Source organism: Phyllostomus discolor, chromosome X, assembly GCF_004126475.2.
Source record: "Phyllostomus discolor isolate MPI-MPIP mPhyDis1 chromosome X, mPhyDis1.pri.v3, whole genome shotgun sequence".
Classification (NCBI taxonomy): Eukaryota; Metazoa; Chordata; class Mammalia; order Chiroptera; family Phyllostomidae; genus Phyllostomus; species Phyllostomus discolor.
In genome coordinates this window covers 69,687,606-69,823,089 of record NC_050198.1, presented here as the reverse complement: position 1 = coordinate 69,823,089, position 135,484 = coordinate 69,687,606, and the positions used below count along the sequence as shown (strand labels likewise).

General features: G+C 37.8%; 1 protein-coding gene and 1 pseudogene across 1 annotated transcript; one reads left to right on the top strand and one right to left on the bottom strand.

Annotated features, from left to right (window-relative positions):
• The first annotated feature begins 36,454 nt into the window (after positions 1-36,454).
• On the top strand, positions 36,455-37,290 carry LOC114504760 (annotated as a pseudogene).
• A 2,759-nt stretch (positions 37,291-40,049) lies between these two features.
• On the bottom strand, positions 40,050-127,991 carry WDR44 (WD repeat domain 44). Its single transcript, XM_028522746.2, has 20 exons — positions 127,499-127,991; positions 96,078-96,111; positions 89,428-89,502; positions 82,692-83,328; positions 81,977-82,104; positions 80,771-80,866; positions 79,365-79,501; positions 78,476-78,559; positions 73,227-73,333; positions 72,335-72,486; positions 69,879-70,017; positions 67,763-67,827; positions 57,759-57,872; positions 51,669-51,791; positions 48,661-48,852; positions 48,354-48,455; positions 48,023-48,138; positions 45,131-45,258; positions 44,628-44,750; positions 40,050-42,165 (listed from the first exon to the last, which is right to left on the bottom strand). The coding sequence occupies exons 1-20, from the start codon at positions 127,573-127,575 to the stop codon at positions 42,071-42,073; spliced, it is 2,724 nt and encodes a 907-aa protein (XP_028378547.1). The 5' UTR covers positions 127,576-127,991; the 3' UTR covers positions 40,050-42,070.
• Between the last annotated feature and the right edge of the window lie 7,493 nt (positions 127,992-135,484).

The following is a 135,484-nucleotide window of genomic DNA, read 5'->3' as shown; positions in this document are numbered from 1 at the left end:
CATTATGACCTCCGATTCGGCAATTGATTCTTAAATTTGATGCCACAAGACCCCAAAGGAAAAAAAAAGATAAATAAGATTTAACCAAAATTTTAAAAACTTCTGTGCATCAAACTACATTATCAAGAGACAACCCAGAGAATGAGGAAAATATTTGCAAATTATACATCCAATAATAGTTTAGTATCCAGAATATATAAAGAACTCTTTTTTATATATTTTTAAAAGATTTTATTCATTTATTTTCAGAGAGGGAATGGAGGGAGAAAGAGAGAGAGAAACATCAATGTGCGGTTGTTGGGGGTCATGGCCTGCAACCCAGGCATGTGCCCTGACTGGGAATCGAACCTGCGATGCTTTGGTTCGCAGCCCGTGCTCAATCCACTGAGCTACGCCAGCCAGGGCAAGAACTCTTATAACCCAATAAAATACAAACAGCCTAATTTAAAAAATGGGTAAAGGACTTGGATAAACATTTTTCCAAAGACATACAAATAGTCAACTAGCAAATAGATGACAAATAGTCAACATGAAAAGATGCTGAACATTATAGGTCTTTAAAGAAAAGAAATGCAAATCAAAACCACAATGAGATACTACTTCCTACCCACTAGGATAGGTATAATCAAAAGGAGAGAGGAGGGGGGAAATAACAGGTATTGGTCAGAATGTGCAGAAATTGGAATCTTCATACATTGTTGATGGGAATGTAAAATGGTGTATCTGCTAAGAAAAAACCTTTTGGTGTTTCCTCAAAAATGTGAGCATAGCATTATCATATGATCAAGTAATTCTAATCCTAGGTATATATCCAAGAGAAGTAAAAACGTATATCCATACAGAGACTAGTATATGAATGTTTATAGCAGCATTATTCATAACAACCAAAAGGTGAAAACAACCCAAATGTCCATCAGTAGATGAACAGATAAATAAATTGTAGTATACCATATAATTGAAATATTTTCAGCCATAAGAGCAGTGAACTGCTGATACATGTTATGACTTGGATGAATCTTGAAAACATTATGCTAAGTGAAAGAAGCCAGACACAAAAGGTCACATATTGTATGATCCTTTTTTATATTAAGTACCAGGAAAAGGCAAATCCATAAATACAGAAAGCAGATTAGTGGTCGCCAGGGATGGCAGAAGGGGAAATAGGGAGTAATTATTTAATGGGTGTAGGTTGTTCTGGGATGATGAAAAAGTTTTGAACTAGAGAGGTAGTGGTTGCACAGCATTTTTTAAAATGATTTTATTTGTTTATTTTTAGAAAGAGAGGAAGGGAGGGAGGAGGAGGGGGAGACAAACATCGATTTGTTTCTTCTTGCACACCCCTACTGGGAACCTGGCCCAAGACCCAGATGGGTGCCCTGACTAGGAATGGAGCCGGCGACCTTTCACTTTGCAGGATGATGCCCAGTCCACTGAGCCACACCAGTCAGGGCTGCACAACATTTTGAAGGCACAAAAATTGTACATTTAAAAAGCAATTAACTGCAGAATATTATCTAACCTTTTAAAAGAAGGAAATTCTGACACAACTACAACATCAATGAACCTTGAGGACATTATGCTAAGTGAAATAAGCCAGTCACAAAAGGACAAATACTATATGAAATATCTAGATTGTCAAAATTATGGGAAAAACAAGTAGAAAGGTATTTGCCAGGGTCCGGGGGTGGGGAGAAGAAAATGGGGAGTTGATCTATGGGTATAGAATTTCAGTTTTACTAGATAAAAATATTCTAGAAATCTGTTTATACAACAATGTGAATGCAGTCATACTCCAGTACTTGTCAGCTTCAGAACTCATCAAACCCTGTAGTTGTTGCATTTTGACTAGAAAAAAAGTGTTTCAGTAGTTGGCACTTGCTCTGGACTCATTGTGCTAGCTAGAACTTGTATGAGTCACGACACCATCATACAAGAGAAAATGCTTTGTTATTTGGTACTCATCAGTTTGGGCACTCATCACAAGTTCCAGAACTAACTAATGATGAGTACCAAGGTGCCACTGTATAGCCAACACTACTGAACAGTACACATAGAAATGGTTAAAAGGGTCAATTTTATTTTTTTAAGATTTTATTTATTTTATTTTTAGACAGAGGGAAAGGGAGGGAGAAAGAAAGAGAAACATCAATGTGTGGTTGCCTCTCGCACCCCGCCAATGGGGCCCTGGCCTGTAATCCAGGCACATGTCTTGACTAGGAATTGAACCAGTGACTCTTTGTTTCACAGCCTGCGCTCAATACACTGAGCTACACCAGCCAGGGCTTATTTATTTATTTTTTTTTTTTTTTTTTTTTTTATATTTAAGATTTTATTTATTTTATTTTTAGGGAGGGAAGGGAGGAGAGAGAGAGACAGACAGACAGACAGACAGACAGAGAGAAACATCAATGTGCGGTTGCTGGGGGTTATGGCCTGCAACCCAGGAATGTACCCTGGCTGGGAATCGAACCTAGGACACTGGCTTATTTATTTATTCTTAAAGAGAGGTGAAGGGAAGGAGAGAGGGAGAGAAACATCAATGTGTAGTTGCCTCTCACATGCCCCCTTCTGGGGATCTAACCCACAATCCAGGCATGTGCCTGTCTGGGAATCAAACTGGGGACCCTTTGGCCAGCACCCAATCCACTGAGCCCCACCAGCCAAGGCAACAGAATTAATTTTTAATTTAAAAATGGTAACTGGCCCTGGCCGGTGTGACTCAGTTGGAGCATTGTTCCATACACCAGAAGGTTGGGGGTTCAATCCCTTGGTCAGGGGGCATATGGGAGGCAACCAATCAATATTTCTCTCTCATATCAATGTTTTTTCTCTCTCTTCCTTTCTCCCTCTCTAAAATCAATAAACATATTTTTTTAAATTTTAAATAGTTAACTATATGTTATAGAAGTTTAGCTCAATAAAAAAATGTACTCCACAAAAGAAAATAGGGGTGGGGTGGTAAATGAAAGAAGATTAGCAAAAAGCCTGTTAAGTTTTGAAGCTGGATGATGGGTAAGTGAGGATCTCATTATATTATCCTTTCTGCTTTGCATATGATGTACAGTATATACAATTTTCTGCCATGAAAAGTAAAGAGAGAAGTTGTACTGTAAAGCTGTACAAATATACAACATATTGTCTACTTTCAAAAATGTCTTTACTTTGAAAGTCTGAAGTTGTTCATGCCCTAATAAGCTGCTTGTATGTGCTGGTTTGGTGGAAAAAAGACCTCCAAGGAAGCTGGAGAGTGTTGGGAACAATGATGTCTAAGGGGACACATTCATGTAGTTATTATTATGTGATAATCTGCCTTTTCAAATGGTGTGCCATGCCCACCAATTACTGAACATCCATAAAAGTTTGCCAGGGGAACAAAAACATGATAAGGACTGAATGAACAGGTGATATTTACCACTTTTACATCACTGAAATATATTGTCTCCCCAGTGATTGCAGTTCCTGTGACACTCGGAATTATGCATTAAACATATGCACCACCACCAGGGTTGCCACACTGAGCAATTCTAGAGAACACCAATTACATTCTAGATGTTGCAAATGGCAGACCCTGGAGATATGTAGGGACAGGCTGTCCAGCTGTCTGCAAGTGGCCTTTGCTATGTAAACTCATTCTCCTCCCTCCTGGGAATATTTTGGTTGAAAGAAAAGTTATAAACAAACAAACAAAATAAACAAAAACCAGAGTCTTCTGGGGCTCAAACTGAGTCTGAATCTAACAAAGATAGTTAGAATAATTACAAGTGAACATAAACAGTTAGAGCCTTTCATTTCTAAAAACTCAGTAGCTGAGTTCTCTAGAGTGAAATAATGATTTCTGAAACAGCTGAATTAAAGAGTACCTAAATATTATAAAACAGGATATTTGTGTTCCTCCCTTTGCTCCAATAATATCTATTCCAAATGGCTTCTTCATATAAAGTTGCAATTAAAACAAAATATAGTGTGGTAGTTACATAAATATGCATCTATGAGGTCTGTCCAGAAGATATCCAGTCATGTAACATGAAAAATAGAGACATTTACCAAGGAAGATACAAGATACAAGAAATATTGTACATAGGACAATGATACCTCAGTCCCCTTCAAAGTAGGCACCTTGGGACCTCACACAGTTCTCCCAATCAACATCAGCTGCCCCGTTGTATTTTCCTGAATCTCATCAATGGCCTGGGTCTGAAATCTCTTCCCTTTCAAAGGTGATTTTAGTTTTGGGAAAAGCCAGAAATCACAGGGTGCCAAATCTAGGCTGTAGGGGAGCTGAGTCACCTGGGTCATTTGATGTTTCGTGAAAAAACTCTGCATGAGATGTGATGCATGAGCAGGCATACTGTTGTGATGAAGCTGCCAATCACCAGTTGCCCATAGCTGAAGCCTTCTGAATTATCCAGATAATTTCTATGGAGGAATGTTCAAGGTTAACACAAATTTTGAAGCACATTCATTACTGTATTTGCTCAGTCATTTTGAATATGATACACATGCTCACTCAATGGCATCTACCACCCTCACTGACTAGTACAGTGAAGTCATCATTGTTCATGCACATGGATTCCAGTCCACTTTCCTCGGCTGCCAGGTCACATTAAAAAACAGGGGAAATTAATTTTAATATATTTTATTTAAGCCAATATATACAAATATTATTATTTTAACATGTGACCAATATGAAATAATTATTGATGTGATATTCTTTTTTCTATGTTAAGTCTTTGAAATCCGGTGTGTATTTTACCCCTACCTCGCCTCTTAAGACTAGCCCCCTTTCAAGTGTTCCATAGTTACATGTGTTTAGTGGTTACTGTGTTAGTCAGAACAGATCTAGATGCTGACAACTTCCAAATTTTTTTTCCAGCTCAGATCTCTCCCCTGAACTGCAGACTTGTACATTTAAGTGTCTATTCAACTGCCCTACCTGGATTTAGTACCTGCATCTCAAACTTAATACTATGTCCAAAACAAAGCTTCTCATCTTCTCCAAAAATCATTTCAAAAGGTTTATATATTTCAGTTAATGGCAACTCCACTTTTCCAGTTGTTCAGTCCCAAAATCTTTGAGCCATCCTAGGCTCCTCTCTTTCTCTCACACCCTCTATCTAGCCCATTAACAAATCCTGGTGGCTTGACTTTCAAAATATAATACCATCTCTCACCACCTCCACTGCCAATACTCTGGTCCCAAGCACAGTCATCTCTTACTTAGGAAATGCATCAGCCTCCTACACAGTCTCCTTGCATGCAGCTTTGGCCCCTTTCAGTTTGTTCATATCACAGCAACCAAAGTAATCCTGTTAAAATGAAAATCGGCTCAATCCCTGGCTGGTGTGGCTCAGTGGATTGAGTGTCAGCCTGCTTCAAAGGGCTGCCAGTTTGATCCCCTGTCAGGGCATACGCCTGCGTTGTGGGTTCAGTCCCTTGTCCGGGCGTGAACGAAAGGGAATCGATCGATGTATCTCTCACACGTGGATGCTTCTCTCCCTCTCCTTCTCCTCTCTTCCCCCTCTCTAAAAATAAATAAATAGAATCTTTATAGGGCATTTACTTATCCCCCTACTGAGACATATACTTGGCTCCCTCTCTGCCACCTTCTCAGTGAGGTCTTTTCTGAACACCCAATTTACTAAAATTGTAACCCCCATGTTCTGGCCAGTGTGGCTCAGTTTGTTGGAGCGTCGTCCCATACACCAAAAAGTTGGTGGTTCGATTCCTAGTCAGGGCACCTGCTTAGGTGGTGGGTTCAGTCCCTGGTAGGGGCACATATAGGAGGCAACCAAGTGATGTTTCTCTCTTACATCTATGTTTCTCTCTCTCTAAAATCAATAAACATATTTTAAAAAATAAAATAAAAATACAATTGCAATACATACTCACCCCCAGGTTCTCTATTTGTTTTCTCTTCTCTTGTTTTACTTTCTCCCCAAAGCACTTACTACCTAAATATTTTGTTTAGTATTTGTCTTTCCCTAGTAGAATGTAAACTCTGTGTGTTAAGTTTTTTTGTTTGTTTTATTCATAACTATATCCACTGCACATAGAAGAGTGCTTAGCACATGGCAGGTGCTCAATAAATATTAGTTGAATGATTGAATGATATAAAATTCCTATTCAGCACTATTGTACATAATATGAAGAAAGTATGTAATAAAAAGACACAAAAGTACTGTTCTCATTTTCAAACACTGCTTTTTATGTTATATTTTATAATGAAACTTGAAAATATAAGGTATCTAAGCTTAATATATTTTATTCTTTTTTAAAAAGATTTTATTTATCTCTGGCTGGTGTGGCTTAGTGGATTGAGTGCTGCCCTGTGAACCAAAGGGTCACTGGTTCGATTCCCAGTCAGGGCACATGCCTGGGTTGCAGGCCAGGTCCCTGGTGGGGAGCGCATGAGAGGCAGCCACACATTGATGTTTCTCTCCCTCTCTCCCTCCCTTTCCCTCTCTCTAGAAATGGATAAATGGAATTTTTTTTTTAAATTTGATTTATTTACTTTTAGAGAGGGGTTAAGGGAAGGAGAAAGAGAGGTAGAAAAACATCAGTTGTGGCAGAGATACATTGATCATTTGCCTCTCATATGTCCCCAACCAGGGACCAGGCCCACAAGCCAGGCATGTGCCCTGACTGGGAATTGAACCAGTGACCTTTCGGTTTGTAGGTCGGTACTCTATCTACTTAGCCAGACCAGCCAGGGCTATTCTTAATAAAATACAAATAATTTAATCTTCTAAATGTATTATAGGTATTTTGGTATCTTATAACATTTCTAAAACATGTGAATCAAATTGTAATCATTTTTTAGGGCAAGTAATTTGTCAGTGAAATGTTTGTGTTCTTTGGTTGTCTACTTTAATTCAAATAAGCATTATACCTTGAGTTCTTGGTGGAGTTCCAGTTGCACGTGATAATTTTCAGTGTTCTCTGGTAGAATACATGTGGGAAATACCATTTAGTCTATTATCCTGTGGAAACTACTCCATCTCCTTGGTCCTTTACTTAATTTTCTAGACTTCCTCCTGTTCTGTGACTTCAGACGGTTACTTAGTCTTGTCCCCTGACATGTAAATGTAAGAGAGCCCAAATCTATCCACATCCAGGGCTTTGTCATTGTATTGCTTTGCCACAAATAGTTAGAGAGAAATTTTTCCCTCTTAGAGGATTTTTTTTCATCTAATCCTGAGTGACTATTGACTTCAGTTTCACTTTTCTCTTGAAATGGCTGAAAATGTCTACAGAATGAACGTATTTTTGAATTCCTGTCCTCCTTACAGTACTCCTGAGATTATTTTTTTCTGTTATTGTGACTGGTAGTCCACTTGAAATTTTGGATTGGGGATCATCCTAAATGTTAAATTCTTTCTTAACATCCTCTTCTCACAAGTTAAAAAATTGAATACACACACACACACACACACACACACACACACGGTCTGTCTAGAAAAAGCCAAACCATTGTCAATATAATGATATAACCTGGCAGCCAAGGAGAGTGGACTGGAATGCACATGCATGAACAATGACGACTGCATTGTACTAGTCAGCGGGGGCAGTAGATGGCTTTCAGTGAGCATGGGTACTGAGTGTCCATCACATTTAAAATGAGCAAGTACAGCAACAAATCTGCATCCAAATCTGTGTTAAGCTTTTCCTGGCTGGTGTGGCTTATTGGATTGGGCACTGGACTGCAAAGCAAAGGGTTGCTAGTTTGATTCCCGATCAGGGCACATGTCTGGGTTGCAGGCCACGTTCCTCGGTGCAGGGCGGATGAGAGGCAACTACACAATGATGTTTTTCTCCCTCTCTTTCTCCATCCCTTCCCCTCCGTCTAAAAATAAATAAACAAAAGCTTTCAAAAATTTTGATTTAAGCTTGGTCATTCCTCTGCAGAAACTATTTGGATGATTCAGAAGGCTAAAGCTATGGGCAATTGGTGATTGGCAGCTTCAGCATGACAATGCACCCACTCATGCATCATGAATCATGCAGATTTTTGGGAGGAAACATTAAAGCACTCAGGTGACTCAGCCCCCGTACAGCCCAGATTTTGCACGCTGTGACTTCTGGCTTCTCCCAAAACTAAAATCACCTTTGAGAGGAAGAGATTTCAGATTGTTAATGAGATTCAGGAAAATACGATGGAGCAGTTGATGGCGATTCAAACAAATGATTTTGCAGAGAACCATGGGGTCCCAAGGCACCTACTTTGAAGGGGACTGAGGCGTCATTGTCCTGTGTACAATGTTTTTTGTGTCCTGTATCTTCTTCAGTGAATGTCTCTATTTTTCATATTACGTGGCTGGATAGCTTCTGGACAGTCCTTGTATAATTACAAAGATTATATTTGTGCATACATTTAACATTTTTATTCACTGTGACAAATTTCAAATAGTCTGTTCATTAGTATTGTGAATGATCAAAATGTATCCCATTATATATACACATATTGCTGTGGTCTGAATGTTTGTTTCCCCCAAAATTTATATGTTGAAATTTAACCCCCAATGTGGTGGTATTAGATGATGGGGTTTGGGGGGAGGAGGTATAAGGGGACTAAAAGGTAATGGGAAAAATACAATAAAGTTTAAATTAAAAAAAAGGAAGGTGGGGTTTTGAGAAGTGATTTGGTAATGAGGGTAGAATCCTCATGAATTGGTTTAGTGCTCTTATAAAAGAGACCCCACAGACCTCCCTAGCCCCTTCTGCCATGTGAGGATGCACTGAGAAGTCTGTGACCCAAAGTGGTTCCTCACCCAACCACACTGGCAGTCTAATTTCAGTCCTCCAACATCCAGAACTGTAAGACATAAATTTCTGTTGTTTATAAGCAACCAAATCTGTGGTATTTTGTTACAGCAGCCTGAATGGACTAAGACACATATATACATATATTCATATATACACTTCCATGTATATACATACAGAAAGTCTGTGATATATTTCTCCATGCACGTTTTTTTCTACTTTTGCTACATATCTATTTATCATTAGACAATATATAGTATTTTCCCCTCCTTTTCATGGCCCATCTTCTAAAATGAATGAACTACCACTGCTTCCCTTCCTTTGACACTTACTTGTTTCTTAACTGCCTGCCACTGGGACTCTCCTCACTGCATGACACAATCTTCTCACCTAAAAGGCATCACCATATTCAATAACCTTTGCTCAGTCTTTATTGCCTGACTCTGCGTTATTCCTCATACCCTCCTGGAATCTCTCCTCCCTTAAACATTCGTATGGCCTGATCACTATGATGTGATGAGAGACAGGGACTTGGGGCAAATATCCTGCTTTGCCACTCCCTTTTGACAGGCTAGTTTTCTCTATGAAATTGCAGCTTCACATGTCCTCATGTACATTTCTAGCTAGATGTTCTGCTGTTTCCCTAAGCTGGGTATGTCAGAAATAAAGCTCATCTTCCACAAAGACAGCTTCCCTAGCTTCTCTTTTCCTGTCAATGACATCATCACCAGATAACTGAGTCATCTTTGACTCCTTTCTTGACTTGACCCCCATAGTCTATCGATCACCTAGTGGTTTTTTAAAAGTCCCATCAAGCCCTGGCTGGCGTAGCTCAGTGGACTGAGCGTGGACTGGGAACCAGAATGTCCCAGGTTCGATTCCCAGCCAGGGTACATGCCTGGGTTGCAGGCCATGACCCCCAGTGACTGCACATTGATATTTCTCTCTCTCTCTATCTCCCTCCCTTCCCTCCCTAAAAATAAATAAATAACATCTTTAAAAAGTCCCATCAGTTTAATAAAAATAACCCCCCCAATGGAAAGCAGGGGGCAAGGAAGAGGTCCGAAAGCCAGGGGCATAGGAAGCCCTGTGCATGGCACCAGGCCTGGCTACAGGAGCCCTTGGTGTTGCTGTTGTTATAAGGTCAGGGGTCAGCAACTGTCCTGTGGTAGCCACCATTCACCTGGGTTGAGGACCCTTACTTTTTCCAGGGTATGCTCAGATTCTGCATGCCCAGGTCTTGTAACAGTCAACCAGCAGCTCCTTGACCTTGGCAGCACTGTGTCATCACTGTCCATGTTCAGGAGTTTGTCCCAACAGTCCTCAGCTCCAAGATCTCCTCTTCCTGGCAGTCGTAGAGGTGAGTGATCTGGCCTCTATACAAGCACGTATCTGGCTACTCCCTGCGCCACTGCCTCCAGGATGCCCGCTGGCTGGCTATGATTCATTCGCTGGTTTGGGTTAGCTGGTGGGCTCTGCTCAGCATGGCTCTTTGGGGAGAGCAGTGGCAGGGGCCCCAGGGGCGCAGCAGGATTTGGAGCCTCACCTCATGTTATGGATTCTTTTTTTTTTTTTTTGGTGTTTTGCATTTTTGAAATATTTCAAACACATAGGAAGGAGCAGAGAATAAAATACCTGTTTACCGCCCAGACATGACAAATCTTAATATGATGCCACATGGGCTTGAGGGGTTTTTTAAAGAAAAGATTCCCAGTTTTATTGAGATATAATTGACATACATCTCTGTATAAGTTTAAGATATACTGCATATTGACTACACATACATGTATTGTAAAATTATCACTACAATAAGCCCAGTTAACATTCCATCTCTTGGTATAGTTAAAAAAAGATTTTTCAGGGTTTTCCAAGAAATAAAATATTAATACAGCAACCAATGTATGGGTAAATAAGTAGAACAAAAAAAATAGGTGTTTCTCTCTCCACTTTCCTCATTTTCTCTAAAAAAAATCAATTAAACATTTTTTTAAAAATTAATACAATTGAAATCTCTACCTCTCCTCAATGCCACTCCCTTATCAGTATCTAAATTCTCTATAATTCCAAGGTATTATACTTTTACTACTTATCCACTTATATCCATAAACAATATATAGTATTCTTTTGTGTATTTTACATTTGTACGTAATGGTGTATTGTACATATCATTCCACAACTTACTTTTGTAATTCAACATAATGTTTTTGAATGTTATCCATATTAATACTTTCTGGTTCATTCTGTTAAACTGCTATATACTATTCCATCGTATGAATATATTACAATTTATTTCCCCACTCTCCTATGGACTCATAAGTTATTTCCAGTTTCTCACCATCACCTATGATACTGCAATTAATATACTTTTTTAAAAAAGATTTTATTTATTTTTAGAGAGAGGGGAAGGGAGGGAGAAAGAGCTGAAGAGAAACATCAATATGTGGGAGATACATTGATTAGTTGCTTCCCGCTCACCCCCAACTGGGGACCTGGCCCACAACCCAGGCATGTGCCCTGAGTGGGAACTAAACCAGCGACCTTTTGGTTCGTGGACCGACACTCAATCCACAGAGCCACATCAGCCAGGGCTGGCATTAATATTCTTGTGCATGTTTCCTTGTGCACCTATGAAAGAGTTTGGCTAGAGTTTATATAGGCAGGCCCATTCTTATCTTCCCCATAAAGTACCAAATTGTTCTTCAAAGTGGTGGGATGGTCCTGCACAAGCAATTTATGACAATGCCCCTTTCTCCTCAATCCTCATAATAATTTGGTATTATCAAACTTTCTTCTAAAAGCTTTGACATTAGCCCTGGCCAGGTAGCTTGGTTAGTTGGAGTGTAGTCCTGTACACCAAAAGGTTGCAGGTTTGAGCCCTGGTAGGTCAGGCATGCACCTAGGTTATGGGCTCAATCCCAGATTCCCAGTCAGGTGCACACAGGAGGCAACCAATCTATGTTTCTTACGACAATGTTCCCTCTCTCCCTTTCTCCCTTCCTCTAACACTCGATAAACATACTAAAAAAATAAAAGCATCAAGAAGGGAAAGGATCATCAAGGAACTTGTATAAAGGACCCATAGACAAAGCCAAGTGGGGGAAGGATGGATGGTGGGAGGTGAGGGTGGATGGGGTGGGGTGGGGAGTGGTAGCGAGAAGATGGAGACAACTATATTCAAATAACAATAAAAAAAGACTTTGCCTTGTCTGAGCTTTGCCAATAAACTTACCTATGGATGGGGGGTGAGAAGCATTGACATTGTTTTCATATTTAAGTATTTAATTAGCTTCAGATTGATTTATTTTTTGCATGGTGTGGTAGTGACCTCCTTCAATTTAAACAACCATTTTTCTAGCACCAGTTAATAGTTCATCCTCTCTTTTCATATTTGTAAAGTCATCTCTGTCGTATACAATATTTCCATATATGGATGAATCTATTCTAGCTTTTCTATTCCATTCCACTGAATCTCTTATTTATCCCTGTGCCACAGTGTCTTCATTGCTGTATCTTTATAATAAGTGATCATATCCGGTAAGGAAAATCCTCATATTATTCTTCAAAATGTGTTGGTTATTGGCACTTTTCTCATCTATATAAACTGGAGAATCAATTTATTAAAATTCACCAAAACAAAAAAAACCATAGGGATTTTAATTGCAATTGTATTGCTAGATCAATTGGGGGAGAAATGATCTCTTTATATTGTTTTCCCATTACTGAACATAGTGTACTTCGCTCTTCAGAAATGTCATATTATAATTAAACTAATTATTTAATAGCTTCAGTCCTATTTTGAGTGTGATCTTTTTTCCTCTGTTATTTTCTGATTACTCATTCTTAGTATATAGAACCCATTCTTTAAAAAAAGATTTTGTTAATTTATTTTTAGAGAGAGGGAAAGGGAAGGAGAAAGAACAGGAGAGTGATATCAATGTATGAGAGAAACATCAATCAGTTGTCTCTCACATGCCCCCAAATGGGGACCTGGCCCACAAGTCAGGCATGTACCCTGACTGGGAATGGTAACGGTGACCTTTCAGTTTATATGCTGGCACTCAATTCAATGAGCTACAACAGCCAATGATATAGAACCTATGTTTTTCTTAAAGATTTTATTTATTTATTTTTAGAGAGAGGGGAAGAGAGGAAGAAGAGAAAGAGATCAGTGTGTGGTCAAGCATCTCTACTGGGGACCTGGCCCTCAACCCAGGCATGTGCCCTCACTGGGAATCAAACTGGCGACCCTTTGGTTCATAGCCTGGTGCTCAATCCACTGAGATACACCAGCCAGGGCTTCTAAAGTATTTTTAACATTAAGGATGATTTTGCTATAAGCTTTTTGGTAGATACTCTTCATCAACTTAAACATGGGCCATTCTAATCCAAACTCACCACAGTTTTATCATGAATGAGTAGTGATTTTTAAAAAAATTATTATATTTTTTCTATTACCATTTAGTCCCCTTATACCCCACCCCCATGAATTTTATCAGATAATTTTTCCCCCTGGATATATTGGCATGATCACATATTTTTTCACCTTAATTCATTAGGTGGTGATTTACATTAAATAACTTTCTGGTGTTGAACTATTCTTTAACCCCTGGAACATTCTGGTTCATCTTTTTTTAAAAATATATTTTATTGATTATGCTATTACAGTTGTCCCATTTCCCCCCTTCTCTCCCCTCCACCCTGTACCCCCCTCCCACCCACATTTCCCCCCTTTAGTTCATGTCCATGTGTCATACTTATGAGTTCTTTAGTTTCTACATTTCCCGTACTATTCTTGCCCTCCCCCTATCTATTTTCAACCTACATTCTATGCTACTTATTCTCTATACCTTTTCCCCCTCTCTCCTCCCCCCACCCCCTGCTGCTAACCCTCCATGTGCCCTCCATTTCTGTGGTTCTGTTCCTGTTCTAGTTGTTTACTTAGTTTCTTTTGGTTTTGCTTTAGGTGTGGTTGTTCATAATTGTGAGTTTGCTGTCCTTTTACTATACATGTCTTTTCTTTATCTTCTTTTCTTAGATAAGTCCCTTTAGCATTTCATAAAATAAGGGCTTGGTGATGATGAACTCCTTTAACTTGACCTTATCTGAGAAGCACTTTATCTGCCCTTCCATTCTAAATGAGAGCTTTGCTGGATAGAGCAATCTGGGATGTAGGTCCTTGTCTTTCATGACTTGGAATATTTCTTTCCAGCCCCTTCTTGCCTGTAAGGTCTCTTTGGAGAAATCAGCTGACAGTCTGATGGGAACTCCTTTGTAGGTGACTGTCCCCTTACCTCTTGCTGCTTCTAGGATTCTCTCCTTCGTTTTTACCTTGGCTAATGTAATTATGATGTGCCTTGGTGTGTTTCTTCTTGGGTCCAACTTCTTTGGGGCTCTCTGAGCTTCTTGGATTTCTTGGAAGACTGTTCCCTTTGCCAGATTGGGGAAGTTCTCCTTTATTATTTGTTCTAATACGTGCTCATTTGTTGCTTTTCCCCGTCCAATTCTGGTACCCCTATAATTCGGATATTGGAACGTTTAAAGGTGTCTTGGATGCTCTTAATCTTTTCCTCAATTTTTTGAATTCTTATTTCATCATGCTTTCCTGCTTGGTTGATTCTATCTTCCTTCTGGTCCACTCTATTATTTTGAGACTCATATTCCTTCCTTTCACTATTGGCTCTCCTCCGCGTATCTTCCTGCATCTCTTTTATGGTAACCTGCATCCTTTCATCTAAATTGCGCCCAAAATCAACCAATTCCGTGAGCTTTCTGATCACCAGTGTTTTGAACTGCGCATCTGATAGATTGGCTATTTCTTGGTCGCTCAAAAGGATGAGTCCTGGGGGACTGATCTGCTCTGTTGAAAACATATTTTCCCCCTGTCTCTCCTTTTTTTTTATCCCCCCCCCCCCCGGTCTTGTCGCTCTTGTTATGGTGGGGGGCGGAGCCTTAGCTGCTCACTGGGGCTGGGCACCCCAGTCGCTAGATTGTGACGTTATATGTGGGGGCGGGGTGGGAGCGGGAGTGGGGATGGGAGAAAACAATGGCGATAGTTCTGTTCTCCTGGACTCAGACCCTTGTCTGAGCTTCCGGGCTGTGAGTTCTGCCCTGGTCCACAATCACTACCCCTCTGGGTCTGCCAGCCTCAGCTTGCGTACTCAGGGATCACCGCTGTGTTCTTGCACCCTGGATGGCTGTCGCGCCGATTTTGCGCCAAACTTTCCCCGACTTCTGCGCGCCACCGACCCGAGCCAGCCCCACGCCCGCCCGGCTCGTCTTCTCCTACCAGTCCGGATGAACGCGCCTACTTCAACTTCTTGGCTGCACGACTTCCATTCAGATAAATCCTCTGCTGGATCTGGGTGTTATTCTGATTGTAAATTATTGTTGTAAATTATTGTTTTTCTAATCTTGGTTGTATGAGGAGGTGTGGTGCGTCCACCTATTCCTCCATCTTGCTGGAAGTCTCATTCTGGTTCATCTTATACAACACACAGTATCCATTCCTTTTTTCCCATCTCCACTGTTCCCCCTCTATTTTTTAGTCCTTGCTAACAATAGGATGCATTTTGCCCTCAGTTTAAGTCTTCCAAAGACTGTATTTTTTTAATCATGTTCTGCTTTAAAACCCTTATAGGTTCCCCATTATCTAGAAAATAAAGTCAAATGCCTTTACCTGACCCTCAATTAGCTTTCAAATAATTTACACCATTTTTAAATTCTCACCTGAGGACGTGCTTATTGATCTTAGAGGGGGAGGGAAGGAGAAAGAGAGGGAGAGAAACAGATGTGAGAGAATAACATGGATCACTTCCCTCTCATAAACACCCCAACTGGGGGACCAAACCTGCAACCCTGGCATGTGTCCTGACCGGATCCAGGACCTTATGGTTTATGGGTTGATGCTCCAAGCCAAGTGAGTGAGCCACACTGACCAGGGCCTCATTTATATCGTTTTAAAGCTCCTTTCTAGCTTGACTAATTTTACTCATCCCCCAAATATGCCTTTCCTATTTCTACATCCATACCTTGCCTCACAGGGAGCACAACATTTCTGATCCAGAGGAACACTGTATATTTTTAAGTTCAAATCGTTCATTTTTCTAATAGCAATGAGAAAACCATTGATGAGTTTTAAGCCAAAGAATAGTGCCATCCAACTTGAATCCAGATACATAAAATAAGTAGAAGAGTCCAAATGACACTGCTGTCATTACTGGTATGTGCTGGTTTAAAGTCCCACTAGGATAATTGGTTAACTATTTAGAAAAATGTCTACTTATCATCACTGCACAATAAAAAGTAAAATAAGTCAAACCATTAAAAAATTGGAGAAATTATAAGTGAATATTTATCTGATCTCTAGATGAGGGAAGTTGTTCCATGTTTGGTAAGGAGTAAGAGACTTGATCATATACAAGCTCTGTAATTAAAAAGATCATGAATTAAAGGATGGACAGTAAACTAGGCACAGAGATAATATTCTTATTGCATGAGAAGCTGATGCTCTCTCTGATAATGAACACAGAATGACCCCAGCAGATAAATGACCCCAGCAGATAAATAACCAGCACAAATTGATCTGTTCACAAAGGGTGAGATAAAAAAATAATGAAGGATTGAAAAGTTGTTCACTAAAAACCAAAGAAAGGTAAATTAAAGCAATAAGTAAATATCATTTCCTGCCTATGAAATTAGCCAACACTTTTTCGAAGTGAGAATATTGGCGAGTTAGAAACTCCTGTTCATTGTTGGTGCTTCTTCTTGCTAAAATGATGTGATAGTGTCATGGGTGTTTGAAACAGTCACTCACAACTACCTGTCATCTTTTGAATGGCATTTTTATTAGGGTTGCCAGATTTAACAAATAAAATGCAGGACACCTGGTTGACTCTTTTTTTCAATATTTTATTTATTTATTTTTAGAGAGGGGAAAGGAGGGAGAAAGAGAGGGAGAGAAACATCAATGTGTGGTTGCCTCTAACACACCTCGCACTGGGGGCTGACCTGGCCTGCAACCTAGGCATGTGCCCTAACTGGGAATTGAACCGGAAACCCTTTGGTTCACAGGCTGGTGCTCAATTCACTGAGCCACACCAGCCAAGGCTCTGGTTAACTTTAAATTTCAGATAAACAATAAGGAGTTTTCAAATATAAGTATAACCCACCAATGTTTGGGTTATATTAACAATTTTTTATCGCTTATCTGAAATTCAAATTTAACCAGCCACCATTTTATATGGCAATCTTACTTTCTATATTTGTGGAAATTCCAAGTTTATAAGTTCCATCTCAGATTATCAGTGTCCCCTGCAGCTAGGCTGCATGCATGTGACCTTGGCTTTGCTTTCTGGAGACTTAGATTTGACAGTGAGAATGATAAGTAGGCTCTGCCTGCAGCATCCATTTTTGCTGACACGAGTGAAGAAATGAGGGGGTCCTGCTTTTTTTGGTGCTGGCAAAGTGCAGGGTAGTGGGTTCTTTAAGAGCGAGGTTCAAGGCCACCGTATATGTACAACTCTAGGATATGCCACTTACATAGACTATTATATCTTTTTCATCAAGCTTGCTCTGTGACCTGGTTTGGGGCATCATTTGGCATCAAGTTTGGTCTTGATTATCCAGTCTTTTCAATGCTTCTGTGGAAGACTCAATATCCTTTACTAAACTCCTTTGCTCCTTAATCTTCCAGTCAGCTTCTGTTGCAACTAAGAACCCTGATTGATAGACAGTATGTATCAAGACTCTTAAAGTGTGCATATACTTTAAGTCTCCATCCTCAGACACTTCCTTAATAATACAGACAAAAATTTGTGCACAAAGGTATTCCTCTAAGTGTTATTTATAAAACTGAAAAATAGGAAATCACCTAAACCTCTAACATTAAGAGAATGATTGAGTAAATCATTGGCACATCTTGATACCAGGAAAATGTACTATCAGTAAACAAAATTAATAGAGGAATATTTAAGACAATGGTATATTAAAATGATGAAATCAAGGTAAAAATGTGGTGTGAGCTCTGTTATGTTTTTGTTTTAAAGGCAGGAAGAGGCCCTGGCCCCATAGCTCAATTGTTTAGAGTGTCATCCCCATATGTCAAGGTTGCAGGTTCAATCCCTGGTGAGGGCACATACAAGCATCAACCAATGAATACATAAATGAGTGAACAACTAATCAATGTTTCTCTCTCACACACACAAAAAAATCAATAAATAAAAATATTAGAAAGGCAGAAAAAAAGCTGAAAGAAGATATGCCAAAGTGGAGTTGCTCTGGGTCATCAGCTTATTATTTTCTGACATGTTTACCCTTTCCAATTTGTTACACAATGAACACAAATTACTCTTGTGATCACAAAAAGATACCTCTTTTTTAATCTTGTTGGACAATCTATACCCCATCAGGCAGACAATTTCCATTGTGCAAACAGACTAGGTGATTTCTCTGGGGGTGGGGATTCGAGGCATGAGATTTTAGAATGATATTCTAAATTAGGCCATGGGGGAAGAACAGCCAAAGAGCTCACTGCTTCTTTCCATATCGCTTAAAACAGCACCCCTTGAAGTAACAGTTCCCTTTTGCTGGTTCTGATTGTTTGATTTTCACTTGCTTAGGAGACACTCAACTTCCCTCTTGCATCCCTTTTAAGATTCCCTCCTGTATGAGGTGGCAAAGTCTAGCCAAGCAGATCTAAACATTATAATTTGGTTAATAGCTTCAGCACAAGGATCAAAAGACCTGTTTTTCAAACAAAGATAAGTGAAACCAGGGAAGAGGGGGGTAGGACGGATGGAGAAGGGGTCATATGTAAAGCAACAAGGAGCATCTTCCTAGAGTGTCCATACTAGATGATGAGTAATTTTAAACAGTATTTTCATATCACATCCAATTTGGACACATTATGGAATAAAAAGCAAAATTTACATGCATTTTTAGAGTACAAAGCTTCAGTGAAATCATATGCTTACAGCATCCATTCACCTCTGCTTTGGGTTATTTCTGTGAAAACAAGGTGCTGAATATGGAAGGGAATACCTTTGCTTCTCTGTGAGCCAGGCATTTGATTTCTCCCTGTATTTCAACAATTAGGTTCTTCACAGAACATCTAAGTCTGACTGCACAGGGAGCCCTCATGGGGTTAACTGAGAATAAGGCCCATTTTATTTAATAACTCAAGATTTATTGAACATGACTAAGTAAATGGGCAGTAGTGATTTCTTTTTTTCTCCTCGAAACTTGTGAAAGGAGTTTTTCTCGTTTGCCTACTTGGTTTATGTCCTGGACATTTTGTGCAATACTGGATAATGTTATCTCTATTCAGCTTTGCTAGATAAATGCCAGAAATCATGACATCAGAGAGACCTTTTTTTATCCAAGTTTTCCAGATGCATTCTGTGATTGCACAGTCAGACCTGAATTTCAGCTTGTAGAGTTCTCCTCTAGAAGCTCTTGAACAAACTTTGTCCTTTAGTAGCATTTTTTATAAATCCCAACAGTAACCTCTGTTCTCTAAAATGATTATAGGCGGCATCTCTGAGTGAACTCTGAAATACTCTGAGATTCTAGAATGAAAGGTGGGTCATATAAAAACTCTAGTGGAACACACAGAGATCCAGGAGTTAAAAAAGACTGGAAACTACCCATGTGAAAAAGTTCCCAGTCATTTAGTACCTTTAAGGTGTTTCATATATGTAAGCAGAGTATGCCTTATGGCCTGGATGTCTTCTGGTCACAGGCATACAAAGTAGAGGCCTTTCCACCTTTGTTGTCTGAGGAGGAGAGATTTGTGACTCCCAAAGTTTTTAGAGAATTGATAGGGAATCTGCTCAAAAGTTACAAACTGATTCAGATTCTGGATTTCCAGCCAAGATGAAGGTGTATGTAGATACACCGTGCCTCCTTGCACAATCAAAACAAGGACAACAACAAATTTAAAAACAAAAATCCACCAGAACTGACAGAAAATCAAACCGTATGGAAATCTGACAACCAAGGAGTTAAAGAAGAAATATTTATCCAGACCAGTAGGAGGGGCAGAGATAGGCAGCCAGGTGGAGAGGACTCACAGCAAGGCAATGGTTGGTGGACTGGGCGGTCCCACGTTCGTGTGCAGATAAACTGGGAGGAACAACTAGGGAGCGGGACAGACCTAGCAACCCAGAGTTCCAGCACCAGGAAATAAAGCCTCAAAGTCTCTGACTGAAAACACCTGTGGGGGTTGAGGCAGCAGCAGAAGAAGCTCCCAGCCTCACAGTAGAGTTCATTGGAGAGACCCACAGGGTCCTAGAATGTACACAAACCCAGTGACCCAGGAATAAGCACCAGAAGGGCCCCATTTGATTGTGGGTAGCAGAGAAGTGACTGAAAAACAGCAGAGAGTGGAGCAAGCTGTGATGTTCCCTCTTGGACCCCTCCCCCACATACAGTATCACAATGTAGCTACATGGGTTGCCCCGCCCTGGTGAACACTTAAGGCTCTGCCCCTTACTATATAACAGGCACACCAAAATAACAACAAAAAAATGGCCCAAATGAAACAACAGTTCAAAGCTTTAGAAAAAAAATACAACTAAGCAACAAAGAGAGAGCCAACCTATCAGATGCACAGTTCAAAACACTGATTATCAGGATGCTCCAGGAACTCACTGGGTACTGCAACAGCATAAAAAAGACCCATGCAGCAATTGGATTATGTGAAATAAAGAAAAATCTACAGGGAACCAACAGTGATGGGAAGGAAACCAGGACTCAAATCAATGGTTTGGAGCAGAAGGAAGAAAGAGACATTCAATAAGAACAAAATGAACAAACAAGAATTCAAAAAAAAAAATTAGGAGAGGCTTAGAAATATCTAGGACATCTTTAAACATTCCAACATCAGAATCATAGGACTACCAGAAGGAGAAAAGGAACACCAAGAAATTGAAAACTTATTTGAACAAATAATTCAGAACTTCCCCAATCTGGCAAAGAAAACAGACATTCAAGAAGTTCAGAAAGCTCAGAGAGTCCCAAAGAATTTGGACCCAAGGAGGAACACACCAAGGCACATCATAATTACATTACCCAAGGTAAAAATAAAGGAGAAAATTCTAGAAGCAGCAAGCGATAAGGGGACAGTTACCTACAAAGGAGTTCCCATTAGACTATCAGCTGATTTCTCAAAAGAGACCTTACAGGCAAGAAGGGGCTGGAAAGAAGTTTTTGAAGTCATGAAAGACAAGGACCTACATCCAAGGTGACTCTATCCAGCAAAGCTTTCATTTAGAATGGAAGGGTCAGATAAAGTGCTTCTCAGATAAAGTCAAGTTAAAGGAGTTCATCATCACCCAGCCCTTATTATGTGAAATATTAAAGGGATTTATTTAAGAAAAAGAAGATAAAAAATATGAACAGTAAAATGACAACAAACTCACAGCTCTTAACGACTGAACCTAAAAAAGCAAACTAAGCAAACAACTAGAACAGGAACAGAATCACAGAAATGGAGATGACAAGGAGGGTTATCAGTGGGGGAGTGGGAAGGGGAGAGAGGGGGAAAAGGTACAGAGAATAAGTAGCATAAATGATAGGTAGAAAATAGATGGGGGAAGGTAAGAATAGTACAGGAAGTGTAGAAGCCAAAGAACTTATATGTATGACCCATGGACATGAACTAAAGGGGGGGAATTTGGGTGGGAGGGGGTGTGCAGGGCAGAGGGGAATAAAGGGGAAAAAATGGGACAACTGTGATAGCATAATCAATAAAATATATTAAAAAACAATAAAGGCAGGAGCACTTAAAAATTTAATCATCCTGTTGGTACATAGAAATTTGGATTTTGGTTTAATTTACATTACTCTGATAACTAATAAAGTTGAGTCCCATTTCAAAGGAAAAAAGTTACAAACTGATTAAAAAGTCACAGCAAAAGATACCAAAGTATTATTTATACAACATCTTATATAAGCCTCCCAACACTTCTAAGGCATTAGTCTTCATTAAAAACATTACTTACTGAGTACCTGCTAGGTGCAAGACAAATTATTCCAGATTCCTGGGAATTTATGGTTAAATAAACTAATCAAAGACCTCTGTCCTTGTGGGTAGTGGGGAAAGACAGAAAAGAAATGGTACAATGTTAAATAAATCACTTAAATAATATTTTAGAATATCATGATTGTTTTAGAAAAAGAAAAACAACCCTGCCTGGTGTGGCTCAGTAGATTGAGCACTGGCCTGCAAACCAAAGGGTCGCCAGTTCATTTCTCAGTCAAAGCACATGCCTGGGTTGCAGGCCAGGTCCCCAGTTTGGGGTGCATGAGAGGCAATCACACATTGATGTTTCTCTCCTCTTTCTACCTCCCACCCCCGTCTCTAAAAATAAATAAATAAAACATTTAAAAAAATAAAAAGAAAAACACAATATGACTAAGTACTATTATTTTCTTTGGAAATTGCATATTAGAATCAGGCCACCGTTCAAATGTCAACACTGCCACTTAATAACTAGATGATCTTGGACATGTTACTGAACTACTCTGAGCCTCAGTTTTCTCATCTATACAATGAGGATAAAACCTCTCTTCAAGTATTGTTCGAGGACTGTGATAATGCAGGTAAAATGCTTACCATAGTGTAAATGCTCAATGACTGGTAACTGCCTCTGCTGTGAAATCATATATCGTACCAGTGGTCATAGAGATTTTAGGGGTCTGGTCAGGATTTGCAATGACACATATGTTTTTAAGCTTTTACATTTCAAAATAATTTCAAAATTAAAAAAAAAGTTGGGAGTATAAGAATGGTACAGAGACTACCTATTATTACTCTTATAATTAATTCATTTGTGCTTGTAAGTGATGCTGGGCTCTGCTGAGGGTCTCACATCTACAAACTCACGTTGTCTATCTGTACCTCATTGGTTATATTAATTTGATCACTTAGTTAAGGTGTTGTTCAGTTTCTTCACTATACAGGTTGTTTTAAAAACTATGCAATTAACAAGCAATATTTTAAGACCATGCAAACATCCTACTTCTATTCAAAAGTCAATGACGAGCCCTAACTGGTGTGGCTCAGTTGTTTGGGGGTCATCCCACAAAAGTGAAAGGTCGTCGGTTCGATTCCCAGTCAGGGCACATGCCTGGGTTGTGGTTTGGTCCCTGATCAGGGCGTATATGAGAGGCAACTGATAGACATTTCTCTCTCACATTGATGTTTCTCTCCCTCTGTTTCTCCCTCCCTTCCCCTCTCTCTGGGAGATAAATAAATAAATGAATGAATAAGTAAATAAATGTAAATAAAAGGGAATGATGATTCTTGTCTAACCAATATTTAACATGATGGTTGCAAAATGCTGATTTTCCAACTCAAGCATTGCTTTCACCTTCACCAGTTGCACTCTACTGAAACAAGATCTCCATTTTACTTACCTGCTTATTATTGGTTTGGACTCATGACTTTCTATTTTTTCAATGTTTCATAATTCATTGCTATATTTTGGTTCTTAGTTTGTCACAGATTTGGCCTTCTCTCCTTTCAAGCTGGTTCCTGTCCTTGTGACATACCCCCTGTCATTTATTTTGAGTACTTCTTTCATTTCTGGCATAATATGTTCCAGTCTCATCTTGTGCCTACCTTGCCTAGAGTCCTGAAAGCCATTTCTCCAAGGAGCTCTGTGAAATAAGATCTTTTGACTCCAGCTTGCCGCTCTTTCTGTCACACCACAGCTGGGTCAGCCCTGCAAACACCAAGGCTACATTTGTGGGATTTTTATAGAAAAGTGCATCTGCGGCATCTAGGGTCATTTTGAGGGAGTAATGGGAAATAGAGGTGATTACAAAGCTCTCCAGAGAGCCCTGGCCACTGTGGCTCAGGGGGTTGGTCATTGTCCCATAAAGTGAAGGGTCACTGGTTTGATTCCTGGTCAAGGCACATGCCTGGGTTATGGGCCAGGTCCCCAGTTGGGGGCATGTGAGAGGCAACCATACATTGATGTTTCTCTCCCTCTCTTTCTCCCTCCCTTCCCCTCTCTCTGAAAACAAATAAATTTAGAAAAGAAAGTTGTCCAGTGAGCAGGAATTTGTTGTGGCAAGTAAATGGAAATCAATGAAGTTTCCTGATCAAAATTCTTGATTAGAAATGCCAATAAAAAGAATGGGAAAGGGACTTCCGGCAAGATGGAGGAATAGGTGGACGCACCGTGCCTCCTCGCACAACCAAGATTAGAAAACCAATAATTTACAACAATAATTTACTATCAGAATAACACCCAGATCCGGCAGAGGATTTATCTGAATGGAAGTCGGGCAGCCAAGAAGTTGAAGTAGACGCGTTCATCCGGACTGGTAGGAGAAGACGAGCCGGCGGGCGCGGGGCTGGCTCGGGTCGGCGGCGCGCGGAGGTCGGGGGAAGGTTTGGCGCGAAATCGGCGCAAAAGCCATCCAGCGCGCAAGAAGGCAGCGGTGATCCCTGAGTACGCAAGCTGCGGCTGGCAGACCCAGAGGGGTAGCGATTGTGGACCAGGGCAGAACTCACGGCCCAGAAGCCCAGACAAGGGTCTGAGTCCAGGGGAACGGAACTACCGCCATTGTTTTCTCCCGCCCCGCCCCCACATATAACGTCACAATCTAGTGACTGGAGTGCCCAGCCCCGGTGAGCACCTAAGGCTCTGCCCCCCACCGTAACAAGAGCAACCAGACCAGAAAAAAAAAAAAAAAGGAGAGACAGGGGGAAAAAAAACAAAAAACAAAAAACTATGTTTTCAACAGAGCAGATCAGTCCCCCAGGACTCATCCTTTTGAGCGACCAAGAACTAGCCAATCTATCAGATGCGCAGTTCAAAACACTGGTGATCAGAAAGCTCACGGAACTGGTTGATTTTGGACGAAATTTAGATGAAAGAATGCAGATTACCATAAAACAGATGCAGGAAGACACGCGGAGGAGAGCCAATAGTGAAAGGAAGGAATATGAGTCTCAAAACAATACAGTGGACCAGAAGGAAGATAGAATCAACCAAGCAGGAAAGCATGATGAAATAAGAATTCAAAAAATTGAGGAAAAGATTAAGAGCATCCAAGACACCTTTAAATGTTCCAATATCCGAATTATAGGGGTACCAGAATCGGAAGGGGAAAAGCAACAGATTGAGCACATATTTGAACAAATAATAAAGGAGAACTTCCCCAATCTGGCAAAGGGAACAGTCTTCCAAGAAATCCAAGAAGCTCAGAGAGCCCCAAAGAAGTTGGACCCAAGAAGAAACACACCAAGGCACATCATAATTACATTAGCCAAGGTAAAAACGAAGGAGAGAATCCTAGAAGCAGCAAGAGGTAAGGGGACAGTCACCTACAAAGGAGTTCCCATCAGACTGTCAGCTGATTTCTCAAAAGAGACCTTACAGGCAAGAAGGGGCTGGAAAGAAATATTCCAAGTCATGAAAGACAAGGACCTACAACCCAGATTGCTTTATCCAGCAAAGCTTTCATTTAGAATGGAAGGGCAGATAAAGTGCTTCTCAGATAAGGTCAAGTTAAAGGAGTTCATCATCACCAAGCCCTTATTTTATGAAATGCTAAAGGGACTTATCTAAGAAAAGAAGATAAAGAAAAGACATGTATAGTAAAAGGACAGCAAACTCACAAATATTAACAACCACACCTAAAGCAAAACCAAAAGAAACTAAGTAAACAATTAGAACAGGAACAGAACCACAGAAATGGAGGGCACATGGAGGGTTAGCAGCAGGGGGGTGGGAGGAGGAGAGAGGGGGAAAAGGTATAGGGAATAAGTAGCATAGAATGTAGGTTGAAAATAGATAGGGGGAGGGCAAGAATAGTATGGGAAATGTAGAAACTAAAGAACTCATAAGTATGACACATGGACATGAACTAAATGGGGAAATGTGGGTGGGAGGGGGGTACAGGGTGGAGGGGAGAGAAGGGGGGAAATGGGACAACTGTAATAGCATAATCAATAAAATATATTAAAAAATAAAAAAAAAAGAATGGGAAAGGGGTGAACCTGAAGATTCATTTTAGTAAAGATTAAATTTTTTAGCTGGGACTAGACAGTCTGGATAGGCAAGTATATACCTAATATATCCTTATATTGAATAAAAAGAAAATTCTATAAAACACCTCTCTCATAATTTCTTTGTGTAATATAGGAGTACAATTGCTAAGACACATGAAGCTAACAAAAATCCAAAGTTTATTTTTGCCACGTAACATCAATTTCTCCTGCTAACTTTTTATTTCTATTGGTTGCAAAGGACTGGCTGCAAAGAATAGAACTATACATGTAACTAGTTTGAGTTCATCATCTCCTTTCTCTGGCTACCCTCTAGTGGAGGTAACTGAAATTTTACAATGGCCCAAAAAACATTGCTGAAGGGAAAATAAAAAGCAGCTAGGTGAATTAGGTAGTGAAACCACAAGTCAGAGATGAAAGGACTTGAAATATTATTGTGTCCAACCCCTTATTTTGCATATAGGGAAAATGAAGCTTAGGGAGGGGGGAGCTACTTGACCAAAGTCAGAAAGTTGATGGCAGAGCCAGAACACATGCTGTTCCCTGGTATGTCCCATCACTTTAAAGTTGTCCTTGAAAAATTTCTATTAAAAAAGAAAAAAAGCGCCCTGGCTGGCGTAGCTCAGTGGATTGAGTGCAGGCTGGGAACCAAAGTGTCCCAGGTTCGATTCCCAGCCAGGGTACATTCCTGGGTTGCAGGCCATAACCCTCAGCAACCGCGCATTGATGTCCCCTCCCCTCTCTCTCTCTCCCTCCCTCTCCCTCCCTCCCTCCCTCTCTCTCTCTCTCTCTTCCTCCCTCCCTCCCTCCCTTCCCTCTCTAAAAATAAATAAACAAAATCTTTAAAAAAAAAGCTAGACCATTTGCATGTAGAATTTATTTACATTTTGTAATACTTTGTTATTCAATATTTTTTCTTCAGAACTTTGAAGAATGGGGGCATAGTCAGTAGTTATTCCAAAAACCATAAAACCCACCCCATTTTCAATTTTCCTTTTTAATAATAGCTTTATTAAGATATTTCATATACCACAAAGTTCATACTATAATTAAAATTTTTTTCTTTATTGATTTTAGAGAGAGACACAGGAAGGAAGGGAGGGAGGGTGGGTGGGAGAGAGAGAAACACTAACTTGTTACCCCACTTACTGATGCATTCACTGGTTGATTCTTGTATGGGTCCTGACTGGGGATCAAACCTGCAACCTAGCCCTGGTTGGCGTAGCTCAGTGGATTGAGCGCGGACTGGGAACCAAAGTGTCCCAGGTTCGATTCCCAGCCAGCGTACATGCCTGGGTTGCAGGCCATAACCCCCAGCAACCGCACATTGATGTTTCTCTCTCTCTCTCTGTCTATCTCCCTCCCTTCCCCTCTAAAAATAAACAAATAAAATCTTAAAAAAATTAAAAAACAAAACAAAACCTGCAGCCTTTTTGTGTTGGGACAATGCTCTAACCAACTGAGCTACCTGCCAGGGCCATACCATAATTTGACAGCTACCATCATTCTTTTCCAAGACAAATGGATAAGCTACTCTTTAACAATTAACAACTATGTATCACCCTCTTTTCTTCTTGAACACATAGTTCCCTTCCTCTTCTCCCAGATTTTCTTCCTAATGTAAATATATTTTTGTTCTTGAAAGTGTTTATGTTTGCGGGCTGCAAACCAAAGTGTCGCAGGTTCAATTCCCAGTCAGGGCATATGCCTGGGTTGCAGGCCACAGCCCCCAGTAACCGCACATTGATATTTCTCTCTCCCTCTCTCTTTCTCCCTCCCTTCCCTCTCTAAAAAAATAAATACATAAAATAAAATAAAAATTAAAAAAAGAAAGTGTTTATGTTGATTGTCCTTTCATATTTCCTTGCAGCAAATATACAGATACATGTTAAACTTGTGATTTTCATTTTATCTACCTTAATAGTCTAAATGTTAATAGTTCCATTCTCAGTTTACTTAGCCTTATTTATATTACCACACACTCAATCAACATAAATGTAATAACTTATATTTTTTTAATTTTTAAAGATTTTATTCACTCATTTTTAGAGAGGGAAGGGAGGGAGAAAGAGAGAGAGAAACATCAATGTGCGGTTGCTGGGGGTCATGGCCTGCAACCCAGGCATGTACCCTGACTGGGAATCGAGCCTGTGACACTTTGGTTTGCAGCCCAAACTCAGTCCACTGCGCTACACCAGCCAGGGTTAACTTATTATTTTTTAATTTATTTATTGATGAGAGAGAGAGAGAAATACTGATTTGTTGTTCCACTTATTGATGAATTCATTGGTTGACTCCTGTATGTGCCCTGACTGGGGATTGAACCTGCAACCTTGGTGTGTTGGGAGATGCTCTAACCAAGTAAGCTACCTGGCCAAGGCTAAATTAATAAATACTTATTAAACATGAAGAGTAAATTTTCATTGCACATACAGCTTCAAATGAGATATATGAGCAGTTTTCAATCAGTTCGTATTTCTGTGAATGACTGTTTCTTACTGCTAAAAGGAAACAGGGTTCAATCTCAATTTTAATCCTGTTTTTCTTTCCTCTTATGAATATAAGTATTGAGGAACCTTATTTGCAAATTTAAGTACATGAATAAGCAATACCACTCAATTCCTTGAACCCTTGCCAAGTATAAAAATGGCAGTGATTGGCCCTGGTAGGGTAGCTCAGTTGGTTAGAGTGTCATCCTGACATGCCAAGGTTGCAGGTTTGATCTGTGGTCAGAGTGGGTAGTAGAATCAATCAATGAATGCATCAATAAGAGGAATAACAAATTGATGTTTCTCTCTCTTTCTAAAATTAATAAATAAAAAATAGCAGTGATGAATTATCAAAGTTATTTTTTTAATGGTTAGCTGACAGTCAGATACTCTTTCAATTTTGTTGAAAGCAAAGAATTGGAAACCATTTGACTGGCAAGAATATATGCTACCTCATTATTGTAGTTACTCATTTTCTGAGCCCCAACACTTGTATTATAAATTTTCTGTTTGTCACCGTGAAGGATTTTACACTCTGAGGCCATGCCCCATACTAAGTTTTGGGATGGATGAAAGCTTTTTTTTTTTCCTCTTATCTGTCAAGGCAGATACAGGCGATCATGAAAGGGGAGGCAGGGATGGAGATTCTGCAGGTCGCCTCTTCCTCAGACAGACGCATTTTAGGAAATGTGAGCATGTATAAAGTGGAGGATCTGGAAATGAATTCCTTTAAAATTCCATGTGCCTATATATGCCTTGGAGAGTTTTTATGCACCCTCAGAGTTATGTGTACTTATCTTTAACTACAGTTGCTCCACACCAGGGGTTCTCAAATTTTAGTGCTTATCAGAACTGCTTGGTGAGTTTGTAAATATGCAAATTCCAGGGCCTGACTTCCTGTGATTCTGATTCAGGTCTGAGGAGACGCCCAGGACTTGGCATTCTAAGCATACCTTGTCCCCTCACCATACCTGATGTGGGTTGTCTGTGCTTGACACTGAAGAAATCCTTGGCTAGAGTATAAGATGCAGAGGACAGTTTACCTATGGGCTGCAGGCATACACACATGCCCAACCACCTGTGGCCTTTTACATTCTTACCTCAGGCTCTAGGGCAGGCCCCTAAATAAGGCTAAAATAGGATAGATGCCTAATATATAATAGATGGTTCATATGTGATTATTTCACAGGCTAAAGGAAGGTTTGTGTGTCTTTCAAGAATCAGGCTGCGTGTGCAGGTGCCAGCTTGTAATATCTGTGAGGGTTGATCATTAAATTAGCAAGCTAAATGATAATAAAGACAAAGGTAATACTCAACACTTATCATTTTATAATTATTTCCCTACATTTAATTATTATTAATGATCTTGAGATTATTTGCATCTGTTATGGTGGGAATATTATACAAAACTGTACTACTGCATGTGTCTTCTCAAGTCCACAGTAGGTGACATCACACTGGTAGCTTGAAATTGACTATGGAGAGAGTATTTACACGATGAAAATGGCACATGCTAGAAGCTGCAGCTTTTTTTAAAAGAGCTGACTGTTTTTGCATTTACCAGCACACCCACCTCTGTTTGTTGGCTTTGCGCAAACCCATGGCCCTACTTGTCTGCCTTTGCCGAAATGACTTAGCTGCTTGAACTTCCATTCCTAACTCAGGGATTTAAAAACTTTAGGATGCAAGACCATCTACTAAAAAGTTGTTAAAAATCTATTCCTACCTCCTTCCCCACAGAGTTTCTGATTCAGTGTGACCCAGGAATCTGCATGTTTAACAAGCTCCCTGGGGCTTCTGAGGAAGGTGGACCAATCAGACAGACTACAATTTGGGAACTGCTGCCCTATCAGACTGAAGGGAGAGGATCTTGGAAAAGGAGAAACAAAATGTCCTGTTCTTGACATTAATGCATGAGGGCAGACTGCTCTCATGTAATTGTTTATATTTATAAGCTTAAAATAAATATTTTCCCTAATGGAGATTGCCTGAAAGCTGTGCTGCATGATCCCAGCCTATAAAGGTTTATTTCTTTGATTTAGTGAATTCCCAAGTCAAGGCAAAAATTGAGCCAAAGAAGTCACACAATTTCCATTCTCTTTCCCATTACTCTAACTTTTTTTTTCATTGTACTGTGCACAGCAGCACACTCAATTCAGATTGAACATTTCTTAAGCACCTCATACTTGCAAAGCCCTGTTATCAACTCTCATACGCTTTCTATGGGTCAGTTCATAATAACCAACAATGAGGTGAAATGAATCTCTTCTGCCTTCTGTATCTACTATATTTCAACCTGATTCCCAGGGAGTTTGAAAGCTTTCTACCACCTTCCACTATTGCCACCTGTGTCTATTTTAGCTGTTGCTACCTCTGTAATCTGTCTGTGCTGCCCTTGCTCATGCTTCAGGGTTTGCTCTTGCCATGTACATCTTCATTAAGAGAAAGTGTGCCTTTCTTTTTCACTTCACCCCAAACTCACCTTTTAGAAGATTCTCCTGATTATAGACTCTTGACTTACCAAAGCGAGATTCAATTTAAGTTCTTGTTGGCCATTATTTTAATAGACAAGTTTTATTCATATTCAATATTTTTAGAAAATAGTTCTGACTTGCACTGCTTTACTAAATTCTTGCTTTGTAAATAATTTAGGTTAGTTTCATGGCTCACTAAAATATATGTGAAAGTTGTTTGGGGTTTCAGCTGATTAATATAGTTAATTCTTGCTTTTGGGTTGCCTCTCTGTTTGGCCTGGTCCCAGGAGAAGCAAAGCACTGCTATCTGCTGCTATATTCCTCCCCACCCACCCCTAACTAGGAGTAGTAAAAATCTAAGGTCTTCGTTCTATTAGCGATTTTGTGTTATGTGTTTGGTCTTCTTATCTAGATAATGAATAATATTCACTGTAATGTTTTAAATGTTGAGTACCACCTAGAGGAGACAGTATTTATTGATCCAGATGATTGTGTTTGTGTAAAAAATATTAGGGAAAAATGCTTCTCTATGTTGTAATTAGAAATTTTAGGGGTGAAACTCAGTCACTGAGTGTGCCATCCTGGTACCACAGGTCAGAAATTATGTCAGCATGAACATAAAGACATTAACAGGTCTTAGCAGTTGGGTGACACAGGTGATGGGCCTACTTTTACTAGCTAGTTGCCATGGGCCCAATACAGCCAGCTCCAGGAGCAGCTGAAGTTTCTGCAATGTAGCTTAGCGATGCTCTGACTTGGGGCCACTAGTGTTTGCTCCTGCTAGTTTTGGTTACTGTTGGGGTTGGGCTGTGAGCTACCCATTTATTATCATCAACCTGGTCTAACATTCCACATATCATATTGGAAGAAAGTAATCCTGGAATGGCCTCTAACAGTGACACAGCTAGGAATACCCTAGGCAAAAAAACTGAGGTCTATGGGGTTTGTTTTGTGGTCTTCCTATCTCCCATATCTACTTCCCTTTCTTCCTTCCTGGTACTTCCCAACATTTTTCCAGTGCAACAAGTACACCTGGTTTCTAATACCAGTCTCTAATAAAGGAACCAGGGCTCCTTGGATAAATGGCAGATTCTAGGGCTGGGGCAGGAAATGTATAAGATGAATCTGGAGTATGTTGGACTCACAGAAATAGTATAGAAGTGCTCACACAAAAAAGAATCAAAACATGAAGGCATGTCAAAGGGACATAGAAGAACTCTGGTGAAGGGACTGATTATGGAAGTGGGGGGTAAAGGGGGGAAAAGTGGAACAACTGTAATAGTATAAACAATAAAAAAACCTCCCAATGGTTCAGGCTGAACAAGTTGAAAAACAAAATCATGCAGTTTTGGATTTGTAACTCAAAGTATAAAATAAATAGCTGTAAGTCCATACTGACATAAATGGCTGAATTTATAAATAAATGAGGGAGAAGAGACTTGTCTCCTATATAAAAAAAATCCCAAATAAGTTATATAGATACTTGCCCCTCAAGGAAGTAGACTTTAAATCATTCCCACCCCTTGAGTTTGAATTAGTGATTCATTTCCAAAGAGGAGATTTATGGAAAAGGAGAAGAAAGTAATTTTATAGTGGAGAAACCTGACAAACATTACTTCAGCCAGGTGATGTCATGTTGATAGTATGTTTCTTTGATGTGATGTAATGAAAAGAGCAATTCACCTCTGTAGTCTTCTTTCCAAAAGTCCAGAACCCTAGCCGAATTATGGAAAAAACATCAGACAGACTCAAATTGGGGGACATTTAACAAAATACTTGACAGCACTCCTCAAAACTGTTAAGGTCGTCAAAAGTGTGGACAGTCTACCCTGGCTGGATGGCTTGGTTGGAATGTCATCATGTACACCAAAAGGTTGTAGGTTTGACCCCACTCGGGGCACTTGTCTAGGTTGTGGGTCTGATCCCCAGTCAGGGGGTGTACAGGAGGCAACTGATTGATGTTTCTCTGTCACATCGATTTCCCTGCTTCTTTCTCCTTGTCGCTCTAAAAATCAACACAAACATATCCTTAGCTGAGGATTAAAAAATAACTAAGACCATGGAAAGTCTGAGAAACTCTCATAGCTAACAGCCTGAGGAGCTCGATGAGCCCATGCAATGTCATATCCTGGATGGGATCCCAGGACAGAAAAGACATTACATACAAACTAGTGAAATCCAAATAAAGTGCAGCCTTTAGTTAATAGTAATGTACCAATGTTGGGTCTTTGATGTGAAAAATGTACCACAGTAGTGTGTTTACAATGTAGAGTGTTGGTGGTAAGTGAACTCTTTGCAAACTTTTGTAAAAATCTAAAATTATTTTTAAATAAAGGGTTTATTTAAACAACAACAACAAAAACAAGCATTATGTGCTGAAGTGCAATATGGTATTCTGGATTGAATCTTAGAACTGAAAATGGACACTAATGGAAAAACTGGTGCAATCTGAATAAAGTCTGGAGTTTATGTGATAGTAATGTACCAGGGTTGGTTTCTTAGTTTTGACAAATGTACCATGGTAATGTAAGATGTTAACATTAGGGGTAGGTAGGTAAGGAGTATGTGGTGACTCTCTGTATTGTCTTTTCAACTTTTCTGTAAATCTAGTTATTCCAAAATAGAAAGTTCATTTAAAGAAATGTAATGGAGGGTAGACAGATGTACAAGCAAAATTTATCTGTTGGACCACCCTAGCTAACCTACATAACGCATTTGATTTGTTGGGGACCCTGCAGTGGATCTCTCCCCTCATCTTAGCCCCACCCCGCAAACCTGCTGTATGGATCTGAATATATTTCATGTGCATAGATGTACACCAGAACAGTGGTTGTGGTTAAGATGGGTTGTCTGGGTTCCCCAGGAGCCTAGATAGCTCAGTGTGTTGGGTGTCATCCCCCACACTGAGACCGCCAGTTCATTCCCAGTCGGCACATACCTGGGTTATAGGTTTTGTCCCTAGATGGGAACATGCAAGAGGCAACTGATTGATTTTCTCTCCCCAGGAACTGGGGAGCAAGACAGACCATGCAACCCAGGGTTCCAGTGTGGGAAAATAATGCCTCAAAACCTCTGATTGGAAAAACCTGTGTGGTTTTTAGAGGCGGGAGAAACTGCCAGCCTCACAGTAGACTTCACTGGAGAGACCCACAGGGTCCTATAATGTACACAAAACCACCCACCCAGAAATCAGCACTAGAAAAGCCCAATTTGCTTGTGGGTAGCAGGGGAAGTGACTGAAAGCCAGCAGAGAGCCAAGCAAGTGACACTGCTCCCTCTTGGAACACTCCCCGACATACAGTGCCACAATGCAGTGACCTGGATTGGCCTTCCCTGGCGAATACCTAAGGCTCTGCCCCTTACAATGTAAAAGGCATGCCAAGACAAAAAAAAAAAAATATGACCCAAACGAAAGAACAGATCAAAGCTCCAAAAATAGAACTAAATGATGAAGAGATATACAACCTATCAGATGCAGAGTTCATAACAGTGGTAATCAGGATGCTCACAGAAATGGCTGAGTATGGTTGCAAAATAGAGGAAAGAATAAAGGCCATGCAAAATGAAATAAAGAAAAATATACAGGGAACCAACAGGGATGGGAAGGAAGCCGGGACTCAAATCAATGATTTGGAGTAGAAGGAAGAAATAAACATTCAATAAGAACAAAATGAACAAACAAGAATTCAAAAAAAAAAAATGAGGAGAGGCTTAGGAACCTCTGGGACAACTTTAAACGTTCCAACATCTGAATAATAGAGGTGCCAGAAGGAGAAGAGGAAGAGCAAAAAATTGAAATCTTATTTGAAAAAATAATGAAGGAGAATTTCTCCAATCTGGCAAAGGATATAGACTTCCAGGAAGTCCAGGAAGCTCAGAGAGTCCCAAAGAAGTTGGACCCAAGGAGGAACACACCAAGGCACATCATAATTATATTACCCAATATTAAAGATAAGGAGAGAATCCTATAAGCAGCAAGAGAAAAGGAGACAGTTACCTTCAAAGGAGCTCCCATTAGACTACCAGCTGATTTCTTACCTTGCAGGCAAGATGGGGCTGAAAAGAAGTATTCAAAGTCATGAAAGGCAAGGACCTCCATCCAAGATTGCATTATCCAGCAAAGCTATCATTTAGAATGGAAGGGCAGATAAAGTGCTTCTCAGATAAGGTCAAGTTAAAGGAGTTCATCATCACCAAGCCCTTATTATTTGAAATGTTAAAGGAACTTATCTAAGAAAGAGAATATGATCAAAACTATGAACAGTAAAATGACAATAAACTCACAACTATCAACAACTGAACCTAAAAAAAAACAAAACAAAACAAAACCAAAACCAAACTAAGCAAACAAGAACAGGAACAGAATCACAGAAATGGAGATCACATGGACAGTTATTAGCAGGGAGGGGAAGAATGGGGGAAAAGGTACAGGGAATAAGAAGCATAAATGGTAGGTACAAAATAGACAGGGGAGGTTAAGAATAATATAGGAAATGGAGAAGCCAAAGAACTTATATGTACAACCCATGGACATGAACTAAGGGGGGGAATGCTGGTAGGAGGGGGTACAGGGTGGAGAGGAATAAAGAAAGAAAAAAATGTACAACTGTAATAGCATAATCAATAAAATACATAAAAATTATATTTTCTTGATTATGCCATTAAAGTTTTCCCAATCTGAGGGCAACTGATCGATGTGTCCCTCCCTCTCTTTCTCTCTTCCTTCCCCTCTTTCTAAAAAGAAATAAATAAAATCAATCTTTTATTTATTTTTGTACAGGAGAAGAGAGGGAGAGAAACATCAATGTGTGGTTGACTCTCCCACACCCCGTACTGGGGACCTGGCCTGTAACCTAGGCATGTGCCCTGACTGGGTACTGAACCAGCGACCCTTTGCTTTGCAGGCTGGCACTCAATCCACTGAGCCACATTAGCCAGGGCAGATTATTTCCACTTTGCTCCCCTCTACCCAGCACACCCACTCCCTTAAGCAATCCCCACTCCATTGTTCACATCCATGGGTTTTGTGTAGGTTTTTTGGCTGCTCCACTTCCTCTACTGTACTTTACATCCCCATGGCTATTTCATACCTACCTATTTGTACTTCTTTTTAAAAAATGATTTCATTTATCCTTAGAGAGAGGGGAAAGGAGGGAGAAAGGGAGGGAGAAACATCAATGTGTTTGCCCCTCACTCCCCCTGCCACCCAGCAGGGACCTACCCTGCATCCCAGGCATGTACCAAGACCGGGAATCAAACCAGCAAATCTTTGGTTCACAGGCCAGTGCTCAACCCACTGAGACAAACCAGCCAGGGCCCTATTTGTCCTTCTTAATCCCCTCAGCTCTCCACTGAATTCCAGCAAGCCCTCCTCCCATCTACCACCCATCAAAACACTTTCCTTACTGATGGTTCTGTCTCTGTTCTTGTTTGGTTAGTTTGTTTTCAGATTCAGTTGTTGATAGATATGTGAACTCCTTTATTTTTTTCTTGTCTGGGAAGCTCTTTATCTGCCCTTTATCCGTTCTAAATGTTAACTTTGCTGAGTGGAGCAATCTTGGCTATAGGTCTCTGCTTTTCACGACTTTGAATATTTATTGCCAATCCTTTCTAACCTGCAGTTTCTTTTGAGAAATCAACTGACAGTCTTATGGGAACTCCCTTGTAGGTGAGTCTCTGCTCTTCTCCTGCTGATTTTAAGATTCTCTGCCTCTTTCCGTGCCTAGTGCAGCCATGGCTCATGGTCCCAAGAAGCATCTGAAGTGCGTAGCAGCTCCAAAGCATTGGATACTGGATAAACTAACTGGTGTGTTTGCTCCTTGACCATCTACCAGTCCCCACAAGCTGAGAGAATGTCTCCCTCTCATCGTTTTCTTAAGGAACAGATTTAAGTATGCCCTAACAGGAGATGAAGTGAAGAAGATCTGCATGCAGTGGTTCATTAAGATTGATGGCAAGGTCCGAACTGATATAACTTACCCTGCTGGTTTTATGAATGTGATCAGCATTGACAGACTGGAGAGAATTTCAGTCTGATCTATGACACCAAGGGCGGCCTTGCTGTTCATCGCATGACACCTGAGGAGGCCAAGTACAAGCTGTGCAAAGTGAGGAAGATCTTTGTGGGCACAAAAGGAATCCCTCCACCTGGTGACCCATGATGCTCCCACCATACGCTACCCTGACCCCCTCATCAAGGTCAATGACACCATTCAGATTGATTTGGAGACTGGTAAAATCACTGACTTCATGAAGTTTGACACTGGTAACCTGTGTATGGTGACTGGAGGTGCTAACCTGGGAAGGATTGGCGTGATAACCCACAGAGAGAGACACCCTGGTTGTTTTGATGTGGTTCACGTGAAAGATGACAATGGCAACAGCTTTGTCACCTGGCTCTTCAACATTTTTGTTATTGGCAAAGGCAACAAACCATGGATTTCCCTTCCCCGTGGAAAGGGTATCCACCTCACCATTGCTGAAGAGAGACAAGAGACTGGAGGCCAAAGTAGTGGGTGAAATAAACTCTAGGTGATGTGATTGCAAAAAAAAATTCTCTTTATTTTTAACCTTTGACATTTTAATCCTGATGTGTCTTGGTGTGGCCCTCTTAGGGTCCATCTTGTTTGGGACTCTCTGTGCTTTCTGGACTTACATGTCTGTTTCCTTCTCCAAATTTGGGAAGATTTATTCTCTTTTCAAATAAGTTTTCCATTTCTTGTTCTTTCTCTTTTTCTGGCATGCCAGCGATGTGAATGTTGGAATGCTTGGAGTTTCCCCAGAGGCTGCTTACACTATCCTCATATTTTGGATTCTTTTTCCTTCATGTTTTTCTCATTTTTTTTCTTCTCTAATGTTCTAAATCATTGATTTGATTCTTGGCTTTGTTCACTCTACTGTTGTATACCTGTAAATTTTTTCCCTGTGTGGAGAATCAGCTGTGCAGGAGCAGGGTGGTGGTGTTCCAATGTGGTCTATAGCTGTCCACTTGGTGTGTAGGCTCTGGGGTTTCCCAGGCGGTGCAGGCCAAATTCTACCCACATCTGTTTTGCCCAGGACGACCCTGCAAACAATCTGAGGTGGCTGCTACTTGTGCTGGGCTTGGAGATTCCCAGGTGAAACCAAGCTGTGAATGTGGGCTGGTGCTGCTGGTTCTGCTGGTGCTGGGCCTGGGGCCACTTAGCAAGATGCATGGGGGGCTGGGGGCTCACTGAGGCTGGCTGTTGCTTGTTTGAGAGGATTTAGGAAATTAAGCACAAGCCAAGACCAGGTATTCATACAGAAAAACAGCTTGCTGTGGGCAGTAAGTTTGGTGGGCCAAAGTCTCAGGGGATCTTCATGGCTGGAAAAACAGTTTTAGCCAGGTTGATGGAATCTCAGATAGGACACCAGCCTGCTGGCTTGGTGGCTCTGTGGGTAGAGGGTTCAGAAAAGGGACAGCGGCCTTTGCCTGCCCTTTTGTCTAGGAGAAAGCTGTCCCCTAGTTTTACCTTGATGGCAGACATTTCACTTCTTCCCTGTATGCCACTGGTGCCTTTCAAGCAGAGGGAGTGAGTCTGTGTAAGTCCATGTGTGGGTTCTTTAGGAGGGACTGCTTGGGACTCTGGAAGTTTCATCTACTGGCTCAATCCCTGCTGGTTTTTGTGGCCAGAATTTATGGGGTCATATTTTCCTGGCACTGGAATCCTGGGCTTGGGGGGGCTGGTGCAGGGCTGGGAATCCTCACTCCAGAGATATCCCTGCTGATTTTTTTTTATTTTTTAGAGAGAGGGGGCGGGAGGGAAAAAGAGGAGAGAAACATCGATGTGTGGTTGCCTCTTGTGTACCCCCCCACTAGGGACCCAGCCCACAGCCCAGGCACGTGCCCTAGACCGGGAATCAAATCAGTGATCCCCTGATCCACAGGTTGGCACTCAATACACTAAGCAACACCAGCCAGGTCCCTGCTGAATTTTTATCCACCACACACAGATGTAGAACCAGCCCATTCTGCATCTTCACCGCTCCTACCAGATTGGATGGATGTTGTTTCTTTACCTCTGTAGTTGTCAGACTTCCATTCACTTCAATTTCTGACGGTTCTGAGTGATGGTTGTTGTATGATTTAGCTGTAATTTTGATGTAGTTATGTGAAGAGGTAAGTTGTGTTTACCTATGCCATCATCTTAACTAGAAGTTTATCGCCTTATTCTTCTCTAGTCTTAGCAGTGTTCTGTACATAATAGGTGTTCAATAATAAGTAAGGCAGGAACCTAGAAACCACTGAAATTCAGAATGTTTTTCTTTTGAAAACATGTGGAAACATCAAATCTCCAAAATGTCTTTATCTTGAATCCTCATAATAATTAAGGTACTTAAAAACATTCTCGTAATTTGATTTTTTTACATCAGTGGGAGAGATGTGGCCTTTAACTCTCAAAATTATACAACTGAAATTAGAATTTTGGGGGATGGATATATTAATGTTTAACATATATTTCAAAGAATAAAAAGCCACTGCTCAGCCATATAATTTGGCTGAGAAAAATGACATGCTAAATTATTTTGAGTTGTTCATATTTCAATTCTAATTGAGGTTAAACACAAGGGGAAAAAGTTTCACCTAATTCTTCAAAGGCCTTTTAATGAAATGTGGTTTTAAACTTTTTCTTTCTTTCTTTTTTAAACATTTTATTTATTTTTAGAGAGAGGGAACGGAGAGAGAAAGAGGGAGAGAAATATCTATGTGTGATTGCTTCTTGTGCACCCCCTACTGGGGACCTGACCGCAATCCAGGCATGTGCCCTGACTGGGAATCAAACCACTAATCCTTTGCTGCAGTCCAGTGCTCAATGCATTGAGTCACACCAGCCAGGCAGGGCTGGTTTTAAACATTTCCGTGTAGCACAGTGGTTCTCAGCCTTCCACACCAAGTCCTTGGTGAAATTTCCACCAAAAGAGAAATTAAAGTAACATGGTTATTTTTTTTCAAAAGCTAGGTTTCTTTACTTTAACAGTGTTTGTTCCTCTAAAGTGGTAAGATTGTGCTTGACTTTCTTTTTAGTACTAAAATGTTCTTTTTTGAAGAGGTGAAAGTAGATGTTGGCAGTTTAAAAAGTGTTGAGTTGGCAAAAGTCAGGGCCCTACATCAATCTCTAAAATGCTATTTGTTCATGAAATCCCAATGCCTAGAAATTGCTTCCATATACTTATATACTTTTTTTTCTGTCTAGAAGGGTACTCAAGAGATTCCGGAGAGGCAGTTAGAAATGTATATTTGTTGAGTATAGCTATTGCCTAGGCATCAAGCTTCACACATATACCATTTCTCAGTAAATCTTTACAATTTCAGGTAGGTATTCTCATATTAGTTAAGAAAATGGAAATTAATATAGGATAGCTTGGCCAAAGAATGTGCTAATACAGGGAACCAAATCCAAGTTTATCTAATTCTAGAATCTGTGCTTTTTCCTAGAATACCACACTACTTACTACAGTGAGTTTCTAATACTTATTTTTGGGAAGAATACTGTTCAGTTTGTCTTTGCATACATCAGGCTGCTACCTTTTCAAATTCATTTTCTGACTTGTTACTTTGCAGTGTATTTATATAGTGACAGCAAGCATCTAAAAACTAAATTTAGAAGTGTCAGTATTATTCTCTTAAGCTGACATCCCAACTATTTTTTTTGCCTTTTTGTTCAACAAGCAGCATAAAACCTATCAGGAAATAGTCACATGGCCATACCCCAATTATCTGTAGTTTAAAAGACCAGCACCACAACTGACTACAAGTCCTCCCCAGGCAGAAGCCAGTGAAAGCTGAGCTGCCTCCAAGATCTATGGACATCACGTTCTTTGAAACACTATACCAATCCAGACCTTGAGATTAAGAAACGGACTGGTGAGAAAGCCAATGGCATAACAACTCCATCTGTCTGGCAGAGTACAGAAGAGAGAGAAGACAGAGATGGGGACAGGAGAGTGAGCAGAGGGATGAGGAGTATTGCATTGGCAGTAGGAAGAAAGCGGCACAGGCTTAACCAAGGCAAATAATATGCAATTAACTAGAAAATCCAGAGCACTCCAAGACCATGCTGATTAACAAGGACATGATCATGGCTCCCCAGCTCCTTTCTTACATACTGAAAGCAAATGTACAATAGTAAAGAACACATAAGCAGATAGATAAACTCTCAGCAATGTTCATTTTAGAACCAGAATTAAAATTTCTTTTTTCATAAAGGTATCTAGCTAATGCATTACGGAATTAAAGTCTGGTCTTCTGCTTGCTGAAGATCAAATTATACAACAAGACTTTGTTTTTCTTGATTTCTCAAATTACCAGTCATCTGAAAATGAAGTAACATGTTTAACAAGTGATGGCAACCAACTTTTAATAAACTATTTAATTTTCAGAAACATATGCCAACCGTCAACAACATTATCAGGGTGCCATTGCCCCAGATGTTATTTCATTGGTACATTATAGCAATATTTGCAAAGGCTTTCAAATTCGACAACACAAAACAAAACGGCTTAGTTTTTAAAACTACAATGCTTTAAAAAAATGTAAACAGTTCATTTTTACATTATTGTAAAAAAGAAGACTCACTCCTTAATGTGGCTTAATTTTTTTTTAAGTGAGCAAAGCCTGGTGCTCATGGATAAAGAATGAAAAAAATTCTTTACATAGAAACATTGTGCTCCAGTGTGGCAAAAAAAATTATATATACACATACAAAGAAAAGAATCTTAAGTCCACAAGTTAGACCACAAGAAAAATCTTGTCCCCAAATTGAGAAATTTATAAAAACCATTTACACATGGTTGTTGACCTATTGAAAACCTATATAACATTTTTAAAACAATAACTCAGTCGAAAGATACCACTTTTTTAAAAAAATGAAATTTTGTGCAAAAGAAATTGTTTAAGCTAGAAACAAGACTCCTTCCCCATTAAGAGGCCAAATGAGCCATTGAAATAATTTAACTTTGTTAAGATTTAGTGCATGTAACCAAAAGGCACACACATGGGATTAATATATTAATATATTTTCATGCAAAAACCTGTGCAAGTTCACAATTATATAACAAAAACACAAATATAACAAAATGTAAAGCCATATGTCTGGCAATGTTATTCTAGCCACATTCCCTTCTAGTCTATCAGTCCAGGGGTTTACTAGATCATTAACACTGCCTCTCAAAAAATATATTATATTTGAACAGCTTCCAACAAAAATTAAAAAAAAAAGATGTTAGCCTGAAACACTATAATATTTTTTTCAGTTCTGATACATATAGAAACTTGCTGATATGTTTATTTTAAATGGCATTTCAAATTAAGATACATTTTTCCTTTTGTTAATAAACACTTTGATTGCTCCAGTGAAGTCAGCAGAGAGAAGAACTTCTGTGTTATCGGTCTTCGTAATACCTTAAAATATAAAAAATATTTTTAGTTGATTTAAAAGGATTATGAAGCCTGCTGTCACAGCTGTCACATGCCCATGACCTTTGGGGTGGAAGATCCTCACTCTCTCTGCCTCTTTGGTCTCTCTTTCCTGGCCCAATCCTGTAATCTTTCATCCTCCTATACCTCTCCTCTCTGGGGATCATTTCCACTTACCTTGTCTTAGCTGGTCTTTCCCTGGCTTGGGTAGATTACAGTCCCTTGGGGCCTGGAGGCCTGGATTTACTCCCAGGCAGCCTAGGCCTCTGAGGCGTCTAATGCTTCATTTTATGGCAAGAGGCTAGTGTGTTACTCAGCCCCAGGACTGAAAGTGCTGGCAAGACAGGAGCAGCTGGGCAAGTCTATTGCTAATGGGGTTCTGTAATGAGGTTGAGGGGCAAGGTTTATCGTACAGTGACATACAGAAACTGCCATGAAATGAAGCACACATGATTGATCTGTGAGTGCTGACAGCACCTTTTCCCTCTACAGTCCATATTGAAGAGCTGAATAACTAACCATGATGAATGCAAAGCACTCTTACCTCTTATATTTACCAGTAAAAGCATTTAACAAAATCCAGTGTAAACTCGTTCTATTATGCATAGGCAAAATCTATGGATTTCAGGACTGAATAGTAAGGAAGGAAATAATGTAGACTTTAACAGGAAGTTGTATAAAGGATGAGTTAGACAAAACTGTTTCACTTAGATTTGCTAAGAACATATCCTAAGCCTTAGAACATTCCTTTGTACCCTTTAGGCATATCTCAAGGAAGTGCTATGCAGCAGAAGCAGCGGTAAAGCATTTAGGGTTATGAGAGAAAGGCTAAAGAAAAAAATTAATTCATCTTAAAATAATAATGAAGATGAAAATGATAATGTTGACCATATGGCAGGTTTTTGCTAGGTACTAGCCATATGTTATCTTCCATTCTTATCACAACTTTGTAAATTGAGTATTATCACCATTTAACACATGAGGAAAATTGAAGCTTACAGTGTCAAATATAGCAGGAATAAAGAGGGAGAGCGATCAGATATATTTTATGATATCATACCCTGGGTTTAAAATTTTATTCTTAAATTATACCTAGATAGGTACAAAATAGCAAACACAAAGTTGAGTATGACCCATTAAAAGTTGTGGCTCTTTAAAACAAAATTTAAAGAATAAAACTTTTCTTTTTTCCTCAAATTGTTTTTAAAAACTAGAATTTCTCGTGAAATGTGTAGACTGTTAAAAGATATCACTGGGGAAAAAAGAAAAGGAAAAAAAATCCCAAATGACTTAAGTTAGAAGAGAGAAGCTGGATTTAATTCTGAGAAAAAAAAGAAAATGAAAATAAAGATTTCCAAACAGGCATCTAGTAAAGGTTTAATAATTCTGAGTGGATTTGTTTTTAGATCCTGTAATTTATGCTACACTGAAGTTCTTCTCTGCTATCAAAATTTTCCTGACAGAATAAATATTATATTTAGAATAGTGTATAGTGTGGATAATACCACAAGGAAATTACTGCAGATTAAATGAAATAAAAATACTTGAGAACTCTTAAGCATTCAAATACCTTGAGAAGCATTTTTTGTATACTGTATCTATTTTTGTAGCTTTACAACTCTTTAAAAGGCCTGGTTGTAGTCTCTAAAGTGAGAAAACACATGTAATGAACTATTCTGCAAGTGATTTTAATAATACAAACTTGTTTTTATTAACAAGCGGTCCAGATTTACATGATTTTACCATACACTCACAGACCACCTCTTACATAACTGGCACTCAATATTATGGTTTCTTTTCACTTCCTAATCTGAACATTTTATAGAAGTGGAATTAGTATTCACTCTCAAAGCATATGCTGCAGATGACAAGGAAGTACAGCTTATAAATAGCTATCTAAGAGAAGCTATAAATATGTAGCAAGTAGAGAAAAAACTGCTTTCATTTTGGTTTAATTCATTTTTTCAGCAAATTTTTATTAAGCAGCTACTATATACAGGCAAGTACTGTGCTAGGCAATGTCACTACAACCAATAAGACATACAAAGTCTCTGTCTTTGCAGAAATCACAGCCTAATAGAAGGAACACATAATAAATTTTGTAATATTTGTATGTCTTTGTTTACTTTTCTCCAAGGAGAACAGCTGCCCATTAAAGAAATTAAGAACTTTCAAATTTTTCATTTTTAATTCCTGGGTGAATTCTATAAAAGTAAAACTTAAGACTATACTTTCAGGGGTCATTTCTATAGTTTGTTAATAAAAGTAAAACTTGCAAGAACTGTGTTACTGAAGTGTTCAGAAATCAATGTCTGGCAATCATTATGTTGTAAACAAAAATGTTCTTTATACTTATGAAAACCTCATAACACTCAATCTTAGGTCAAATAGGCTACTAAATTCTGACCAGAAAAAAAATGTAGGACACATAAAATATGAGTACCTACCAGAGGGCATGCTATCTAAAACTTCAGCATCTTCACTTTCTGGTTTTTCAGATTGTACATCTAAAGACAACATCAAACTTGGGTTTGGAGCAAAGATGGCTGAAGTAACAACTGCATTATGCGCTGGGGAAAAAAAAATACTTCAGGATAACAAATAGATTTGATTCTAAACATCAAGACAGTAAAAATATGCAAAAAATACAATAGTGTATGTTAACTGCAAAATATCTTTTAAAGCTAACATATAAGTGACTAGAACTATTTAAAACCCAAATGTATTTTCTAAAAAAATACCAAATACCAGTACTGAGATCCCATGACTTCTCAAATTTTACACAAGTATAAGCTCTTCCTTGGTACAGAAAAATCCAACAAAGTCAAATAAAGAGCAAAAGCAGTTATTACTGCCTCTCTGAAATAATCCATACAAATTTTCTTCTAGTACATCTGCACTTAAAATTTATTCACTTATAAAAAATACACAAAAGTAGGTATTTGCTTACCTTTAATACCTTCCCAAAAGTCATTACGATCTCTCCTGACTGAAGTAAACTTGCTTAGGTCATGGTAAGTACTCCAAATATAAACATACTTATCTTCTGAGCCACTAACGAGGTAACTAAAATCATGGCTAAAATTGGATAAGAAAAAACAAACAAAAAAACAACAACCAAACCATTTTTTTAAGGTTTCCCTTTATCAGAGCTTCTTATTTTATTTTTACATTTATTATTGTTGTTCAAGTACAGTTGTCTCCATCCCCACCCACACTCCCCACCCCCAGCCATCCCCAAGAGTTTCCTACTTAAAACACCTAAGAAAACACCCAGGAGAACTTGCTGAAATAGGGACTCCTAATCTCACTCCAGAGGTTCTGACTGTGTAGGTTTGACATGGGAGCCAGAGGCATTAGTATTTTCATCAAAGCTCTAGGTTCCTGTGCTACTGGTGACCCACACTGGGAGGAAAGCCTCCCTAATGGATGAAAGAGAGAAGTGGAATATTTTACCAGTTAAATTACTGGGTAATTACAGTAGTCCACCCCCACTTTCCACATGGGATATGTGTGACCACCCCCAGAATCACAGAAAGTACTGAATGTATATACCATGGGAGTCTTACAAGACTATAATGGAGTGGAAAATTTCCTATTGCCCAGTGACACTATAGCTATTGTAATGTCTTGGGGCAATGCATTACTGGTATTTGTGATGTTGGCATAAACAAACCTACTGCACTGTCAGTCTATAAAAGTACGGCACACACAATTATGTGCAGAACCTAAAACTTGATATTGATGATAAACAACTATGTCTGTGAGTCATTATTTACTATATTTTAGAGTGTAGTCTTTCTACTTATAAAAGGCTCAACTATAAAAGGAGTGTGTACTCAGCCCACACGAAGATAGTGGCCCAAATAAAAGAACAGATTAAAACTCTAGAAAAAGAGCTAAATGAAATGGAGATAAGCAATCTATCAGACACAGAGTTCAAAACACTGGTTACAAGGATGCTCAAGAATCTCAGTGAGCACATCAACCACATAAAAAAGATCTAGTCAGAAACTAAGGACACACTAATTAAAATAAAGAACAATTTATAAGGAAACAACAGTAGAGTGGATGAAGCTGAGAATCACATCAATGATTTGGAACATAAGGAAGCAAAAAACAACCAATTAGAACAACAAGAAAAAAAAAAGAATCCAAAGATTTGAGGATGTTGGAAGTAGCTTCTGGGACAACTTCAAGATGTCCAACATTTGCATCACAGGGGTGCCAGAAGGAGAAGAGAAAGAGCAAGAAATTGGAAATCTGTTTGAACAATCAATGAAAGAAAACTTCCTTAATTTGGTGAAGGAAATAAACACCCATGTCCAGGAAGCACAGAGAGTCACAAACAAGATGGACCCAAAGAGGCTCACTCCAAGACACATCAGGATTAAAATGCTGAATGTTAAAGATAGAGAATCTTAAAATCATCAAGAGAAAAGCAGAGAATTACCTACAGGGGAGTTCCCATAAGACTGTCAGCTGATTTCTCAAAAGAAACTTTGCAGGCTAGAGGGATTGGCAATAAATATTCAAAGTCATGAAAAGCAGGGACCTGCAGCCGAGATTGCTCCACTCAGCAAAGCTAACATTTAGAATCACAGGGAAGATAAAGAACTTTCCAGACAAGAAAAAACTAAAGGAGTTCATCATCACCAAACCATTATTACATGAAATGTTAAAAGGACTTATTTAAGAAAAATATCAAAACTATGAACAATAAAATGGCAATACACATTTATTAACAATTGAGTCTAAATAACAAACTAAGCAAAGAAGAACAGAGACAGAATCATGGATATGGAGAACATTTTGATGGTTGCTCAATGGAAGAGCGGTGTGGTGGGGAATGGGTGAAGAGGTGAGGGGATAAGGAGTACAAATAAATAGTTACAGAATAGCCATGGGGATACAAAGTACAGCATAGGCAATAGAGTAGCCAAAGGATTTATACACATGACCCACTGACACGAAAAAATGGTGGGGGATTGGCTGAGGGAGTGGGGAGTGCTGGATGGAGAGGGACAAAGGGGAAACATTGGGACAACTGTAATAGCATAATCAACAAAATATAATTTAAAAATCTTTTTGTAGTGTACCTAAAGTATAGATATGCTTAAGAAAAATATGATTCATGTTCTGGGTGGAACAGCACAAAATTTTATCATTCTACCCTTCATGGAATGCAATTTAAAACTGATGAACTGTTTATTTCTAAAAATTTCCATTTAATATTTTGGACTATGGTTCATCATGTGAAACTGAAACTATGCCTAAAGGAGGACTACTATAGTAGGTAATCACAGAAAACAGAACTGATAAGAAAAAGACTAATAGAAGGAAGGTTAGAAAGGAGAAGATGCAGGTAATTCAGGAGAGTCTCCAGACCTCTAGTGTTCAAGTAACAATGATATATAAAGGTGTAAATGTAGGGCACTCTACTTCACGGTGTTAAATACTTCATTAGCTTTTTTATCTAAAAGAATCAAGAGTGTTGAGTGGGTTGAGTGGTAAACTGCCTCTAAAAAACCCTACATAAAAGTACAAAAGTACAAATTCTGGAGCTGAGTGTCTTCTAATCCTGGCTCTGCACTGACCAATGTGACTTTGGGCAAATTACTAAATTTTCTGGGTCTTGCTTTCTCCATCTGCAGAATAGGGGCAATTCTATCTGTCATACAGGTGGATAAGGTAAGTACTGCATGATAATAACCTGAGATACCAGTTGTAAAAGTTCAAAGAAACTAAAGACATCATATAGACACAAGGCTTAGTAGATCAATGGAAAATGGGAACAGGGGAGAAATGTGATCTCTTTTGGGAATTTCTCATTGCCAGTTACCTGAAACTTGCTTTGATCTGGCTGCTGCTGTTGACATAGCCCTTATACTTCATGGAAAGTGACAAATCTCTAAGATCATATAGTCTGATTCTGGAGTCATTTGAGGTTACCAGAATCTAAATATAAAAACAGAGAAAAGTTAAATATATAATCTTTTCATCTAAGTTAAGCTATAATCAAAAAAGGGTATATACACATACAGAATGCACCTCAAAACTAAAAAAAGGAGTATTCCATAGAAAAGGGACTATATTCTTAGCCAAGATATTAAGAACTAACTTTCAGAAGTCTACACACAGTACTGAGAGAGATGGTTTTGAATACTTAGTACCTTATTTTCTCCTGGTAAAGGCTCAATGCCAGTAATTTTTCTTCCAACCTTGTTGCGTCCTCTGGTAGAGCGGACATGTATTTGTGTGTGGTATTTCAAGTGCTAAAATGAAATCACAAATTTAACAGATCAGTATTGGAAGGAATATCAAAGAGCATCGGATCCAGCTCACAGACATGACATTATTTGCTCCAATTTATAGATAAGGCAGTTAAAGCACAGAGAAGATACATCAGCTTTATTTAAGACCACAAAAAACATTTTACTAAGTATTCAACCATGTAATTTACACAAGATATTCATTTACCTCTGTATCATAGAAAATGCATCTGCCATCATATGTCCCAATCACTGCATATTTGCCATTTTGACAGAAATTTGCAGCTGTGATCAATTTTGTTTGACCATCTACTTCATTCCACAAAGCCACTTTTTTGTCAGGTATGTTCCAAAGGCGGAGCTTTCCATCCAATGACCCACTTAGAAAATACCTGTCATCCTAAAGTTGTGACAAAAGTTTAGAAAGCTTTCAGTTTACCACACCAAGAAAAAATCATTATAGAAAATCAATACATTAACTCTATTAGAAAAGTTTAAAATACGTAGATATCATTTTAAAATTACTATTCTTCAAGTAAGCATTACTTTATTCACTAAAAATAACAACAATTAGAAAACATAGTATTACTTTTGTAGAAATGACATTGTGATCATTTTAACATATCCTTAAACTTCTTTTCCCAAAGTATGAATGTGAATAGGTAACACACTGAAATGTTAATTATGTAGGTAAGTTTAAAAAATTCTGAGTTACAGAAAATGAATCAAGATTCTCAGTTTGAAAAGGCAGGTGAAGTCGGTGGCATTTTCCTGCTTATTTAACCATGTTTTTTTTTTTTTTTTTTTTTTTTGTGGCGAGTTGGTAGGAGGTCAGGGTAGGAACATTTAGCAGGGCTAGTACCTTTGAGGAACATGCTTTGGGAAAGACCATCCTATAATGATACATTTGCCCATAGCCTTTTCTGGGACACATGTTAACAGCTGGGACAAAAAAGTAATGCCAGTTAGCCCATGGAACCAGTCAATTTTTGGCACTCTGACACCATGTCAGCAGAGAATTGCTTCACTAATCAAAGATTCAATCAAATTCTCAATTTCATACCAGGGGTTCTCATCCAGGGGCAACTTAGCTCCATAGGGAACATGCAGCAATGTCCAAAGATATTTTTGATGGTCACAACTGGGGGTGGGGTGCTACTGACATCTAAGTGAGTGGAGGCCAGGAATGCTGTTAAACATCCTACAGTGCACAAGATAGCCTTCCCTCCTTGTAAAACAAAGAATTATCCGGCCCAAAATGTCAACAGTGCCAAGGTTGAAAAACCTTGCTCTAAAATAAAACCAGGCATACCAGTAAGCTGGCCTAATTTTTGGTAATATAAAAATTAAAGATAAAACAATTGGGATGCCAAAACTAGAAACAGATTCTTCTTACCCATTTTGAAGCCTGTCAAAAATAATCTATACAGAATGGGTATTTTTATGGCTATAGTATAGTAGGCTTAACTCAATGTCTACCAGCAGAACAGCTTAACAAGTAAAAATAATTCACCATGGCTTTACAAATCATAATTTTATTTACATACATGTATACATAAATACATCTGTATATATGTGTGTATCTCCATTTTGCTCCTTCTTTTATAATTCTATCTTCCTTTGAGGTAACATTTAATAGAGTCATATTTCATAAGAAAATGTCAACATCACTCCATTCTTCCCTAGAGCCTCTTAAAAAAAATCTTTAGGTCAGTAGAGTTTTTAGAAACAGGGCTTTTCGGTTTCCAAAATAAAACCAAAAAAATATAGAAAAATTACTGACTAAACAGAAACCTTAATAATAATGTACTATATAGATACACCTAATACTTCTCTCTCCACTGACACATCATAGTTAAAATAGAGCTACAGTAAAGGATTTTGTTCACAGCTGCAGAGAAGGGTAAATCTATCCTTTTATTGCAATCTTGGTTGATAGGTGGGGGTGTTATTCAGAAAGTCCTGATGTTAAAAATGGTAAGGTATTCACATACATTAAACATTTTTAATTTTGAAAAGTTTTTAACCAAATTTTCAAGGGTTCAGAATTATTACTGCCTATGTTGTAAGCTTGCCCAGGGAAGGGAGTTACATTGAGGAAAACAAAAAAGTCATTCTTTTCTCTTAATCTGGGGAAAAAGAGGAAGAAATCTGAATATAACTGAAACACTGCATTAAAAGGGCAATGGGCATTAATCATACAGAGATGAGGATGTGATTGGAAATGTAATCATACATCAGTGCAGGAGAGGGAAAGTAATCATACATCAACCTGAGTCAGCTTAAGCTTCCCACGTACTTCAACCCAGCTAGTGAGGTAGAAACAACATGCGACTCCCTTTGCATATATAGTCGTAAACAATGAAAATTAATTTAGCCTTATGGGTTTGATGGCTCTATCCTATATGGGCAGAAGACAGGTCTGCAATTCCACAACAGTAGACTTTTCTCTTTTAGTTGAAATCATAAGAAAAGCTTTCTTCCCAGAGGAAAGATACTAAAGGATTTTCTACATTGAAAATAATGCCAATTAAACTACAACTACAACCCCCACAACACTGGCTCATACACAACTTGATTGATCAGTCAAGCAGATTGACTAATATACTATTTATGGAAGTGCACATTAGTGCACCTATTTTGGAAAACTATGATGTATCCAATAAGCTAAAATATACAATTCTCTCTTGCTTGCTCTCTCTCTCTCAAAAAAAAAAAAAAGAGAAAATAAAAAAGAAGTGATCTAAAAAGTAACCATGCTTCTAGACATTAAACAAGAATTCAGCATTATCTTGTAACAAATTTTGGACTTTGCTCCTTTCAACCTTTTGCTGTTTGTCTCTTCCCTTCCCAGGCCTCCCACTATTCCTGCCTATATGCTTCCCTTTTTCATTTACTCACTTGCTCTCTTCTCTTCTTCTACCATTTCCGATCTCTCATCTTTAATAGGATCCTTTATTTATACCCTGCATTTCTTACTAAAGATTCAGAATGACTTTTCATTGTTATATTCAGAACATAACATTTCCAGTTCTAACAGAGATTAGCAAAATATTTATTTCCTTTCTAATTTTTTAAAGCAAAATGAAAGACTAAATCAAGTTGTTCTAAACTATGTGGCTATTTATTTTTTTTTCCTGTAATCCAACTACCCTCCAGAGAAACCTGGTTCCCTTGCCTTATAGTATAACAAAAAATGTATAAACAATTACTTACTCGTGGATGAAAAGCTATGGCAGTGACAAAATCTATATGCTGAAAACAGCAAAGGCATTCTCTTCTGGAAATATGCCATAATCTGACTGTTTTATCCATCGAAGAAGAAAGCAGAAAGTAGTTCTACGGAAAAATTGCCATTGATTATTTTACTACCATGTGGGAAAAAAAGCTACACAGCATAAGAAAGTACAAAAGATTATATCCAATTCACTTGGAAGACCACAACTTTTTTCAAAACAATTAAATACCATTATTTCTTAGATTCTAAGACTTTTTCTCATTACCTATTCTGGAATTATATTGGAATTCAGCTATGAATCTAAGGCAGGTATTCATTTGATTGTCACTTCAGTTATTTTTACACTGACAACACAGGAGAATTTAAACTCACATGGATTCTCTGTCACGTAAAATGCCTTCAAAAAGATTACTCTATAATACAGCATGGAATGAAAAGTTATTGTGCACCTGTCACACTGTAGGCAAGAAAATTAGAGAACAGAAATTGTCAAATCTACAAGCAAAATAGAACCAGAGGCATGGAAACAAGGAACAGACTGACAGTGACCAGAGGGGAGGAGGATAATGGTGGAAAGAAGGGGAAGGGACTAGTCAAGAGACATGTATGAATGACTCATGGACATGGACAACAGGGTGGAGAGTGATGGTGGGAGCAGGAAGTGGGTGAGGCAGCAGAGAGCAATGGGGGAAAAATTGGAACAACTGTAACAGAACAATAAAATATTCAATTAAAAAAAGTAAAAAGAAAAAAGAAACTGTCAAGTCTCAGAATAGATCACAGAATTTTCAAAGCTAGAAAAGGGCGGTATTACTGATTTAGGCACTGTGATGGAGCATTACTCAGGAACCAAACATCTATCCATCAAATGCTTCCAGCTGTCCTGGAAGTTGGCTGGGGTATTGTCCCATGCGTGGAAAGGCTGCAGGTGTGATCCCTGGTCAGGGAGCTTATGAGAGGCAACTGATTGATCCCTCCACCAGCCCGCCAAAAAAAGCAATGAAAAAATGTCCTCAGGTGAGGATAAAAAAAAAAAAGCTTCCAGCTGGCAGAAACTCTTTATTTCTAAACACAATCTATTTAAGGGGAGAACTATAAGCTATAGTGAATGTGAAAATCCAAATGAGATCCTAGCATTCTCTGGTATGCATAAAAGTGCTAAAGAAACTGAAGTACTGACAACGTTTAATATGTACTTACAATGTGCTAAACATTGTTCTTATCATACCTCGAGGTAAGTATATTATCAGCCCCTTTTACAAAAGAGAACACTGAGGCAAAGAGGTCAAATGATTCATCTGAGACTACACAGCCTGTCAGTGGCAGAGTGGGCAGTGTGGCTCTAGGTATGGGCTCTAATCACTGCACTGTTCTGCAGAGTGCTTGAGTAGAAGACACTATGAAAACAACCAAATGTTTTCTCATTTACTTAAAGCAATGAAAGAATCTTACATTTTTACACTTGATCTCAGACAAAAGGCCAAGAAGTGATAAACATCTTACATCTACAAATGTAGAAAAGACTAAGCATAAATATCAATTTGAATATGTAACTGTACTGATACATATATGCTCTTTGGGCTAGTTTATAAGGCATATATTTTATGTGGTTTATCTGGTTTTAAATAGATGGTGTATTTGTGATTAAAAAACAGAATTTTGAAAAATAAACTTCTTAAAATACAAGAAATCAAAAAACAAAAATAGAAAAAAGCCAGAATTTTGAAAGACTTAAAATAACTTTTTTTTTTTTTTTTTTTTTTTTTTAAAGATTTTATTTATTTATTTTTAGAGAGGGAAGGGAGGGAGAGAGAGAGAGAGAGAGAGAGAGAGAGAGAGAGAGAGAGAGAGAGAAACATCAATGTGCGGTTGCTGGGGGTTCTGGCCTGCAACCCAGGAATGTACCCTGGCTGGGAATTGAACCTGGGACACTTTGGTTCCCAGCCCACGCTCAATCCACTGAGCTACGCCAGCCAGGGTTAAAATAACTTTAAAACATCTAATAACAATCATTTTTATTTTCAAGATCTACTTAGTTCCAAACAAGTTTTGAAAAGTATGTGCAGTTTACTTTATATTTCCTCTTAAAAACAACTATATAAAAACTAAATCTATGATCTGTTGCTCATTAAAACTAACTTTATTCAATTCATGCAATAGTGCATTCATTGCTTGAAGTATATGAAAAAAATATGAAGATATGCCTAGAAGTGAAGATGCTGAAGATATGTTAAGATTTATTCTAATATGCCAAGAGATTTCTGTTCAATAAATACTTATTGAATTGGTAAAATTAAATTATTTTATTAAACTAAGCTATTAATCTTGGGAGTCAAAGAAATTAGATTCAAATCTAAGTTCTGACCATAACTAGTTTTGTGATCTTGGACGGGCCAGAGGCCCTGTCTTCTAATCTACAAGATGAAATACTGTCTACCATATAGGGTTATTATTGTAAGAATTAATGAGGTAATTCTTGTTACCTGGTACAAAATAAATCTTCAACAAAAAGAAAACCCACTGTAAACACCTACTGTGCTAGATACTGAAAAGAAACAATAGTAAAATAAGATCTGGTCCCTACTTTCAAGGGGCTTAGAATCTTGCTGCAAATAAGACTTAGAGCCCTAGCTGGTGAGGCTCAGTGGATTAAGCACTAGCCTGCAAACCAAAGGATCACTGGTTTGATTCCCAGTCAGGGCACACGCCTGGGTTGTGGGCCAGGTTCCCCAGTGGCGGGGGGGCATGTGAGAGGCAACCACACACTGATGTTTCTCTCGGTCCCCCCTTCCCCTCTGCCTAGAAATCAATCAATCAATTAATCAATCAATCTTAGTAGTTAAGTAAAAAAATGAAAGTTTAATCCTTATGTATGCATAGCCTCTTGGTTCTGTTACTCTAGAGTACTGTGGCTGATACAGTGGTCAGTGGAGAACTAATGTTTTCCACTTAATGTGACATTTCAGAAAAAATACTAGTTTGCTTTAACAAAATAAAATTAGTGCAACGAGAAAAATAAAATACCTAGGAATAAACCTAACCAAGTAGGTAAAAGATCTGTACTTGGAAAACTACACCACACTGAAGAAAGAAATTAAGGAAGACACAAACAAATGGAAACATATACCATGTTCATGGATCAGAAGAATTAACATAATCAAAATGTCCATACTAACCAAAGCAATTTACAGACTCAATGCAATACCTATTAAAGTACCAATGGCATATTTCACAGACATAGAACAAACACTTCAAAAATTTATATGGAACCATAAATGACCCTGAATAGCAGCTGCAATTTTGAGAAAGAAGAGCATAGGAGGAATCACAGTGCCTGATATCAAAATGTATTACAAGGCCACTGTAATCAAAACAGTGTGGTACTGGCAGAAGAACAGACACATGGACCAATGGAACAGAAGAGAGAGCCCAGAAATAAACCTAAGTCTCTATGGTCAATTAATATTCGACAAAGGGGGCAGTAGCATAAAATGGAGCAAAGGTAGCCTCTTCAACAAATGGTGTTGGGAGAGCTGGACAGCTACATGCAAAAAAAAAAAAAAAAGAAACTCAACCACCAACTTATACCATACACAAAAATAAATTCAAGGTGGATGCAAGATTTAAATATAAGTCGTGACACCATTAAAGTCCTAGAGGAAAACATAGGCAGGAAAATCTCAGATATTTCATGCAGCAGTATTTTCACGGATATGCCCCCTACAGCAAGGGACATAAAGGAAAGAATAAACAAATGGGACCTCATCAAAATAAAAAGCTTCTGCATGGCTAAAGAAAATAGCATTAAAATGAAAAGAGAATCAACTGTATGGGAAGATATGATACCTCAGACAAGAGTTTAATCTCCAAAATATATAAAGAACTTGCACGACTCCACTCTAAGAAGACAAGCAACCCAATTAAAACATGGGCAAAGGACTTGAACAGACACTTTTCCAAGGAGGACATACGGAGTGTCCAGAGATACATGAAAGGATGATTAGTATTGTTAGCCATCAGAGAGATGCAAATTAAAACCACAATGAGATACCACTTCACTCCAGTCAGAATGGCCATCATAGCTAAATCAACAAACCATAAGTGTTGGAGAGGGTGTGGAGAAAAGGGAATCCTAGTGCACTGCTGGTGGGAATGCAGACTGGGGCAACCACTATTGAAAACAGTATGGCATTTCTTCAGAAAACTTAAAATGGAACTGCCTTTGACCCAGCAATTCCACTGCAAGGATTATATCTTAAGAACCCGAAACACCAATTCAAAAGAGCCTATGCACCCCAATATTCACAGCAGCCCAATCTACAATAGCCAAGTGCTGGAAGCAACCCAAATGCCCAACATCTGTAAATGAATGGATCAAAAAACTATGGTACATCTACACAATGGAATTCTATGCAGCAGAAAGGAGCTCCTACCCTTTGCAACAGCATGGATGGAACTGGAGAGCATTATGCTAAGTGAAATAAGCCAGGTGGTGAAAGACAAATACCATATGATCTCACCATTAACAGGAACCTAAGCAACAAAATGAACAAGCAAGCAAAATATAGCCAATATATGGACATTGAAATTGAGAACGGGCTGACAGTGATCAGAAGGGAGAGGGGAGGGGATAATGGGGGAAAAAAGTGAAGGGTTTATAGGAACAAAGGACATATGGGCCCTGGCTGGTGTAGCTCAGTTGACTGAGTGTGGGCTGTGAACCAAAGGGTCACTAGTTCAATTCCCAGTCAGGGCACATGCCTGGGTTGCTGGCCAGGTCCCCAGTGGGAGCCACATGAAAGGCAACCACACATTGATGTTTCTTTCCCTCTCTTTGTTCCTCCCTTCTGCTCTGTATAAAAACAAATAAATAAAATCTTTAAAAAAGTAAGTAAAGGACATATGCACAACAAGGGGTGGGGGGGAGTAGTGAGGGGAAAAGGTAGAAAACTGTACTTGAAGAACAATAAAAAATAAAGTAAAATTAGTGCAAGGCTCCCAAATGTGTGCTTTGCACTGACTGCTCCAGATGAATATGATGATCAGATTAAGGATTACCTTTCCATCTTCTAACAACTCAGTCAGATTTCACACAGGGTAGAGGAGTACAGAGACATGATTAGGGCTCAGTGTAAAACCAGACTACAAAGTAAGGCCCAAGTTTCTTCCAGGTTAGAGGAAGTCATGACTGATGCGCTATGAAAAGCATCTAGACATCTAAATAACCATGATAGGAACAGCAAATCATAAATGGAGTGGTTCAAAGTTGAGGCTCAGAGAAATCTGAACTTGCCAATTTATACAAGTAGTATCTTTGTGGCACGTGAGGTTCTCCTGACATGGTTATGATATAATGGGCATTGCCAGTATCCTTCATAGTATTTTGTCAACTCAGTTGACTTTTCTCAATTTAAGGTTTTTAAATACTACTCCCCCATCAAATTCTTAATATATTTTACATTCTGATTATTGACAAATTTCAATATAAAGAAAGTGTAAGATGTCATGCAAAAATTCAAAAACTGCTTCCTGCTTTAAAGACCTTCAGTCAAATTCAAAATCTCTTTAAATTTTTACAAAATTGTGAAAATATTTGATCAGTGGCCAAACAGATCTTCTACTTCTGAAATAATTTTGTTCTAAGGGAAAAAAATCACAAAATTAAGGTTTATCATTGATTCACAGAATATAAATGTTAAACCTAAATTTATAATTTCACTAATGTAGCAGATTAGCCACAAAGCAGTCTTGATTAGGTAAGATCACACTTCACCTTTGTTGATGAAGTCAGATCCATTTTGCTTAGGATACTTAGCAAAATTATAAAAGAGGCAAAAGGTCTAGTACACAAACAGATACAGATAGAAGCTGTTAGGCAATATAAACATTTTCTTATGAGCCTAATGTGATATCTTTTAAAAATTTCAATTAATTTGTACAAACTGCACACAGTATATATATATGAACATTCAAAAACTTGATGGCGTGACGATTATACAAATAAAAATGTTTTTATCCTAAAGTATAGTTACATAGAATTAATACACAATCCAAATAAAATTTCCTACTTTAGACCATGAAAGATCAAGGAGATCAGCAGTATGTCCTTTATATTTGCAAAATGGCCGTTGTCGAAATGGTGCATTTTTATCATCAGGGTCTTCATCAGCTCCACTGCATACCTATGTAGACAAAGACAAATGTGATAACTAGTGAAACAAAGGCTTTATGCACTTCCCACCCCATCTATTCTCTCATCATTTTGCATGGTGCTTGATTGAAACCTTGATCCATCAAAAGCAAACTACTCTTTATGCTGAATTTGCTATTATCACCTCTTCACCTCCCTGACCTAATAAATAACAAAACAAGATAATCAACTGAAGACACTGTGCTAACACAATCTTTTCCCTCCTTAACAGAGCCAGCACCACGGGGTGATAGGCTAATCAAAACAAGTTCATTCCCTTTCTCAGTGATGACTGGTTTAGAAATGGGCACATGGTACAATTTTGATCTCTTAGACATGAGGGAATGTTTATTGTGGAAGGCAGTAGGGGGAGGCTCTAAAACGATTTCTCCATTCTTAAAAGGGCGTACTAAAAGAGTCCTTTCTCTTTCCTGCTTCCAAACACTGTTATCTGCATGTGATACCTATAAGTGTAGTGAACATCGGAGGGACCATGAGGGAAACCAACCCAAGAGAACAGATCAAGAATAGTAAAGCAGGAAGATGGTAGGACCCTGTGTCCCTGATGATACTACTGAGCTGCTGAATTAGCCACCCCTGGAACTGCCTTACCTCCAGACTTGCTTTCTCATTGTTTAAGGCATTTTCAGTTGGATTTCTGTTATTGGAAGTCAAAATCATCCTGACAAAGGTAGGTGAAAAATAATGCCATTCTTTTGTGTCATGCATTTAGTTTACAATATGCTTCTGTAGTCATATGTCAATGAATCCTAACAACTCAGAGGTAGGTATTAGCATTATGAAGATAGAGAGATGAAGAAAAAAATCAAGGCTCAAAGAGGTTAAAATAACACATTCAAGGTCACATAGCCACCTGCAAACAGCAAAACCAAAGGAGAAATACAAGCCATTCAACTTCAAGTTCAGAGATTGTTCCAGAAATGTTATGGAGGATATTAGCATAAGCAAAAATATGGAATGTTAGCTAAGCCTTAAGGGTAGGTAGGATGATGAGGATAGAGAAAACAGTATATGGGGATTAAGGTCAAAAGGTACTTTGAGACCAGATCATAAAGAGTCTTGAATTTGTGGCTTAAAAGTTTAAACATTCTAATGCCATGGAGAATGAATACAAGTTTCTGAAAATAAAAAAAAAAATAACATGATCTGACTGGTTCTTTAGAAAGAGAATGCTGGGCAATAGTGTAAAAGACCATCTGGAGAAAGAGAATGGAAGCAGGAAGAGCAGCCAGTAAGTTTAAGTAAGAATAATGAGGGTTTAAACTAGAACAGTGGGCATGGGGCTAGATTAAAAGCTACCAATTTTATTGGTCTAGAACTTTACAGCTAATAAAAATATCTTCACAGCTTCTGTGTAGATAGACCAGCCACACAAATGCCCTGACCTTTTGCCAAGTACTACTAATCCTAGAGGACTATAGCTACTTCCCCTAATTTTGCTGCCAGCCCTGGGGGCACTGCTGGAACATATAAAACTAGGCAGGCTTGTTCCATTACATCAAATTCTGCCTTGTCTTAAATAATCGTTTACATTTAATTAACTCCTTAACATATTTCCTCTAGCAGTGATTCCAGATTTGCTCCTCCTTAAACATCCATTTTCTTCTCCCCATATTCTACCTTTTAAAAAATACTTAATGTTTTTCTGATTCTAAAGTAATACATGTTCAGTGTAGATAATTCAAATCCCCCCAAGAAAGTAGGGTGATTAAAATTAATACTACCCATAATCTGCTAACATTTTGATTTTCAAACTTCCTTTTTAAAAAACATAATTGAAATCACATTACATACATGACTCAGTACCTTCCTTTTTATGTCATGAGTGTTTTCTGTGTTCCACTCTGAAAACATTTACGAGCTGCATATGAATGCTGCATATGAATGCTGCATAATGTAATCATTCTCCAGTATCTTGCTCATCCAGGCATTTCCATTTTTTCTAATATAAATAGCAATTTACTGAACAATTTGGAACTTGAATCTTCATCCCTATTTGATTTTTTTTTAAAAAAATTCTGATATAAGGGCTATTACCTGGTCAAAAGGTTTAAACCTCAGACTTTTATAGTATCTTCTGTTATTTGTTTTAATAAAAGCAGGTAAATTTACTTAAAAATTTTCAAGAAATATAGAAGTATAGTTAAAAATGACTGAAAATCCTATCTCCTACAGATAACTACTAGTAATAATTTAGAATGTATCCTTTAAGTATTTTATCTATAAATATTTACAGACATTTTAGTCAAAATTGGGATAATGTATCCAACTTTCACTCTGCTTTTTTCACATTACATTTTATTTTGAATATTTTTAATTTCATTAAGTAGTCTTTGAAAACAATTTAAGAATGGAATAATATTCTACTGTATGGACTATAACAGTTTTTATTTTCTAAGTGTTAAAAATTTAGCTTGTTCAAATTTTTGCTCTTGTGAGAATAGTGGGATGAAAATCCTACTACCTACATTTTTGGGCATATCTGATTACTTCCTTATAATCGATTTTTAAAGGTAAAATGATTAAAAATAGAATTACTAAATAGAATATATTTTATCTAATCTATATATCTCTCTAAATAGATATCTGTATCTAGATATTTATATGTCTACATAAATGTTTTCATACATAAATATAATATATAAGACTTTATTATGAACATTTCAAACATATATGGAAATAGAATATAGTAGATAGTATAATGAACCCCATGCATCCATCGCCTGCTTTAACAATCATGATTTTTACTCATCTTGTTTTATCAATCCTTCCACTTTTATGTATTTGCTTACTTTTGCTGGAGCATATCAGTAAATACTCTATACGCATCTCTAACTAACAAGCCCGCTTTTAAACATAACTACAAAGCCATTACCACACCTAAAAAATACAATTTGTATCATATAATACAGGGGTGTCAAACTCATTTTCACTGGGGGCCACATCAACCTCGTGGTTACCTTTAAAGGTCCGAAATAATTTTAGGGCAGTATAAATGTAACTACTCCTTAACTGTTAAGGAGTTGAAATTACATTCGGCCCTTTGAAGACAACCACAAGGCTGATGTGGCCCCTGGTGAAAATAAGTTTGACACCCCTGGTCTACTCTCTAATCCACATTCAAATACCCTGATTATCTAAAAATATAATTTTAAACTTGGACTGCTATGAAAACTTGTAAGCCTTTTTTATATTTATTAGCACTTACCAGATACTGTATTAGCTACTTGACATGCCACATAAATGACATTCCTTGTCTTATAACCTATTCTCAATATTTAAAAGCCAGAATGAGCTTTTTCAACATGTCAGATTTACATCACTCTCTGTTTAAAAACCCTCCATTAGCTTCCATCTTTCTCAAAACAATAGCCAAAGTCCTTGCAATGGCCCATATGCTATGACTGCCCTGTCCACATCTTTGTGACTTCATTTTCTATTATTCTCCCCCTCACTCACTGGCTCCAGACACCTAAGCCTCGATGGTGTTTCTTCATTTAACACAACAGAACTCCCACGTTACAGCAGTTTTGGTTGCTGCTCACCCTACCTGGAATTTTCTTCTACAGATACAGCCATATCTCCTCCTTACCTCCTTCAGATTTTGCTCAAATGATAAACTCTTGATGAAGCTTTGTTTGTCCACCTTATTTACTACTGGTCACTCCATTTTATCTGCTTCCTTCTACTCATAAAATTCATCACCTTCTAATGTATTACAGAATTAACTTATTTCTCTGTCTCCCACTACTAGAATTTGAATTTCCTATTTGTGTCTCTTTTGTTTACTATATCCCCAATTCCTGGAGCAGTGAATAATACACAGTAGGCACTCAATAAATACTTGTGGACTAAATGAAGATAGTGCTGGACCTTAAGATGCCAACTGGTGGAGCACAATGCTCAAGAGCATAAGCTCTACAGACAGATCAGAGCTGGGTTCTAATTCTGACAGTGTACCTATCAACCATGTGAATTGGTGAGTTACTTATTATCTCCTAAGCCTTCTATTCTTCATCTATAAAACAGAGTTCTTGAGAGTATTTCACAACAGTATCAGGACTGTTGTGAGGTTCTATGAGATGAGACATCAAATGCACTAAGCAAAGTACCTGGCGCATATTAAGGACACATAAAATGTTAGCTGTTCTTACATACATTGATATAGTATAATAACTGTGTTTAACAGAAGAATGGGCAAAGTACCCATATGGATAACTATGCATTAAGTGAAGCAAGGAATGCTTCCGGGAGCAGACCTGACTCTGAAATGAACTTATGAGGTAAAGGAGAATAACATATGTTTAAATACATGGAATCCACAAAAGGGCAACAATGACTAACTGAGTGCCTCAGAAGATGAGGTTTGTCAGAAGGAAGAGTGGGAAATAAAATGAACTGAGGTCGGACTGATCTCTAAAAAGGCTGAGTTAAGCTAAGGAATTTGGCCTTGATTCTAGAGGAAAAGAGAGCCAAAAGGAGTGACTAAATAGGAGTAACATGATCAGATTTGTTTTATAGGAAAGTAATTCTGCTGGCATTGTGGATGAAAGACTGGAATCTGGAAAAGAGCTCTAATGGTCCAGGTAAGAGATAAAGCTAGGATTATAGCAGTGGAAATGAAAGGAATGGCCAGATTCCAAAGACATTTGGGCAAGACGTGGGAAATGAGCAAACACTGAAGGGAGGGAAGAGAGTAAAAAGTGATCCCAGTTTCTAACTCAGGAGATGGTATTATTAAACAGTGAACTGACATCAAGTACACTGTCAAAGGAGTGGCTTTCTTGGGAAAATTATATGTATTATGCTGAATTCTCTTTTGGAGATATATTAACATTGTTGATACCTGTCTCCCCCCATGCATATAGGTCCTTGGCATGGATCGTCCACTGCATCTTTGTATTTTCAGTGCCTAACACACTGTTGACTAAATCAAGTCTAAACCAATTCATATTTTAAATAAAATGTTGCATATGTAGAATTCCACAAAAATCACTTCTCTTTCCTTTACAGTTAACTCCCTTCTCCAAGCTTTTGATTCTGCTGATCTTGTTTTTTAAGATTTCATGTATTTATTTTTAGAGAGAGGGAAAGGGAAAAAGAGAGGGAGAGAAACATCAATGTTTACTTCTCATGTGCCCCCTACCAGGGAGTTGGCCCACAGCCCAGGCATGTGCCCTGACTGGGAATCAAACCAGCAACCCTTTGGTTTGCAGGCCGGAGCCCAATCTACTGAGCCATACCAGCCAGGGTGCCGTATTTTTCTATGAAGGCCTCCACATGCATATCATTTTGCCTCTTTAAAAATTTTAATTTTAGCCCTGGCTGGTGTAGCTCAGTGGATTGAGTGAGGGCTGCAAACCAAAGCGTTGCAGGTTCATTTCCCAGTCAGGGTACATGCCTGGGTTGCATGCCATGACCCCCCAGTGACCACACACTGATGTTTCTCTCTCTCTTTCTCCCTCCCTTCCCTCTCTAAAAATAAAAAAATAAATAAAATCTTAAAAAAAGAGAGAGATAGGAAAACTTAGAGTCCGTATGGCTCCTTAAATTTTTTTTTAATTTTTATTTATTGATTTGAGAGAGAGAGAGAGAGATTGATTGATTGATTTGTTGTTTCACTTATTTATGTATTCATTGGTTGATTCCTCTATGTGCCTTAACTGGGGGGTCAAAAAGGCAACCTTGGCATATTGGGACAATGCTCTAACTAACTGAGCATCCCAGCCAGGGTCCATGTCCCCTCATAATCTGTCCCTTGTTGGGTTATTTTGTAGATCCCAGCTGCAGAAACTATGAGGGTAGAGGGATTTTTTTTTCCTCCTCTACAATCTATTCTCAAAAGTTCTAAGCACCAGTTAAATGCTATAATGCCCATATTGATATTCTACTAATCAAGCCCACCAAACATAAATTTACCCAATAAAAGCATTTATTTTAGGTAAATTGCATACTTACAACCTCTAGTGTCAAGAAGAAATTTTACAAGTCTCTAGCATAATGGAGCAAACTATGCATGTCACTCTTCTTTTCTACCTTATGCTTACTGAGCTACTTTTGAAAATCAACAAAAACAGAGAGTATAACAGCCAGAATCCTAGGCTTGGTGTGATTAATGAGTAGGTGATGAATCTGGTGGGCGTCACATGCTGTAGGCCTTACTGTATAACAGTTTTACATAGATGCTAAGAAGACGAGAGTGAGAATGTAGTTCAAAAGAGATATAACATATCACTATCATGAGAAAAAAGAACACACACATCAGGAAAATAAACTCCATTGTGATTACTGTGCCTTACTGCAGCTAGCACTAGGTTAAAAGATAACAACTGATACCGAACTCCAAAGGCATTTGAAATAGAATAGAGGCCTCTTTTAACTGTCCCAATAGAAGTATATAAGTAAAAGAAACCCCAGACAATCTTTTCCTGAAAACAACAGATAGAAAATGATACTCATAGAAAATGATACTCAACTACTCCAGAAAAAAACAAAACAAAACAATAGTACTCCAGGGGGTCACTACATTTTGTCAAAAAACTACTGTGCTCCTCATTTAAAAGGCTGTCAAAAAACTACTGTGCTCCTCATTTAAAAGGCTTTGTACCCGAACAAATTGGAAGTTACATAAGGTTTCGGGGTGCATGGGTAGAAGTAATTAAAAATCTGTAAGTAGGATTGTTGAAATAAGCATAAAACAAGGTAGTACAAATAGTCCCTGTTTTTAATAGTAACCAATGCCTAGAAACTTTATGGTGAATTAAACTAATAAGGGCAAACACTTTCCCCTAAAACAAAGCAGTTAAAAATGTCTCCATCTACTACATTAGTCAGTGAAGATTTTCTGGAGGGAGTAGGTCTTGAAAACTGGGCAAGCTTGGAATAGAAAGAAGGGAGATTGCAGGCATCCAGATAAAGGGAATAGGAGTAAGGGCAGAGAAGCAAGAGTTCAACACTGACTTAAGACTATCACATTTAGACATGGGGTCAGGTTCCAAGGATACTAAGATCTGTGAAGTACAGTTCTCTGCCTTAAATTAGCCCAGAGCCCAGCGAGACACACTGCCAAGAAAAACATGGTGATATCAGTGTCAAAGTACATATGATGTACTGTTAGAACACAAATGAGGAACAATTCTACCTGCTTGATTCAGGGAAAATAAAAAGAGAGATAACATTTTTGAGCTGAATCTTGTGGGATGACTAGGGCTTTGTCCTATGAGGAAAGGGGACAGGAAGGGCATTCCCTGCAAATCAAACATGGACATAGATATGTAAGTGAGTGTTTAGGGTACACACCTATATCTAGCAAAGCAAACAGGATGCACAGGCCCTAGGGAATTAGAACTGAGTTAAAAAGATGAAGCAATATCAGGAAGGGTATTATTCTGTAGGTTACAAGGAGCCATCTGAAGATTTTAAACCACAAAATAGCAGTCAGTACTGTATTTTCAAAAAAAAAAAAAAATGCTGGCGGTAGTGTAGAAAATGAATTGGGTAGAGACTGGAGAAAGAAAAACTGATTAGAAGGCTACAGCAAACATTTAAATAAGCGTCATGAGTGTCAGGGGCTGAGATGATGTGAATGACAATGGCAGATGAGGGGACAGATTCTGTGGGCACAAGTAGGAGTGGATGGGAATTTGTAACTAATCTGATATGTGGGTAAGGAAGGAAAATTAATAGAGTGTTTTTGACTGAGTTAAAAGGTAACTTATGGATGCTGATGCCACTAAAGATGGTTCAAAAGAGAGAAGCAGGGTTGTGTACAGATAAAAATATATCGGTGAAAGACCATTAACATCTCTCCAGTTATGTAAGCCTGATACCTGGGAATCTTTCTAGCCTATTCATTTACTAGCTAGTCAGTCACCAAGTCCTAGAGATCCCATTTTTTTTTCACTTCTCTTAAATTCAGCTCATCTTTATGGATTCTAGACCCACCACTATCATAATGTATCATAATTGAAGTACTCATTTCTCTCCTTAGTTAACAACAGCCTCTTAAGTGGTCTCCCTGTCTCTACACTGCAGCCCCCAACCAATCTATTCTATTAAAAAAATTTAAGTCCTCACCTGAGAACATTTTTTTTCTTGCTCTAGAGTGAAAGGGAGAGAAACATTGATTGGCTACCTCCCACACACCCAGACTGAGGACTGTACATGCCTTCAGCGGAGACTGAACCCTCAACCTAGGTATGTGCCCTAACTGGGAATTGAACCCGTAATCTTTTGGTCGAAATGACACTCCAACTAACCAAGCCACTCCTGCCAGGGTCATACAATCTGTTCTTTACAGTGCTACAAGAATGTTCTTTCTAAACTAAAAATCTGCACATTTTAATTAAGATCCTGAACAAAACCCTTCAAAGCGCCTTCTTCCCCAGTAGCTTGCAGGATAAAGTTCAAATGTCATGGCTTAATACAAAAGACCATTTAAACCCCCAATCCTGCCTACCTCTCCTACACTTTGCTTCTGCCATGTGGAATTTCTTGTAGTGCTTTTAAAAAGCCATACTCTTGCAGCCTCCACGCCTTTGCACTTGCTATCTTCTCAGAAATGCTCCTTTCTTCCTTCTTTCATATATTATAGTTAACACCTAGCTCAAACAGTAAAACCTCTGGGAAGCTTATACTGACACCCTGATTCACAAGGCTACTTGTAAAGAACCCTCTGTAGCATATTACCATCCAATACTATAACTGAGGCTATGTCTATTTCAGTGGTCAGCAGGGTCCCTGAGGCCATAGAGTAAGTTTCTTTTGACTTTGCAGAATTTAGCAGCGTCTGGCACATGGACCAGGCACTCAGAAAACATTTGTTGAAGGAGTTGCTTGAGACCTATTAATCGATGTGCTTAAAGAACATATAGGTGGAGAGATCGTATATATAATATATGTATATTATATAATATGTATATAGTTATGTGAAAGGGTAACATGCACAAAAAGATCTTATTCTTGTTTAAAAACATAATGCTATTGAAAGGAAATGAGAATTATGCAGCTAAAGCCAGTTCAGGGCTAAAGATAACAAGTGAGTAAGTCAACTGAGAATGGCCAAGGACAGGACCCTGAGAAACAGCAACATTTAAGGGGGTGGAAGAGACAGCAGGGATCTAGGAAGAGAACAACAAAAAACACAACCCAGAACCATGGGAAGCTGAGAGGAGTATGTTTAGAGTAGGGAAAAATTCATGTCAAATACACTAGAGCCAATGAAATCCTAGGAAAATACTGTTGAGCAGGTGGACATAGGTTCTCTTTGTTTATATCACACTTGCCTAGGTCAATACATAAGCACAGGGGAGAGCTTAGAATATTATGTATTCTACTTTTTAGGTTTAAAATTGGTTATATTTAATCCTCCAGCTCTGAGACTAAATGAAAATCACTTAGATATTTTAAACTACCTCAAACTGTTTGTCAAACCAAGCTGTTGGTCAACTGTTTGATAAAGCATTTGTCAAACCAAGATGGAAAAACTAAAATATTTCAGTATCTTATTTCTTTCCTTAATTACCTCTTATTCAGGTATCCATTATTATTTCTTAAAAGTATTTAACATGGACTTGAGGGGAGGGGAGGGGATTTTGTTTCATTTAAGTTTACATGAGTAGTTTGGTAGCTTGAGTAATATTCACTGTCTGACCTTTAAGCGTCACACTGTTTTTTAATTTACCAATTCTAAAAGAAGAAACTATCCTAACACATATTCATTTTAATTAAATGCTTTCGTGCCACTGTAATGTTTCATAAACAATACGGCATTTTAAAAAACTCCAAAAGGAAGAAAATAAGGTATTTTTAGTAAACAAATCATAGCATTTAACAATAGTAACTATACAATAACAAACATACCCCAGTATCTGTATCAGATTTTGATGAATTTAGGCTTTCCTGAGAAGGTGATGGGGACACACGTCCTGAAAAATAACATAACTGTAAAAAGGCATGTACATGTACATATGCACACACCCAATCAGAAATAATGACACAGGAGCACCTAATTAATGTCATAGGATGTAACATTCTAGAAAAATACAGGCAAAGCATTAACTCTTTAGGCACCCAAATATTTGTTTTAATCATTTCTATACAAAATCTTTATAAAATGACCTAGCCATTTTTCTGCTTTTAACAAAGTACTGGGTTGGACAAAAAGTCTGTTTAGTTTCTTCCATAAAATAAGACACCTTTTTCATTTTCACCAATAACTTTATTGATTTGGATATTTTGAGTATATCAGCTATCTCCCACATGGTATAACATTGATTGTTCTCAGTTAATGTCTCTATTGGATTGCTGTCCACTTCAACTGGTCTACCTGGCCATGGAGCATCATCCAGCAAGAAATCTCCAGCACAAGACTTCACAAACCACTTTTGACACATTTGATCAGTCACGGTTCCTTTTCCATATACCACACAAATCTTTTTTTGTGTTTCAGTTGTGTTTTTATCTTTCTTGAAATAACAAAGCATAACATGCTGAAAATGTTTATTTTCTTCCATCTTCAATATTAAAATGGCTACACAAAAATTCACCAATTTTGATAAGTTGTTTTTATATGCACCCTGATATGACAGCTGCCACACAATGCAATCTAACAAAATTGTTTCGAATGAAGTTAAAGACAACTAAGCGCTACTAGAGCCATCTTATGGAAAAAGCCAAACGAACTTTTTGGCCAATCCAATACTGTTACATTCTTATTATTCATCGCGAATACATTCTTGTCAATCATAACAAGAAGCAAGATGAACAATTATGGGTCAAGAAGGGTCTAGGCTGCGGTAAGCCTCAAGGGCCACTGAAAATAGTCTTTCTGCTCCATCTAGGACATAAAAGAAATATAAATTTTGTTTACTATATTGTCAACTCATTATTACCTTCAATTATGTATTCTAACAAAATGGCACAACATAATGCTACCAATACACACAGGGTATTTTGTGTAATCCTAGCAATACACAAAGCCCTAAAGTATATAGGGCTTTACTTGCTAGTTTAGTGTACCTTCCTAGATTTCTCTGTTCCTCAAATTGCTGCTTTGACTATACTTTATACTCCTGCCCATGGCCAGCTCTATTCTTCTTTCTCCCGTCCCTTAGCTTCTTGTTTCCCAGCTTTGGATGATTGTAGATGGGGTTGGGACAGGGAAGGAGGGGTTTGTGCAGAAAATTTATTGCAGTTAAATAATCACGAGAAAAGCATCCCAAAACTTAAAGCTCCTATTTATATAAATTCTATGACATACTTTTCCTGATAATTTGCCATGATACATAATTATTTGACACAGTTGTAGTAATTGTATACATAGGCCATATTCTGAGGTTTCTTTTACATTTAATATTTTCCCACATGCCCTTTGATGAACTGACAAATCACATTTGCTTTCCATGCTATGTTTCCTTAATCATTCTTTATTTACTGGATGTATACATTATGCTAATTCTTTCTCTAGATCATAGGTAGGCCAAATCCGGCCTTCCACCTTGTTTTATACAGCCTGGCACCTTGTTTCTACCTGGTGGCCACATCGAGCTCTTGCTTAACTGCTAAGGAATAGGTACTTTTATTCAGTCCTAAAATTACACTCAGCCTTTTGAAGGCAACCATGAAGCTGGTGTGGCCCCCAGTGAAAATGAGTTTGACATCCCTGCTCTAGATTAATCAGAATTTTACTTTAACCCGGAACAGAACTGAAGATTGCCAAAGGAAACAAAATAACTTAGTTCTCAATAGTTGATGAAATTACCTGTGCACTACACCTGAAAGTTAAAAGCTTTGTGGTAGCTTTTTTCACTGAGTTTAAATGCTTTTTGCTGTTGACTTCTGTTTTACCTTTAGGTCTGTGGTTATACAAAGTAGTGGTTGCTGCAAATGATTACCAGTTAAGAGGCATTACCATGCCTAAAATGTCAAAATGCCAGGCATCTTTGGATTTTTAAAGCCCCCCAAAAAAGAAAACTACCTTCAGTATTGTATTTCATTCGCATATTATTGAAGTAGTCAAAAGCATTTTTTAAAGCCCATATTCTAACTACATTGTCTTGTCCAGCTGAGGCAAGCAATCTACCACAATGGGAAAATTTCATGGTCCAAACAGCTCCCTATGAAAACAAAGGAAAGTTCAAGGTTATTATTTTAAACATTGAGAAATTAAGTCAGAATTTAAAAATCATGTCAAATTATACATACTAAGATAATGCTCACATTACTAACACCACTTAAAGCCAACAGTCTAATGTAGGAACAACACCATAAAGAGGGTATCTTCAAAAAAAGGCGAGACAATGTACTTGCAGTTTGCTATAATCTAAACTAACAGTTTTAAGATCCCAAACTTTGTCCATATATTAATGGAGATGGTAGTTCTGAGGTGGCTGGAAAACTTCAAAGTAAAGCACAAATCTTATTTGGGGATCTCAGTTTCCCAGCTGAACCTGGGAGTAGGATAGAAGGAGGCAGAGCCTTTAGCATAGCACCAAAAACTCCTGACCAGGGCTGAGGGAAGAATACAACCCACCTTAGCAGTGACCCTCTTAGTATTGGACATTTGAATAAGTGTTGAATGGTGTGGTCTCCTGTTTTTCTCCCCCAAAACAAGGTTTTGCATTATATGGCTAGAATTCCTAGTCAGACACTGGAAACAGTGGGGAAGTTTGTCTGTGTGTATGTGTGCACGTTGGGGAAGGGTTAAAGAATGTGAACCCTTGTCCTGACTGGTGTGGCTCAGTTGGTTGGTCATTGTCCTGCAAAGTGAAAGGTTGACGGTTTGATTTCTGGTCAGGGCACATGCCTGGCCTGGGGATCCCAGTTGGGGCATGTATGAGTGTCAAACGATCAATGTTTCTCTCTCACACTGACGTTTCCCTCCCTTTCTTCCTCCCTCCTTTTCCTGCTCTCTAAATATCTTAAAAAAAAAAAAAGAACGTGAATCCTTAAATTGGAAAGGCCAAATCCTACTATAACAAATATTGTTACAACTACTATTAAACCACACATCTATGCAGATGATAAAGATTATACAAGTTAGAGGCAACAGCTCATTTACTGGAATAGCATTCATTTCCACAAAATTCAAGTGTATTAAGAAATTTGTCATTTAGAGACTACTACAATGAGATTTTATTTAAAAATGCAAATAATGAAAGAGAGTCAATAGAGTACAAGGAAATTCATCAGGTGCCTTAAGGGAGTGACTATAATCAACTCGAAAATTTTATATCTACATTATAAACACCAAAGTTTAAATTCCAACCTGGCTTCCATATGATATGTTTGTGGTTGCTTCCTTCCAGTTAGGCCAACTTTTAGATTTAAAGTCTAAATAGGTAAATGCATTCCCAGTATCATTTATCCAGCCTTGAGTTTATTGCTTCCTCCCCTATATTCTTAGCATTTTCAGGGGTAATATAATTTGTAATATTATATCTACTTGGGTACATTTTAACTCTGATAGAGAACTTGTACCACTACCTCTGTCCTTATTTTAGCTGTCATTTTACAAAATATATTGAGCTTTTGAAATAGTTGTGTAAATTATTTAAAATATAATGAAGAACATTTTAAACATTCTTATGGTGTCCAGAAGTATTTAACTTTTTCATACAGATCTTGCATTTTTCTTATTAAATATGTTGCTAGATATTTTATCTTCTATATTCTATCTTTTACAAAAGATTTTATTTATTTATTTCTAGAGGGAGGGGAAGGAGAAAAAGAGGAAGGGAAACCTTGATGTGAGAGAGAAACATCAATGTGTGGTTGCCTCTCCCATGCCCCCCAACCGGGGACCTGGCCCGCAACCCAGGCATGCGCCCTGACTGGGAATTGGACTGGTGACATTTTGGTTTGTGGGATGACGCCCAACCCACTGAGCCATAGTAATCAGGGCACTTGAAACATTTTTCAAAGTGATAGGTCACTCTCTAACTGTTTTAAAGTTTGGTACTTTTACATACATAGCTTTTGTAATGAGATAGGACTAGTGTTTACTTCATTCAATAATTCACTTCCTGAACAATTCAGAGAGAGATTGTATTACCTATCTGTTAAATTGTATTAAGATCAATTTTTTCTTCTTTAGTAAGGTTAGCACAATTACCTACATACAGATCTGCTTTATAGAAGCCAAAGTATTTCTCTTAATAAAAAGAATCAATAATGGCCTGACCAGTGTGGCTCAGTTGGTTGGGTATTGTCCCGCAAAGCAAAAGGTCACTTGTTCAATTCCTGGTTAGGGCACATGCCTGGCCTAGGCTGAGGGTTTGGTCAGGATGGGGTGTGAATGAGAGGCAATGATTGATGTTTCTCACACTGATGTTTCTCTCCCTCTCTTTCACCTTTCCTTCCCCTCGCTCTAAGAATAAATAAAATCTTTAAAAAATACCAGAATCAATATTGAAAAATAAAAAGGTTGCTTACCATATGTTCACCACTAAGATCTTGCACCACTTTTATCTGATCAAAATCATAAGGTCCTTTGAAACCATGCGCTGCTTTGAATTTAACTGGTCTTGTGTATGGCATTCCTTCATCATCACTTGATGAAGGATCATCTTGATCAGTATGAAACACTAAATAGAAATGCAACAGAGATCATTACTAGCTAATGTAGATATAGTTACTATGATATTTTTATATCCACTGCTTACCAAGAAAATTCATTACATGGAGAAGCAAAATCTATTACTAAATAGCATATTGACTAAGAGCATGGAGCCGAGTGCCAGATCTGAGCCTAAATTCAGCTTTGTCTCATTTATTATCCATGTGACCACAGGCAAGGTACCTGACCTTTCTGTGCTTCAGTAATTCTCATCTATAGAATGGGGATAATAGGGTACTTACCTCAAAGGATTTTTATGAGGATTAAATGAGTTAACACAGGTGAAAGTGCTTAGAACAGTGTCTGGCACAAAATATTATGTAAGTGTCTATTAAATAAAACAAATGAGTACAATTATGACAAGGGCATAGGAAGTTAAGGTCTGTGCAAAATTGGAAAATTTACCTAATTTTGAAAATATTTATAAGAACTAAATAACCTTACATAACTAATTTACAACTGATTATTGAACATTCAACTCCTCTAGGTTGTCATAGTCACAAAGTATGTAAAAATTGTTTAAGATATATAAATTCATTTTCTTCTTACTTATAAAGTTATGTGATAGTGAGAGTAACAATTTACTGAAATGCTAAGATATCTATAAAGGTTTATTATTTTTCATAAAATATAATGCTTCTTATTAACTACAGGCTAAATTTAGATGACCAACCAAATATTCGACTGAAATGTTTTTTTTTCACTTACCTTCATCTCTAACACTTTTAACTTTATTTACAGCACGTTCACCATATTCTTCAGCAAGGTGCTTTGCTCTCTTCACTGATTTTCCTAAGAACTTCTTTAGTTGAGTCCTTACAAAAAAACCCGAACAAAATTATTTCTTATTAATTCAACTAACTATATAAGTTCAACAATTCACTGATAATCTCATTATGACTGGTAAAGCATATTATTTTTTAAAGATTTTATTTATTCATTTTTAGAGAGAGGGGGAGAGAAGGAGAAAGAGAGAGAAACATCAATGTGTGGTTGCGTCTCACGCACCTAACACTGGGGACCTGACCCTCAACCCAGGCAAGAGCCCTGACTGGGAATCAAACTGGCAATCCTTGGGTTTGCAGCCTGCGCTCAATCCACTGAGCTATACCATACAGGGAAAGCATGTTATTTTGAATTAACCCTTTTTTATGTAAATAGTAGGTCTTGGAGTTCCTAAATTCCTTATTGTATAGAATGCAGGGTGGGGAAAAAGTAGGTTTATAGTTGTTCATATGGAAAGTAAAATATAATACAAGAATAAACTGTGTTTTGTGTACTCACAAGTGTAAACCTATTTCCCGCACATGGTATATATTTAAGTCAATATGGCCACAAAGGTAATATAGGCACTTCTCCCAATATATAATATTGTATACTCTAGAGCATTAGTTTTCAATGGTGAAGGATAATCAGTTGGCAAGGAGCAGGTGGGAGAGGAGTGTTTAAAGTACAGATATCTAGTCCCCATCCCCAGGTCATCTGATTTAGGGGGTTTGGGATGAGGCTATGAATCTACAGTGAGAATCACTTTGAGAAGATTCCTTTAGAGCAGGGGTGTCAAATTCATGTTCACTGGAGGCTACATCAGCTGAAATAATTTTAGGGCTGTATAAATGTTACTACTCCTTAACTGTTAAGAAGTTGAAATTACATTTGGCCCTTTGACGGCAACTGCGAGGTTGCTGTGGCCCCTGGTGAAAATGAGTTTTGATACCCCTGCTCGAGATTCATCCTTAAAAACTTTAACAAACAACAAAAAAACTAAAGATGTATTTACTTACAAAGTAGAACACTTTGAACAAGAATAAAAAAAAGGAAAAGATAAGAACCCAAAACAGAACACTGTGGTAGCCTAAGATAGCCTCTTGTCCCTTCTCTTTCAGTTTGGGTATTTGCATGCAATACAGTTAAGCAGAACTTTGTAGTAGGTATTCCCAAACAGTGTAATGTAAGTAAGTATGCATTCCAAGTTTCCATAAATAGGACTTATTGCTTTTTCAATTATCTACATCTCTAATTTCATATATTAAAATGATTAAAAAAACAATACAAAGCATATGATTTTTACAGCCAAAACAAAATGTACAAAGCAGGGGTAAATTTTTACCAATTAATGGGAGCTCATGATATTAAGGATAGAATTTGAAAAAGTTGCTAAGCTATATATACAAAGAGGTTCACTGCAGTATTGTTTAGAATAGGTAAAAAGTAGAATTTTCACCAACAGAGAAATGAATAAGTGACTGTATATCCTTGCAATGGAATGCAATAAAATAAATGAGGCAAATCTCAGTTCTTTTTTTTTTTTAAAGATTTTATTTATTTATTTTTAGAGAGGGAAGGGGGAGAGAGAGACAGACAGACAGACAGACATCAATGTGCGGTTGCTGGGGGTTCTGGCCTGCAACCCAGGAATGTACCCTGGCTGGGAATCGAACCTGGGACACTTTGGTTCCCAGCCCGCGCTCAATCCACAGAGCTACACCAGCCAGGGCGCAAATCTCAGTTCTTTAAAGGTAGCAAGCTCTTAGTCACCTCAAGGCCTTTGCATGTGTGGGTCTACTCCTTATAATACTCCTCTTCTAGCTAATTTCTATTCCTCTTTACATGTCTCAGACCAAACAGCTCTCTCTCAAAAAAGCCCTCCTTGACTCTTCAACACAGGTTTTCATGTTATATAGTCCCACAGTACCCCAACAGAGTTCTTTTATAGCAATTACTACAAGTGTAGTTAGATTTATCTGTATAATTGCATGTTTAATGCCTGTTTCTCCTATTGAAATGGAAGCTCTAGGAAAGATGAGACCATGGCTCTCTTCTTTTGTTTCCCCCCTCCACTCCCCTTGTTGTTGTCCATATGTCCTTTGTAATTGTTCCTGTAAACCCTTCACCCTTTTCCTCCATTATCCCCTCCCCTCTGATCACTGTCAACTTATTCTCAATTTCAATGTCTTTGGCTATACTTTGCTTGCTTGTTCGTTTTGTTGATTAGGTTCCTGTTAATGGTGAGATCATATGGTATTTGTCTTTCACCACTTGGCTTATTTCACTTAGCATAATGCTCTCCAGTCCCATCCATGCTGTTGCAAAGGGTAGGAGCTCCTCTTTCTTTCTGCTGTGTAGTATCCCATTGTGTAAATGTACCACGGTTTTTTGATCCATTCATTTACTGATGGGCATTTGGGTTGCTTCCAGCACTTGGCTACTTAACTATTGTATCTGCAGCACTAAACTCCCATATCTGCTGATAGAAAGATTACAATAGTTTACTATTGGTATTGATATGAAAAGATGCCCATCATACACTAGATTTTTTAAGTGAGTTGACAAATTATAGGCACAGTGTAATTCCACTTTTGTTAGAAAAATAATTCCATGGAGGATACACCTATTTATTTATTTTATTTCACTGTTGTTCAAGTACAGTTGTCTGCATTTTCCCCCTACCACTCTGCCCCACCCCAGCCATCCCCACCTCCCTCCCCTGATTCCACCACCCCTTGGTTTTGTCAGTTTGTCCATATGTCCTTTATATTTGTTCCTGAAAACCCTTCTCCCCTTTTGCCCCTATTATCCCCTCCAACCTCCCCTCTGGTCACTGTTAGATTGTTCATAATTTTAATGTCTCTGGTTATATTTTGCTTGCTTACTTGTTTTGTTGATTAGTTTCCACTTAAAGGTGAGATCATATGGTTTTTGTCTTTCACCACCTGGCTTATTTCACTTAGCATAATGCTCTCCAGTTCCATCCATGCCATCACAAAGGGTAGGCGCTCTTTCTTTCTTCTGCATAGCATTCCATCGTGTGAATATGCCATAGCTTTTTGATCCATTGATTTACTGATGGGGACTTAGGTTACATCTAATTATTAATACTGAGAATGTTTGGGGTTGGGCGTATGACATACTTATTTTTCAGTTTTTTGCATTATTTTAAAAATTTTTAAAGCTTTTATTTATTTATTTTTAGAGAGGGGGAGGGAAGGAGAAAGAAAGGGAGAGAAACATCAATGTGTGGTTGCTTCTCGTGTGTCCTACACCGGGGAACCTGGCCTGCAACCCAGGCATGTGCCCTGACTAGGAACTGAATCAGAGGCCCTTTGGTTCCCAGGCCTGTGCTCAATCCACTGAGCTACATCAGCCAGGGAAGAATTTTGTATAACTTTTGATAATCAGAAAACACAGATGATAAACCATTTTAAAAATCAGTATAGCCCTAGACTGGTGTGGCTTAGTGGGATGAGTGTAATTCCACAAAGCAAAAGGTTACTGGTTTGATTCCTCGCTAGGACACATGACTGGGTTGTGGGTTCAGTCCCCAGTGGGGGTGTGTGTGACAGGCAACTGATTGATGTTTCTCTCCCTTTCTCCTTCCATTCCCCTCCCTCGAAAAATAAATAAAATCTTTGAAAATAAATAAAAATCGCTATGAGGTCTGTGATCCTATAATTCTGAAGTTATATTTTCTGGGTAACTATAGATTTACTACTATTTTAAGCAAGAAAACAGGTATTTCAATAATTTTGGATGAGAACATCTCTAAAATATATACTTTTGTGCCTTCTTCAAGGGTATTTAATGTTCAATACATTTCTTTCTTTAATAAATGGGGTCAATTACTATCATTACTCTTCTTTAATATGTTCATGACCTTTCAAATGGTTTGCAAGTGGGCCACAATATTGGCTCTAAGCCTTTGAGACAACAGGGCAGGGCACAGGGAAGCCTGACTCTGGACCAATCTCTTCCGACCATTAGTTCACTCTAGCATTCAGTGCAGAACCACCCTGTTCTATGTGTGTCATTACTTGAGGAAAAGTTGAAACCACTGCCATACAAAATGGTTGTGCTATGTAAGAGTCCTTTTATTATTTTTCTGATTCCTCTCTTGTAATTGGAATATTATCTGACGTTCTTATGTGTCAGCTTATAGGTTTCATAGTTTGGTGCTTCTATTTTGCTGTGAACTCAGATACCAGATAACCAGATTTTAAAAAAATTCTGTGATAAATATCCTGAGGAGCTTTTTCTCTTTTAGAAAAATGAGCTTTAAGGTATAGAATATAAAACATCTTTCATGGATATTTATATATCTCCTGAATAATTCCTAATTCTCTGGTTTGTGAGAGTCATCACTGGTAGACAGTCAAGGTCCATGTATCTGAAGGTGCTATCATAGACCTGCATTGTGAGTACATACCTTTTCTAAAAATTACCCAAGCTTTCTTTGCTACCCTTTCCACACTAGGAAAGATCAGATTTGAGTGGAGAATTCACTTTGGGCCTGAACTATTTTATTTTATATTTATATTTATTTTACATTTTAGACTAATTATTGCCAATTATGTGACTTGCATATAATCAAGCAAAATCTCTATGCCCACCATTGTGCTAGGTTTTTGTAGGGGAAACAGAAGAATGGCATGATCAAAATCCTTTTGTAACACATGGTTTCATTGTTTAATATCGATTTACCTTGTTTTCTTTTTAGAACAGAAAAAAGTTTAAGGTAACATAAAGGGCTAATGTAAATTACATAGAATATAGGTGTCACTGAAATTGAGAAAAGGAAGAAATGTACTGTGAATTGAAGAAGTCAGGAAGAATTTCATATAGTTGGGTTTAGAAAGACAAAGAGCATTTGCCCAGATGAAGAGAAAGAGAAAAGGCAACTTCAAGGACCATCAAGTTCTTCTACTAACACTTCTGGTACCTACTGTGAGAACAAAATACAGGCATGCTGCAAAATTTATTGATCATTTACTATATATATCAGATGCTATATGACCAACACAGCCTCAAAGACCTCACAATCCATGGGTTGATGGCAGGGAGTCATGGTGGTGAATGGACTCATAAATTGGATGGAGTACAGATTTAAAATAGTATAGTAGTTCTCATATTTTTAAAAAATAAAGGCTTGAAATGAAGAAAATGGATGTACTGTAACTCACGTTTTCTGTTTTAACCTTCCACCATCAGTATCTGTTGGGTGAGACTGTAACTTCTCTTCATCATCTGACTGTGTTGCGTCATTACTACAAGGGGAAGAAGTAATTTTAAAAGAAGCCACTTCCTTAACGCTTCTCAAAAATCTCTATATATACTTACTATTGAATTAGTAAATTAGAGTAAAAAAAAAGTCTGTTAAAATGCTTCACATATGTTTAATTTAAATAATGATCCTGAGAATTTAAAAAGACATGAAAAATCAAAGAACATAATCATTAAGCAAGGTACAATGTACAAAATGCAAGTGGATGCAATTTAGGAATTTAAGAAAAACCTACGATAAACAAAGCTTTCTGATGGGCAAAACATGCTACACAGAAATGACAAATTAGCTTGTAAATATCTTCCTCCTCACTCACCAGGCACACCATATATTATACATTAAAAAGCTTTGCTTTCAGAGAAATTATTCCTTAGATCTACATATACACCACAGTAAAGTCAATTGCCTTCCTCTAAAGCCATTTTCTGACCCTCCAAATTAGATACAAAATTTCTGATCCTTAAGCAAGGTTTCAGAAGACTAGATGTTCATCCCAAGCATGGCCTTTTAGCCTCAATAGGTTTTAATACTCTCTAGTATAATATCAATCATATGAAAAGAGAAACCAAATACTATGGTATTGAAGACATATGCTATCTTCCCCCTAGCAATTGTACAGTCTTAAGAGAAAACAAAGTTTAAGAATACATATTTTAAGTATTTTAATGGCAAATTTTAAAAAAGGTTGAAAAAAACCAAATTAGGGACTGTCACAGTTCATAAGCAGAGACATTTTCACCCTTCTGAATGAAATACTTCAAATGTTAAATAGTAATGTTAGGTCATACCTTACGTATTCTTTAGTCCTTCTCATGATGTGCAGAGTGAGAGGATTAATACCTGTTGGTAGTTTCTCTTCTGCAAGACTCAAAGGTATTTCTTCTCCAGTGTCTAGGTTCTTAATCATTACACTGGCTAAAATTTCCTGAAGTAAAAACATAACACCAAGAGAAATTATAATTTAAGTATATTTTTCAGTCTACAAAATCCTCAAAAATTTAAGTTAAGGACTTTCTAGTACAGTCAGTGCTGTGTACAATACTTTTTAACATTTTTAGTGAAATGCAATTCACACACTGCAAATACACTCATTTAAAGCGTAAATAGTTCAATGATTCTGAGTATATTCACAGAGTTGTGCAACCATCACCATTATCTAAGTTGAGAATATTTCTATTACCCCAAAAAGAAATCCTAAGGCCACTGGCTGTCATACCTTATTTCTTTTCCTTCCATTTCCTGGCAACCACTAATCTACATTTTTGTCTCTATGGATTTGCTTATTCTGGACATTTCAAATAAATTAAATCATATAGTATGTGGTCTTTTGTGAGTGGCTTTTCTTTCACTTAGCACAATGTTTTCAAGGTTCATTCATTCTGTACATGTATCAGAACTTAATACCTTTTATTGCCAAAAAATAGTCCGCGTGCATGGATATACCACATTTTATTTACTCATTCATCAGTGATAGACATTGGTGTTGTTTCCATACTTTGGCTATTATGAACAACTGTGTATATTTTTTATGGAGACATGTTTTCATTTCTTTTTGGTGTATACACAGGAGTTGAATTTATGTATCATGGTAACTTGATGCTTAATATTTTGAAAAACTGTCAGACTATTTTCCAAAGTATAGTAATTTTAAAAATGTAATTTTGTTTACAAGAAACAAAAACTAACATTTCGCTTTAAAACTTCAATCTGAATAAATTGACCAATAGATATATAGTAAATTTTAGTGGTAAGAAGTATTAAGTCTGTATGTACTACATCATCTAACAAGTATAGAAACATATACATATCTATAACATGAAGTTCTTTTTAAGTCCACTTTCTATAAAACATAGGCCTTGCTTTCAATACATTTATTCCACCATATAATTATGTAAAAGGGCAAGTTTAAGTTGAAGTTGCAAACTCCAAAATATTAAAAAAACAAAACCCAAGACAATCTTCACTTTCATTTTTTATTCTATATTATGATTTTTTGCCTAACAATAAAATATTTTAAATTATACACAATATAAAATTTACCATTTTGACAATTTTGAATTGTATAATTCATTGGCTTTAATTAAATACACTCACATTGCTGTGCAACCATCACCACCATCCATCTTCAGAGTTTTTCCACCTTCCTATTATAGTTTTTATATTTTGTTTTTAAGAACAAAAAATATAATTATACCTCATCAGTAAGCTCTCTCCCAGAGTTGGATCTAGGTCTCTGAGGGCCCACCACTTCACCTGCTACTGTCTGCCCATCAGGTGTTTTTCCATTTTCCTGAAATTATAATTTAAAAAACAGAAAGTAGACTGAATCAATTTCTATTAAATATTCAATTATTCATTACCACACCTGGTTCTAAAAATTCCATTATTCAGATAATGGAACCTATGAAAATTTAAATGGAACACTCCATTTCAGCCCTTTATCACTCCCAGCATTCTGAAAAACATTAGGTGCCAAAACTACTGCCGCCCATGCAATAATGTCTTTGTGGTCTTGAAAACAAATAAATGCACTATTTGAACCTGACCCAAAAGCAGTTCTCTACTAGTAAAATGCTAGCACAAAGATTGCCATTAACCAGGGCTATATGTGTGGATATTTCAAAGGCAGCTGTCCACAAACTTTTTCTGTAAAGAGCCAGGTAGTAAATATTTTAGGCTTTTTGCTTCATAAATAGTTTTTGTCAAGTATTCTTAAAAAAAAAAAAAAACCCTTGAGAATGCAAAGACCATTCTTAACTTGGGGACCCTACCAAAAAAGGCCACTGCCAACCTCTGCTCCAAGGCTGAGATAAGACTATTACAGTGTCTTATCTCCTAGTTTGCTAACCTGCCCTGATCACAGTTACCATATAAGTAACCCTTGAGTCTAAGAATTTGGCTGTGGAAAAAGTTCCCATTATCAAGTCCTTACCATGGCCTCATATGTAGATATATATATAGCATAGTGTATGGAGTTTTTTTTTCTTAAGAAAAGGAAATTATAAAAAGTAAAAGTTCCCAATTTTGTCCACTAGAGCTCAGGTTAATGAAGATCATAGGTGATATTTGTTAATATCAATATTACAAATAGCAGCATCTATCATTTTCTGAATGCATACTACATGGTCAGGGACTTGGTACTCATGCTTGCAAGAGACCTTCAAGGAAGATTTTCCTTCCATTTTATCAATGGGGCATCTGAGATTCTGATGTTAAATAGCTTCCTAGAGTCATCCAGCTACTCATTAACAGAGCTGACAAGGGATGTAAGGAGGCAAGGTTTGGGGGATAATGAAATATTTGGCCTGAAGAAGAAAGAAGATTTGATAATCAACAAATGAGCCAGTTGCAGAAAACTAATACAGCCTACATCAAATGTAACATGAATTCACCAACATACCTGGGCAGTAACTATTTTATCTCCACTGGTAGCACTTGCCAAATCAAGAGAAGGCTGAGAATCCTTGACTGTACCCTCTGAAGCCATGTTCATTGTTAGAGTATCAGACGCAATATTCTCTTTGGGAACTGCAATTAATAATAATGATAACAACAACAAATGTTTACAGAGCACATTATACAGAGCCTGAAATGTGTTTTAACCTTTATTTGTCTGATTCTTGTAACAACTTGTGATGAAAGTGGTTTTATTACCCTCGTTTTACATATGGGGAAATCAGGATTCAAACAAGGTGTTTAAACTCTTCAAGGTTGTAAAACTGAAACATTAATAGTTCTAGTGCCCAATAAATTTAGAAATTAAAAAGTGAAAAAAAAAAGAGTTCTAGAACTTGAATTCAAATCTTAACTCTCAAATCCCATATTTTGTACACCATGCCACACTCTCTCTCTAATGGTAACAGATTTGAAAGTTCGAAGTCTACTGAAATGCTCAATTATAGTAATGTAATTAATCATCACTGTAAACGCTTTCACTTTTATTACTAAAATAATTTTTGTAAGTCAGCCATCAATGTAGTTACATAATGTAAATTGAAACAAAATCACAAATGTAAACAAGTTCAACTTAAAAATCTCCCCACAACTTGAACAATGATTGAAATTAAAAAAAAAAATCTCCCCACAAAAATACTTATTTCTCAATTAACACTTGCCATCCAGATCAGGTGTTTTAAGAGCCTCCAACTCCAATTCACTTTTCTTTTTTCTTGGTGGTGGAGCAGGTCGAGATGGAGGTGGTGGTCTAGGAGGTGGGAAATGAGTTGGAGGGGGCGGACGTGCTGGAACAGGCTTCTTTGTACTAGCCACTATATCAGGTTCTGGAGTAAGCTGTCTTGGGGGTTTGGCAGGAGCCAAATCTTCCAGGGTAGCACAATCTTTAGCAGATGAGGAGTTTGAGGACTCAGATTCTAGAATGTCACTTCCTTTGATTTCTACTGCTTCCTTGTTCAATACTTCCGTTTCAGTTTCAGGCACATTAAGCTGCTCAGCTGAACTTATTTCATTTAACTTAGTGGTTTCATCTCCTGGCTTCTCACAGGTGTCCTCAGAAAGAAAATCTTTTTTTGATTCTAATTCAGTTTCTTCAAATGCATTCTGACTCTCTGCCCTTTTGGAATCTTCCTGTAGTGCTTGATCTATGGCTAACAGTCCAGGTATATTGCTAGGATCTGTTCTAGACACGAGAGGACTGGCAGTAGCCTGATCAGAGTGTCCTTTTCCTTTGGAATCCAAAGAGTCATCTTCAAGCTGTAGTACTTTCTGACTCTCCTCAATAATACTTTCAATAATCTGATGAAAGGTTAAAAAGCAATTTTTAAAAATGAAGCCATTTACAAGAACATAACAGCTAATCATTTATATAGTACTTACTATATGCCAGGCAATGTTCTTAACACTTTACATATTTTAATCTATACAACAACCTTAAGAGATAGCACTCTTACCATCACCATTATACAAAGGAAGGAGCTAAGCCATAGAGGGACCTGATGATTTTTCTGAGGTTGCAAAGTTTGTAAGTGATGAAGCTGGCATAAAACTAGGGTGTTTGGTTTTGTACTCTTAACTATTATAATAGAGAATCTGTGTTAGTACATGTAATCACAAACATTCAGCTAACTCTGTAGAATAAAGTTCAAACCTGCCCTGGTCAGTGTGGCTCAATGGACTGAGAGCCAGCCTATGAACTGAAAGTTCACTGGTTTGATTCCCAGCCAAGGCACATGCTTGGGTTGCAGGCCAGGTCCCCAATTGGGGGTGTGTGAGAGGCAACCAACTGATGTTTCTCTCCCTCCCTTCCCATCTCTCTAAAAAGAAACAAAATCTTAAAAAAACAAAGTTCAAACCTAAAATTACATTCAGACTCTTCATGTCATAGTTCATTTACATATTTATGCCAAGTTAGTTGTAGTAGCAACCTGCTGATCTGAGCCTAGTTAACAAAATCATGAGAATCACGAACCACCTTGTACAAGACTTCAAGTTGTTTATCTCAAGCCAATGACAGGAAAAGCCAGCAGATACAAGGTCAACATTAATTTTTTATTTTAATTATTATTATTGTTGTTCAAGTATAGTTGTCTAGAAGGTTAACGTTCTTAAACAGAATACACCTAATACCCCACTACTCAGAGGGATGGCAGGACCATGAAGCATTCAAACACCCAGCTCACCCTGCCTTTATTCCCCTTTACTTCTTATCTATAGCTAAAAAACACAGATAGGCTTTCTATGTATTCTACCAACATTTCAAAGAAAATATATTTTCTATCCAGTTCTGTCATTATTAACACAATAAATCTCGCAGTCCACTTATCTCTCCACCATGTCCGACCGTGGATGACTTCTGCTTTCTCAATACTCTGACTCCCAAAAGATAACAGAATGTGTCACATGCTAACTGGAACTGGATGTTATTGCTGTTGAATAATATTAATTCCTGATTGCCCAGCACATCCCATATATTACTTTTTTTCAACCTTCAAATATTTAATCCTAGAAGTACATCATTTTTACCAGAGGAATACTAACTAGCGTCCACCTAATTTGATAATTAGGTGCAGCACTGAGTGCCTTAGTGATAACAGAAGCCAGATTACAGTGGATTTAAGAATGAACGAGAAGTGAAGATAGCCAGCATGGTCTATGGTTTTCAAAACCTTGGCAATAAATGGAAGAGGATGCAAGAAAGTGACCCAGCATTTTTATAAACTGAGGGGAAGGGGCCAAAGGAAAGGAAGGTAATAAGGTTCTGGAGAATAAAGGAGACGGTCTATTATGCACTAGATTCAGGATACACGTTTTCTATTTAATCATCATACAAACCCTGTGAAGTGGCCGAATTACCTCCTTTCTACAAAAGCACATATCTGAGGTAAAGGCATTAAGAATTTTGCCCAAGGTTCCAGAGCTAGCAAATTACAAACTCAAAACTGAAATTCAGGCTTTTCTTTAAAAAAAAAAATCTACAGTTCTTTATTTTTTATTTTTAAAAGATTTCATTTGTTTATTTTTATAAAGAGGAGAAAGGAGGGAGAAAGAGAGGGAAAGAAACACTGATGTGTGAGAAAAACAATTGGTTGCCTCTTGCACGCCCCCTACTTGGGACCTGGTCTGGAACCCAGGCATGTGCCCTGACCTGCAATCAAACCAGGGACCCTTCGGTTTACAGGCTGGCACCCAATCCACTGAGCCATATCAGCCAGGGCAAATCCACAGTTCTTTATATTATACCACAGTACTTTGGGCAGGAAAATAAAACTAAATTCTCAACAATTACATGAAAGAGAGTCAAGATGGAAGCAAGTTGGAAGGTAAGGGAAATATGAGATGAAAATGAGTGAATTCAGGTTTCTTAGCCTCTGAAGTCTATATGCAGTAGGCAACAGGGTCATCTGCTGCAAATGAGTGGGACACAAGTGGGCACAGTGAGCATGAGGTGAATGTAAAGGTTTGAAATAATCACTATGCATAATGGAAAGGCCTATGACATTAGAGGGGTCAACATGAGGTAAAATTTTTTTTAAAATTTTATTTTAATCATTCTTCAAGTACAGTTTTCTCCCTTTTACTCCCATGAGGTAAAAAAAAAAATCTTAAGTCATGCTCTGACTGGTGGCTTAGTGGGATGGGCGTCAATACCACAAACTGACAGGCTGCCAGTTTGATTCTCAGCCAGGTTACAGGCCTGGGTTGTGGTCCCTGATTGGGAGTGTGCAAGCGGCACATTGATGTTTCTCTCTCCTTCCCTCCCCCTCTCTTTAAAAGTAAATAAATAAAATCTTTAAAAAAAAGAAAATCATAAATCCCTAATCCCTTATCTGAGAATGATCTCTCCCTTCTCTGAACTCCTATCATTCTTACTGCTCACTACACTATGAGCTATAATATTAATACATGGTAGTATATGGGCTAGCTCTGTATAAATATTTTCTCCATACAGGATGATTAGTTCCTAGGAAGCAAGGCCCATACTTTCTAACTCTTGATATACCCCCGTAACACTTATTTACCATGTCTACCCGTGTATTTTTCCTCTGGGTTTTAGGAGGTAGCAAAGAAGGAAAGAGCAAGAGAATAGCGAGAATCAAAACCAACATGGAGTGATCATGCTAAAGCAACTGCTTCCTTCACATCACCTCTCTGCTTCAAAAAATTCACCGCTTTCCCAAAAATTCTAAAATAAAAACCAGATGTCTTAGTATGACATAAGGCATTCCCATAATCTGGCCTTAACGTTGGTCTCTAGACTCATCCTTAAATATTTTGCACACTCGTCATCTGTGCTTTTATTTGGCTATGCCTTTTCTCTCCCATCTCTGCCTGTGCAAATCTTATCCATTCATCAAAACCAGCTCAGATGCTACCTCCTCCATGAAGTTTTCCTTATTCCTAACCCCAAAAAGGAAGCAGAGTCTCCTTTTGTGTTCTTATAATAGTTTCTAAGCTTTCTACATTACATTCAGCTTTCTATTTATCTATTGGATTGGCCAAAAGGTACATTTAGTTTTTTCCATAAAAGACACATTTTTCATTTTCAGCAATAACTTTATTGATTTAGATATCTTAAGTATGTCAGCTATATCCAGCATGGAATAATGTTGACTGTTCTCAATCAATGTCTCGATTGGATTGCTGTCAACTTCAACTGGTCTATCTCACTGTGGAGCATCGTTCAGTGAGAAATCTCTAGCACAAAACTTCGCAAATAATTTTTTTATATATATAATGCCTTAAAATTAGCTGTTTTTTATTTTTTTTAAATTTTAAGTTTTTTAAAAGATTTTATTTATTTATTTTTAGAGAGGGAAAGAGGGAGAGAGAGAGAGAGAGACAGACAGACAGACAGACAGACAGACATCAATGTGTGGTTGCTGGGGTCATGGCCTACAACCCAGACACGTACCCTGACTGGGAATCGAACCTGTGACACTTTGGTTTGCAGCCCATGATCAATCCACTGAGCTACGCCAGCCAGGGCCGCAAATAATTTTTGATGCATTCGATCAGTCATGGTTCCTTTTTCATACACCACACAAGTCTTTGCATTTCAGGTGTGTTTTTACCTTTTTTGAAATAATAAAGCACAATATGCTAAAAGTGTTATTTTCTTCTGTCTTCAATATTAAAATGGCTAAGCAAAAATTCACCAATTTTGATAAGTTTTTTTAAATGCACCCTGGTAAGACAGCTGTCACAATACAATCTAACAAAATTGTTTCGAATGAAGTTAAAGACAACTAAGCACTACTAGAGCCATCTTATGGAAAAAAACCAAACAGACTTTTTGGCCTACCCAATAGTTTCCTCCTCTATTAAAATGTAAGATACTGGGGGCAGGGGTTTGTCCTGGTGCATGGTACATCTCCACAGCCTTTATCACTAACATACGATACTTAATTCAACTAAGAAGGCTAAAACTTAAAAAGTGATACCTGGAGTCTTAAGCCTCACTCTCTGTCCCATGGTGTTTACTCACTATTTTTGCAGCTTTTAAACTCTCCTTAAAAACCAGTTTTTCTTCTACTAACTATAGATAGTTACACATTTGTAATTTTTCCTAAGGAAAAAATTCTTAAGAGAAAGAAAAATTCTAGTGGAAAAAGTAGAAACATTTCAAGTTTTTGCCAATAAAAACAGCTAGACACATGTGTAAATACATGTGGAATCTGTATTATATATCAAATATAACACTTGATGGAATCTGATAATATATCAAATGAAAACTGAGTACTGAAATCATGTAGAAATATGATGAAAATCTAAAAATGGTAAGAGAAAAAGGTAGAATACAAAATCCTATTTACACTACTATTAGAGGAAAAAAGGGAAAGAATGTTGAAAAATCAAGATAGCTGTTGAAGTGCATACAGTAGGCAATTTATGATTTTTTAAAAAGGTACCACTCTCATTATTTATGCTAATATACAGTGCCACTATTTCTCCCCAAAAGAAAAAAGCATGATCAATATTAAAATATGTAGTCCATTAAAATTTTAAATTACATAAAGTAGAATCTCCATTGGGGGTGATTTTGCATGGGACCCTTCCCTAGACATTTGGTGATGTATGGAGATATTTTTGGTTGTCATGATGGGGCGGAGGGAACCTATTGGCATCTAGTGGATAGAAGTCAAGGATGCTTCTAAACATCCTACAATGCACAGAAGAGTCTCCCCTTCCTTCTACAACAAAGAATAAGCCAGCTCTTGCCCTGGCCAGGTGGCTCAGTTGGTTGGAGGCTGGGGGTTCCATTCCCAGTCAGGGCACATACCTAGGTTGCCTGTTTGATCCCTGGTCAGTGCGTGTAGGGGAGGCCACAGATTGATGTTTCTCTTTCACGTTGATGTCTCTCGCCCCCCTCTCCCTCCCTACCCCCCCCCATCAGTAAACATATCCTCAGGTGAGGATTAAAAAAGGAAAAGAAAAGAATTGAATTAGCCAGCCCCAAATGTCAACAGTGTCCCTGCTGAAAAACTCTAAAGTAGAAAACGTATCATCTTGTTGGTTTCTAGAAATCTATTGGCTAGAACACTGCCTGAGGTGCAGAAAACACTCAACATAAATGAATAAAAACACACCATCCTTTCTGTTCGAGTATCCAGACGCTGTGAACTACCCTATTGTTAAAATGTTTATCTTGCGCTCAGTTGCTGGGAGCCATGGCCTGCAACCTAGGCATGTGCCCTGACTGGGAATCGAACCTGAGATGCCTGGTTTGCAGCCCGCACTCAATCCACTGAGCTACACCAGCCAGGGCATATCAATTCTTTAAAAGGTACCAAAGGTACTATGAGAGTAACGAATTCTTATAATGTTCAACAGCTATAGAATTTGTTGCATGGAGCTTTTCAATACCATTAACTTTTGGTAGTAACCTTGGGTAGTTATAATTTATTTTAATAAAACTACAGGCATAAAAAAATAAAGACCCATTACAAAATATTTTCTAAGTACTGTTTCAAACCAGAGGGGAAAAGGGCTGGGAGGAGGTGGAAGGGGAGTCAAATATATGGTGACGGAGGGAGACTAAATTTTGTGCGAGAAGCACATAATGCAATATACAGATGAAGTATTACAGAGTTGTACACTTGAAACTTATATAATCTTATTAACCAGTGTCACTCTAATAAATTTAATAATAAGAATATGGTTTCAAGGATAAATTACCAATTACTAAATAACTTCTACAAAGCCTGATGCTATCTTCAATCACAAATTCAACAGGCTCAAGGAAGCTATACTGAACATCCAGCACGCAGAGAGCATGATACTAAAAGAATATAGAAATTTTCCACTTTAAATATACCATGTAAAAATAAATAAAATTAAAAAATATATTCCATGTAAACAACTGCTAAACTAATATTGGCATTCTACCTTACCAACCTTTTTAGACACATCTTGTTTCAATTCTTGTACAGGTGACTCATTTCCAACTTTGTGTGGAGTGTTCTCTGTTTCCTATTTTAAAACAAAAGAAACAGAGACCAAATGATATGTTTTTTAAAACTGTTTAAAATGGGTACAAATTAGAAAATGTAGCATTGATAAATCAGAAGCCCATAAGGGCTTAAATGTTTGTATACTGATAGATGCCCAGAGATTTTATGCCAACTGGGACAATATGACTTGCATAAGAAGGTTATTAATCACCAATTTTTAAATTTTCTACTGCAATAGAATATTTCCCTTTAAAAGTGACCAACTTTTTAATCTTAAAAACTGTACAGGAAGGTAAGAACTACTAAGTACCTTCACAGCATAAAAGGATTAAGGATTTAAGAAACATAACAGAATTGTTATTTTTCCCAAAGTATTGCTCCATACATATGTATAAATACAAAAGTACATAATGCAAAAAACCACATTCAGACACTTGTTTTCTTAAAAACTTTATATGCTTTAGATAAAAGGAATAAAGACTTAACCAGAAATTAAATGAAGTCCCCAAAACAGTAACAGATGAATGAAATTAAACCCACCAAAAATACATATATATCTACGTATACATTCATATACACATACGTACATATATATATATATTTGGGAGGTTAGAGAAGGTAGAAACGGATACTGCATTTTTGCTGGGAAAAAATTGAGTAAAATAAGATAATCATATATATGCAAGACTTAACACATTTTTTCTCCATCTTAAGTTGTCTTTACATTTATAGAAGTACAGCAATATCAACACGACTCCTGATACTGAGGAAAAAACTATTCATAATTCTTGGAGCACACCACAGAGCTAGTTAAAGAAGGCTAGTATACCCAGTTTTTCATCAGATAAGCAACCTAAGGCACTTAAGGATGTACGTAAGTATTAACATGGCAGTTCTACTAAGTATCAGGATACAATTACTTCAAAGATTATAATGCTGAAGATACAATGTGCTAGAGAAATTTCTGTAGGACTTCCAATATCTTCAGGCTGACAAGTTGTTTCACTGAATTCCTCCCAGAATTTGGGGAATACTACCAACCTTATATAGTTTCTACTAGAAAAAAACTATTTCATGGAATTTTAAATGTGAGATAAAATTGAAATTATTATGTTAGCCCATGAGGGCCTACCATGATGTTGCGCCTACCTACATCTTTGACCTCATCAACAGTTCTCACCTACCTATCCCACTAAAACCCCACAATTACACTTTGGCCAACTGGATGGCTCCTTACCAGCCTTAGGGTCATAGCTTGAGGGTTATTATATCAGAACAGCAGTCCCAGATCACCCTAAAATAGTCTCACCCCCTTAAATTTCTATCACATTATCTGATTTTCTTTTTCTTCTTTGCACTTAGTACCACCTGAAATGACCTCATTTACTTATTTTTTGTCTCCTCCCTACCCCACTAGAATGTTAGCACCATGAGAGCAGGGACCTTGTCTGTTCTATCTACCACTGCTTACCCAGTACCTAACACTGTGCCTGGCAAAAGTAATCATTCGCTTGAATGAATGCTGAATAATGCATGTTCTGGCTTTTCTTCATTTAATACACATATCTTAAGTTTATGTATCTTTTAATCAAATCCTGGTTTTATATATAAAAAAACCTCTAATCAAAAGCAATTAAAGGTGGGAGAAGATTGAATTAGAGGAAGGTTGTCAAAGGGTATAAACTTCCAGTTAGCAGATAAATAGATACTAGGTATGTAACAAGCAACACAATGACTATAGCTAACACTGCCGCTTGACATACAGAAGAGTTGTTAAGAGTAAAAAGTTCTTTTCACAAGGAAAATATTTTTTCCTATTTTTTCTTTCTTTTCTTTTTATTTTATCTACATGAGAAGACAGATGTTAGTGGAATCTATTGTGGTAATCATTTCACAATATATGTAAATCAAACCATCATGCTGTATGCCTTAAACTTATATAGTGATGTATGTCAATGTCAATTATATCTCAATAAAAGTGGAAAAAAGGGAAAAAAGAATAGTTAATGCATATGAAACAAATACCTTTAACTGTCCTATAAATTAAGTATAAGTATTCAATTATTCTTCAACAACTGTTCATTAGTAGGAAAATCAGAAGCACTTTACAAATTAATTCTGTGAATATTTTCCCTAACATAACCTAAGCAAAATTTCATGCAGATAATTCCTGTACCTCAATTTAATTTGTTTGAATTAACTACAAAGATCACAGATGAACATTCTTTTTATTTACATTTTTTCCTTTTCTTTAATTTATTGTTGTTCAGTTACAGTTTTCCCACCTTTCCCCCCTTGCTCTCCCCTGTCCTGTGCCCCACTCCCACAGTCAATATCCTCCCATTGCTCATGTCCGTTAGTCCTCTATTCATGTTCCTCTGCTAGCTCCTTCCCCTTCTTTCCCCATTATCCTCCTCCACCCTCCCCTCTGTTTATTGTAAGTTTGTTCTTTATTTCCAAGTCTCTGATTCTACTTTGCTTATTTGTTTGTTTCATTGATTAGGTTCCACTTATAGGTGAGATCATATGGTATTGTCTTTCACCACCTGGCTTATTTCACTTAGCATTCTTTTTTTAATATTTTATTTATTTATTTTTAGAGAGAGGGAAAAGGAGGGAGACAGAGAGGGAGAAAAACATCAATGTGTGGTTGCCTCTTGCTCACCCCCTACTGGGGACCTGGCCTGCAACCCTTTGATTTGCAGGCTGGCACTCAATCCACTGAGCCACACCAGCCAGGGCTCACTTAGCATTCTTATACTGACCAAAACTGCAAGCAGTGATTAGACTTCTATTTTATTTGGCTTTAAAAAAACTGTCTTGGACTTTGAACCTTTGAAAGCTATCAACTGCTGTAAGTTAAACTGTTATTATGTCATAAGTTTACAGGAGTGATATGGCACCTACCAGAGGACCTGATCTCTAGAGAAGTTAAATTAAAACATTTCTTAGTAAAATCTCATTTAGTATATCTATATTTAGTATAGATATACCTATATAGATATGTATAGAGACATACATCTGTATCTATATATCTCTCTATATGTATCTATATATAGGTCATATATGATTCTCTCCCAGTACTGTCTAAGGTCCAGATCTTCCCCTAGCACCTCAATCAGGCTTTGGGGATAAAGCAACAGAAGCCAAGCATGTGCCTGCAGAAAACTAACACCAACTTAGCTAGACTTGAGACAGTCTCCATTTATTACCCCTTCTGGATTTAGGCTGTCCCATTACTAAAGCACAGTACCTACTAAATCCCAGCTTCCCACCATCAGGCCATTTCTCTAACTCCTATTTATCACAGTCTCAGAAACACTCTTCCTTTAAAAAGTGTGGTAGATCATTCAATTGCTAACAACTCATACCACCTCCATTTGTGTTGGATATCAGAGAGCTGCTTGGACCCTCCTTACAGTATTGTTATAAGATTTGAGCTTTTAAATTTTAACAAGTACTACAACAAAAGACTAACTCAGTTTCACAAATCATTTGTACAAATGTGATCTACACTCAAAGAAGAGAAAAAACAAGAAACAACTCTTAAATAGTTGTCATATTCATCAATCCATTCCTATCAAAACTGTCCCTTTGTCGGAGTCTTATTTATGTTTTGACACTCTAATTGCCTCTTAACAACTCTCTCGCTCTGCACTTGGTCTCTTTCCTCCAAACATTCTTCCGCCCTTCTACCACTTATCTTTTGTTAATTTCCCAGCAAAAAACCTTGGAGAACATAACTGTAAGACATATAAAAATTGACGTTTTAAACGTCTTTCTTCAAAATTTTAAAGCCCAGAGTTTTTACCCTGACATTCAAGGCTCATTAAGTATGGCCCCAATTTACTCTTCCCACATTCTATAACTGAAATGTTTGCATAGGTTGCAGCAGTTTTTCAGGGCTCCCAGCAAATTGTCTTTGCATGTTAATTAGTTCATACTATGCCTAGTATACAATGCTTTCCCAATTTTTCTCTATCTACCTATTCAAACCTCTCCCAATTTTCAAAGCCCAGCACAAGTTCTACCTTCTCCCTGAAACTTTTCTCTGCTATTCCAGGTAACAGCACTCTCATGGTCACCCGGTCTCTCCCTTCCTCCTCCAAACTCCTGGTAGCACTTAAGGTCTGTCTATTCTACATTTGAACATTAGTACCTCATAGGTCATTCCTTTGTATACATGTCTGTTCTGTGAGATTATAAAAACATCAAATATAGAGACTACATGAAATTTTTCTTTGGATTGCTTAAGATATCAATTGATATACTGTTACACATGATATGTATTCAATACTCTAAGTAAATACATGACATGGAATATACTTTACAGTGAGAAGGAACCACTGATACATGCAACACCTTGGATGCATCTCAATTCTTTTAGCTAATCTCAAAAGGTTACACGCTATATGATTCCATTTATAGGACATTCTCAAATGACAAAATTATAGTGTTGGAAAACAGATTAGTGGCTCCTTAGGGTAATGAATGATGGGGGAAGTGGCAGGTGTGACTTTATAAACAGGTAGCAAGCACAAGGGAGATCTTTGTGGTGATGAAACAGATCTGCATCTTAAGTATGATGGTGGTTACGCAAATATACACATGTAATAAGTTGACACAGAACTATACATTCACATTGCACCAATGTCAAATTCCTGGCTTTGATATTGTACTATAAATAAAATATAAACCCTGGGGAAATAAGTGGGTGAAGAATACCAGGATTTGTTTGTACTGTCTTTGCTGCTCCCTTCAACTCTATAATTTCAAAATGAAAAATATAAAAAGAACAATATCTAACTTCATATTTATATACTAAATATGTACATTATTTACCTAATTTTATTGAAGGACAACCTATAATTACCAACATAAAGTGAATTCCCAAAACCAATTTTTATAACCTAAAAATATCTTAGAGCTAAGTGGCTTTTAAAACCTATAAGCATAGCCCTGGCTAGCATAGCTCAGTGGATTGAGCGTGGGCTGCGAACCAAAGTGTCGCAGGTTCGATTCCCAGCCAGGGTACATGCCTGGGTTGCAGGCTATAACCCCCAGCAACCACACATTGATGTTTCTCTCTCTCTATCTCCCTCCCTTCCCACTCTGAAAATAAATAAATAAAATCTTAAAAAAAAAACCCATAAGCATAATAACTAGCAATAGTTTTTGGAAATGGGAATTGGGAAGATGAGGGATGGCAGGGTAGTTACATACTCAATCATCTACTTTTGCAATGAGCAAATCTGATCCATATCTGTATCTTATTTTAAAAATTGTTTTTATTAAATGGAATATAAAAGGATTCTCATAAAATGTAAGCAAGAATTATGATATAACCTTTCTTAAGCATTCAATTTAAGACAAAGAACACTGTTACCATTGGCTTTTAAGTCTCTTATATATCGTTGTCCATGTCCATTACATTCTTTCCCTCTTAGAGATGACTAACATCCTAAAGTTTGTGTTTATCATTCCTCTGCTACTCATTTTAGTTTCATCATGCTTGTAACTGTAAACAATATATTCTTTAATTTTGCACGCTTTTGAACTGAATATAAATGGAATATTACTACACATATTTTTCTGTGAATTTTTACCCCTACTAAACATTGTGGTGCTATCCATGTTATTGTATATAGCTAACTCATTCATATCCACTACTGTAGAATATTCCATACAAATATACCACAATTTACAAAACAGATCAATATCCAGTGTATATAAGAAGAAGGTAGGGACACTGGAAGTGGAAAAAATAAAGCATGTTTGAGATTATAGATACATATGTAGAGACATACACAACATAAAGAAACACATGCAAACATACGCACATAGTATATATCCTATTTGATGTAAAATATCAAACATCAAAGAATATCTATTTGGTGATATTCCTCTACTTAAAATGGCTCTCAGTGACATAATGTCTTCATACCAAACTCCTTTGTTTGGATATAATTCTGGAATTGGTTTTCATATATGGTGATGATACCAATGCATTTGCCCATAAAAGTATACAGGTGGCCCTGGCTGGTGTGGTTCTGTAGAGTGCACAACAGCCTGCGAACCAAAGGGTCACAGGTTCTATTCCCAATCAGAGCACATGCCTGGGTTGCAGGCCAGGTTCCCAATAGGGGGCACGTGAGAAGCAACCACACATTTATGTTTTTCTCCCTCTTTTTCTCCCTCCCTTCCCCTCTAAAAATAAACAAAATCTTCAAAAATTTTTTAAAAAGTATACGAGTGTTTTGGTTACTCTACATTTTTGTCATGCAAATATTACTTTTCCAATTAAAACACATACACACACAAGTATTTTACAGTGTCCTCCTATTCTAAAAATTATAACCCAAATAAAATTTAGGTGAAATCTAAAAAATATTTATAGTTCCTTCCCTCAGTACAACATATGATTAGATATTTCTAGAGGATTTAATCATACATAGTAAAATACAAAGACAATATTATTTAGCTAAAAACAAGGAACAGAAAGCAAAACCAAAAACTGAAGAATTACATAAAAGAGAAAAATGAATGAAAAGTGTATAGTTTGGAGAAATGTAATTTTGAGAAAGCACAACTTACCTCTAATGTTGAAATCCCAACCTTTACTGAAGACCTGTTCAGAAATAAAAGCAAGGTGGTGTTGAATAGTGCAAGTGAGAAGGGAAATACTTCTATATACTTATTAAAGACAAGTCCACATTAAAAAAAAAAAAACACATATAGCCCTGGCTGGCATAGCTCAGTGGATTGAGCGCAGGCTGCAAACCAAAGTGTCACAGGTTCGATTCCCAGTCAGGGCACATGCCTGGGCTGTGGGCCATGATCCCCAGCAACCGCACATTGATGTTTCTCTCTCACTCTCTTTCTCCCTCCCTTCCCTCTCTGAAAATAAATAAATAAAATCTTAAAAAAAAACAAAAACACATATAAATTTGGTGATTAAAAAAGTCTGTGTGCATACAGAAAATGTGGAAAACAAAAAAAATGTAGAGAAGAAAATTAAAGTGACCCATAATCTTACCATGTAGAAATTTGAGTATTTTTTGTCTTCCCAGATATATACAGGGTGGGTCAAAAGTAGGTTTACTCTGTTCATATGGAAACTAATACAATGATTAATAAATAAATTGTAAGAATAAGCTGTGTTTCACGAACTCATAACTATAAACCTACCTTTATCCCTCCCTGTATATGACATAATAAGCATCTTACTAAAGAAAATTTTGTGTTCTTCCATGATAAATTTCTTTAAATGTCTCTGGAAGTAGAACTTCAGTCCAAAAGTTCAGAATTTTGAAAAACTTTCAACTTGCCCTCCAGAACATTTGTGCCAGTTTATTCTTACTGTTTTGAGTGCATGTTTATTTAACATCTGCCAAAAATAAGTGTTAGTTTTAAAATTTACATTTTGATAGGAAGTATATCTCATTGTTTTGTTAATTTGATATATGGTGTGGATTAAAAGTTTTGTATGCATTAGACATTTCCAGTGATTTTGAAGATAGTAACCCAGTTTTGTTTGTGGCTCATTTGTCTACTGGAGCAAAACTCTATTCTTAAACACAGACTATTGTAGACATAATAATTTTTAAGGTACTTTTCACCAATTATCATCACACACCCTCACCACATTTTTCCTCAAGTAGGAACAGTTTGATATCCACTATAAAGCATAAAGAAGAGACATAACCCTTAGAGCTGCTTAATGTATTTTAGGGTTCCACAGTAAAAAACACTTTCAAGACTTCTGGCCAAGATGGAGGCATAGGTAGACCCACTGTGCCTCCTTGCACAACCAAGATAGTGACAACAATTTAGAAACAGAATAATAACCAGAACTGACAGAAAATTGAACTGTATGGAAGTCAGACAACCAAGGAGTTAAAATACACACATTCGTTCAGACCCTGTAGGAAGGGTGTAGTTTGGCAGCCGGGTGGAAAGGGGTCACAGCACAAAAAGCTGTGGCACTGGGCACACAAGACTGCAGTGGGTGGACCCTGGGCATGCAGGCAGTGGCTGGTAGACCCTGGGCGCGGGGAGGCAACCGGCAGACCCAGCAAGATGGCAATTGCGAAGTTAGGCACAGTGTGCAACCCCGGGTCCCAACTCAGGGTCACAGTGCTGGGAAACAGAGCCTCGGGGCACTGATTGAAAACACCTGTGGGAATTGAAGCACAGGGAGAGCCTCCCAGCCTCATGGGAGAGTTCGTTAGACAGACCCATGGGGTCCTAGAATGTGCACAAACCCACCCACATGGGAATCAGCACCAGAAAGGCCATGTTTGCTTGGGGGAAGTGGCAGAAGGGACTGAAGTCCGACAGAGAGTGGAGCAAATGCCATTGTCCCCTCTTGGACCCCGCCCCCATATACAGCATCACAACCCAGTGACTGGGTTGCCCTGCCCTGATGAACACCTAAGGCTCCACCCCTCATACATAACAGATGTGACAAGACAAAAAAAAAAAAATGGCCCAAATGGAAAAAGAGATCAAAGCCTCAGAAGCAAATACAACTAAGTGACCAAGAGAGAGCCAACCTATCAGATGCACAGTTCAAAGCACTGGTGATCAGGATGCTCACAGAACTGGTTGAATCTGGTCACAAATTAGATGAGAAAATGAAGGCTACTCTAGGTAAAATGAAGGAAAATGCACAGGGAATCAATAGTGATGGGAAGAAAACTGGGACTCACATCAATGGAGTGGACCAGAAGGAAGAAACAACCAAACAGAAAAGAATGAAGAAACAAGAATTTAAAAAAATGAGGGGAGAGACTTAGGAACCTCCAGGATATCTTTAAATGTTCCAACATCCAAATTATAGTGGTACCAGAAGGGGAAGAGGAAGAAAAAGAGCAACAAGTGGAAAAGTTATTCAAACAAATAGTAAAGGAGAACTTCCCCAATCTGGCCAAGGAAATAGACTTCCAGGAAGTCCAGGAAGCTCAGAGAGTCCCAAAGAAGTTGGACCCAAAGAGGAACACACCAATGCACATCATCATTACATTAGCCAAGGTAAAAATGAAGGAGAGAATCCTAGAAGCAGCAAGAGATAAGTGGACAGTCACCTACAAAGGAGCTCCCATGAGACTATCAGCTGATTTCTCAAAAGAGACCTTATAGGCAAGAAGGGACTGGAAAGAAGTATTCCAACTCATGAAAGGCAAGGACCTACATCCGAGATTGCTCTATCCAGCAAAGCTTTCATTTAGAATGGATGGGCAGATAAAGTGCTTCTCAGGGAAGGTCAAGTTAAAGGAGTTCATCATCTCCAAGCCCTTATTTTATGAAATGTTAAAGGGACTTATCTAAGAAAAAGATAAAGAACATGTATAGTAAAATGACAGAAAACTCACAATTATTAACAACCACACCTAAAACAAAAACAAAAACAAACTAAGCAAATATCTAGAACAGGAACAGAACCACAGAAATGGAGAACACATGGAGGGTTAGCAACAGGGGAGTAGGAAGAGTAGAGAGGGGGAAAAGGTATGGAGAATAAATAGCATAGATGGTAGGTAGAAAATAGACAGGGGAAGGGCAAGAGTAGAATGGGAAATGTAGAAGCTAAAGAACTTGTGACACATGGACATGAACTATACGGGGGAATGTGGGTGGGAGAGGGTGTGCAGTGTGAAGGGGAGTGAAGGGAGTAATAGAACAACTGTAATAGCATTATCAATAAAATATATAAAAACACTTTCAAATGATTGATATTAATATGCCATTCCTAATTTTGTTTTATAAAATGCAATGATCATAGATGATACAACTTTGTGTTGAAAGGCACCTTCAAGATAATCTAATCACACAGCTTCTGTTGACAGAACAAAACTGAGGTGCCGAGAGACTGACTTTCCCTGAAGTCACATATTTAGGAGCAGAACCAAGAAAAAGCATTGAGTCCTACTGCCATGCTCTTCACATGCCAAATTGAATAGTAATCCATATTTGGTAGAGGAATCCTTGACCTTTAATCAAAACATAAGTGTGATAAAAATCACTTCTGCCATTGAACAGAAAATGAATCCCTTTATTCAAAAACATTTATGGAATACCTACTATGTACCAGGGACTAGAGATAGGGAGGTGAATAAGACACAATTCTAGTTTAGGGGGTTTTAAGGATTGTTTTTGGTTTTGTTTTTAAAGACTTTATTTATTTATTTATTTATAGAGAGGGAAGGGAGGGGAGAGAGGGAGAGAGAGAGACAGACAGAGAGAGAGAGACAGAGAGAGAGAGAGAGAAACATCAATGTGCAGTTGCTGGGGGCCATGGCCTGCAACCCAGGCATGTGCCCTGACTGGCAATCGAACCTGCGATGCTTGGTTCGCAGCCTGCGCTCAATCCACTGAGCTATGCCAGCCAGGGCTCAAGGATTGTTTTTAAAAGGTAGCTATAGGAAATGGTGCCTGCCCACTTAATTGCAATGCCAAGACAATAATATATTTTCATGTTAACAAAGTACAATTTCCAAAAATGAAAATTTTTATACCCCCAATTATTTGGTTTCTCTTGCAAACCTATACTGCTATGTCACAAAATTATGTTTATCCAGATGATTAGAACCAGGGGTATTCAAGATTTTTAAAAAATTGACACAAAGTATATCTGCAATAATACAAGTGCAATGAAAACAAAACAAAAATAAAAACAAAAAACCTTGAAGGGGATCAAATTTCCACAGGGCACATATTCTAAGTGCCAATAAGGGGGGAAAATCATCTGCAATAGAAGTGTAGCAGTAAGAGAAAATATGATTAAAAACAAAAAACAAAAATTTAAGCTCCATATGAGGTAGAGAAGAGGAGAAAAAAAAATCTGCCTTCCCCATGTCCCTCATTTTGAGAAATCTGACCAGGTTTTTAGATGTCTGTCCAAACAAACAAAAGAAAACAAAACAAGACAAAACAAAAAACAGATCAGGGAGTCATATTTATACTATGTATGGTTCCATAATGAGCCCTTTCTGGTTGTTGATTCACAGGATCTAAGTTATAGACCAACTATTGACACACACAGAAATATTCCAGATTAGTTCTGGTGGGGCTTTACACATAGCTGTGTACAAACTACAAAGAGTAATTTATTATGTCCTTCTGAGAGACAAGGGGACATAGTGAAAAGAGCATGGACTTTCAAGCACATGAACTTTGCTTGAATATTGTTTCCACCATTTCTCCTATGTGTGATCTTGACCAAATTAATTTTTGCAGGCCTTAGTGTTCTCCTCAGTAAAAGGGAATAAAACCACCTACTTCACAGGACTACTACAAGGATTAAGTTAGAGAGCACATGAGGCACAGATAATAAGTGGTAGTTTCATCAGCAGCTTTGAATTGCTTCACTGAAACTCAAATGATGAACTTCACTAAGTTTGCCCAAGGCACTGTCTGGCAGTCTGTCAGGAGTGGTAAGCGTGAGATCAATTTCTGGAACAGGAATTATATACTAAAGCCTGACAAGCTCCAGCCTACTTAACAACAGGGAACATGAAAAAAAGCCAGATTGTATTGAGCTGGTGGTTAACATGGGCTCCTGCTTGCATTTGATGATGTCATTAAACAAAAAACTAATTATAAAAGACACTTATGTCGAAACACATTTTGGATGTTACAGAACTGTTAAGCACTTGGTAGGTAGTAAAACATTTCAGACTACTATAGCTTCTTCCAGTCTAAATAAGCCTAAAATTGTCTCTAACAGGGTAATCTGTAAAACCAGAATTCTTTTGTGATACATTTTGATCGATTTATAGAACATCAGCATCTAGTAAAAAGTAAAAGGATGTTTATACTAGGCAAAGTTGGCTAAAATGATTTGCATTATGCCCGAAGATGAGAAAAGAACATTTCATAGAAAGAAACAATAAATTGTTACTTAGTATTTCCATAGGACGCACTCCTAATAGGGGTCTTGTAATAAAGCAATGACCATCATTTATTAAGCAGGGTTCAAAAGCTGTGTTGAGACTTGATTTGCTTTAGCTTTAGTCCTCGCAACTTTCCTGTGAGATAGTTTTATTACCTTCTCTATTTTACACAACAAAAAACTGAGGCATGGGTCAGATTAGGTAATTTCAATTGTATTACTAGTAAACAGTAGGGACAAAATTTGACTTCAGGCAGTCTGACTCTAGGGCTCCCTCTCTCAAGTATTTTGTAATATTGCCTCCTTTCTGGGTAAGTTCTTAAAAGATGATGGTTATGAAAATATTGTAAATGCTGCTATGAATGAGCACCAAACTAAAGGCATTTAGTACTGTTTCTTGGGTTGGACTAAACTGATTAAAAGTCAAAGGCACTGACTCCTGATCTGTCTTTAACAACTACAATTTACACCTAATTGATTTAGCATCACTAGGGAATAGAATAATAAAATGTTCCATAAATAAAATTTCCAGAGGTGACACTTCTCTTTAAGTGCCAAACTTCTGAAAGTATTTTAATTACTTTTAAATTTCAAATTTGAAAAGCAGCTTGTAAATAAGTACATTATAGGCTAAACCTTGCTGTTCAATAAAATTTTCTTTGAAAATGCTTTCTTAAACAAAACATATACAATTTTACCTTTCTTATTGACTCAGGGTATTTATCATTTATCAAATATTAAATTGTATTTTTAAAGATTTTTTAAAATTTAATTCTAATTTTTACCTTTTTTAGGACTTGTAGGTTTTTTTTTAGATTTTGTTTATTTATTTTTTAGAGAGGGAAGGGAGGGAGAAAGAGAGAGAGAGAGAAATATCAATGTGTGTCTGCTGGGAGCCATGGCCTGCAACCCAGGCATGTGCCCTGACTGGGAATCAAACCTGCGACACTTTGGTTCGCAGCCCACGCTCAATCCACTGAGCTACGCCAGCTAGGGCATTTTTAAAAGATTTTTAAATTTACTTTTTATAAAGAGAGGAGGGGAAGGAGAGAGAGGAGAGAAACATCAATGTGTGGTTGCCTCTCCCACACCTCCTATTGGGGAGCCGACTCACAACCAGGCATGTGCCCTGACTGGGAAATGAACCAGTAACCCTTTGGTTCACAGATCCACGTTCAACCCACTGAGCCACACTAGCCAGGGCACTAAATGTATTTTAATACTTTAATGAACTTCAGGGACCCTAGGGTGCAGGGAATTCATTTGCCTTCACACTACTGGACTCTACATTACTATGCTTGGAATGTCTGTGGTTTTGCAGTTTTGTACCTCCTTCCTCTATTTATGGTCACTTCTTACAACAACTGGCTTGCTCCCCCATCCATCCAGCCTCTAATGATTGCTTTTGATCTGCATTAAGCTGGGAAACCAGATTTTTAAAAATGGAGTTGAAGCCCTCATCAGCATGGGTCAGCCAGTTAGGCATTGTCCCGTAAAGTAGAAGGCTGCCAGTTCGATTCCCAGTCAGGGTACATGCCTGGGATATGGGCCAAGTCTTGGGTTGGGGGCATACAAGAGGCAACCGACTGAGGTTTCTCTCACACATCAATGTTTCTCTCTCTCTTTCTCCTCCCCTTCTATTCTCTTTCAAATTGAATAAATAAAATCTTTAATTAAAAAAAAAAGGAGCTGCAGATCTGGCCAAGATGGAGGCATAGGTGGACACTGTGCCTCCTTGCACAACCAAAATTAGGGACAACAAAAATTTAGAAACAAACAAACAAAAAAAACAACCAGAACAGACAGAAAATTGAACTGTACAGAAGTCCCAACAAACATTCATCCAGACTGGTAAGAGGGGCAGAGTAGGCAGCCTGTGGAGAGGGGTTACTGCAGGAAAGAGCAGTGGCTGGCAGACCCAGGCATGCAGGGCACAGGCAGTGACTAACAGACCCTGGTGGCAGACGCCAGGTGCAGGGAGGCAATGAGCAGACCCAGTGAGGCCTGCATGGCAGCAGGCTGTCCACAGTCACACATTTGTGCGCAGATAAACCAGATGAAAACGGGCAGCAAGACAGACTACCCAACCCAGGGGCACAGCACTGGGAAATAAAGCCGAAAAGCACTGATTGAAAACACCTGGGGGGGGGTGAGGTGCCAGGAGAGACTCCCAGCCTCACAGGAGAGTTTGTTGGAGAGACCCACAGGGTCCTAGAATGTACACAAAGCAACCCACACAGAAATCAACACCAGAAGGGCCTAATTTGCCTGTGAGTAGTAGGGGAAGCAACTGAAAGCCCACCAAGAGCTGACCAAGCAGCATTGCTCCCTCTCTGATGCCTCCACTACATACAGTGCCACAATACAGCAATGTGAGTTGTTGCCCCAACCTGGAAAATATCTAGGGCCCCACCACTTACAATGTAACAGGCACGCTGAGACAAAGAAATATGGCCCAAATGAAAGAACAGATCAAAGCTCAAGAAAAAATACAACTAAATAATGAAGACATAGCCAACCTATCAGATGCAGAGTTCAAAACATGGTAATCAGGATGCTCACCGAAATGGTTGAATATGGTAGCAAAATAGAGGAAAGAGTGAAGGCCATGCAGAGTGAAATAATGGAAAATATACGGGGAACCATGAATGAAGGAAAAGAAAATGAGACTCAAATCAACGATTTGGACCAGAAGGAAGAAATAAACATTCAACCTGAATAGAATGAAAAAACAAGAATTCAAAAAATGAGTAGAGGCTTAGGAACCTCTGTGACAACTTTAAACATTCCAACATCCGAATCATAGGTGTGCCAGGAGAAGAAAAAGAGCAAAAAATTGAAAACGTATTTGAAAACATAATGAAGGAAAACTTCCTTAATTTGGCAAAGGAAATAGACTTCCAGGAAGTCCAGGAAGCTCAGAGAGTCCCAAAGAAGCTGGACCCAAGGAAGCACACACCAAGGCATAACATAATTACATTATGCAAGATGAAAGATAAGGAGAGAATCCTAAAAGCAGCAAGAGAAGAAGAGACAGTTACCTACAAGGAGTTCCTGTAAGATGATCAGCTGATTTCTCCAAAGAGACCTTGCAGGCAAGACGGGGCTGGAAAGAAGTATTCAAAGCCGTGAAAGGCTAGGCCCTCCATCCAATATTACTCTATCCAGCAAAGCTTTCATTTAGAATGGAAGGACATAGAAAGTGCTTCTCAGATAAGGTCAAGGTAAAGGAGTTCATCATCACCAAGCCATTATGATATGATATGTTAAAGGGACTTATCTAATAAAAAGAAGATGAAAAACTATGAAAAGTAAAATGACAACAAACTCACACCTATCAACAACTGAACCTAAAAGTCAAAACCAACACCAAAAACAAACTAAGCAAACAGGTAGACCAGGAACAGAATCATAGAAATGAAGATCCCATAGAGGGTTATCAGTGGGGAGGGGGAGGAAGAGAATATGGGAAAAGGTATGGGAATAAGGAGCATAAATGGTAGCTACAAAATAAACAGGGGGAAGTTAAGAACAGTATAGGAAATGGAGAAGCCAAAGAACTTACATGTATGACCCATGGGCATGAAGTAAAAGGGTGAGTGCTGGTGGGAATGAGGGTACTAGCTGGAGGGGAATAAAGGGAGAAAAAAATGGAACAACTGTAATAGCATATTCAATAAATATACTTAAAAAAAACAACAAAAACAAAAACAAAAATGGCATGGCATGGCAAACAACCCAGATATTCAAAGAGATTTTCCCATGTGAAATTTTGTACATGACTTTATGGCACTTTGTTTTTATTTTTTCAGAGGATATTTTAAGTGATTACTTCTTATTTCCAGTTGTGTGAGAGAATTATTATTATCTTCCTTCTGGTCCTATATAGGAGATAGAAGTATCTTCTATATAAGTGAGCTGTCACTAATCTTTGGTATCCCCAGAGAATCAATCACTCATCTCCTCTCTGTAATTCAGTCTCTAACTTAAAAGTAGAGATAATAATAATATATTGATATTAATATATTAATATTAATTAATAACAAATAATAACAATATATTATTTCAGAGTGATTATCTGCCTAAAGAAAACAACTACATTCATGCATTGCATAACAGCATTTTGATCAATGAGGATCTGAATACAGGATGGTGGTCCCTTAAGATTACATTGGAGCTGAAAATTTCCTATCCTAAGGTCCTACCTAGCACAGTGCATTATTCACATGTTTGTGATGCTGGTGTAGGCAAACCTTCTGTGCTGCTAGTTCTTTAAAGTATAGCACAGCCTTGGATGGTGTGGCTCAGTGGATTGATCCCCAGCCTGGCGTCCAAAGTTTGCCAGTTCGATTCCCAGTCAGGGAAAATGACTGGCTTATGGGCCAGGTCCCCAGTAGCGGGCGTGCAAGAGGTGACTGAGAGATGTATCTCTTGCATGTCGATGTTTCTTTCCCTCTCTTTTTACATCCCTTCTCGTCTTTCTAAAAATAAATATTTAAAAAAATTAAGTATAGCACATAGAATTATGTACAGTATACAACCCCTGATAATAATAAACAACTATGTTACTGGCTTATGTTATTTGGTATAGTATACTTTTTAATGTTGTTTTAGAGTGTACTCTTTCTACTTATAAAAAACATTTCCTGAAAAATAGTATGCCTTATTATGCTGGCGTCAACATCTTACATGTCCTGTTTACTGAATCTCTTGATTGTATCATTTTCTGTTATGTTTGATTTAATCTCATGTTGTTTTGTAGAATGACATACTGTATAGGTTTTAGTCTAGCAGCAATAGTTTATACCATATAGGCTAGGTAGGCTAGGTGGGTAGTAGGCTATACAGTTGAGGTTTCTGTAAGTATACTCTATAATGTTCCCACAATGATGATCTCACCTGACCATACATTTCTCAAAACATATCCCTGTTGGTGGAATGCATGACCATATTCATATTTGAGTTGGGGACAGAAAAAAATAGGAGACCAGAAGTCAAGAAAACTAAGTTCTACTCTTGGCTTTCCCAACCAAGTAGCTGTAAGACCTATAAGCAAGGGTTTTTAGAATTCCTGTAATTTTAACCCAGGCTAGTATTGTTCAGTGGGTTGAGCACATGAGCCTGCAAACCAAAAGGTCACCAGTTCAATTCCAAGCCAGGGCACATGCCTGGGTTGTTTCTCTCCCTCTCTTTCCCATTCTCTAAAAAATGAATAAATTCTTTTAAGAAATGTAGAGTTCTTGTAATTTTAGGAAATTTTAAGACCTTTTATTACTTTGGAAGTAAAGATGTAATTTATACCATGATTAATGATCTAAATTTTATACTTCAGCAACTTGTAATAGAATATTTTAATTCACTATATCCTGTTTTCTATAAAAATTATTTGCACACACTCACTGTGTTGAGTTTATACTAACTAAGCTCATGTTTGAATATAAAATAATGTGTGACAGATGCTTTCTCTAGTCCCTATCTATTTAGCATTTTAAATTATAGGAGTTTTCCTTTTGCAGCTAGGGTGTTTGTGTTCAGTACCAAGGCATTTTTATATCTGCACAATATTCATTATTTAAAAATTTTTACATTGCTTCAGAGCATTGCTTTCATGATTTTACAGGACGGTATAGGAATTATTTTTCTTGTATAAACTCTGACCAGATCCAGAGATGACCTTCAGATACCTGAGGCAAAACTTCATCAGAGTAATAAGGTCATTAGTCCCAAAGGCAGGTGCTTAGTCATCAAGATTTGGATGTGGTGACAATAACTGCAACTTACCAAAAGTTGCCCACCAAGTTTCAGCAGGAGGGAAAATGTCAAAAACTTTATAAACTAACATAATACTGCAATCAATACAATTTCAGTGAAAAGTACAAATATGCAAGCAACCCAACATTTTATGAACCACTTACAGAGTTTGACTTTGAAACTTTTTAAACCTGACTCTCTAATTTAATAATGTGAAAAGTATTCATTTACTTTATGGAAACAAAATCAACCCAATAGAAAATGCATACCAGTAGGCTATTTTTAAGAGATTTGGATGGTACATAGCTGTGCGTTTTCTGTCACAGGTGTTAGAAATGAATATACTAGCTATCGATGTTAAAGATATCCAGTAATTCTTTTCAAAATCCTAAAAGGGTTTTTTTTAAAAATTAGCAGGGAAGAATAATTTTTTTTTAGTGTTTGAAGGAAACTTGAATATCATTTAGATCAACTATCTCATTTCACATGTGAAGAAAATGAGGCCAAGAAAGGTTAAAGTAACCCATTCATTTAACATTTATCTATTGTGCTTACCATGTAACAGCACAGTGCTAGGTTGGCAGGGGTGTAAAGCAGTGAACCAAGCAGACGTGATCCCTGACCTCCTACAGCTTATGCTAAAATCAAAGGCAGAGTTAGGACTAGCACCCAAGTCTCTTTGCTGATTCTAACAACCTATGCAGCCTGTCAATTTACCCTAATAATTCTATTATCCCCCTCATGGTTTCACATGGGTAGGTGAAACTGACCATTTAACCAAAGTCTTCATTATCTAGAAGTACCACCATAAATTTCCTGGGGAAGGCTTGGGGGTCCCAGAGACTGAAAGGGCAACTTGACATCCATCTGGAAGTAGAAGGTCGGTAAATTTAGCTACATAGTAGAAGAACATGAGCTGGAATCAGGAGATCTGAGTTTTAGTCTTGAATCTGCCAATAACAATGGATATACCCATAAAAAATATCTTGGGGCCAATTTTTAATTCTGGCTATTTCAAACATATACAAAATTAGGAAAATAATATTATGAACACACATGTACAACACATTGATCATGTTCAATAATGGTCAACATCAATACCCCTCCCTTAACTCTCCTGCCAGATTATTTTGAAGCAAATCTCTGAAATTATTTGATTTTTACCCATAACATTTGATTAAATATCTAAAAGTGATTTCTCTTTAAGATATAACCACAGTATTATTATCAAACTTAATAATTCCTTATTATATACAGTCAATATTTCCTTAATTATCTCATTTTTTTTATAGTTGGTTCATTTCAATCAATATCCAAATAAGGTCCGTATCAGTTAATATGCCTCCTTCAGTAAGTAGTTTCCCTTGATCTCTTATTTCTTGCAGTTCATGTGGTGAGAAACAAGGTTGTTTATCCCAAAGAAGATTTTTAGGGTAGTGAAGCTACTCTATATGATACTATAATGATGGATACATGTCATTATATATTTGTTCAAACCCATGGAATGTACAAATACCTAGAGTGAGCTCTAAGGTAAACTGTGGCCTTTGGGTGACTGATGTGTCAATGTAGGTTCATCAAGTGTAACAAGTGTACCACTCTGGTGGGGGATATTGATAATGGGGGAGGCTGTGAATGTGTGGGGGCAGGTGGTATGTGGGAAATCTCTGTATCTTCCTTTCAATTTTGCTATGAACCTAAAACTTCTCCAAAAATAGTCTTTTAAAAAGATTTTATTTATTTTTAGAGAGAGGGGAAGGGAAAGAGAAAGAGAGGGAGAGAAACACCAATGTGTGATTGCCTCTTGAGCGCCCCCTACTGGGGACCTGGCCTGCAACACAGGCATGTGCCCTGACTGGGAACTGAACCAGCGACCCTTTAGTTGTCAGACTGGTGCTCAATCCACTGAGCCACACTGGCCAAGGCCAAAAAGTAGTCTTAAACAAACAAACAACAAACAAGCAAGCAAGGTTGTTCATCCTGTAGAATTTCTTATGGTCTGAATTTTGTTCATTGCATCTCCATGGTGACATGTCATAAGAAAAAAAATATTTATTTATTTAAAAGATTTTATTTATTTTTTGGGGGGGGAGGAGAGAGAAAGAGAGGGAGAGAGGTATCAATGCATGGTTGCCTCTCATACGCCCCCCACAGGGGACCTGCCTGCAACTCAGGCATGTGCCCTGACTGGGAATCGAACCAGTGACCATTTGCTTCAGAGTCCAGCACTCAATCCATTGAGCCACACCAGCCAGCGTAGAAAAAAATTAAATGAAAACACACAGAAAATATGAGAGGGATGGAAAGGGTACATAGCCAAAGAAAAATGCAAAAACATATCAGAATAGTAATCAGTAAGACAGCTCTCAGAATGTGCTAAGATTTAAAAATTACTAGACAAAGCTTTTCTTTATTTTAATTTATAACTAAACAGAACACAAACAAGAAAAAGAAAGTGTAGGGCTGCTTATATGTGGATAAATAGTATAATTTAAAAGTCTGCTTCAATTCTTTCTTTTCCAATTAAAATTACTGATAGTCAAACCAGGCAGGGAAAATCTAAATGTAAGAATGAGGAAACTGCATCCCAAAGCATTCAAGGAGATAAAAGTACCTCACTAATCTAAATGAATTCAGTTCTCCTGTCCCAGGCAAATTATATCCCAGCATACTCTAAGAATTTACAGAGCTCAATCTCTATGGAATCATGGAGGCTGGAAGAAGATGATAAGGAGACACTCTAAAAATCAACACTGTAAAGCAGGTAGATGGTACAAACTATAAACAGATTCCCTTGACATCAATCCCAAGTAAAATTCTTCAGTATACTAACTTAAGGACCCTAGTCCTGGGAGGAACATACTCACTAAGAGTCAGTAAGCATTCACAGGATGTCAATCATGCAAGATTAACCTAATTTCCTTTCTTGATAGGGTTACTGGCCTAGAATATACAGGATGGGGCAAACATACGTTTAATTATTGTATTTTTTTCTATATGAACTGTAAACCTACTTTTGCCCCACCCTGGATTGTACACATGCAAAAAAAGATCTAGATTTAAGTACTAAATTTTAGAATTCTCTTCATGATGTCCTTTTAGACAACAAAGAGATGTAGACTAGAATACACTTAGGTATGTTTGTAACTGGTGTGAGAACATTATCCAAGTTGTGCTGATTAATGGCTCAAAGGAAGACCATAAGAAAACATCAAATAATTTCTCTTGTGCTCTATCCTACTTGATGTTCTTACTAATGCCTTGGATTAGGACACCTATGGAATAACTATCAAATTTGCAGATGACACAAAATTTGAGATAGGATAGGGAGTATACTGGCTGACAGGATTCAAAAATATTTCATGAGGTTAGAACAATGGGCCAAATCTTAACAGAATGAAATATAGTAGGATAAGTGTAAAATGCATGATTGGTGAGATAATGACTTAGCAACAAATTGTGTGAAAACATTTAGGTATCTTTGTTGATTGCTCAGAGTAAAAGCCTGTGAAATGGCTGCCAAGAGAACTAGTGTGATCGTATGCTGAATTAACAGAACTATTATGTCCAGGAAAAGGGGAGTGGTAAATTCTATTCTACTCCTTGCTGATAAGAGCACACTTAAGAATACTGTGTACCAGAAAAAAAAAAAAGAACACTGTATACTATTGGTACACCACATTTAAAAAGAAACACTGACAAAATAGAACATATCCAAAAGAGAGAAACCAATTTTGTGAATGTTCTAGAAAAAGAGAAGGTAATATAAAGAACTAAAGAGGCTAATCTGGAGAAGAAAAGGAAGAAATAAGTGCCCTAACTTTTTAAACCTGGGTTTATTTTGGAAAGTACAAGCCATGAAATTATGCTTACTAGCTAAGTTTCTTATTAAAGCCTATGTTTCTTATAAGATTTTATTTATTTATTTTTAGAGAGATGGGGAAGGTAGGGAGAAAGACAGGAAGAGAAACATCAATGTGTGGTTGCCTCTCACCTGCCCTCTACTGGGGACCTGGCACGCAACCCAGGCATGTGCCCTGACTGGGAATTGAACTGGCGACCCTTTGGTTTGCAGGCCAGTGCTCAATGCACTGAGCCACACCAGCCAGGGCAAAGCCTATGTTTTAATTTAACTTTTAAACTGTTATTCTATATTTGATAGCACAAAAGAGTACAAATGGAATTCTAAAACATAAACAAAATTAACTGTGACTCATCATGTCACCTGAGAATGAGAACAGAATCAAGAGCAGTGCAGCGACTGTGTGCTCTTATTCCATCTGCTGTTTTTTTCTTTTAAAAGGAATCAGTAGCCCAGATTTCATTGTTCCCTTACATTTTTAAAATGTTAAGATATCCCTAAATAATATACTGTTAAGTTTTGCTATTTGTGAGCTTTGTTTTCACTAATGTACTTCCAAAGAAAAATGTGTTGGACTCTAAAATCGACATTGCACTTTTAGTATTTTTGTCTTAGTAAAGGCTACCCTTGTCATTGCATTCTAGTTGTATTGAAGTCTCACGATTGTACCTGTATCCGCTAGTCTTCTGCTTCTCCCCAACTTAGGGTTGCCAGATCTAACAACTATAAATATAGAGGCTGCCCAGTTAAATTCCAGTATCAGATAAACCACAAATACATTTTCAGTATGTTTATCTGCCATTAGAATTGAACTGGGAGTCCTTATCTGGCAACTCTACCCCACCCCCAAGTCAATTAGGTGGACAATTCATCTTATGATTTGTTAGTGTGTGATAAAGGGACAAAGTGGGAAAACTGCATGGCCAATATCATTGTATAAATATTCATTTAAGTATTCAATATCATTCACCGACTAGGAAAAAATTGTAAAGGTGTGAATCTAGTCAAAGCTTTTCCAGACAGTACAGTAAGTGCATATGACTGAATGCAAATACTGTGTATATGCTATTATGTATACAACACTCAGTGAAGAGTAGAAAGATGTATTGACAGCTTCATTATTTTAGCTTAGCTTGTCTTCCACCAAACCCCTCCACCCTGTCCCAATAAGATGGCTCCTGTAACAAACTGACAAAATCTCTAGGTACATAAACTGACTTATAATCACTTTTATATCATTTAAAAACTGTCCTCAATTAACATATTCAAAATGAGGTTAACCTTATATATAGGACAAATGAAAATCAAAAGCCAACTTTCTAGATAAGTATCAATTAAAATTACATTATCATCATCCTGGCTGGGTAGCTCAGTTGGCTCAAGTGTCATTCCAATACTCCAAGGTTGCTGGTTCAAACCCCAGTCGAGGTACTTATAAGAATCAACCAATAAATGCATAAATAAATGGAATAACAAAACTCTCTCTCTGTCATCAATAAACTGGAAAAAAAATTTTTTTAAATTAGCCCTGGCTGCTATAGCTCAGTGGGTTGAGTGTGGGCCGCTAACGAAAGGGTTGCCAGTTTGATTCCCAGTCAGGACACATGCCTGGGTTGCGGGCCAGGTCCCCAGTGGGGGGCCACATGAGAGGCAACCACACATTGATGTTTCTCTCCCTCTCTTACTCTCTAAAAATAAATAAATAAAATCTTTCAGAAAAATGTTATCATTAAAAAGGGATTCAGTTCCTATATATACAAAGTCATTTTAGGACACTTTATAAAAAGGGTATTAGAAGTATTTCAGGTGTATCATTTCTTTATCAATCAAAAACCTGATAAGCCTTATGCAATATGAAATAGAATTTACTTCTCAATTCTTTCAAGACATAATCTCAACATCCTCCCACAAGCAGAAGCACTAATAGCTCCTAGATTTGAATGTCAATCAATACGAGTGTGCACTAAGAATCCATATAAATTAGATTCCCCAAATAGAAGGTAACTGCGTTGCCTGCCTGGCTTATTGCAAAACCCATGATTCAAAACCAGGCATTGACATGGCAGTAAGAGTCTAACTTGCTTTTTCAGAGCTTCAAGTGAGTGGTTTCTCTCCAGGCAATCATTAGATCACCTGTTTCAATTTTAAATTCAAATCTTAATCATTCAGGTGCTATAGCTTTAGGGTAATTAGGACTTAAAATTATGGCGCAACTGCTTAAGTCTAATTTTATAAAGAATACTAAGCCCTGGCTGGTGTGGCTCAGTGGATTGAGCACTGGCCTATAAACCAAAAGGTCACAGGTTTGATTCCCAGTCAGGGCACATGCCTAGGTTGCCGGCCATGTCCCCAGTTGGGGGTATGTGAGAGGCAACCACACGTTGATGTTTCTCTCCCTCTCTTTCTTTCTCCCTCCCTTCCCCTCTCTCCAAAAATAATCTTTAAAAAAAGAATACTGAATTTCTCTGGTTTCAAAGAGCCAGATCCCATGTCCAGTTTCTCACCCTTTAGCTATAGGCAGATCCTCTGCCCTTTGGGCTTGGTGTTTCTTTACCTCTAACCTGCGGGTTATTTAAAACACAAACCAACCAACTCTGTAAGCCTTCTGAGAACAGGGAGGAAGGAGTGTACAGACTAAGCCCAACACTTAACACCTGTTTCACAGTAAACAACTAGAACTCAAAGTCCTACTTTCTAAAGTACACTAATAAAACATGAGTGATCTCACACTTAACATTCCCATCTCCAGACATCTCATTATATGGGGTGAGAAGAATATACCAAAAAAATTGGACAACACACAGAAAAATGAACTAAGAAGGTCTTCTTTCTTTTTCTGTTAGTAAGAAGACTCATTTTGTAAGGCTCTGAGGAAAACTGGTTGGCTCTGAAGAAGCTTCTTGTCAGGCTGCAAAATTCCCGATGGGCTCCAAAGAGAGTCCTCCAAAAGAGTAAAAATGAGGGAATATAGAAGGAAGGAATATAGAATGAGTTGGCTAGACTAAATCTGGTGGCTTGGGAAACATTTTTCTTATAGGAAGGTGACTATAAAAGGGCTTAACAGAGAATTACCCTATGGCCTGATTTTGTTTTTAACCCCCTCTTCTTTTTGCCTTCGCCATCGGGAAAATATAGAAGTAACATGAGCTTAAGCAGCACCTCAAGGAACTGCATCAAGCAGAGTAAAAAACACCGTGCCTGTACAATGAAGGTGCTGTGATTCTAAGGTCCTTGAGGTAAACAGGATATGAGCAGATAAGGCCAGTCATTAAAGTAAGCAGGTAATTAAAGGGTTTTGCTTTCTAAAGCCCAGCTAGCTGAAATAGGAAGATCTGATGGCAAACTAATACCAATTTAAAAGTGCTAAGTCTAAATTAGCAATTGGAAGGGTTCTGGTGCTCAAAAAACACTGACATGAGGAATTTTCCCACCACTTAGGCAGGTCGGTAAACAGCTAAAACAAAACCAAATCCAAGGTAGAACAAAAATTTTAAAAAGTTAAAATTTGGAGAACAAGATACTGTTTTATTTTTTAAATCTTGCTCTAAGTGCATAGATTTAAAATTTTGGTACACTGTAATATTTGATGGAACTGAAATGCATATACTGATTTTATGAATAAATTACAATCTCAAATTACAATCACAAATTTTGTAAATCATATGCTAATCATATAAGATAGAAAATTGGGAGTCAATCAGCACCTTCAATCTAATAACAGTACTCAAAGAAACGAGATGTAAGAGAAAATCATCTACTGGCCTTTCAAACTCAAATCATTAATGACAGTGCAACACCCATTTTCATAGTCCTATTTAGGTTGGCTACTACCAAAGTTACAATCCCAGCTAAACCGAACAATCTAGGAAGAGCAGGAAAAAATAAGTGCTAAGCAATCATAAGTGAGTCTTATTTTCTTAGTACAACCTAAAATGTCATATTTTAGCCCTGGCTGGTGTGGCTGAGAGTTAAGCACCAGCCTGTGAACTGAAAGGCTGCTGATTCAGTTCTGATCAGGGCAAACACCTGGGTCACGGGCTAAGTCCCTGGCTGGAGGAGTGCAAGAGGTAACCAATGGATGTTTCTCTCCCCTTCCTTTCTCTCTCTCTAAACACACACACACACACACACACACACACACACACACACACACACAACAATATAGCCCTGGCTGATGTGGCTCAGTGGATTCAGTGCCAGCCTGCAAACCAAAGAGTTGCCAGTTCAATTCCCAGTCAGGGCACATGCCTGGGTTGTGGGCAAGGTCCCCAGGAGGGGGCACATGAGAGGTAACCACACACTGATGTTTCTCTCCCTTTCTTTCTCCCTCCCTTCCCTTCTATTTAAAAATAAATAAATAAAATCTTAAAAAATAAAATGTCATGTTTTAACTGGGCACTCAAAAAGTAGGAATTGCTTAAATTTCCCTAAATATATGGCAATATTGGTTTATTAACAAGATTAACAAAAAGCCAAGAATATAGTTATGACAGTGGTCTTTTTAAAAGATTTTATTTATTTTTAGAGAGAGGGGAAGGGAAGGAGAAAGAGAGGTAGAGAAACATCAACGTGAGAGAAATATCAATCAGTTCTTTTTTGTTTGTGCTCCAACTGGGACCGAACCAGCAATCCAGGCATGTGCCCTGATGAGGAATAAACCTGCGACCTTTCGCTTTGTGGGGTGATGCCCAACCAACTAAGCCACACAGATCAGGACATGACAGTTATCCTAATGGGGAATTAAGTCAAGATGTGAATTACTACTTTTATTATCATTTCAAAGACAGTTTTATTTATTTTAAAAAATATTTTATTTATTTATTTTTAAAAATGATTTTATTTTTAGAGAGGGGAAAAGAGGAAGGAGAGGGAGAGAACCATCCATGTGTGGTTGCCTCTTGCATGCACCCTTACTAGGGACCTGGCCTGCAATCCAGACATGTGTCCTGACTGGGGATTGAACTGGTGACCCTTTGGTTCACAGACTGGCGCTCAATCCACTGAGCCACATCAGCCAGGGCTGAAAGACGATTTTAAGTTTTAAATGCTATGAAAGCCAAGAAGTAGAATATACCTAAAATACCTAGTAAGTATTTTATAAATGATACTAATAGAAATAGATGGTGAAGAAATTTTGCACAATGGTGCTATTTTTTTTTGTAAGTAAGTTTTGTGGAAATATTTAAAAATAAATGATCCATATTGAAGTCAAAGGAAATTTTATAATAAAATATAAATCTAGCCTCATATAAAGTAATTACAAACTTAAAGTGGACCTTTACACAACTATCTTGTCTAAAATGACAACCTGCGTTTTCAAAACTGATTTACATAATTTAGTTTTATGCCATATTCCTGGAAAAAACACACCCAACTTGATAATCGACTTATTAAAAAAAAAACAACAAAATATATCAGGTCCCTGGGCCTACAAAAATTCTAGACCAAAAACATTCTACTTTTTACATCTACGACCATTAGAAAAATGCCTGCATTAAAACAGGAACTCCAAGGTAGGGTGCCTGTATCACAATGTTCCAATTTGTCAACATGTAGTAGAGAAGAGTCATATCTATTAATGATTTAAAGTAACTTCTTTTTTTAACTTTCTTTTATTCATTTTTAGAGAAAGGAAGGGAGGGAGATAGGGAGAGAAACACTGATGTGAGAGAGAAACATCAATTGGTTGCCTTTCATACGCCCCCAACTAGGGACCTGGCCCACAACCCAGGCTTGTGCCTTGACTGGGAATTGAACCCAAACCTTTCAGTCTGTGGGATGACACCCAAACCACAGAGCCACACCAGTCAGGGATGATTTAAAGTGATTTATAATAAAATCACAACAGCAACAGATAACTAAATTTATGACTGACTGTCTTTGGAAGTCAATGCTAATGCTATCACGCTAAATCACTTTGTAACTTTATGAAAAGTAAGATGTCAGGCTACAAGCTGGTATTATAAAAGTTAATGTGCTAATATGATTTTGTAAGTTATCTAAAACATCCAATGGTGTACTAATCTTAAAAAGTAAATGCCAAGCCCTGAGCGGTATGGCTCAGTTGGCTGGGTGGCATTTCACAAAGTGAAAGGTCACAGGCAGATTCCTGGTCTGGGCATATGCCTGCGTTGTGAGTTAGCTCCCTGGTTGGGGTGTGGGCCAGATGCAGCCAATCGATAGACATCTCTCTCACATGATGTTTCTCTCTGTCTTTCTCCCTCCCTTCCCCTTTCTCTAAAAATGAATAAAGTCTTTTTTAAAAAGTAAATGCCAATAACTTTATAGAGGTCACCTTATACAAAAATTAGAGCTCTAAAGAACTTGTCAAAACCTCCCTTCTTAAAATATTTAAATAAATCAATTCTATTATCAATGATCTGATTATTTAGATTTGAGATTCTTTAATTTTCTCCTTCTGAGTTCACTGCTCAGCACTAAAGATGGGCAGAGAAAGAAAAAAAATCAAACCAAACCATTTAATAATTTAAATTATAAGTTTTTCTCACTGTTACCTGATAAAAGGTTTGATGGGAAAGGTAGTTGTGAACTAATGACTGAATTGAGGTTTTGGTATAACTGGTTGCTTTTAATTATTCATGTTTTCCCTCAATATCATCAATAATAGAAAACTGAACATATTTTAGTAAGATTTAATATTAAGTACTTTATTTTATAAATTCTGTTTATGTGCTTTATATACATATTTGAATTTCTATTTCTGTATTCTTTAATAAAACAAGTATTAAAGATTTGATAAATATTTTAGAAAAATCTCAAATTACCTAGGATGCTTCCCTACATAAAACATTTGGTAGGCCCGATTTTTTATTTATTATAAAAAAGATTATTCAGTCCTGGCTGGTCAGTGGACTGAGTGCCAGCATGTGAACCAAAGGGTCACAGGTTCAATTCCCAGGCCAGGGCACATGCCTGGGTTGTGGGCCAGTTCCCTGGTGGGAGGTATGCGAGAGGCAACAACATATTGATGTTTCTCTTTCTCCCTCCCTTCCCCTTTCTATAAATAAATAAATACATAAATAAATAAGATCTTTTTTAAAAGATTATTCAATCTTATTTAAGTCTTACATAGTAATCACTAATAATGTAATTTTTCTAATTACCTAGCTAGTAGAAATGCATTTTCCCTGTTTGACAGTCTACAGACGATTGATTAGATGGAAAATATTAATAACTACCACATGCACTTATTATGACTGCTAGAAGACACCTCTGGAGAGAGGAGAAACATTGTGTTTCCAATTAGTGGCTTGTAGCCAAAATATGAATCAGAGTTATACCAACATCCCCCCAAACTGAAAAACCAAACACTGTGGCCTGCGTAAACAAGTGACAACTATCTACAAAACAATCACAGAAAACAAGAATCTGGGATCAAGCCTTTTTGATGAAGTACAGAAGCCCAAATCAGCAGTGGCTCACATCTTGAGGGGTTTTCTCTTAGGAACAAAGGACATATCTTTGAAATGCTTATTAGCAGTGTCTGGGATTCCAGCACTTTAAGTAGCAAGGTTGTTTTCTGACCTAACTACCATAACATAATCAATTCTGTCAAAGCTTAAAAAAGGCATAAACATATTGCTTTTATTATTTTAAACAGTAAATGATACACTTCTAAATGGCAGAAGAGTTAGCCTCATCATTCTAATAATTCATATTTAAGATGTAGCATCAGAAATGTTTATAGTTTACAAAAGGAAAGTAGGGAAGAACCTAAAATTTTACATCTCCATCCAAAACCATGATCTAATCACCACAAATTAGTGAAATTTCACTTTTGCTGGCTGTCCCTTATCCACCCTAACTTTTCTTATTTGTAAAATTAGGATAATAGTTGCCCTACTTACTTCACAAAAATTGTCCTTCTGTCTCACAGAACTACAGAATAATCAGAAGAGGTAATGTGAATAAAAGTTCTTAGAAAAACTAAAGGCTAACACTAGTTGACAGTATGGCAGTATAATTTCTTACCATGTAACAACATGTAAGACTATATTAGTTTTTTATTGTGAACAGATTAATCCCTGGGAAAAACGTTGGTAACAAGGAACTGATATGACTTCAGGATAACTGGCAACACTTCCCAAGGTTTCACTGTTAACATTTAATATTTACTGTGTACAGAATGTCCCCAAGTTACAAAGGTCCCATAAATATGAATCCAAACCACCGTCCTTGCCTCAGCCCCTTCCTGTTTCCTCCCTCTTCACTCTTATAGGAAGGGGGGGGGGGGGGCGGAGATATGAAAGAACCAGAAGTTCAAAGTATAAGTGTGAGGAGTAGGGAACACTGGAGCATGCCTGCCTACTTGCCACTTACACCTTATTTTGGTCACTGTTACACATCAACTGTGCACATCTTTATGCTGGGAATAATGAAAGTTACCAGGCAAGAACTATGATCTGGGACAAAACAGGGATAGTAAATTTCACTTAAAGGAAAAAAGGGCTGATCTCAGACATTAGCCTTAATCTCTAAAGTCAATCCAATAAAGATAAAATACCAATTCCAAAATATTGACAAAACTACACTTTCACTCAACAAAGGTACTAGTTTTATCATGCTATCTATTCATTCTGCTCACCTATCTTTCACTAACCCAATAACCTACCCCCCACCTGTGACACTAACCAATCCCACTTACCAATGCATCCCCCACATTCAATTTAATGGATCTTTCCCTTACTCTTTCCCAAAGACACACCCATTTTATTTCATCCATTTTATTTCAATGTCTCTTCTCAGTTGTAAGCAACAAGTTATGCTAGAAAACCTCTGTAACCTAATGATACTGTATAAACTAGGAAGGAGAAAGCTGCAGGTGAATGGGGTGGAAATGGGGCTGGGGAAAATGTTCAAACCACCTGCTATTATCAATTTGATAGGAGTAGAGAAGTGTATTTTAAAACAGAGATTTTTTTAAAATCATACAAATTGTTAACACTACTGCTAATAACCAGAAAAATGATTTCCTCAATCTTCAAATTTAAATAAAAACTTTCAAGAACAAATTTAAAAAAGGACTATGGATATTAAGTCATCCATGGCTAGTCTTTCCAGTTCACGAGCAATGCCAGAGTGAACACTCCCACCTCTTCTCTTTAGCCTACTTAATAACCAGGATACCTGTTTCTGAGAAAGTGAGTTTAAATAAAGCTCTACATTCTATTTATTGGTTCTGTAGAAAGCTTGACCTGTGGTTCATAAGAATGTCCATGGTTCAATGAGTTGGTATTGGAGTAGTCTATTACAGTTACTAGTGGTCAGGTAGATATTATACAGATATGGTTTGCTTTGTTACAAACTGCCTACTGGAAATACTGTTAAAGTTTTCTGTGAGAAGTTTCCAAAAATTTTATGCTTCATCCTTAGCCTTTCTTTTCTTTTTTAAAAACACTTTATCCTTCTCCCCCCCCTCCTTCCTTTTTAAAATTTTAAGGATTAGGGCCCTGTGGAAAAAGTAAAACTTTTTTCTGCTTATAAGTCTATTTGTGCAATTAAAATAAAGTTTTCCTTGGGGCATTATCAGAATTTAACCACAGTATGACTAGGATATACTAGTGTTACAATAAAATCAGTCAAATCACAAATTCAAGTCAGGAAGATTTAATTTAATCATTTTACAAAGTTGCTATTTACTACATAATCTTCTAATTTGGAAAGTTTAACATTTTTGGAAAAGCACACACGATGTCCTAAGACTAATATTTACTGATTTTAAAAAATGTATTACCTGTTGTTATGTACAGAAATAGACATCAATATTGGCTCAATCACTAGCAGATTAACCACCTCCAATTTAGTTAACTGAAGAGATTAATTGTGCATATTTACAAGGTATTGCTACACCACAGAAAATTAACAAGCATGAGCACTCAAAAGAAACACTAACACAAACACTAATATGTAAATTAATATACCCTATTTCTTCAACAGCCTTTTTAGCATGACAACTAAACATTTATAATCTAAAACTATTTTAATTCTATGAGTTCTCAAGTTTTTAAGAGATAAAAAGACGTATTTGTTAAGGAAACAGAAAGATACAATAAAGATCCATATAACTATTCAGTCTTTATTTTTCTTTTTCTGTTTATTCATAGGCTGCAAAACTTTCCTATTAAATTTCTGAACAGTTTTCCTAAATTACAATGAATTAATCCATAAGGACAAACATTCTTTCTACAACCTACATAAATCATTTTTGTTAGAAGCCAGATTATTTATTTGGTGGTTGCTGATGAATCAAGGTGCTTTTAAGTCACTTCAGGTAGTTAGTGCTGATCCAGATCTAAATCACACCTGGAAATACACTTCTTAAATGGTCACTCTTGATCTTTAAATTTATTCTAGATACTACAAAGGGACAGACATTGAAAGTCAGTGATGCAATGCATTCAATCTTCAAGACAATGAGTAACAGTGGAACTGAGAAAATTAGTATGAGAAAAGTGTTGCCTAAATGCATCCTCATTAAATTCTGTATGTTTTAAAATGTTTGGAGACAGGAAGGTGTTGTGGACCAGAAACCAATGGACCCTGATGGAATGCCAAACTGTAAACTGCCAAACAGCTGCAGCTGGTAATAAAATTCTAAGACCTGAAGAGTTTTAGCAGAACCTGATTATATGATAATCCTAATATCTGAGAGAAGGCTAAAGAGCTAGAAGAATACCTGATAGGGTGGTTGCTATAGTAACCAAGATAAATTTGTATACTGACTGGGGAAAAACATTGGGGTTGCCATCAAGCCTGAACCCACATTATGTCTTATGTGCTTTCTCCTCAATTTTGAATCATGAGATGACAGGCTAACACAAAGACTGCTCAGTCTGAAATAAGAGAATAAATAGGGCTCTGCTCTGAAAAGTAAGGAAAGCACCCAATTAAAGGTTTAGCTGGTCAGCAGAATAACATCCAACAGTTAGAGAGGGGAACAGACCTTAGGAAAGTTGGTAGTAAATAGCTTAGCTCTGGGTAGAAAACAGAAATGTTAATTATCAATTCAAGTTAAATATCAGAAGGACATTATGAAGCACCAAAAATTTTTTATTACTTTAAATTTTGTTTGAAGTATTTCTTTGGGCCATTATTAATCTCTTACAGAAAGAGCTGTTGATTTATTTATTTATTTTTGAAAAGCCAGCCTCTATTTAGAAAATGAGAAGGAAACCCTTCACATAGCAAAAGAAAATACTTTTAAAATATTTTCTGTAGCAGTGTTGAAGAATAAAAATAAAATGTAAAAATATAAGATTTAATTCACACTATGTAGGTACATATTTAAAATAATACTAAGTGGTGTGATTTGTTGTATCTCAGTTATCCATGTCCCAGGGAGCAGCCTTATAACCCACTCTCTATACAGTCTGTAGGGCTACCTTCACCACTTCCATCTCCATCCATCACTACCACCCTCATCATCACCCCCTTCCTCCACCCATACTAACCCAAGAAGTAATTACTAGAATTGCAGGCAGAGTATGAGGAAACAGACAGCCTCACCAATGGGCTTCTTTAGCAAATCCACCTGACTTTGTCAAAGTTAAACAGTGAATTGAACAGAATTACATGGATTGCTGTGTTATGTACACATTACAAGCTAAGTCTCAAATACCAACAACTGGAAATTATTTTTTCTTCTGCAGGACTACCGCTGAACTGTTAACATCTTATAGCTACCTAGGTTTTTAACATTTAAATCAAAAATTATTACCCCAGTTTATGCAATAGGTTATCACAAGAACAGAATAAATTTTTCAGTTTACAGGAGTTTATACAAAGTGAGCCCCCAAACTGCCATGCTACTGCCACTGTCCTACCTCCATAAGTCACCAATTGACATTGGGAGGCCACTAAATTTATAACTTAAATTTACTAATTAATATGTAGGTCCCCCCCCCGCTTCAATAAATATGTTACATGGATGTGATAAAACATCATTTACAAATATATTCCTATCAACCCACAAAGCCAATAGCAATCAAATATAATGATTAAACGCCAACCCATTAACAGCCATTTTTTAAGGAATCTTTCCACAAATAACCCTTATCACACAAATATTTTCAGTGAAATCTGCATCAATTTTCAATTCAGGGAGAAACGTTTCTGATGCCTAAGTGAGCAGCTGAGTTTTCAACAAAGGCATCTTTTCTTTTTTTTTAGGATGAATTCTTCAGGACGGTTTGACCTTGGTACTCACAGCTTAAAAAATCAAGATTTTGCCATTATTCCAATCTGCAAAGATAGACTGCTGTTGACACTAACTACACTGCTAAAAATAAAATAATTGACCACGACTGTTCTTAGATCAACTCTCCTTCAATCTTTGCTCATCCTGACCTGGAGAAAATTTAGAATCTTTGAACAGTGTCCTCTGACAGCAGGGCATGAAAAAACAGAATCACTGTCCATGAGAGTAGACCACCTTAAGAGGCCTGCTAAGAGGGTAAGTGCCAGAGACCTAGGGCAGGGATACCCAGAAATACTTTCCCCTCCTTCCACAGACAAAGCTGCACGGAATAAATGAGCAATCAGGAGACTGGGGTTCTAGTTCCCAGTCTGCCACTAATCAGCAATGTGTTACTTCCCTTCTCTGAGCCTAGATTGCTTTCAGTTAAATGGGAGGGCTGAACTAAATGATCTCTGGCCCCTTCCTACTTTAAAAATGTTAGCACTCTATTCTTCCTCCCAACATCTCAAAAATATTTTGGTTGCCGTGAAATTTTTTTAAAAATAAAGAATGCTAAAAATGTCACATTTATTTTGTAACATGTTCTCAGTGCCAGTCTTTAATATGCATATGTATAATCCACAAATGCAGGAACATTTATCTCATATATAATTTACCCAGTAAATATTTAATTTGAAATCTATGGGTCTTGAGTCATGTACCAATACTATCAAGTCTGTTCAACTAAAAACTTAAAAAAAAAAATGGAAAGATTTCCCAAGAACAAAAGCTTATCAATAAAAGCACACTATTAAAACTCCATACAATGAGACTTTTAGAGTTGGAAGGGTTCTCAGAATCTCTTCAATTTAAAGATGAGGAAATGAAATGACTCATATAGTCCAGGGCTTTTTTCTACTATAGCACACTTCCTCCTCCCCTTCCTGCTTCATCAAAAGACAGCATGGTAGCAGAAAAAACGCTAGACTGTGATAGTGATCTGGGACTCTAGTCCTAACTCTGCTACTGATTTGCTGTGGTACCTTGGACAAGTCACTTTCCCTCTCCAGGCTTTAGTTTCCACATTTTATGTGAAGGAGTTTAACTAGATGTCCCTTCTAACTGTAGCATGCTATGATCTTATAAAATTCCTATCTTGACTGAAACAAAACACACATTCCTGAAAGAGAAAGTGAGAACTTCTAGCCCAGAAAACTGAAAAGTTTGGGCTGCTGGTTTTAAATAGATGCATCAGTTTAATTCAGGAAGTTGGTCCTAAAGCATTTTACTCCAGATCTCTTGGAAGAGGATACCCTCTACACACAGAGAGTGTAGGGCTGCTATGATGTATTGCAAAAACTCTTAAAGTAGGAGTTTAAAGAATTGGTTTCAAATCCCAGCTGTCACTTAAACTCTTTGATCCTAACGGTCCTCATATATAAAGACAGATAAGAATAAAGAAAGCTGATATAAAGCATTATAAATGTGGTACACATTGCAAAGCTGGTCAAGAGGACATGATTTGCCACTGTGAAAAAGTAGTCTGCATCGGAGTCAAAAGTCTTTCTATAAGAAAAAATGGGATGAGTTTTAACTTATTAAATTTGCTTTCAAAGAGTAGAATAAAGCTGAAGACACCATTGGAGGGGAAATAGAAGAAATCAATATTAGGAAATGGATTGTGTGTTTGGATTCCGCTGATGAACAAAAATGAGGTAACTCTTAACTGCCTACTCAGTTTACTACAAATTTGGTGAAATGATCTGTGTATTCTAGAACATACAATAGCAAGAAACATTTTTTAAAGTACTGAAACTCAGTCTGATAACCTCTCAGAGTTTGAAAGGTTTGCTATTCTAGTTCACATTAAAGGACAGAAGATATTTCTGATGGCCAGATATCTAGTGACACCATCTGTTTCCACAAATCAAGACTTCTCACTGCATTTCTAGGTTGTTAGTTACCCAGCCAAGTCTCCTCACAGTACCTATGCAAACGACAAAACCTGTCACAAGAGAGGATATGTTAATTATGCCAACCTTTTGCTGTCTTCCCAGTACAGCTAGTTCTTTTCAGATTCAGTTCTCCAGGTGAGGCTAATTCTCTTCCAAATCCCCTGACTATTACAGGATGAAGCCTTGCAATTTAGACTGACACAGTAGTTTTATTCATAGGGCTGAACAAGCTAAACATTTGGGCAGGTTAGAGTTAAAATGAGAATACTAGGTCCAAAGAAAACTTGTTTTTTTACTTTTCCCTAGTAGCATCAAGGGATCAAAGAGCTTGAGAAGCTATATTATACCATGAGGGAAGAAATGATTCTATCAATTCTATCAAAAAGACTCATTTGGTGTAGATAAATAGCTTTGAGTTCTGCACACTTCCTCCCAAAGTAAGCACTGTATGAAGTTAATTTTCCTAATTCCAAGAAAAGAAGGAGAAGGGAATGAATATTTAAGTTCTTTCTACATGCTTGGTGCTGGGTTTGGCAGTTTACACAGGTCCTGATATGACTGTCCTTCAAAATTAAATTTGTTTTATTCATTAAAAAAGAACACTATTCGCCCTGGCTGGTGTGGCTCAGTGGATTGAGCATGGGACTGCGAGGCAAAGGGTCGCTGGTTTGATTTCCAGTTGGGGCACATGCCTGGGTTGTGGGCCAGGTACCCAGGGTTGGGCAAGTGAGAGGCAATCACACATTGCTTTCTCCCTCCCTTTTCCTCTCTCTAAAAATGAATAAATAAAAAAATTTAAAAAATGAACACTATTCACATAGGTCTAAATTAATTACAATCCCATACATCAATTTTGATTTCCCTACCCCCTCCACATACACACACACACAAAAGTAATAAAGGATTACTTTTGCTAATCCTTTATTACTTTATTAGGTCTCTCACTGAAGCTGAAGTGACAGTTCATTACTTTGAAGGGAAACAACCAAAATAAATTTTAATTTCAAAGAAATTCAATGTATTTGGAAATCCAAATGGAATTTCTATCCCCTACCACCTAGCTACGAACTTGTTTCAGGTATTGAATTCAAAGGAGATTCAGTGCAATCTCATGATTGGCCACTGCCACCCTAAAATCCCCTAACAGTAATATGAAAAAGGTTGGTGGAAACACGCACATCAGTGATTTACCTACATAAATTTCTTTGATTTTGTTGCTGTTAATTTTTGTAATATAATGTACATTTCTTTGACTTTGTTGCTGTAATTTTTTGGTAATATATATTAGGTTTTAGAACGACTTCTAGAATGTACAGGTAACTTTATTTGCATCAAACAAGGTGTTTCTTCCAAGGGGGAAGCTTGAAAATTGATGGTAATTGGCTACTGAAACCATATTCGTGCCTTACATTAACATACAAATTTTACCAATTCTCAAGTTCTCACAGCATGAAAATATACCTTACTGCCTCTAGCCCCACATAAGTCCGTAGAAGAATTCGGCAAAATCGCTACAAACATTATTCCAACTTTGAATAGTGGAGGAGTGGGTAAACAGAAGTCTCAGTCAAGGGAAGCAGTCCAACTACTGTACTTCCTACTCAGAATCTCCCATATTAATCACTACTAAAACATCTTGCAGAATTAGATAAAGAGCACAAAGCTGTGGCTCTCCTTCCAACCACCAGATTACTCAGCACTTGTTTCTATCTCTGTAGTCGGTTGTGTACGTTTATGTGCGGATACCTTCGAAAACGGCATTCTCCCTATTGGTAAAAGACCTTCTATTTCCTTTGCCTCACGGTAAAGTGGTAATTTAATAAAACACTGTTGATCTAGAGTACATCAGACAGAGGACTTTCCTAAGTAAACACCTAACCCTTTCCGCCGCTCCTTTCATTTCTGTGCAAGGAAAAGACGGAAAATCGGGAGAGTTACAGCTACCTCTAAAATGAAGAGGTAAGTTAGCGGCAAAAGAAAGAAAAAAAATGGGAAATGCAATTTCTCCTGTTACTGCTCCTTTAATCTACGGTCCCCAAGGCCAAAACGGATGTTTGAAAGGTAAGCGCTGAACCCCACAAACACAAACCGCCGACTCTAAGGCACGTCAGCTGTCCCACCTCGCTGAAAGCTGGGCAAGATGAGAAAGAGGTTCCGAGAGAGCCCCAGGGGCCTTTCGCCAGGGAAAGAAGAGGTTTACCCGAGGTGGGCATTCCCCCATCCCCCGACTCACCCTGAAGTGCCCGAGGCTGAGGAGCAGCGGTGGCGGACACAGTGAGACCTGCGAAGGGTAGAAGGGGAAGGCACGCGGGAAGCCGGGGGATCAGGGCACCCGGCTTCTGGGCCATAGCTACTTACCCTGCAGGGTAGCCGCCGCCTAGGTGCACATCTTCGGGGGCATCAAAGAATTCCTCCGTGTCGCTTTCCGACGCCATTTATAGGACACACCCGCGGGCGAGGGGGCCGACGTCGCCTGAGAGGGTGACTTTTGTCTCCTGCTCCTGCTCGTCGTCCTCCACCCTGGCGAGACCGTGGGGAGGTGGGTCTGCGCGAGGATGAGGGGGGAACGGACGGTCTGGAGAGAGGAGCCGGTTAGGGGCAGAGGGGCGCCGTCAGTTGCCCGACTGCTGGAATGACCAGCAAAGCTGCCGTCTGATGAGAGGAGATGGCACTAAGCCCAGGGACTGTTGCTGTCGCCGCTCCCAGCAATAGGTGTAACAGGAGAAGAAAAGAGGCGGTGGCTCTCCTCAACTGGGGAGGGCGGGCTCGCGGACTGGAGACAGTCCACTTTCTCCCGCAGCAGCAATTACAGCAGCTGCAAGAGCTAGTTGCTCGTAAAATACTGACGCGCACCTACCCTCGCGAGATTTCGGGCGAGGGGGGGGCGCGCCCCGCTAAAGAGTGGGCGGGGCGAAAGGCTGGCGGGGGCGGTCCCAGAGACGCACAGCTCGGATTTCTTCGACCCAAGAAGCCTATCAAAACGGCGCAAGCGCGTTGAGGGCGTTCACGAGGGCCGGAAGTAGCCGGTAAGGATCGGGATGAGCTCCAGAAGGGAGGAGTTTAGAACCTGCGCTGGAGCCGCCCGGTACCCAGTCCCTGAGGGATCCTGCCGGACGTAGGTGGGGGTTTGGTAGAGCGTCTTACCCACTACCTCTGCTGTTCCTGAGAGGCATTTTCGAGTCTGCTTTTTTTTTTCTTAAAAAGAAATGCTCTAGGGAAACTTGTCATTGTGGTTTGCACTCACATCTTCTTACCTAATTTATCCAAGCCCGGAATAGCCCACCCTAGGGCATAGGCAGGTCCACTACCTCTAGCGTTACAGGAATAGCGCGCCCTATTTACTAGGAGATCTTTAATTGAGATCCCTAGATATGGTTCTGCAGGCCACAGGGTGGGGTCCATGAAAGATACGTGGAGAGTGAGCCAGTTCCAGGGAGTAAAAACGGGTTTATTGCTGGAGCTGAGCCTATTAAGGCCTCCGGGTATTTTTCTCTCTCTTTACAACTATCCGTTGCTGCCCACACTTAATGTGAGAGAAATTCTTACATTCTGGCCAAGATGTGCGTCAGTCAAATGGTAAATACTATATGCTGAGCAGATAGATACCCTTGCAAGTCTAAGACCAATTAGCGAAATTATGATCCTTCGGTACCGAATGTCCAGTGATGAAAACAGGTACTTTATAAAAGACTAAGATGCTCTTTCTTAAACAAGGGATCATTGACAAAGTGATAACATGAACTTTCTATATCATTGTGAAGTATGTTTATTCTTCCCATTGACATGACAGAAAGGCTCTCTGAGCTGTTTGCACAGCCTCAGATATTGCTTAAGATGACAGCAGAAAAGATTGAATTGGGACAAGGAACATGGCCTCAGAAAGGTTGGAATAGGACTCTAGATTCTTCCTTGTAAGACAAGCAGGAAAATACCTGGCGGTGTCTGGCAGAGTTGTGTGAAACCAAATGCCATGTACTGTATGCATACTGTAACACTCCAGCCAGTTCAGGAAAAACACTGCATATTTAAATATGTAATATTTCTTGCAGCAAACCATATGATTATTCACACAGGGTAAATAAATACCAGTAAACAGCCTCATTCAATTTAGGTCAGATAATACTGCCAAATAAATTTAGGTTAGATCCATTTGACTATCAAATAAGTTACTAAAAATACAAAACAAAAATTTTGGGTTTCCAGAGCTTTTTGGATTTCAGAATTGCTGGCAAGGGATTTCTAGAACATTGTTAGTATATGACTTTTGTCACAATCCAGTAATTGTTAGTTTTTACGTGTTTTAAACATGTTAATTTCTTAGGGACACAAATGTATTTCAAAGTACTGGCTTTTTATTTTGTTGCTCACCAAGAAAGATGATTTTTTTCCCTTAAGAATTATGGAAAGATATAAGTAAATAAACTACCTGAATTTATTTTCTTGCTAGCTATCTAATAGTAAATTTGTTTGCCTTAAAGTTTAAACTTTGTTATCATGTGCTGTTCTAGGTGCTGAGGACAATTCAACCATGAAGAAGAAAACTGAGTTCCTGTCTTCAGGAGCTCTCAATCTAGCCAATGAAGACAAATATAGAGTCCTAATTTGGTGCTTTTTTCACTACACCATATCACCTCTCTTGGACCATTTAAGGTACCTTAAACATTATACTTAGAAAAAGTCAAAATGGAATAGGAATGGTAAACTGATAACATTTTTAGAGTTATTAAAGTTGTCTATTTAAATGCTTTGATCAATGTTACAAGAAAGTGAATTTTTCTGGGAACATTAAAACACATATGTACCACTTAACAACTTTTAAAAAAATAAATTTATTGGGGTAACATTACTTCATAATATTATGTAACTATCATCCTTTTTAAAGATGTGAAAAGATATGAAAAGATGTGTTTGTTTTGCCTGAAACATCTGCACTTGAGTTTTTAAAGCAGCAGGTTTTAGGTTTTAGTCCAAGGCAGTGGTTTTGAAGCTTTTCTCCTTATTAGGAATGGAACCCTTTAATCAAACCTATTTCATGCACAGTCCACATGTCATAAAAGTAAAAACTTCTCTAGTTGAAGCAGGGATAGTTCAGTTCCCCACCTGCTTGGCCACCTAAGGCTCCAGAGACTGTCCCCATGGTTTTATTAAAAAAATAGAAAATGATTCCACGTCTCTGGTTCTTTTTCACTTGTTAGTTTATTTTGTTCATTAGATTCCTCTTGTAAGTGAGATCATATGATCTTTGTCTTTCACTGACTGGCTTATTTCACTTAGCATAATACTCTCCACTTCTATCCATGCTGTTGCAAAAGGTAGGAGGACATGGACAACAATGGTGTGGGGATTGACTGGGGGAGCAGGGGGGCGGTGAGCTAGGCAGAGGAGGGCAAAGGGGGAAATATTGGGACAACTGTACTACCTGAACAACCGTAAAAAATAGAAAATGAAACTATTGGTCCAAAGCAGGGGTTGGCAAATTATTGTACACTGGAAAAATCTGTCTTGCTGTCTGTTTTGGTAAATAAAGTTTTATTGGGACACAGTCAAGCCTATTTGTTTATATATGTTCCACGAAGCCTAAAATAATTACACTCAAGCTCTTACAGAAAATTTGCCAACCCTTGACCCATAGGGTAGTACTTTCCAGGGTACCCCAGACCTGAAAGTACTGATTATTTTAATCCGTTTTAACACAGAATCATATTTACAGCTAAAAATGAAGATAAAGGCTTTTCTCACCTGGCTCATTCACAATGACTTTTTAAAAAAGATTTTATTTATTTATTTTTAGAGAGAGGGGGAGGGAGGGAGCAAGAAAGGGAGAGAAACATCGATGTGTAGTTTCCTCTATCACTCCCCAACTGGGGACTTGGCCTGCAACCCAGGCATGTGCTCCAGACTGGGAGTCCAACCAGTAATGCTTTGGTTCACAGGCCTTTAATCCACTCAATCCACTGAGCCATACCAACTGGAGCCACAATGGCTTTTTGTTTGTTTGTTTGTTTGTTTGCAGGCTGGTGCTCAATGCACTGAGCCACACCAGCCAGGGCTGGGTTTTTTTTTTTTTAAAGATTTTATTTACTTATTTTTAGAGGGGAAAGGAAGGAGAAAGAGAGGGAGAAAAATATTGATTGGTTGCCTCCTACAATCAGGGATGTGCCCTAACCAGGAATCAAACCGGTGACCTTTTGCTTTGTTGGGCTATGCCCAACCAACTGAGCCACATTGGTCAGGGCTTGTTCACAATGACTTTAAAAACTACACAGGTCTAAGACTGAGGTGGGTTTAAGGAAACTTGTTATACTTCCTTATCTGCATTGTATAAACTCTACTTAGGAGTTCCAAAAGCTAGAGTATTGAAAAAATTTATGGGGTACTTGCTTTCTCCTATTGACAAGAATATAAACTGGCAGTATTCTTGGGGCCATTTTGCTCCAACCCAAGGGTAATCACTCAACATTAGTGACAACACTGTAATGCATGTAGGCTTTTTATGTATAGGGTTAGGTGATTTGAGATACAGTATTGACATGAAAAGATTTAATATTGAAATCTGTTAAGAGTTTTTCTAGATTTTGAAGTATACAAGAAACATTTTGAAACTGACCAAACTGTCAGGGCCAAGATGAAATTCTATAAAAAATCATCAACCATCGATTATCCAAAAGGTCAGTTGTGTTACAGATAATAATAGCAAAAATAAAAAAAAATAGTTTCTATTTGGCTTTGGAATCTTTATATCTTTTTCAAATATACCTCACCTTATTAATGAGGGTTTGTTTATATTAATATTAAAATTAAATTTCAATTTCTGAGCACACAAGAACCGATATAGAATGATAGTCTACAAATGTATTAGGAGATAAAGAAAAGCCACCCTGCAATTTTAAATGTTACTATTGTATGATGGAATATTAAGTAGCCATGCATTACTATTCAGGACTCTGGAAGAAAGGTAACTGAAATTATCTTAAACAAAAAAAGAAAATTTGTTCACTCACATAACCAGATACAGACTACTATAACTCTTGCCTATTCCTTTGTGGTTACCGTAATATGTTAGAGAGCAGTATGAGCATAAGGTGAATTTTGCATTTGCTTATGTGCAATTTTGTTAGCTAGAAACACTAGGTGAAAGCAGAAAACTATGTCCAGGTGAATTAAGTCATTTAGGAATACACAAAATATGCACACGTACACACCGCAAACATCTACTATCTACTCCAGTTCATTGGGTGTGTTTTGAGTCACACCCATCCACATCTAGTGTTACAACTTTCCCTCTGATTTCAGATAACCTACCTTCCATCACTTTGCAACAACTCACAAGCAGCAATCCTTTTGATGCCTGTTTCCACAAGCAAATTTCAGGTCTTTTTGAAAATGAAGTGCTATATTTATTATAGTATTTATGTACCTCTTAACCATTTAACATGTATAAAACTCTGCTACCATTTTTATATTAGATTTGTATTTTTTGTGTATCTGTCACTTACAAAGTTTTAAAATGTTGTACTCTTAGCCCCATTTTTTTCCCATAAACCCAGTGGGTTTTATTGAACAAATTTGCATAGTGCATTGATTTTTAAGAAAGCATATGTTGCCATATAGCATCACTGACTATAGTCTAGTGCTTAATGCAGGGTCCAAGATATGTTAATACTCTCAGTTCTTGTCCACCTCTCATCTTTGCTTATCTGTGTTTCTTTTTGTACTTTGCTGCTTCCTTCTTGTTGTCAGCAAGACTATAAGCAACTTCAGTTTATAATATCTTAATAAATCTCAGTCCAAAGGACATGAGACTTTCTCTCAGTGTTCATATATTGCATCTCAGGGACGATGTCAATTAGTCTTTGGAAATCTCTCCAGCTAAGAGCATAGAGAACTCTCATTTGTCAGGCCTGAGTCAGCTGATTTCCTGCCACAAACCATGTGGGGGATACTACTGTGATTGTCTTCCTCACTAGGACCAAACAGAGTTATGTAATGGATGTTTTTTCAAGAAAGGGTTACTAGCAGGCAGGAATAATTTGCTAACCACAAGTTATTAAGAGTTCAGTCTCTATATTCATTGACATGACAAGAGCTCATGACACATTAAATGAAAACAGTTATAAAATACTACATGTAGAATAATTCCACTTTATGTAAAATTATTTACCTACATATCTATATGTGTATATAAGCATAGAAACTGCTGGAAGAATGTTCACAAGTAATTGATGGTGATTGTCTTTGGTTGCAGATTAAAATAATAGCAAGAGGCCCTGACTGGTGTGGCTCAGTGGATTGGGTGGTGGCCTGTGAACCGAAAGGTCACCAGTTTGATTCCAGGTCAGGGCACATGTCTAGATTGCAGGCCAGGTCCCCAGTAGGGGGCATGCAAGAGGCAACCAACTGATGTTTCTCTCCCTCTCTCTCTCCCTTCCTTCCCCTCTGTCTAAAAATAAATAACTAAAATCTTTTAAAAAAATAGCGAGAGATTTGTGCCTTATTTGTACCTTTATATAATGATTGAATTTTCTAGAGTGAATATGTATTACTTTGTAGAGAAGGAGAAAATAGTAAAAGGAAATATATAACCAATCATATACAAGGTAAACTTACATTTAAGACCTGAAATTAGTTCCCAATATAGTGCATGACTATGTGTCCTGGGCTTATTGCTTAACTTCTGGGACTTAGCTTCTGGAACACACTTTAGCTTCTGGAACAGTTTAATAAGTGCCACTAAGAAGCTGAACTTGCAAAATATACTCACAAAGTGAATCTTGCAGTGTTCATATTAGTCTACCAAGTAAAAAGTCATTTTCTGTACTGTAGGCTTAACACAGAGAATGGTAATGATGTTTTCCAAAGAAACTGTGAAATGATGGACTATGTAGAGTTTCTAAAAACAAAGTATACTATTAGCAGTTTGCTTCTTTTTTAAAAAAAAGTTATTGATGAGAGAGAGAGAGCGCGTGATTTGTTGTTCCATCTATCCATGCATTCACTAGTTGATTCCGGTATGTGCCCTGACCCGGGATTGAACCAACAGCCTTGCTGTATTGGGACTATGCTCTAATCAACTGAGCTACCTGACCAGGGCTGAAGTTCACTTCTAATAATATGGACTAAGCATAATTTTGTTTTTGATTTCAAAACAACCAGTGTACATCGCCTGATCTAAAGAGAGAAAAACTAAGACATGAACTTTATGCTTCAAAAAATTATTCCAGGTCTAAAGCTGGAGAAGAGATCTTTTATTTTTCTCCTGTAATCCAAAGAAACCTTGCAGGCAAGAAGGGACTGGAAAGAAGTATTCAAAGTCATGAAAGGCAAGGACCTGTATCCAAGATTGCTCTATCCAGCAAAGCTATCATTTAGAATAGAAGGGAAGATGAAGTGCTTTCCAGATAAGGTCAAGTTAAAGGAGTTCATCATCACCAAGCCCTTATTACATGAAATGTTAGAGGGACTTATCTAAGATATAGAAGAAGATCAAAAACTATGAACAGTAAAATGACAACAAAATCATAACTATCAACAACTGAAACTAAAAAACAAAAACAAAAACTAAGCAAACAAGCAGAACAGGAATAGAATCACAGAAATGGAGATCATGTGGAGGGTTATGAGTGGGGAGAGGGAAGGGGGAGAATGGGGGAAAAGGTACAGGGAATAAGAAGCATAATTGGTAGGCATAAAATAGGGGAGGTTAAGAATCATATAGGAAACAGAGAAGCCAAAGAACTTATATGTATGACCCATGAACATGAACTAAGGTGGGGGGAATGCTGGAGGGTTGGGGGGTCCAGGACAGAGGTGAGACAAAGGGGAGAAAAAAATTGGGACAACTGTAATAACATAATCAATAAAATATACTTAAAATATATGCATAATACACAGAAAGTAGAGCACATATGAATAAAAACAAATATATGCTTAACAGAATGGCTGCCTAGGGAAAGAGATGACAGGATAAAAATAAATACAAAATTTTAAAAAGATGATTGCCTTATCGAATAACTCACTATTAATTCCTATAAATATTTATATATGCTGTTTGAGGAAACAGTGTAAATTCTACTTAAGTGTAAAACAAGGCAAACCTCAGATCAGCAATAAATTATTCAATTTGAATAACATTATTTTGTTCTGTTTATCAAATTTGCCATACTTTGTATCTGCCCATTTTACAAGTTAAGTTAAAAATAAAACATTTTGTAGCCAAAAAAAGAAAAAACTTAGTAATCCCAGCCTCATATCTGATGTATGGATTTCTTCTATAAACTCCCTAAGTGGTCATTCAGATGTATGGAGCTTACTATTTACTCAGTCAATTTTTTGATAAATACGTAC

Coding starts and splice junctions, on each gene's coding strand:
- WDR44 (XM_028522746.2), bottom strand. CDS start 127,575: ATGGCGTCGGAAAGCGACACGGAGGAATTCTTTGATGCCCCCGAAGAT. Junction 82,105..82,691: donor TAAAACACCTGATCTGGATG/GCAAGTGTTAAT, acceptor TATTAATTGCAG/TTCCCAAAGAGAATATTGCG. Junction 48,139..48,353: donor CTTTACCAGGAGAAAATAAG/GTACTAAGTATT, acceptor TTTTATATTTAG/ATTCTGGTAACCTCAAATGA.